This window comes from Quercus lobata, chromosome 6 (assembly GCF_001633185.2).
Source record: "Quercus lobata isolate SW786 chromosome 6, ValleyOak3.0 Primary Assembly, whole genome shotgun sequence".
Classification (NCBI taxonomy): domain Eukaryota; kingdom Viridiplantae; phylum Streptophyta; class Magnoliopsida; order Fagales; family Fagaceae; genus Quercus; species Quercus lobata.
Window position 1 is genome coordinate 5,555,241 of NC_044909.1, and position 144,179 is coordinate 5,699,419.

The 144,179-nt window shown below is 35.8% G+C and overlaps 8 protein-coding genes and 2 pseudogenes across 12 annotated transcripts; 7 read left to right on the top strand and 3 right to left on the bottom strand.

Moving 5' to 3' along the window:
- Positions 1 to 15,138: 15,138 nt before the first annotated feature.
- Positions 15,139 to 20,095, top strand: LOC115950917 (annotated as a pseudogene).
- A 2,053-nt stretch (positions 20,096 to 22,148) lies between these two features.
- LOC115950916 (endo-1,3;1,4-beta-D-glucanase-like) lies at positions 22,149 to 26,790 on the top strand. The gene is made up of 7 exons (XM_031068193.1): positions 22,149 to 22,649; positions 22,985 to 23,006; positions 25,181 to 25,310; positions 25,544 to 25,634; positions 25,764 to 25,853; positions 25,938 to 26,038; positions 26,413 to 26,790. The coding sequence occupies exons 1-7, from the start codon at positions 22,502 to 22,504 to the stop codon at positions 26,551 to 26,553; spliced, it is 723 nt and encodes a 240-aa protein (XP_030924053.1). The 5' UTR covers positions 22,149 to 22,501; the 3' UTR covers positions 26,554 to 26,790.
- Positions 26,791 to 27,421: 631 nt separating this feature from the next.
- Positions 27,422 to 28,962, bottom strand: LOC115950915 (probable 3-hydroxyisobutyrate dehydrogenase-like 2, mitochondrial). The gene has a single exon (XM_031068191.1). It carries the CDS (start codon positions 28,780 to 28,782, stop codon positions 27,856 to 27,858), a length of 927 nt encoding a protein of 308 aa, XP_030924051.1. The 5' UTR covers positions 28,783 to 28,962; the 3' UTR covers positions 27,422 to 27,855.
- Positions 28,963 to 50,116: 21,154 nt separating this feature from the next.
- On the top strand, positions 50,117 to 53,189 carry LOC115995357 (annotated as a pseudogene).
- An 8,157-nt stretch (positions 53,190 to 61,346) lies between these two features.
- On the bottom strand, positions 61,347 to 65,170 carry LOC115949718 (TMV resistance protein N-like). Its single transcript, XM_031067006.1, has 4 exons — positions 64,650 to 65,170; positions 62,516 to 63,614; positions 62,139 to 62,414; positions 61,347 to 62,042 (listed from the first exon to the last, which is right to left on the bottom strand). The coding sequence occupies exons 1-4, from the start codon at positions 65,168 to 65,170 to the stop codon at positions 61,347 to 61,349; spliced, it is 2,592 nt and encodes an 863-aa protein (XP_030922866.1).
- Positions 65,171 to 74,652: 9,482 nt separating this feature from the next.
- Positions 74,653 to 79,069, top strand: LOC115949719 (endo-1,3;1,4-beta-D-glucanase-like). The gene is made up of 8 exons (XM_031067007.1): positions 74,653 to 74,717; positions 75,147 to 75,277; positions 76,328 to 76,349; positions 77,403 to 77,529; positions 77,850 to 77,940; positions 78,109 to 78,198; positions 78,592 to 78,692; positions 78,872 to 79,069. Exons 1-8 carry the CDS (start codon positions 74,653 to 74,655, stop codon positions 79,010 to 79,012), a joined length of 768 nt encoding a protein of 255 aa, XP_030922867.1. The 3' UTR covers positions 79,013 to 79,069.
- Positions 79,070 to 80,390: 1,321 nt separating this feature from the next.
- LOC115995358 (endo-1,3;1,4-beta-D-glucanase-like) lies at positions 80,391 to 85,329 on the bottom strand. The gene is made up of 7 exons (XM_031119881.1): positions 85,138 to 85,329; positions 84,276 to 84,297; positions 83,701 to 83,827; positions 83,208 to 83,298; positions 83,002 to 83,091; positions 82,419 to 82,519; positions 80,391 to 80,732 (listed from the first exon to the last, which is right to left on the bottom strand). Exons 1-7 carry the CDS (start codon positions 85,283 to 85,285, stop codon positions 80,592 to 80,594), a joined length of 720 nt encoding a protein of 239 aa, XP_030975741.1. The 5' UTR covers positions 85,286 to 85,329; the 3' UTR covers positions 80,391 to 80,591.
- Positions 85,330 to 93,315: 7,986 nt separating this feature from the next.
- LOC115949721 (endo-1,3;1,4-beta-D-glucanase-like) lies at positions 93,316 to 117,031 on the top strand. Its single transcript, XM_031067009.1, has 4 exons — positions 93,316 to 93,463; positions 107,283 to 107,304; positions 110,760 to 110,886; positions 116,924 to 117,031. The coding sequence occupies exons 1-4, from the start codon at positions 93,316 to 93,318 to the stop codon at positions 117,029 to 117,031; spliced, it is 405 nt and encodes a 134-aa protein (XP_030922869.1).
- Positions 117,032 to 122,752: 5,721 nt separating this feature from the next.
- LOC115995298 (dol-P-Glc:Glc(2)Man(9)GlcNAc(2)-PP-Dol alpha-1,2-glucosyltransferase-like) lies at positions 122,753 to 130,742 on the top strand. 5 transcript variants are annotated; one of them, XM_031119811.1, is made up of 11 exons: positions 122,753 to 122,932; positions 125,350 to 125,572; positions 125,652 to 125,740; positions 126,396 to 126,539; positions 126,656 to 126,734; positions 126,857 to 127,130; positions 127,334 to 127,471; positions 127,554 to 127,758; positions 128,173 to 128,315; positions 128,472 to 129,835; positions 130,496 to 130,740. In XM_031119811.1, the coding sequence occupies exons 2-10, from the start codon at positions 125,483 to 125,485 to the stop codon at positions 128,729 to 128,731; spliced, it is 1,422 nt and encodes a 473-aa protein (XP_030975671.1). In that variant the 5' UTR covers positions 122,753 to 122,932; positions 125,350 to 125,482; the 3' UTR covers positions 128,732 to 129,835; positions 130,496 to 130,740. The 5 variants fall into 5 exon arrangements, with proteins under 5 accessions (XP_030975671.1, XP_030975667.1, XP_030975669.1 ...); XM_031119807.1 differs by having other exon boundaries at positions 122,754 to 122,932; positions 126,396 to 126,729; positions 130,496 to 130,737; XM_031119809.1 differs by having other exon boundaries at positions 122,754 to 122,932; positions 126,396 to 126,729; positions 130,525 to 130,737.
- Positions 130,743 to 132,693: 1,951 nt separating this feature from the next.
- LOC115949676 (endo-1,3;1,4-beta-D-glucanase-like) lies at positions 132,694 to 137,301 on the top strand. Its single transcript, XM_031066967.1, has 7 exons — positions 132,694 to 132,894; positions 133,617 to 133,638; positions 134,075 to 134,201; positions 134,556 to 134,646; positions 134,894 to 134,983; positions 135,424 to 135,524; positions 136,742 to 137,301. The coding sequence occupies exons 1-7, from the start codon at positions 132,747 to 132,749 to the stop codon at positions 136,880 to 136,882; spliced, it is 720 nt and encodes a 239-aa protein (XP_030922827.1). The 5' UTR covers positions 132,694 to 132,746; the 3' UTR covers positions 136,883 to 137,301.
- Positions 137,302 to 144,179: the final 6,878 nt, after the last annotated feature.

The following is a 144,179-nucleotide window of genomic DNA, read 5'->3' on the forward strand; positions in this document are numbered from 1 at the left end:
ATCGAGTTTGGGTCCAACGGCGATGAGGTGGTTCAATGGCTTAAGGGCCAATTCTGTGGGATCCTTCAAAGCACTGACCCAGGCTTTTGGCGCTCGCTTTATTACATGCAGCAGAACTCCTTTGCCTCTGGGCTCCTTGTTGACTTTGTCTATGCGAGAGGGTGAGACTCTCAAGAGCTACTCGGATAGGTACTGGGAAATGTTTAACGAGATAGGGGGGAAGAATGACGCTGTGGCTATAACCACTTTCAAAGCCGGTCTCCCAGCTGACTACGACTTGAGGAAATCTTTGACGGGCAAACCTGTCACCAGTGTGCGCCAGCTGATGGACAGAATAGAGAAGTACAAGAGAATAGAGGAGGATCAACATCAGGGGAAAGGAAAGGCCAAAGTGATCCCTCAGGAGAGAAGGGATTTCAGGTCGGATCGTTATAATAATAATCGACCAAGGAGAGACTTCGCTAGGCAGTCAGCCTCGGCGGATGCCCAGGCCGTTAATGCAATGTTTCGGGAGCCTGTTCAACAGGTCTTGGAGAAGATAAAGGATGAGCCATTCTTCAAATGGCCGAACAGGATGGCGGGAGAGCCTACAAAGCGCAACCCGAGTTTGTATTGCCATTACCATCAAGACCATGGTCACACGACAGACAACTGTAGGAATTTATGGGACCATTTGGAGCAGTTGGTCCGAGAGGGGAAATTAAAGCAACTCTTGCACCATTCCAGCGGAAGGGCGAGCCAGGCAGGTTCTGAGGTGCGGGGGGATGCCTCATCAAGGCTACCCCGGGGAACGATCAATGTCATCTTTGCGGCCCCGGGAAGGACTGGCTCTTGCCCCACAAGAGTGTCGTCGGTGTCCCGATTCCCCGCCGAGGATCGTTCTCAAGCATCGAAGAGGGCCAAGAGGCGTGTCCCTTTGATTTTGGGTTTTTCAGATGAAGATTTGATTGGAACTATACAACCCCATGAGGATGCCTTGGTGGTCACGCTGAGGATTGGTGGGTACGATGTCCGAAGAGTGATGGTTGATCAGGGGAGCGCAGCGGATGTGATGTATCCGGATTTGTACAAGGGGCTAGGTTTGAAACCGGGGGACTTAACGACCTATAATTCCCCTCTAGTCAGTTTTGAGGGAAGATTGGTCATTCCTATGGGGCTAATCAGGTTGCCCGTACAGTCAGGCACGGAGGTGGTGGAGGTGGATTTTATTGTCGTAGATGTTTATTCTCCATATACGGCTATCTTGGGCAGACCTTGGCTTCACGCACTCAAAGCGGTTTCGTCCACCCTACATCAGAAGGTGAAGTACCCATCCAGAGACCAAGTGCTGGAGATAGTAGGGAACCAAGCGGCTGCTCAGCAATGCCAAGTAGCGACCATTCAGCATCGGCCAGAGGCAGAAACCTCGGCTACAGCCGATAATGAGTCATAGCAATTAAAGCCCCCAGCGTCGGATTTAGACATACTAACCAATGAGGTGGAGTGTGAAGATCTGGAAAAGGTGATTGTCGCTGATGATCCAGAAAAATTCTTCCGGGTTGGGGCTAAGCTGCCTCTGCAAGAGAAAGCGAGTTTGTTGGAGTTCCTCCGAGCCAATGTGGATGTCTTTGCATGGGACCCGTATGAAGCCCCAGGAGTAGACCCAAGTTTCATTTGCCACCGGCTCAACGTGAACCCTGCCATTCCCCCTAGGAGACAAATCCCTCGGCGACCATCGAAAGAGCATGCCGAGGCAGTTAGAAGTGAAGTCGCCAAGCTGAAACAGGCTGGGGCTATTAAAGAAGTCTTTTATCCCCAATGGCTGGCCAATACGGTGGTAGTAAAGAAGAAAACAGGGAAGTGGCGAGTGTGCGTTGATTTCACCGATCTTAATAAGGCCTGCCCTAAAGACCCATTTCCTATGCCCAAGATTGACCAGTTGGTGGATGCAACCGTGGGCCACCCTAGGATGAGTTTCTTGGATGCCTTTCAAGGATATCACCAAATACCGCTGGCCGTTGATGATCAGGAAAAAACCGCTTTCGTGACCCCGATTGGGAACTACCATTACAAGGTGATGCCCTTCGGTCTCAAAAACGCTGGGTCTACCTACCAACGCATGATGACGAAAATGTTTGAGCCACAGCTGGGCAGAAGTATTGAAGTTTATATTGATGACATGGTGGTGAAAAGCAAGGTAGTGACTGAACATGTGGAGGACCTCACTAGCATCTTCGGGATATTAAGAGAGCATAAGTTGCGCCTGAATGCTTCGAAGTGTTCCTTTGGTGTAGGTTCCGGGAAATTCTTGGGGTACATGGTGACCCATAGGGGAATTGAGGTGAATCCAGATCAGATTAGGGCCATTAACGATTTGCAAGCGCCTCGAAATCCAAAGGAAGTCCAGAGGTTGACGGGGATGACTGCTGCGTTGAACCGGTTCATCTCCAGATCGGCTGAAAGGTGTCGTCCTTTTTTCCGTCTGTTACATAAGTGGCAGGGATTCGAATGGACCGAGGAGTGCGCTGAGGCGTTCCAGCAGTTGAAAGACTATTTATCCAAACCGCCTATCATGTCTAGCCCTGAAGTGGATGAGGTGTTGTATGCCTATCTGGCGGTAGCTCCTCACGCAGTCAGTTTCGTCTTGATGCGAGAAGATAGTGGCGTCCAGAGGCCGGTTTATTATGTGAGTAAATCCCTCCATGAAGCCGAGGTGAGATATCTGTCGTTAGAGAAGGCCATACTGGCAGTCGTTCATGCAACACGTAAACTTCCGCACTATTTTCAAGCTCACACTGTAGTTGTCTTGACCCAATTGCCTCTCAAATCCATACTTAGAAGTGCTGACTATACCGGCAGAATTGCCAAGTGGGGAACGATTCTGGGTGCTTTTGACATCAAATACATGCCCCGCACCTCTGTGAAGGGTCAAGTTCTTGCCGATCTGGTAGCTGAATTCGCTGAGTGCCCTGAGGAAATTAGTAGGAATCAAGATCACATAGATGAAAAATCGGTTGGCGTAATATCCGCTCCAGGAGGGCCGGTATGGAAGGTATACGTGGATGGGGCCGCAAACCAACGGGGAGCTGGATTGGGATTGGTTCTGATATCTCCCGAAGAGGTCATCATCGAGAAGTCGCTAAGACTAGGGTTCTCAGCTACTAACAATGAATCAGAGTACGAAGCTCTGATAATGGGAATGAGCATGGTCCATAAAATGGGCGGAAAGGCGGTGAAACTGTTCTCGGACTCGAAGCTGGTCGTTGGCCAGGTGACTGGAGAGTTGGAGGCCAGAGACACAAGGATGCAAGGGTATCTGAACCGGGTTAGGCATATGCGAACAGAGTTCGAATCTTTTGACGTATTACATATTCCACGAGGTGAAAATACCCACGCAGACTCCTTAGCGACCCTTACCACCTCCTCAGTACGAAGTTTCCCTCGGGTAATTATTGTTGAAGACTTGCATACTCCCGCTTCCCCAGAAAAGGAAGTTTGCCAAATTCGTCAAGCTAGTCTGACGCCATGCTGGATTGACCCTATATTAAAATTTCTTGACAATGATGTGTTGCCCGAGGATAAGGTGGAAGCTGAGAAAATACGAAGGAGAGCATCTCGGTACTGGTTATCCGAGGATAAAAAGCTATATAGACGGTCCTTCTCTGGGCCATACTTGCTCTGCGTGCCTCCTGAGACCGCAGAATCAATCCTGGAAGAGTTACATGAGGGTATTTGTGGAAGCCATACCGGAGGAAGGTCCCTGTCATGTCGAGCACTAACGCAAGGTTATTGGTGGCCGAATATGCAGAAAGAAGCGCAGGAGTACGTTAAGAAATGCGATCAGTGTCAAAGATATGCTCCGAATATCCACCAACCCGGAGGAGTTCTTAACCCTCTTTCGAGCCCTTGGCCCTTTGCACAATGGGGGCTGGACATTGTCGGCCCTTTTCCTAAAGCTATAGGAAACAAGAAGTACCTGCTGGTCGGCATAGACTACTTTACTAAATGGGTTGAAGCTGAACCCTTGGCGAACATCCGGGACGTAGATGTGAAGAAGTTTGTTTGGAAGAACATTGTTACGCGATTTGGAATCCCACGAGCTTTTGTTTCGGACAATGGGCTCCAGTTCGATAGCAATGCCTTTAGGAAATACTGTTCAGAACTGGGAATAAGAAACAGATATTCCACTCCAGCTTATCCGCAAGGCAATGGGCAAGCTGAAGCTATTAACAAGGTCATTGTCAATGGGCTTAAGAAGAGACTAGACGACGCGAAAGGAAAATGGGTGGAAGAACTACCACATGTGCTTTGGACGTATCGAACAACACCCCGACGTTCGACGGGAGAAACTCCCTTTTCCATGACCTATGGGGCCGAGGCCGTTATTCCCCTGGAAACTGGATTCCCGACATTGAAGACCAGTGCATTCTCTTCTAGCAACAATGATGCAATGTTGGAAAAAAGTCTAGACCTGATTGAAGAACGAAGGGAGAGCGCGATGGTACGGCTAGCTTACTACCAGCACAAACTCAAGCAGTGCTACGATAGCAATGTGAGGATGAGGCCGTTAGCCATAGGAGATCTGGTGCTGAGAAAAGTCCTGGGGGCCACTAAGAATCCAAATTGGGGAAAACTGGGACCCAATTGGGAGGGACCATACCGGATTACTTCTGTAGCAGGAATAGGGGCTTACTATCTAGAAGACCTAGATGAAAAACCTGTACTCCATCCTTGGAATGTAAATAATCTCAGAAGGTATTATTACTAGTAAAGAAGTTTCAATTCAGATTTTCTCTTTTAAACTTACGTCGAATATGCATCCTGTAAATTTCGCATCCTGTCATATCATACTGAATTGTTAAACAGAAACTGAGTTATGCCAGGTCCTCGGATCGCAAACTTAGTGGAAATTAACATCCTATCATACTGAATTGTTGAACAGAAACTGAGTTATGCCAGGTCCTCGGATCGCAAACTTAGTGGAAATTAACGTCCTATCATTCATACTGAATTGTTAAACAGAAACTGAGTTATGCCAGGTCCTCTGATCGCAAACTTAGTGGAAATTAACATCCTATCATTCATACTGAATTGTTAAACAGAAACTAAGTTATGCCAGGTCCTCAGATCGCAAACCTAGTGGAAATTAACATCCTATCATTCATACTGAACTGTTGAACAGAAACTAGGTCATGTCAAGTCCTCAGACCGTAAACTCGGTAGAAATTGACCTGCTAAGTGGTGTATCGAATTATTAAATGGTAAATAGAGCGGTGATGAGCTTTCTAAATCATAAACTTGGTGAAAAAAATGCCCTATGAACATTCATTAAAGAGTCAGAAAGAGAAAGCCCCGAATGCAAGGTTGGCGTGTAATGAAAAAGGTGATTGAGATGGACCCATACAAAATTACGACGACAAAGTAAGTACGGGTGAAGATAACTTAGAGTCATCAGAATGATAAGAAGCTAAACGAGAAAGTACTCTATTAAATGTCTAGTCAAAGTTACAAAACAGTTTCTACTTTTTTACTTTTTGGTAATGTCCCCAGTTGATTGAACTGTGGAGTCCAATTCTTGTTGAAAACCTTGTGAGACCGTCTCTGCCTTTGAAGCAGTGGTGGGTTTGTTGGGGGAAGCTCCTGGAGGGGAATTGCGAGGCAGAGCCTCCTCGTTAGGGTTAATAGCTGGGGAAGGGGTATCAGCCTGGTATGATTGAGGCGCTGAAGAGCGTATCGCTTCGGGGTAATATACGTTCTCTGGCTTACGTAGTTCCGATGAGGCTTCAACCCCAGCACGGTCCAGAGCCTCACTCCAGGTTCTCGCGCAGAAGATGCGGCACACCTCCGGAACTTCGGCTCTTAGGGCTTTCTCAGTTTCAGCTATCCCAAGTTCATAGCCCCTCTGCTCGGCTTCATTCATTGCCTGTTCGGACTTGATTTTCGCTTTCTCGGCTTGTTCTTTGAGCTTTTCAGCTTTCTCCCTTAGCTTCTGAGTCTCTTCCAGATGTTTCTTAAGAACAAGAACTTGCTCCTGAGTCTTCTTCAGCTCGGCATTCGCTTCGCGCAGAAGCTTGGCTTGTTCCTCGGTCTGCTTCTGGTAACCTTCTGATGTCAATTCAGCATTCTTGCGAGCTTCTTCTTCGACCTGTAGTTTTTTCCTTGCGGCGATTAAATCCTGTTCAGATTTGGACAAGGTTTGTACAGCCGTTGCCCTTCTTTTCCTTTCACCATCTAGCTGGTTGGAGCAAGCATTGAGCATCTCGTCGAGTTTGAAAGTATTTTGGATGATCTGTAAGAAACGGGGTGTGAATTAGCGTCCTAGTTAATGAAAAATGCGCATTAGTAAGCAACAGTCGCACAATGAAACAGTGTAAAAAACGGTATCTCACCATGCCCAAATATCGTTTATTGTCAAGGATGAGTTGATTCTTCCTCACCTTCTTTATCTCAGCCATATCCTTTGGGAGCAATAAGGCCTCCTCTATGGCCGAGGCTACATGACACCCAATGCCGCCGTTGAAGTCCCTTATAGAGGCATCGTCTCGCAGGGGCTCCCCACCGAGCATAGGAGCTGGCAGCCACGCTTGTGAATCGGGACGTGGGGAATCGGATTTCTCTTGACCCCGCGTAGCGGCGTGCCTAGTTTTCTGCTGCTTTGCAGCTCGTTGGACATCCTCCTCTCGAGTGGGGTGAGATTTACTCGCATCTATCACCTCCTTACCCTTCTGTTCTCTGCGCTTTTCTTGCTCGGCAGCACTGGTCGGCGTTGGTTGCGGAGAATATTGAGGAGGGTGGCGAGGAACTGTAGGAGGAGACCTGGCTGGAAGAGATGAAATCAGGGATGGTACTGTTTGGGCAGGTGCAGCCTTTCCCTGTTGACCTTCCATCAGCTCCATTAAACTTTTCTGGGGTTTCCTGTGTACCCCCATCTCGTCAGAACTTTCCTCGGGGCTTGTGGGCTGATCGAGAATCTCTAAGTCGTCCGTGGATTCAGACACTGTTACAACGATTTCCTTGTTTTTTCCCCTTTTCCTTTTTCTATTGGTTCCCTTTTTCTTGAAGGAAGATAAGGGTAAAGAAGGCCCCGCCGAGACGCTGGCCATAAGAAGAGGCTCTGTGAGAGGTGTGTGTTTGGAAAGTGGGATACCCTCTGGAACAACGAACCCTTCGTAGGCAACACTGATACGGCGAAGCCGAGGATCGCGTGCCCTAATCACGTACTTCGGCGCTTGAAAGCCAAAAGAAAGGGGGGTATAGCCAAGAATTAAATGTGCTGCCCGTAGCTGACCATCAGCCTCGTTCACGTATATTTCGGCTTTCAATACTCTGTCTAGGCTCGCTTTATTGACTAATCTGAGATTGGGTTTCGTGTAGCGTCTATCTGCAAAACCGTTAATTTTAAAGTTAAATTTGTAAGACCTGAAAATAATAAAGGTAAGTAAAATGTGTTCACGAGCTAAGTGGCATAGGTCTGTAACTTTGCACCCACCTGGTGTTCCTTCTACTGTCGGGCAAGGTAGACCATCATGCCATTCCCCAGAAAAAATAAGGAAATCCTCCTTTAAGTACTTATTTGAAGTAGGGAAGCACTGAATTAGCCTTACTGCAGGATATCTCGACTTGAGATAATAATCCTGGTCAGCTAGGCGGTGAAGGCTGTATACCCAATTCACGTCGTGATGGGATAGGTTTAGATCCATTCTCTGATTCAAAGCGTCTATACTCCCTAGTACCCTAAACATATTGGGAGCGCATTGGGTGGGGGATAGTCTAAAGAAATTAAGATAACTCCTAGTGATACTGCCCATGGGGATGGTCATCCCGCCTTCAATAAAGGCGATCATGGGGATAACCACCTCCCCAGTTTGCCTGGCGTCAACCCACTCCCCTTGGGCTGCATACCTCATCCCTACCATAGGTGGGATATTGTACTTAGAGCGGAAGTTTCTAATACCCTCCTCGGAGTCAACGAGACGCCGAAAGGGATTTCTCTGTTTCCCCATTTTTCTAAAGAGACTTAGTAGAGAAAAAACTTTTTGGTGTAGAAAAACAATGGCAAAAGCTTCAAGAGGACTTACAGGTTCAAAGGAAGGACCTTGGACAACGTATGATTATTTGTAGTCGCCAGGAGAACAGTGAAGATTAGAAGAAGGCAGATTCAATGTATAAACTCTGGAACCACGTAACCATTAAGGACAAGGTGCAGGTTCAATTTGGGAGCGCCTTTATAGTCATGTGAAGGTTGTGAGCGGTAAAATTCCCGCTCACAAAACAAGAGAAGCCCCCTACCGTTTGATTTGGATCTCACCGTCGAACGTGGGAGACAAGGGAGTTGTCAGAATTTAATGCTACCAAAACCGGGGTGCTGAAGCGTCAGGGGCATGCCCCAAAACGCGCACAGGTGCAGGCTTATGACGTCAAAATCCACCTTTTCTCCTGAAGAGTCGAAAAGTAGGATTTTGAGGGGCTATTGTGGGGATCGTTCGATTAATAGGCCCATAGGATTCAGAATGGGTTCAGGATTGTTGGGCCAGTGGCCCATCGGAGGCCATATACCCGTCCGAGGACACCATGGTCCTCGGCAGAACGCGTCCGAGGACGATCAGGACGTGGTCTCGTTGCGATCAGATCTCAGAATTCAGTCATCTCAAAGGGTAGAGTAGCCGACTAAAGATGAAAGAGATAAGGCAAACAAATATCTGAAGCTACAGCTACCTCCGCATTAATGACCACTCAACCAACTCTCTGGCCGCATTAATGTGGAGATGATACCTGAATAGTGGGGAAGCAGCCTTACAGCTGCTCATAGGAAGTTCCAGGAGGTGCCAGATGGGACAGAAAGAAATCCTCCGAACCCAACCTACACGTGTGTGGCGAGGATGGAGCGCAAAGGGAGATATATAAACTAAAAGAAGAACATGAAAAAGGGGGATCGAGACAGAAAAAAGAAAGAAAAAGAACAAGAGACGGAAAGTAGAGAGAGAAAAGGGAGAAGAGAAAGAAGGATTGGTACTAGTCACTAAGGAGGAATATCCAGAGTATCAACTGAAAAACCTTGAACGTTCATGAAATTAAGTCTTTGGAGGAGAGATTATAGTTAGCCTAGTTCTTTACACCCACGCTCTAAAAATCATATTGTTCGGGCCCTTTACGTACGAACCCGATACTGTTTTGGTTCGGTACTAAATCGTGTCCTTACATATATATATATATATATATATATATATATATATGTAAGAACTGAATTTGTCAGCCTAAGCCCACTTAGAATAGTAGTGCCTTGTATTTTAATCCAAACCCAAACAATAGAATTGTTTTGTGTAGAGGTGGGAGGACAACTACGATATAGTTGCAAGCTAAGCTTAGGGCTAGTGAAGTGGTGCCCAAATAAGGAAGAACGAACTCAGTCACTTCCGAGGAAGAGTTCTTATTTAGGTCTTACACTAGTTTTTATCAAGCAATACACTGTTCGCTTTTCTATTTCTTACTTTCTTCCCTAAAAATCTCTCCTCTTTACTGTGGAGCTCCTTCCCTCTTATATATCCCCCTTCTTTGCATCCTAACCCTCCACTTGTATGCCTCAAGGCTCTTCTCAGGATACTTGTCCCATCATGTCTCAGTTGAAGGTGGTAGAAAGGGTTGCTAGCTGTGAAAATATTGTTCAGGGTTCACTTCCCCATCAATGCAGCTGATAAGGTTGTTACAAAACATTTAATGTGGGGGTGGAAGGTATACCCTTTCAGGAAGCTTCCTTCCACCGTGCTGATCCTTTCCTATAACTCCATTTCTCTCAGTTAGGTGCTCATAAGATGTTATGTCTCTTCCCCATCCTCTTCTTGGGTTAACCAACTCCTCGGGTCAGATGCGCTTTTATAAATGAGTTGGTGCATGATACCCCACCTCTTATTCTTCTTGGTCCTTGGACACCCCGCAATATATATATATATATATATATATTCATTCCATCTCAAGGATTAAGTTTTTTTCATTATTATTTATTTATTTTTTATTTTTTTGTTGAGAAAGAACACTTTAATTTTATTTAAGGAATAGTCGGATTATCTTGAATTACAGTAGAAAAGTGTGAAGGAACATCTTCTATCTATACTGAAAACTTGCTAACATGTCTCACATGTTTAGCACTGTTATGGGCGGCACTGTTACTCTATCTCTTAGCATGGCTAAATTGCACATATTCAAATTAACTAACTAACAATATAAATTGGCCCACTGTAATCTCAATAATTAAGTTGGCCCAGAAAAACTCCAAAAATATAAATAATCAAATAATCAACTAATTTGACCTATGGTCATACACTCATACTCTTGAAAAAGAAAAAAAATGACGGAATGTTTTTTAGTTAATGAATGGTTAATCTCAGGTGTTGCTTAGTGTTAAAGGTGTTAACTACCTTAAGAAATATTATTAATTTGTCTATGGACCACCAAAAACTCGAGATTCTTAAAATATATATATATATATATATCTCTCTCTTAAGATTCTCAATAATATCCGCAATATCAACTTGTCACCTATATTAGTCTTGGTTAATCCCTTCTTTTGCAATATTGACGAGGTCAACTATTTGTCACCTATGCCAGTTAATCCCTTATTTTCAAGTTTAATTTAGAGTAATGCTATATACAAAAAAAAAAAAAAAAAAAAAAAAAGATAAATAAATAAAAAAGATAAAATTTTTCACTATTGAATTGCAAAATTTTATCGATTCTTATATAGACTCACTACTGTCCGTTTGAATACAGCTTATTTTGCTGAAAACTGAAAACGCTGTAGCAAAATAATTTTTAAATATGTAAATAGTACTGTGAGACCCATTTTAAATATATATTTTTGAATAAAGTGGTTGTGGGTCCCATGAATAGTGCGTGAATAGTAACTTTGTGTGTGTGAATAGTAACTTTGTCTCTACCCAAAAACGCATGCATAAAAAAAAAAAAAGAAAAAAAAGAAAAAAAAGGAAAACGTTAGACGCAGATGCGCTGGCTTTTTCAGTTGGATCCAAATAGTCACTAAATTCATTTTTTAACCTCACGCTACCAACCTAACATATTAGTAGGTATCAAATTTGTCAGTGTCTATACATCTTTGACTTGTCATATTAGAGCATCCACAGCAGTGGAGCTAATTTTTTAGCTTTTTAGTTACACAAAAAGTCATTTTATCTATTTTACCTTCTCACATCCTACAGTAGTGAAGCTATTTTAGCTTTTAACACAATAAAATAATATAAACACTACAATAAAATAATATTTCATTCAACCACCAACGCACCACCACAACCACCATCAAACCCACAAAAATCACTACACAACCACAACCCTGCCATGCCCATCAAAACCAGTGAAGAAGAACAAAAAAAGAAAGCAGAAAAATCAACACAGCCAAACCGAAACACAAGCACAACCCGATCCCAACCGTCCGATCTGGACTTTGATCGGAGTTCTTTTTATATGTCCGGAGGTGATGATCAAATGCGCCGCGGCCCAGCCCAGCCCAGACCCATACCAATACGCCAAGTTCAGTCCGTCAATGGTGATAATCATGGTGGTGCTAATTGCTGCTCTTTTCTTCATGGGCTTTTTCTCAATCTATATCCACCACTGCTCTTAGGGCCCGGCCGATTTGAACAGCGTCCGAATGAGAGGCCTCTCCAGACGTGCGGCCGTGGCTGGGCTCGTGCAGATCGACGATGGATTTGTGGAGGAAGTGTTGATGGCCATTTTGGAAGTCCAAGTGGAAAGGAGAAGCCCAGTAACGCGGACAGAAAAGAATTGGTAAATGGATAGAAAACCCATTAAGCCCAAGCGGCAGGAATAATGGATCATAGGCCCATAAGATAAACAAATGGGTCTTGAGGGGATAAATGGGCTTAAAGGAGCTCGGAAAGAGAGAAATAAACAAATCATGGGTAGTATATGATATGGAAAGGTAAGAATGGGCCACGACAAGCCCAAAGTAATGAAAGCAAAGAAAGTAAGGGGTTGATGGCAAGCCCATGAACCCCATTGATGATGGATAATGTAATTAGGTCGGGAAAGTCCAAAGAACTCAGTAAAAGCCCATGGGAATGCAAAGTTAAGAAAATGGCCGAGGAAGCTCAAGGAAAGCAAATGGGCCAGGGACGCCTAAGAGAAAACAAATGGGACACAGAAGCCCACCAGTGATGTAATAAAAGAACCAATGGCCGTACTGGGCGATTGGGAGAAGAATAAACGGCAGGCCCAAAGAGGCCCAGCAGGATTGAGGCAAACAATTTCGCAGCAGGAATGATAAAATGACATGGCAGGAGATGGTAGCAGAAAAAAGGGTGGGCTGAAGAAAGGCAAAGCCCACCATTAAGCAAGGCCCAGCCCCTAAGTGGGGCAAGCCATAAAAGAAAGGGGAACCAGAAAATAGTCAAAAACAAACGGCAGACTGTGCAAGTCAACCACGGCAAACGCATAAGCAATAGGTAGATTTTGGACATACATGGAAGAGAGGCACGTGCAAGGCCTAGACCTCACTAGCCTGTACCTAGCCAATACAGGACACGGTGAGGTCATGGGTCAGAGGTAAGAGGGCATGGTTTAGCGATGGGGAGAGGAAAAAAACCTATTTTGAGGTTCCTGCTCGGGCTCTTTTGGAGGAAGTGTCCTGCTGCGATGACATACCACCCAAAAGAAGCAAAAACTGAGTTGGAACCACTAGGTACATGCCATGAGAGATAGGGAGAGAGAAGGCACCCACACCATAGCAGGGAAGAGTGCCACGGCAGATAAACAAACAAAAATAGTTTTCTTTTGTCTAGTGATGGGGAGTGACACACAGATGGACCAGTGGTGGTCAGCAAGTATACCTAGACTAGATAAAGGTAGTTAAGGGCTAAAATAGTAAAACTCGGTCACGACAGACACTATAAAAAGAGACCCTTGCTGTGTACAGGGAAGAAGACACCAACACCACGGCATAGGAGTTTGAAAACCAGGAAATAGAAAACAAGTATTAAGAAAAAAAGATAAATAAAGAGGAATATTAGAAGAGAATGAAAGAAAAAGATAAAGAGTTAGAGTGGCAGACATGCACCAATAGGTTGATTCCCTCTCTTCCTCTCAAAGTCCTGCTCTCTGCCAGAAACAAAGAGTTCCCTTATGCACCAACCATTCAGCTTCTTTTCCCTCAAAGTGATTAATTTCCATAGTAGGATTTCCTTGGGAGATTATTCACTTTGAGAAGAGACGTTCTTCCCTCTCTGGTTTTGGTCCTGCGGATCAGATTTAATCTGATTTCTTTATTCTTTTGATTAACCCATATACTACCCATTTATTCCCTTACTTTCTTTATAAAAGTAATTGTTGTTAAACTGTGACTATCTTTTCTTGATTAGGGATTATCTTTTCACTTTAATTAAGAAGTCAAGTACTTTTTTTTATCTTATTATTATCATATCTGTCTGCCACGACGCATCTAAAACAGCTCTGCTCGCTGTAAGCACACTCTTGGCGAATGAGGCATAGTTTGCACACAAGTCGGACCAAATTGAGTTGCAGTTGGACCGGTCTCAACTCCCTTACTCAGAATATTTGGGCCCAGTACCGCAGGAGGCAGCCCAACCCAATATAACCAAAAAGGCCCACTTCAGGAAGAAAGAAGGGTTTGGAGGAAGAAAGAAGAGATGGAGAGGCAGTGAGGAGAGAGAGACGGAGAAAGGAGAATGAAAGAATAAAAAATAAAAAAAGTAGTGTGAACATAGAATAAAAAATTATTTTTCTTTTTAGCTTTCAGCTACAGTGAACATCTATTTATTGATGTGCACTGTAGCAAAAAGGTAAAAAATTCTAAGTATAGCTCCACTGCTGCAGCCCTCTTTTTTGTGTTTTGGTGTAGCTAAAATAGCAATATAGCTATTTAGCTATACTGCTGCAAATGCTCTTAGAAGGTATCAAATTTGTAGTGTCTATATAGCTTTGATATATAGTGGGTTAAAAAAAGGTTTGATCTGTAGAGAAGGAATATATTAGTAGTATATTAAGCCTAGAATAATAAATGGGATAATTACACTTTACTCACCTGTGGTTTGCCTCTAATTTGACTTGTCTATCCGTGGTTTCAATTTTGACACTTTACCCGCTTGTGATTCTCTCCGTTACTAATCCGTAACCCATCTCTGTTAAAATTAAGGATAAAGAGGTATTTTTGCTCAAGTTTTATGTCTCTCTCCTCCCAAAACAAAAAATAGCACAAAAATACAAGAGAAAAAAGATCAAAAAGTGGTATTTGTCTCTCTCTCCATTCACACAAATCTTGAACATGAAGAACATACTCCCAAAAAAAAAAAAAAACCCAGATCAACCTATACAAGATCACTGACTTAATGAAACATCTTCGAAAAATCATTAAGCTATAAGATTAGAACCCAATTTTCATGGAGGGACAAGGAACTAATTCAGCTTTAGTCACTACTTTTTGGCTCTTTCGAACCTTCAGATCAAAATCTCTCAGCTCCTCCAAGAAACAGCTCTCAGTTTCGGCTTCGGCTTCTCTACAAGCTTTGGTATTCGATTGCGACGACATGATCCTCGAGTTCGAGCACTTGCACCGCCAGGCCTACAACGATGCCTTCACTCATTTAAATGTCCGTTGCCCTTCTTCTTCTGATGAATCACAACAGCCTCTCAATTGGGGCATCGATTTCTACGACCAGCTCCAGAATCGCATTGGAGAGATTTGTTTTGGACCCTTGGTCCTTTTACCATGGTGTTAGTTTTTGTTATTATTGAAATTTAATTTATATTTAGATTTCAAATTTTGGGTTTTTATAGAGTTAAGTTGTAAGATTAGAACCCAATTTTCATGGAGGGACAAGGAACTAATTCAGCTTCAGTGGCGTCTCTGGCCAACTGGAGAAATTTTTTGATCTTCTTTCTCTTGCATTTTTGTGCTATTTTTTGTTTTGGGAGGAGAGAGACATAAAACTTGAGAAAAAATACCTATTTATCCTTAATTTTAACAGAGGTAGGTTACGGATTAGTAACGGAGAGAATCACAAGTGGGTAAAGTGTTAAAATTGAAATCACGGATAGACAAGTTAAATTAGAGGTAAACCATGTAATTATCCTATAATAAATGGTTTGTTTTTGATAAGCAGGAATAACAAATTGTTATTTTTGGAGGGATGAGACGGACCAAGCCAAAGCGTCCTTTGACGTAAGTAGTGACGTTTACTCCATTCATGTCTTCTTCTCTGTAAAACCTCAGCTTCCCTCTCCACTTTTCCTTCCAAATCTTCAACACTTTTGACACTGCAGCTCAGACTCAGCCACTGATCACAATTGTAACCAAAATGTCGAGCTCTCAGTGCTTTCAGAACGCACCAACCTTGAGCTCAACCTGTGGAGCAGGGACAGTCCAAGAGTTTGGAGGCCTTCAAACTTATGTCACTGGCTCTCCTCATTCTAAGCTTGCCATCCTTCTTCTTTCCGATGGTTTTGGTACCTATCTTCTTTTCTCTTACTTGGGTTCCTTTGTTTCTTTATGTGTTTTATATACATGATGTTTATGTACATGTTTGCATTCTTGATTCTCTAATTCAAAAGTTTTGGACCTGGGTTTTGATTAGTTTTGTGGAAGCTTTCCTTGCAAAGCGATTATAATTCCCAATAAACATTTTTTTTTAAAAAATTGGCCACCTGGGTTTGAATGATATCGTTGTTAATGAAGTAACAAAGAATATGACTTTGATAGAATAAAACGATAAGAAAGAATATGTGATTGACCATGATTAGTAGTTGATAATCAATAGTCAACCCCAACAAAATTTGAGACCAAAGGCTTGCCTTTTGTTGTTGTTGTTGTGTAATGTGTGTGTGTCTGGAGGGTGGGGTGTGTGTGTGTGTGGGGGGGGGGGGGTGGATTTCTTCAGTTTTCTTGGAGATAAAGTATAGCATTACAAATAAGGAATATGATCTATCTTTATTAGACATAAATTTGATTATGTTCCTTGGAGCTATAATTCATTTTTTTTATGTATCATCTTGTGGTGTTTTGCAGGTTATGAAGCACCAAATTTCAGGTATGATGATTTCTTTATTTTACTGGATCAAATATTTCAATTGCGCTATATAGAGGCAACTAGTTACATATAAAAGAAAACTGTCACTCAAACTAAGAGGATAGAGTTATGTGACAACATTCAATAGTTACATTGGATCATTAAAGCAAAAGAAAAACAACTTAGGTGATAGAAATGATTTTTAAAGGACGGCTTGCTGAGCTGCTATTTTTTTTTCCCTTGGTTCTCTTAGAGATAAATCTTGCCTTCTCTAGGATTAAGGATTTTGAAGGAAATCTGCTTTTTTGCAGCTATGATCCTTCTTTTCTTAATTTTCACAAAATTAGTACATGTAGAAAGAAATCAAACAGTAAAGAGAACATTTGGAGATTAGAAAGCTAGTATAGCAAGGTTACCTCTCCTTTTATAACACAACATAATCTCTATACAAAACGAATTTCAAATTTCAAAACCAAATTTATAAAGAGTGATTCTCCGAGATAAAATCTTGCCTTCTATTGGATTAAGGACGAACGGAGAGTTTTCTCTTCTTAATTTTCACAAAACTAGTACATGTTCAAAGAAATCAAACATTAGAGAGAATATTTGGAGAGTAGAAAGTAGAAACTGTATCTTGTTCATTCGGCTAGTATAGTAAGGTTACATCTCCTTTTATTATACCACATATTCTCCATACAAAAAGAATTTAAATTCAAAAGCGATTGTACAAAGAGTGATTCTTAAAAAGTATTATGTGATTGCCTCCTTAGAATTTTCCAATAGTAAAGGTAGTTGACTAGGACCAACTTTGGTATCATTTGAGTAATTGCTTAGAGATTATTTTGGAATTGCTTCCTTAGGAGGCTCCAACTAATGGTGGTTTATTAGGACCAGATTTGGTAACACTGAGTAATTGTGACCGGCCTAGATTTTCCTTGATTTCTGCCAATACATATATTGTTAACTTCACAAAGATCATTATCCAACAATTTTGTTCTCCTGCCTAAGAAAGTCTTTTAAAGGATGTGATGCAGCCACGCAGGATAATGATAATAACATGCAATCCTTAACATCATTGTTAATGAATTTGAAAAAAATAAAGAAAAAAGAAAATAAAAAATAAGTGATATCAAGTCCAAGAATGTGGGAAACACGAAGCTCGTGGAAGGATTGAAATTTTTAGTTTGAGTGAAGATTGTGGCTGATGAATATTATGAGAACGACGATATCAAGGAGAGTGAATTCAATGGTTAGCTTATAAACTTTCAAACTCTGATTTCCAAGAAAGAAAATGAAATAGCAAGTATCCATAAGGGGATTCATGGGGTTTGCCCGTAAGACATGATCACTGAATTTTGACATGTGGCCCATTACATCCTTGAAGTCATGTTTTAGGTATAACTGTTTCAATTTATCATTATCATTAAAGGTAAATTGTTCTACCTTTTTCAGTAAAAAAAAAAAAAAAAAAAGGTAAATAGTACATGTGCCTTGCATGGGCAATTATATATGTATATGAAATAGGGGACAGAAGAGACAAGAATATTTCATGCCTCTTTCCAACAGCTATAAAGGCCAAAATTGGGCCATTTACATGTAATTGGCCTAAATTCTGGCATGTTTAGTTAGCTAATGGAACACAACCAGGCAATCCAAGGGCCAAAGGGACCTAAAGTTCTTTGAATTTCATGGAAATTATAGCCTTTGGAAAGAGGTTGGAGATAGTAACAAAAATGACTCTCCTCTTTTGCCCTTCATTTCAGAGTGTGTAAATGCCCACGTGAGGTACAGATACTATTTACCATCAATAGTAATGGAAAAAGTCACGATCATCACTAAAGCAAGATTACATGGATTTGTGTGTCAAACATAAAAGTTCATGAGGTCTTTGTGTTTTACAGGCAAACCACAAGGGGGTTTTCTGCATTTTCCACATTATAGATTTTAAGGGCTTGTAAAGTGAACTTGTTTCTAATTGTTGATTGTCTATGCATCCTAAATATGCAGTGTTCTCATAAGTTCATCCTAATTATGAAGTGTTCTTATCACAAGTCCGAAACACTATACTTAGTCCAGGGTATATAATGTTTTCTTCTTCTTCTTTATTTTCTTCTGTCCTCACCATTTATTTGATTTTTCTTATGCTGCTTTTTAGTCCTTCAAATGTTAATGAAATATATTTGCAATAAATTATCTAAACTTGAGCCAAATAATATCCAGTCCTCAATAGTTCAAATTAGTGGACGCAAATGTTTTTCAGATACTATGATTTATCATATTTTAACTTTTACTAAGCACATAGATCCAAACTGCCATCAACCATGTCTTAGAGCTTTTTATGTTCCATCAATTTTGTTATTCACCAACCAAATTTACTTTTATGTTCTAGATAAACTAGATGTAAGTGCATTCAAATATCAGTTATTCCTAGCTATATGATATTAATAATATGCATTGCTTCTATATGAAGGAAACTAGCTGACAAGGTTGCAGCAGCTGGCTTCTTTGTGGTAGTTCCTGATTTTTTCCATGGTGACCCTGTCACTGATCTTAGTGACCCTAAATTTGATCGAGACACCTGGATGAAAGCTCACAACACAGTTAGTTTCTTGCTTCTCAGTTGCGATCTTCAGGATGGGCATATGAAAAATTGTGCAAGAATCAAGAAAATAAGCAGGGCACATATCAATTGTGTTTGATGTCCTAATTGACATACTATTACACATCTATGCATTTTTTTTAAAAAGCCAAAGTTGAAATTGAATGCTTTTTATCTGTAATGTATGACTTGAACTGACCTAATTCTGACTGCTTTGAGCTTAATTTGAATAAATTTTCCTTTCTAGGAAAAAGGATTTGAAGATGCCAAACCTGTGATTGAAGCTTTGAAGAGTAAAGGATTCTCTGCCATAGGGGCTGCAGGTTTTTGTTGGGGAGGTAAGTGATGTGATTTCAATTTCAACTTTGATGAGGAACTTAATGCTTGAATTTTTTGAAAATTTCTTGGCACAGTAAACCTGGAGTGCTTCAGTTGCTAACATCTAGTTTGTGTGCATGTGTTTCAGCAATGGTATTGGTCAAATTAGCAAGTTCTACTGACCTTCAGGCTGCGGTCTTGTTGCATCCTGGACGGATCACAGAAGATGAAATCAATAGTAAGCCTTCCATTTTTCAAGCTCATGCTAAATATTTGTTACAGGTAGCATGTTGTCTTAGATGTTCAGGTTCATTATTTCAGATGTTAAGATTCCTATTTCAATATTGGAGCTGAGATCGACCATTCTTCCCCACCTGAACGATTGAAACAATTTGGAAAGAAGTTGTCAGAAAAATCTGAGGTATGTCCTAAGAAAAAGTCATTCATTGATATTTTGAATTTTATAAATGTTAATGTTTTGTTCCAATTTAAGTCTTTTTTTTTTTTTGAAGTAATTTTCCATCATAGTATATTTCCAGGATTTAATGAAGCCTGGGTAAAAATACTGGAATTTCTTTCATGACTAGAAATTCATGGTCAGAAACATTTCTCTTGATAAGAGAGCATAATCTCTTCCAGCATAGTAAATCTTCTGGCTAAAAGTTATTATTTCTTCTTCCTATAACAAAGAAGAGTGATTTTTCTGCTTTGCATATCAAAATTAACAATAATTCAGCTTCTTTTTTTAACCTCCTACTATTTATATCTTTCAGTTTGATAGCTTTGTGAAGATATATCCTGGTGTGGCTCATGGATGGACAGTGAGGTACAATGTTGACGATGAGTCAGCTGTCAAGAGTGCTGAAGAGGCCCATTTGGACATGTTAAATTGGTTTACCAAGTGTGTCAAGTGAAAATTTGTTTATACATGAAAGAGAAATGTGAGGGTTGAAATAATGTAAGGTAATGTGGCTAGAAGACGGGTAATTATCTATGTATTATATGCAGAAATTAGTGTCTTTGTTTCACCTAAAAGCTTGTACTTTAGTAGTATTGTTTGGTCTCTCTAGTGAAAAGAACCAAGATTTGAATACCCCTCTGTCACTTGTTGCAATAATTGAATTATAAAAAAAAAAAAGATTAGCACCCTTGTTTCAGAAATTTGGTAATAATTACTTATGGCTGATTATTTTACTTACGATATCATTTTGTACTAGCACCATTTAGAATATTAATTAAAATTGTCTGAATTAAGAGGTCAATTCTCTCTTTGGCCATTTGGCTATATCTTCACTTGAGCAGGATATCTTCTGTTAAAGTATGAGACTTTATAATATTATTTATTATTCCCTCTCTAACCGGACATTTCTAGGCAAAAAATTTGCTTTAATGGTGATCCTACGTGAGATTAGAGTTTCTCAATAAGTATGTCATACGAAGAATCACAATATTGTTGGGTGCACTGCACCATGGGTCCAGCCCACTTGTAATAGACATGCTCATTTAATGAGCTTGGATAGAGGAAACACCTTTCTATGATTGAGTCTGCATGATGTAGCAATGTTATCTTCGTTTTTATAAAAGTTACAAGTTTCTTATTAAAAAAAATGAGCTTGTCTTTCATCACTCTTAACTTTTCTTAATCATGTACAAAAGTCAGCATGATTATTAGGTTGGTTGGCTTAGGCATGTCGGACACGCTAAGGAGAAAAAGAGAAAAGAAATGGGCTGATGCATTAAGGCTATTCGACCTAAGGGAGAGTCGAAGAAAAATGAAATTGGCTGAAGCAAAGTCAAGGCAAGTGGGATGTATTTATTGTGAATTGATATCAAGAGTGTGAAAGGAAGAAAAGAAGGAAAAGATGAAGAAATAAAAGGGGAGGCCATTTTGCCAGTGAGTAAGAGAAGTCCCAGAGAATGAGACTGAGGACAGTGCAGTCTTGAAGAACTGCATGAGGGAGAGCAAGTAAAAGGGAGAGAAAAATATTGAAAGCAAGAGAAAATTGTGAGAGATACACAGTGAAGATTGAATCCTAGATCTCTTATTTAACCATCAGAGACTTTACTAATTGAGCATAAGCTACAATTGAATTTGAGTTAATACTTAGAGGATTGTTAATTTGGACTGTTCACACTCTTGTCTGATGTTTAATTCACAGTAGCATAACCTCATGCTACAGCCAGCAAAAGCCTGATTTATGTGTATTTAAAATTTTTGACAATAGAAACTTGATGAATTTGTGTGTGTGTGTGTGTAAGAGTAGGGAAGTAGTCAAGTAGCTAGTTTCTCGAGGTGTTTTCATGATTTGATGGGATAGTATTAAATTAAAAAAATTGCGGTTTCAAAATAATAATTCATTTTCAATCAGTATTGTCTCTAGGTTCAGATCCTTTATTATACACAAAAACCAATTTGTGTCTTTGCCTAATGACAAGAATGAATCAATTATTATGAAATGGATTAAAAAATGGCACCTTCAAAATAATGATTCATTTTCGATCAGTAAGGTCTCTTCTTAGGTTCAAATCCTTTATACATAAAAAAACCAATTAGTATCTTAATCTAATAACAAAGAATAAATAAATTGTATCTTAGTCTAATAATAAATTATTATAGAATGGATGTCATAAGATGAAGTCTATTTTATCTATTAAAGCAAAAACAAAAATAAAACAAAAGGTAACATAATGACGTGACCGAGAGAGAAGGAATATTAGTATATTATGGCTAGAATAATGAATTGCTATTTTTGAGAGATGACCTAGGATTCCTTCACTCATTTCATGATAGTGGATCGTGTTTGTATCTAGACATGAGTATTTAACTACATGGATCAATATTAATGTGGCATATTTAATAGTAATGTCAAAATCCATCAACCACTAGTTTAAAAACACGATCCATTTAACGCACTTAACACATAGGTCATGTTGGGTTGATACAAACAAACTTATTTCAACATTTTTAATAAACATGTATAGAGTTGATAGGACCAAGACCCATTTCAACCTATTTAAAAAAATGCCGAAAATGAAGAATTTGTCAATATAACCATTAAAACTCTTTTAAGTTTTAATAACTCAATTCATTATTTAAAACTCAAAATTAAAGTCAAATAAAAATAAAAATTATTTATATGAATTTGGTTATTGTGGATCAAATGCAATCCACTTCGACACGATCCCATTTGTACTAAACACTAAATCCAAACTAATATTATTTTTGCTTGTGTTTCCGGACGTGTCAAACATTAAAAGAACCTAAGACTACACTATTTTATACCATAACTTTGACACAACTCTGATACAATAAAATAAAAATAACTGATAAAAAATTGTAGGTTAATATAAAAGTGACAGATCATCGGTTATAATTTACAGCATAAAGATAGTTCCGGTAAACAACCTGGTACTAGAATTGTCAAACATTTCTATTTTTTACCCTTACACGTACGTAAGCAGTGACGCTGTCTTCTCTATAAGACCTGAGATTCCCTCCACTTTTCTCCTCACTCCTGACTTTCACACTTCAACACTGCCACTCAAAATTGTAAAGATGTCAAGCTCTCAGTGCTTTGAGAACCCACCAACTCTGAGCTCAACCTGTGGAGCAGGGACAGTCCAAGAATTTGGAGGCCTTCAAACCTATATCACTGGCTCTCCAGATTCCAAGCTTGCCATCCTTCTCATTTCCGATGTTTTTGGTACCAACCCATCTTACTTGTGTTTCCTTCTTCACTATAACATGCACGTAAATGTTAAATTCTTGAATCTATAATTCAAAAAGTTTAGAGATGTGGGTTTTGATCAGTTTTTTTAATTGATAATAAACATTTAAAGGAAAACAAACAAACAAAAAAACTTTTTTTGCCATCTGGGTTTGGATGATTTTGTTGTTATTCAATTTATAATTTCACGACTTTCACTTATATACATATGTGTGTGAATGTGGAATTTGCTTTTTTATGTAATACATAGATTTGACAATGTTCCTTGGAGCTACAATTTAATTTTTGTATCATCTGGTGATGTTTTACAGGGTATGAAGCACCCAATTTAAGGTACGATGATTTCTTTGTTTTACTGGATCAGGTGTTTTGTAACTTACTAAATGGTTCAAATCAATAGAGGCAACTAGTTACATATTTTGGTGCTTGCTTCCATTTTAGAAGAAAACTGTCACTCAAAATAAGAGGATATAATTTTGTGACAACATTAGTAAATTAGATAATTAAAGGAAAAGCACAGAAACATAAGATTGGTTTTGAAAGTATAGCTAGCTGAGCTTATAAATCTTTCATTCTCTAGGATCAAGGATTTCTTCACAATACATGTACTAGTTGTTGGGAAAAACTAACCACCTCTTGGTGAGAGCAAAGTCTCCACCAAGATTGTCGAGCAAGTCTAAATTTTCTGTTTTTGTTTGTAATTCTTAGGCTGATTTATGTCATTCTGCATGAAGCAGTCTCTTTTCAATAAAATTATCTTATAAAAAAAAAAAAATTATAAATTTACCAACACAGAGGTATTGGAAATTAGCCATGACAAATACCAAGGCTAAGCTGGCTATATATGCAATATCGAATATAAGAGACAAATTATCAAACACATAGAAGGCATACACAATGCACACACAAGATTTACTTGGTTTACACTAAGCCTACATCCATGGGTTGCACACAATGGTTTTCTACTCAAGTTTTATCACACAACTTGAGGTTACACAACAATGAGACCCCAAACACCTTTCAGACACTTGCTTTCAATAGTTTTCAATGGCCATGGTAGGGGGAAAGAAAACTCTCACCCAAACCCTTATCTCTTTCACTTGTGTGTTCTCTTAGCCTCTTGTGTATATCTCACTATCTATGTATTTGTGCGTTTGTGTGTGTCTGTTGCTTTGTGTGCTGGCCGCCACTTAGTTTTATAAAATGCCTGATGGCTTGGGGCATGAATAAGTGAATAAGCCCTTATGTGTCTGGACCAAACAAGACCCAACACTAGTAATTTGAAAATTTTCACATAACTAAATGTGTTGTTAACTTCATGAATGCCATTATTTTACAATTTGGTTTCTCTGCCTTTAAAAAGTCATTCAAAGGATGATGACAAACAAGCAACCCTTAATATGGAGCAACACCAGGCCTATCATGGCTATAATATTTTGACATCATTTTAAATATATTTCAAAGCCTTTGGAGGAATGAAAATTTTAGCTAATCAAATAATGTGAGTTAGCAAAAGAAATGTATTATTTTATTACTGTGCATAAAATGGATCTAAATGTGAGTGTAGAATTGAGAGTTTCACTGATTGATTTTATGAGAATCATGAAACAAGAAATGTGAATACAATGATGAGCTCATAAACTTTACGCCTCTGATTTCAAAGAAGAATAAGAAAAATGAAGTAGCAAATATCTATAAGGGAAAATTATTTAAAAATAAAAAATAAAAACAAACCATTGTGCTTTGCTTGTAAAACAAACTTTGAATTGTGACACACAACCACCTTGTGGTCATGGTTTTCTTTTAACCATAACATTTTTCGTTATTGTTGATAGTGTTGGCCTCACATGGACACTTGCACACCCTAGAAGGTTAAAACAGAGAAAAGTTTCCAACAGTTATAAAGGCTTAAATGGCTCAATTTTAGCCTTTATGGTTCATAGCCGTCAGAAAGAGATGGGAAATATTCATGTCTTTTTAGTCTTTGTTTTGAATTGTGTAAATGTATGTGTGAGGCATGTGTTATTTACCATCAATAGTAATGGAAGATGTAACAGTTCCAACTAAAACACGACTACAGGGGTGTTATGTGTCACATTTTAGAGTTTAGTGGGTCTCCATGTTTTACAGGCAAATCATAAGGGTTTTTTCTTTTTCTTTTTCCTTTTGGTAGTTTCCCCATACTGATTTTAAGAGCTTGTAAAGCAAACTTGTTCCTAATTGTTATTTGTTCTTCTTGTGCATATGCATTCTAAATATAAAATTTCCAGGTCACAAGTCTGAAACAGTAAACTAAGTACAGGACACATACTTTTCTTCTTCTCTTACCATATAAATGATTTTTCTCATGCCACCTAGTAGTCTTTCACATGCTAATGATATATTCAACCATAAATTATCTAAACTCAAGCCAAATGATATCCAGTTGTCCTCTATAGTTTGAATTGGTGGAAGTAAATGCTGTTCACTAGTATGAAATTAATATTATGCATTGTCTTGCTGTGAAGGAAACTTGCAGACAAAGTTGCGTCAGCTGGATATTTGGTGGTAGTTCCTGATTTTTTTTATGGGGACCCTATTATTAATTTTAATGACCCTACATTTGATCGAGACTCATGGCGAAAAACTCACAACACGGTTAGTTCCTTGCTTCTCAGTTGCAATCTATGGGTGGGCATATGACAAATTGTGCAAGAATCAAGAAATCAAACAGGGCACATATTGATTTGCCTTTGATGTCCAAATTGAACATTTATGCACGTTTTGTTCAGGGTCTTAGTTGATTGAAATAAAATGGCTTATTATCTATCATGTATGGCTTGAACGTTTCTGATTGCTTTGTGCTGAATTTGAATCCTATTTCCTTCTAGGATAAAGGATATGAAGATGCCAAACCTGTGCTTACGGCTCTGAAGAGTAGAGGAGTTTCTGCCATAGGGGCTGCAGGTTTTTGCTGGGGAGGTAAGTGATTTGCTTTCAATTTTAAATTTGTTGTATGACTTCATGCTTGAATGATTTGAAATTAGTTTTTGCATAGAAAACCTATAGTGCTTCAGCTACTAATGTCTAGCTTCCCTTCATATTTACCAGGGAAGGTAGTAGCGAAATTAGCAAGTTCTACTGACATTCAGGCTGCTGTCGTGTTACATCCTGGAAAGATCACGGAAGATGAAATTGATGGTTAGTCTCCCAATTGTCAAGCTCATGCTAATTAATGCTACTGATTGCATGTTGTCTAAGGTGTTAAGGTTCATTTTTTTTCAGATGTTAAGGTTCCTATTGCTATATTGGGAGCTGAGATTGACCATACCTCCCCACCTGAACAATTGAAAGAGTTTGGAAAGAAGTTGTCAGAAAAATCTGAGGTAAGACCTAAGAAAAGGTCATTCCTTGATTCTCTCATCATGATTTTAAATTTTATAGATGTGAATGTTATGTTCCAATTTAAAACATTTGTTGAATTAAATTAGCCATCATAGAATATTTACAGAATTTAATGAAGCCTGGGTAATAATACTGGAATTTCAAGGCATATAATTAATGGTCAGAAAAAATTTCTCTCAATAAGAGAGCATAATCTCTTCGAAGTTCAAGCATTGGGGCATGTAAATATTCTGGCTACTTTTATTAAATATGTGATTTCTTCTTCCAACAACAAATATGGAGTGATTTTTCTGCTTTGCATGTCAAAATTAATTCAGTTGCTTTTATTTAACCTCCTATTATGTATATCTTACAGTTTGATAGCTTTGTGAAAATATTCCCTGGTGTGGCTCATGGATGGTCAGTGAGGTACAATCTTGAGGATGAGTCAGCCGTCAAGAGTGCTGAAGAGGCCCAATTGGACATGTTAAATTGGTTTACCAAGTATGTCAAGTGAAAATTGTTTATACATGAAAGTGAACTCTGTGGGTTTGAACGTGCTTGTAAGGCAATGTGCCTAGAAGACTAATTTTCCATGTATTGTATGCAGAAATCAGCATCCTTGTTTCTGAAATTTGGTGATAATTACATACTCATGGATGATTATTTTACTAATGATATTATTTTCAATTAGTACAATTTAGAATGTTGATTGAAATTGTCTTAATTAAATGGCCAATTCTTGTTTGCCATTCATTTTATTTGAAGCTATATGTTCACTTCAAAGTGCAAGACTCTACTAAAGCATGAGATATGAAAATATTACTCACAAGGCATATACAGAGAAAGGTATTAAATTTGAGTTGATGCTTAGCTACAGCCAGCACAAAGTGCAGTCTTCCAGCTAAATTTCAGTTATGATATTACAGTATATGATAGTCACACATAGTGCAGGATACGCAATGCCACGTTAGCTGAATTTTAGTTAAAATTGTGAAAGCATGTTTTCATTAATCACACATAGTGCAGGATATGCAATGCCATGTTAGCTGAATTTTAGTTAAAATTGTGAAAGCATTTTTTCATTAATTCACGATTATTACTGAATGGAAACAACAACCACACCCCCCCCCCCACAAAAAAAAAACATTCAAGCAAGAAAGAAACAGCTCTTCCCACGGCAGACTCACCATTGAATCTATTTATCATTATGGAAAATTAGTGTATCAAGATGTCAACTTGAGATCTTATTTCGGTTTCAAACGTCCACATACAAGACTCACCTTTGACTTTTGTCTCGTTAGGTGTTTTTTTATACATTTTCCCAAAAGAAAATTAGTACATATTTTTCTGCTCTTGCAAACCGATTTACTTTAATATCAAGAAAAGAAAAAACGCTAATTTTCCAAATTACACGCATTGAGGTCTTTTACAATCGTCTTTCATTAATTTTCATCTCTAAAGAAACAACTCTTAAGAAACCCATTGCAGAGCAGAACAAAATGCAGACCAAGATTCACTAATTATAATCACCAAACATCTTGGACAAATACAGAACCAGCCAAGCAAAATGAACCAAGAACAAATTCCTACCACTTAACACCATTCCACCTCAATCTCACTCGAGGCCGATACCTTATGTAATAAACACATAAAACGTCATTCTCGCATGCTGTATGGATCTCACAGACATAAAAGAATTATGCCATGTATGCCCATTGCATAACATACTTTATGCTCTACACATTGCCTTAACTTTCATGAAAAACCATGCATAAACCCCAAACATTATTGCAAAGATTGGAAATTGTTTAAGCTCTCACTTGCCATTGAGTCTCTGTATAACAGTGATCAAGCCCTGAGTGCCAAGCTTCCCATCCCCGTTAGCAACCATCCCAGAAAACAACTGCTTACACAATGCTGCCCCAGGTAAAACCACAACCTTCTCATCATCACCTTGCTCCACAACATCCACACCCATCCCCAAATCCTTCACATGATATTCTGCAAACCCACCTGGCCTAAAGTCCCTCCCTATCATCCTCTCCCCAAACAACTCCATCACCACCGACCCCGCCGCCCCACTCCTCACCGCCTCGAAGAGCTGCCCAACATCCAAACCCGCCTTCTCCGCAAACACCAACCCTTCACTCAGCCCCAATAAATTCGCTCCCACAACAATCTGATTCCCTATCTTACAACTCTGGCCACAACCCGCTAGACCCATATACGTGACCTTCCCTAAAATATCAAACAAGGGTGTCAGCCACTTCACAACTTCACCATCACCACCAGCGAGTATAGCCAATTTCCCATCTCTAGCACCAATGTCGCCACCGGAAACCGGGGCGTCGACAGCCCAGCAATCCATCTTGCGTGCAGCGGAGAAAATTTCGCGTGCGAGTGCAGGGTGACTGCTGGTAGTGTCAACAATGACAGAGTTTGGATTTAGGCCGGAGAGGAGGCCATCCGAGTCGAGGACAATTTGTCGAACATCTGGTGGGTGTCCGAGCATGGTGAAGATGACATCGCAGGAACGAGCGAGGTCGCGTGGGGAAGAGGCGAGAACGGCGCCTTGGGATTGGAGAGAGAGGGATGAAGGTTTGGAAGGGTTGCGAGCGTAGAAGGAGAGTGAGAAACCAGCAGAGAGGAGGCGAGAGGCCATGGCAGCGCCCATTACGCCTATGCCGATCCAACCTATGCGAGTTTGGGAAGGAGTGATGGGGTTTGGGAAGGGAGTCCCCATTTGATTTGATTTGATTTGCAGTGGTTGAATATTGAATCTTGTTCTTCTGGCTTTAATGGATTTGGTTTGGGTGATTCAATTAAGATAAGAGGCTCTTTTTGTATCAACATTACTATAGTACTCATGGTAATCGGCCTACCGTATTTTTAGTTAAGTGCATATTGGCCTGTTTGGGAAGTGTTTGATAATATTTGTACCGTGGTTTAAAAAGTGCCATAAAAAAGAAGGCGTAATCGCACTTTTAGTCCCTATATTTTGAACTTTTTTCATTTTAATCCTTACATTTTATTTTTTTCACTTTTAGTCCCTAAAACCAATTAGCGCGTCTCATTTTAGTCCTTTCCGGCATCTAACTAGCGGAAAAGGCTGAGGTGGCAGCCGGAGCGAATAAAAAAATAATATAAAATGCCAGTCAACATTTAATTTTTTAAAAAATAATTTATAAATTTTAACTAAATAAAAAAATTAAAAATAGAATTAAAAACAAGAACACAAAGAACACAAAAAAAAAACCCAGAACCAAACACAAACTCAAATTTAAAAACACAAAAAAGAAGCAGAAGAAGGAATTCAAAATCCCAAAATGGCAGAACACACAAGAGCACAAACCCAAAAAAATCATACAAACCCAGAAATCGAACACAGAAAAATCATAAAAGAATATTGTAAGAAAACTTGATTGCTCAACACAAACCCAGCTCAACCACAAACCCAGAACCAACCCAGAACCAAACACAAACTCAGCTCAATCCCTCTGTTTTGCCCTTTAACCTCCACATCTCATTTTTGTGGATCAAGCGCCGTTCAAGATTTACATACCCAGAAATTTGAACCCACAAACCCACTGATCTCCAACTCGAACACGCACTGATCTCCACCATCCTCTAGATCCCACCATTTCGCCACAAACCCATAAACCCACTTATCTACAACTCAAAAACCCACTCATCGGAATCACAACCCACAAACCCACCAATCTGCCATAAATCCACAAACCCAGATCTCCAACTCGAAAACCCACTCATCGGAATCACAATCCACAAACCCACCATCGGAATACACGACCATCTATCTCAATCTCAACCTCAAGCGTGATCTCCACCACTGAACAGAGAGATAGAGAGATGAAAGAGAAAGACTCATCGATTTGACAGAGACCCACTGATCTGAGAGAGAAAAACACCGATTTAAGAGAGAAAGACATCGATCTATGAGATAGAATCTAGAGAGGATGAGCTTGAGCCATTTAGGTATGAGTTTGAGTGAATCGAGAGATATAGAAAAGAGGGTCGGTCAGAGAAAGAAAAGAAAAAACCACCGCCGATTGTGGTGGTGGTGGTGGTGATAAGTGAAGGAGGCCAGCCATAAAGTTTGAAAGATATTTGTGAGAGTTTTCGAAGAGAGAGAGAGAGAGGAAGGTTTGAGAATGTTTTGGAAGGGTTGGTTCTGGGTTTGTGTTTGAGCTGGGTTTGGAATAGAGAGAGAGAGAGAGAGAGACGAAGGTTTGAGAATGTATGATTTTTTTTGGGTCTATGCTCCTGTGTTCTGCCATTTTGGGATTTTGAATTCCTTCTTCTTCTTCTTTTTTGTGTTTTTAAATTTGAGTTTGTGTTTGGTTCTGGGTTTTTTTTTGTGTTCTTTGTGTTCTTGTTTTTAATTTTTTTATTTAGTTAAAATTTATAAATTATTTTTAAAAAAATTAAATGTTGACTGGCATTTTATATTATTTTTTTATTCGCTCCAGCTGCCACGTCAGCCTTTTCCGCTAGTTAGATGCCGGAAAGGACTAAAATGAGACGCGCTAATTGGTTTTAGGGACTAAAAGTAGAAAAAATAAAATGTAAGGACCAAAATGGAAAAAGTTCAAAATGTAGGGACTAAAAGTGCGATTACGCCTAAAAACAATTATTTAAAGTATTTATTATGCAAAAAAATGTGTTTTCAAAAGTGAGAAAATATAATTGTGTATTTAATATGTGTGTGTGCTTATTTTTTAAAGTGTGGGATCTACAATTTTTAAAATATTTACAAGTGCTATTGAGTAACATTGTTTGAATACAGAAAACTAGTAAAAAAAGTTCTCTAAATTCATTGTTTAAACACTCTAAAATGAGCAATTGTTATGAGTGGCTTAGGGCCCATTGGGTTTGAGATTTTTAGTATTGTTATTTAAAATGATGTGAAAACTGTGGTTTAAAAGGTGTTAGGAAAACACGTGTTTACAGTATTCATAAAGCAAAAAATGTGTTTAGTACCATATTTCAAATAACATGTTTCAGTCTATGAAAAAACATAATTGTGTGTTTGGTATGTGTGTGTGTGTGTGTGTGTGTGTGTTTTTTTTTTTTTTAAGTTGATAAGTGCGCCCCCTAGTTGGAATTATAGAAGGAAGCTTTATGTGTTGTCTAATCAAGTGGGCCTCACATTTTTCTAAATATTTACAAAAGTGTCATTGAGCAACGTATATCAGTGAACTTATGGCAGTCCATTAGTGTAATGACATGGGTGCAGCAGTGGACAGTCCATATGTCATGATAAATCTCTTCATGGCTTGACATTGAGAGCATGTATCACCAAGTCAAGATCTAAACTAAGCATCATGTTGTACTCTTAAGCAAAGATGTCAATGTACTTTTCATTAGGTGGAGAATGTTGAGAGATAGGTGGCTTGGCATTTCACCAAACATCTTGAACATAATAATGTCATGACTCAGCTCCGTGAGCTGTTGGATCAAGAGATATTGAGCGTGTGATACATCGGAGTTGAGATCTTCTTCATGACATGTGACTCTAGACTTTTAGAGGCTATACTTTATCAGTCCCCAGTGGAGTCACCAAAATGTCGGGGGCGGTTTTTTGCGTGTAGCCACGTGTCTCCTGCTAGAAGTGTGACTTTTCTAAGCCCAAATTTGTTTTAGGGAGTTCAACTTGAAACTCGACATTGGGCTGTATAGACTAATGGCTTCTGGTGTATTTTTAAGCCTACAAAATAGATGAAGCCCAAAGTCTTAAAATCATGACAATAGTTGAAATAAATAAATAATATGCTTAGCATGATAGTTTTGATTAGATGGTGAGTTGATACGTTATTATTATGTATATGAAGTGATGTCCTATATTAGAAAATAATTAATTAGGTACCAAATGTCCAACAATGGGATGAGTCCAATAGTCCATATCCAATTGCGGTTCACAGTTCATGTTCAAATAATAAGGTATGTCTAGCAATGGTTCATGTCCAAAATAATATATGTCCAATGATAGTTTGTTTCCAAAAAATATATGTGCAATGGTGGTAGATCGATTTATTAATATGTATGTTCATTAATGAAGTACTAGTGAGATCATGTTTATTAAATGGTGAGATGATATTAAAGTAACTTGCATCCAGCGGTGCAATAACAATCAATTAACATGTACTTAATAATGTAATCTTGAATATAGAGAGATTTTGACTTATCTTGACAGTTTGTAGCTCTAGCCATAGAACAATATTGGACTTATGGTGTTTCAATAGCATGATAAAATGAGTCCAGAGGTACAATATGATATTATGAGTCCTTCTGTGGTGACTTCATGATTGAAGGGAAAGAATGGGTGCAACTGGAGGGAGAGAGAGCATGTCCAGTCGTGTGCATAGGTTGGTTAAGTTTATCCCCTGTCATCATGCACGTAAATGACTTTCCCCATGTAATGCTCTTTTAGTTTTTTAGTCAAATATGAGTGATGTTGCCTTCTATGAGAATGACTCTTAGTATTGTAAGTTTTTGCCTTTCATAAGAAGGGCTTTTATTATAAATATGTCTTCCATGGGAAAGGGCTTTTAGTAACAAGTTCTTAGAAGAGTGTTTGATATGTTTTAAGATGTGTGAAGATGGTAAGAAATATATATATTTTGTGAGATATGGTGTTTGTAATATGTATAGGAATTATATGTAGATACTTTGTTGGACATGGATCTTGTATATATATACTATGTGAGACATGGAGTTTAAAGATATATGAGAAGTATGTATCAGTATTTTGTGAGGAATGTGTTTGTAAAATATATGGAAGTGTGAGATAGATAATATAAAGGTTAAATAGAGTAAATAGATGAGATTATAGCTACTGCCGAGGTGGTTTTTTGTGTTATGTCATGGGTTATGTTGCTTTCTAAGAAGGGAGATCTTGTATGAGAAATAAAGAATAAGATGGAGATGTGTTTTTGGGCAGCAAAATGATGAAGTTTCAGAATATTAAAGTATGGCAAAGATGGATAGTGTATAATGGTGTGATGTAATAGGTGTGATGTGATGGTTTTTAGACCCCTTAAACAATTGATTAACCTAGGTAATTAGCCAAGTTGTTACTTAATTCAATTAAACAAGTCTAGGTTATCACAATATAAAAGATCAAATCATGCAAAACAGCGGAAAATAAATAACACAAGATACGATCACCCAGGAAACCAAACCGGTAAAAGCCTGGGGAGGATTTGACCTAGCTATCCTCAAGGTAAACTTGAATTCACTATCTTGAAAGAATCGAAGTTCATACAATAAGACTTACAAGTCCCCACGCTCGACTTCTTATTGCTACCAACCAGTAGAACTTACTGACATGACCACGTGCAAGCTCCGAATTCACGGACTCCTTCTTTCTTGGATTCACCACCAGATACAAGTACACCCGCTTGTGTTTTCTTTAAACTTTAATGGCAGCAACTGAATTGATCATTAAGGCGTAGATAAATCTTCTCCTTGAAAACCCTAAGTTTGTGTAAAGGAAAGCTCCTCTAGATCTCACAAGAGATTTACACAAACCGCAAATATGAACAACACTAAAACGTGGCTAGGGTTTGCCTTTTATACTTAGGAAAAATAGGAAACCCTAAAAACATTTTAAAACAACTAGGGCTGAGTTGGACGAATCTGCAGAAAAGCATTCTGTCCGAGCTTCGATCGATCGAGCCTGTCTCTCGACCGATCGAGCCAGGCCGAAAGCCACAATGCTTCCTACATTAACTCGATTCCAACTTTACATAAAATCACAACTTTGAGCTAGATTTAAACACTTCTAAACATATTGTTTTGATCATGGTTTGCCAACATTACACATTAAAATTCTAAATACATAAAATCCTAAATTTTAGAACCTAACAAACTCCCCCTTTGGCAATCCGTGACAAAACACAACTTAGAAGCTCAAAGTTTACAAAATAAAAAGTCCTTTACAAAATAATGCTCATAAAACAAATTCAATCCTAACTACTATCTATCAGTTGCAAGTGTAGACAACAGCTCAATTGAATCAACTTGTATATTTCCTGAAACACTAAACAAAATGCATAACGGCATGTGTGGAAACAACACAAGTAAACAAAATAACTTCTTGATTTCAAATAACACACAAATAAAGACATATATCAATGAATAACTCATAAATATAAATCAATAAGCAGTTTGAAACAAGAAACAAATAAAGTACCAACAAAATATAAAACTCCTCCAAACATGAATATCCCATCAAAAACAAGGTAAGAGCTAAAAATATTAAGTACACAGTGAAGCATCTAGATACAATCTAAAACTCCACAAGCTCTAACCAAAAAACAAATAAACTCCCCCTAAAAACAAAAACCCTACAAAGTACTCCCCCTTTTGGTGACGGAATGCCAAAGGGCAAAGAAGATATCCATCATCAAAAGGGAGGTGGTCTAAACTGCGCCAACTCCGCATGCAAGGCATGGATCTCATCAAGTACATCCACCAAAATCTGTCCTTAAGCCGCCTGAACGGTCAAGACATGATCCAACGTGTGACGAATGTCTGAATCATCCGAAGCAGTCGGTGGAGGAACATCAGCATTAGCATCGGCAGCAGCACCTGAAGTCTTAGCAGCAGCTGTACTTGTAGAAGAGGAAGGAGGGGGAACACCACTAGATGACGCACCTCTAGGACGAGAATGAGCAACTCTCAACTGAGCAGCCCTCTGACGAAGAAAGGTGGCACCTATGGGAGCAATCACATGAACAGGCTTACTAGACGGAAAACCATCTAGACCTAAGTAGAGCAAAATCCTATGAATGAAGATAGGATGAATCAGTGCATGCCCTACGGCAGAACTCCTATGAACCTCGTTCAAAGAACGAAGGAACAAGTGAGGAAAATTGATAGACGCTCCAGAAACAAAAGCGTACAAAAACACACATCGCTTTAGAGGGATGGTGTGGAAGTGAGAGATAGGCCACAAAGAATGACATGCTATCCTAAAGAGGAGATAGGCAATCTCGGTAAGCTTAGCGGACGTGATCCGAGGATCAGAACCCCACTAGATAGATGACCCAGTGATGTAAGATATGACAACGTCTAAAGAGGGTGGCTCATCATAGGGATAGTCAGCATCCCAAACAATGGGCACCCTAAGAGCCTCAGCCACTACCCGAGGGGTAATGGTGAACTCTACATCTCGTATCCAACTCCTAACTAGGGTGTTGGAATCATAGACGTGACAAGAGAGATTCGAGAAGAACTCTCTAATCAGGGCGGTCGGGGGTGGATGATCTATCTCTAAGAGAGGCAACCAACCTCTAGACTCAAAATTGGCCCTAATGGCCGGATCAAGCTGATCTAACACAATAGCTCACTCAGACCAGATCTTACGCTTACAGTTCAAAGTGTCATAGGCTTCTCTACACTTATCATTCTTAAACAGCTCAACCCTAGTGGGAGACTCAAAGGAAGTGGAAGTAGTCCTATGAGCTCTAGTTTTCCTAGGCATGGTGCTAAGATAAGGATCAAAACACAGAGCGAAAGAACAAAAAACATAAAACCAAAAACCAAGGGCAGACTGCAAGTTAGCACAAAAACAGAATATAGAATAAAAATCTATATGATGCACGAACAAGTTTAAATGTCATGATGTATGTTCTAATGCAGCGTATTAAGTCCAAAAGGTTCAAATTTCAAAATTGGCTTGAACATTAAGATTTTTAACACAAAAACCCCAAAATTTGGACAACCACTTGATCAACTTGAAAAATATTGATGAATTGATCATTACACATGATATGATAACAAAAATAATGACCAAATACATCAATTGGATAAGCCAATTTTATCAATTTAAGCCAATTTGCAAAAATCTTGAAGGAAAACGACAAAAAAATGGATGGTGGAGCCTAGAGCCAACGCAGAGAGAGAGAAAAGCAAAGAACTATTTGAAAAGTAACTTTGAAAAAGTCCAATTCTGTCTTTTAAAAAACCTGATTCACGAGTTTCGATCGGTCGAAAATCAGCCTCGACTAGTCGAAACAGACAGAGACTCCCTCTCTCAAATTTTAAAAAATTTCAATCGGTCGAAAAACAAAATGGACCGATCGAATTAGGCAGAGACTCACCATATTTTTGAGGAAAAACACAATATTTGAAAAACAAGTTGATTTAACTCAAAGTATTGAAATTTAAGAACAAAAATGCATGAGTATGAGATTATATGATTTTCAAATCAAGGATTTTAAGCCCAAAATTCCCAAATTTTTTTTTTTTGCTTTCTCCACAAATTTTCAAGCAACAATTTAAATTTGCACATAATTCAAAGTAATTGCAAAAACGTGGTTGGTCAGACCATAAACACACACAATAACATGTAGAATGTTTAGCAAAGAGTAACTTGTGTAGTGTGTGCAACTAGCAAAAACTTGAGATACATGTGAGGTGATATGTGAATAGTAATCGATTACAAAGTCTACAAAATTCATCACAAAGAATTTAAAAGAGACTATCACCTAAAGAGTTACATCATATAACTCTCATATCTCCTAGATCATAAACTTGCAATCATGTAAGTTTTTTGTGTTTATGCCTCATAATATACATTCCAATTTTAAGTTATGTGAGTTTGGCATCAAGCCTAATAGTACACACCAATTTTGATTTTAAGAATTAAGCAATTTAACCCGAGGCTTCACCTTATGTTCTTTTTGTGCATGTGCTACACTTTCTTGAGCACAAAATCTAATGATATGCACTAAGGTGTTCATGATTGGCTAGTGAACAATGGTAAGATGGTTATTTATACCTTTCTCTAAAAGTTCAAGTCCAACATTTAAAAATATGTGACTACAAGATTAAGACATAGTAATCAAAAACCATAAACATCTTTCCTACATAACATGCACTACAAAGTTTCAACTAGTAAAGTGCAATAAATAAGCTCATCAAAGCTAAATAAGGTAAAAAGACATGTTATGTGAAAATAAATTGACCAACCTTGTTTTCAAAAACCAAGAAGAATAGTGCAAAACAAAATGTGCTTCCTTTTTTATTTTTATTTTTTATTTTTCATTTTAATAAAAATAAAAACACCTAGAATGAAATGCATGAATGTTATGCTATGCAAATCCTAGAGACAAAAAAAAAAAAAACAAAACATGCTATGCAAATCCTAGAGACAAAAAAAAAAAAAAAAAAAAAACAAAACAAAACTAAAGAACAATGGTCACAAAGGGTAGAGCAAAAGAAGCATGAGGACCATGTCAGAAAGACTCAGTTAGGTCGAGTCTTTTGCATCCAAAACCTTTTAGATGCACCATGAGCATTGGAGTTCTTGTTCACTTGAGAATGATTACCAACTCCAGGATTGGAATAAAGGTTTAAAACTTTTATTAAATCACCAATAAGTACCATAGGATTAAGTGCTTGAGGCACATGTACTTTTGGTTTGTTTGCTCTCTTAGCAGCTTGCAGCTTGTAGCAATTTGGATGGATGTGTCCAGACTTTCCACAAAAGTGACAAACACATGCAGGTTTATCATATGTCTTGTCCTTAGATAGGGTAGGCTTCTTAGGCTTAGATTCTTTCATATCAACCCTAATCTTCCTAGATGATGAACCTTCTAAGGGTTTAACAACCTCACTCACAGGGTTTGACAGTTTCAACCACTATCTCACTCACTGAAGGTTCAGAAGAAGAAGATGAAGGAACAAACTTTATGGAATAGGGAGCGGACACAGAGATGCTATCAACATAACTTAATCCAGTTTTGTTAGAAGACGGCTTTTGAACACTCAGCATTTGATCAAGTTTAGAACTAGCAGATCTAGCAACAAATAAATCAAGTTCCAAAGATTTAACTTTATCAAGCAAAAGCATGTTTTCAGTTTTCACATTGTTCAAAAGATCATTAGCATCAAATAACTTAACAAGCAAATTTTTCTTTTCAAGCTCAAGAGATTCAATTTTCTTCAGGCCAAGTTCAACATTCATAGCAACCTTTGTAGCAACTTTGCAAAGTTTGTTATAGGCCTCTTGAAGATCTGCATCTTCAGAGAGTTCCCCATCAGAAGGGTTCTCTTCAACAGATATGCTCTCATCAACTACAGCAGTAGCAGTGAAAGCAAAGAAGTTTCCATCATCATCATAATCAGACTCATGATCAGAAACTTCACCATCACTAAGGGTTACAGCCATAGCCTTACCCTTAGATTTCAAATAGGTTGGACATTTAGATTTCATGTGTCCATACCCTTGACATCCAAAACACTGAGAGCCCAAGGAATTATTGGAAGATTGACCTACCCTTTCTTTAGGTTTATCATTGTTGTTAACCTTAGTGGGATCATACTTCCTAAAATTTCTAGGTTCAGCAGTGTTTGTGCCTCTTGCCTTTCTATTGCTATTCCTGAGAAAGTTTCTAAAGTTCTTGGCAAGATAGACAATCTCTGTAACAGAGAGCTCATCATCAAATCCACCACCTTCAACATCATCAACTGACTTAAGAGCCATTGACTTGGATTTGGTAGTTTTGGGTAGATCCAACTCATAGGATTGAAGAGATCCTACAAGTTCATCAACATGGATGGAGTCCACATCCTTACTTTCAGTAATGGCAGTCATCTTGGGTCTAAAGTTTTCAGTCAAAGATTTAAGAATCTTCCTAACAATTTTAGGTTGATCATAGATTTCACCCAAGTTAAAAGCAGAATTAACAATATCATTCAATTTAGCATAGAATTCATCAAAAGATTCATCATCAGACATCCTAATGCTTTCAAACTTAGAAGTCAATTGCTGTAATTTATTTATTTTGACAGCCTTTGTGCCTTCATGCACAGTCTAGATGATATTTCAAGCAGTATGAGCGATCTCAACATTCGAGATTCTCTTAAATTCCTCTATAGAAACAGCGTTAAAAATTGCGTTCATAGCCTTGCTATTAAACGAAGCTGCTTCTTTTTGAGAAGTTTCCCACTCACTAACAGGAGTAGTGGGCTTCTCCCATCCGTATTCAACAGAGTTCCACACCCTCTCATCAATGGATTTCAGGAATGCTTTCATCCTTACTTTCCAGTAAGCATAATTATTCCCATCAAAGTGCGGATGAATAACTAGAGAGTGTCCGTGTTCCATGACAACAGGGGTCAAGGATCAGCTCAGTGATCAAAGGATCAACAACAAAAAGAGCTACCCGTTCTGATACCACTTGATGGTTTTTAGACCCCTTAAACAATTGATTAACCTAGGTAATTAGCCAAGTTGTTACTTAGTCCAATTAAACAAGTCTAGGTTATCACAATATAAAAGAACAAATCATGCAAAACAGCGGAAAATAAATAACACAAGATATGATCACCCAGGAAACCAAACCGGTAAAAACTTGGGGAGGATTTGACCTAGCTATCCTCAAGGTAAACTTGAATCCACTATCTTGAAAGAATCGAAGTTTATACAATAAAACTTACAAGCCCCCACGCTCGACTTCTTATTGCTATCGACCAGTAGAACTTACTGACACGACCACATACAAACTCCGAATCCACGGATTCCTTCTTTCTTGGATTCACCACCAGATACAAGCACACTCGCTTGTGTTTTCTTTAAACTTTAATGGTAGCAACTGAATTGATCATCAAGGCGTAGATAAATCTTCTTCTTGAAAACCTTAAGTTTGTGTAAAGGAAAGCTCCTCTAGATCTCATAAGAGATTTACACAAACCGCAAATATGAGCAACACTAAAACGTGGCTAGGGTTTTCCTTTTATACTTAGGACAAATAAGAAAACCTAAAAACGTTTTAAAACAACTAGGGCTGAGTTGGACGAATTTGCAGAAAAACATTCTGCCCGAGCTTCGATCGATCGAGCCTGTCTCTCGACCGATCGAGCCAGGCCGAAAGCCACAATGCTTCCTACTTTAACTCGATTCCAACTTTACATAAAATCACAACTTTGAGCTAGACTTAAACACTTCTAAACACATTGTTTTGATTATGGTTTGCCAACATTATACATTAGAGTTCTAAATACATAAAATCCTAAACTTTAGAACCTAACAGAATTATATGTAGATACTTTGTTGGACATGGATCTTGTATATGTATACTATGTGAGACATGGAGTTTAAAGATATATGAGAAGTATGTATGAGTATTTTGTGAGGAATGTGTTTGTAAAATATATGGAAGTGTGAGATAGATAATATAAAAGTTAAATAGAGTAAATAGATGAGATTATAGCTACTGCCGAAGTGGTTTTTTGTGTTATGTCATGGGTTATGTTGCTTTCTAAGAAGGGAGATCTTGTATGAGAAATAAAGAATAAGATGGAGATATGTTTTTGGATAGCAAAATGATAAAGTTTCAGAATATTAAAGTGTGGCAAAGATGGATAGTGTATAATGGTGTGATGTAATAGGTGTGATGTAATGATGTTATCTAAGAAGAGATATTTTTGTAAAGGAGATGGAGAAGTATGGAAAAGTTTAGAGATATGTGCAGCAAAGTGAATGAAGTTTCAGAATATAAAGGATGAGAGAGGGATGGGCCCCTTTAGTGTGTAGCTTGGTCCTCTTTATATAGAGCCAAGTATGTAACTAAATTAGAATTAGTTGAAGGGAAATTTAGCAAATAAGGAAAAGTCTTTGACAAAGTAAGTGGTTTCATTAGTGAGCTTTTGTTTTTTAGCCAAAAGAAGAAAATTTGAGACTTTAATACCGGAGCTGCTGTTACAACTGTCTGCTGTTACCGCTGTCAGTCACAGTTGTTACAGCTAGCTAATGTCATCTGAATGACATCTTTTGCTGGAGGAAAATATTTGGCATTAAATTCATGATTTGGCTAAAAATGGTAATATAATCTTTATGAGATCCTTCTATTTCTAGTACTACAGCTGGAGCTGTTGCAGTTTCTGTAGAAGCTATTTCTGCAGAAGCTGTTGCAACTTCTACTGGAGCTACTATTGGTATTTTTGGCTAAGTTTTCTCTTTTTTGAAAATTATATGTTGAGTCCATATATAATTTGGGTAAGTAATAAACTAGTTAGTTGATATTTGAAGAAATTTTAGAGATGTAATTATAGTCTTTTTGTATTTTAACCAAATCTTGGAGAGTAAGGAGAATATTTTTAAGGGTAGATATGAGATACTAATATATATTTAGCCATGTACTTGAAATTGATTTAGATGATAATAAATAATTTATATGAAATACTATAGTTACATTTTTGAACTTATATTATATGATGAACATTAATTTTTATGTAAAGAGCATGGGGAGTTTTATCATTTTAAGTGTTATGTGATATGAGAGGCTTACCAAATGTTACCTATTGCACATTGATCCGTCAGAGTTCAGGGAATTGTGGAAGACATGCCAAGCAACATGCTTTCCTTTATCATCTTTGAACCACTGGAGTTTTACTGAACATCCTTTATCATCTTTGAACCACTGGAGCTTTACTGAACATACTTCTTGGCCCTCCAAACCACGACTCCCAAAATTCCCCTGATGAGACTCATGAGCTTTACTGAACATCCTTTATCATCTTTGAACCACTGGAACTTTACTGAACATACTTCTTGGCCCTCCAAACCACGACTTCCAAAATTCCCCTAATGAGACTCATGAGCTTGGATCATGAGCCGAAAGTGAGATGTTGTGCCATAAGCTCGAACTATGGGCTTTGATGAGGTTATATCGCCATGAGTTTTGGACCATGGGCTTCAATGTCATTTTGTGAATATGGACTCTTTTGGGCTTTAAAAGAGATTTTTCCAAAATCCATGATAATATTGATGTGGTGCGGGTTGCCAATGGAATAAAGCCATGTGATGTAAAAAATTTGTCCTCAACATTCAGTCTCTCGAGTGCATGGGCTTGCTTTGCAAGGGCTTGTCTTGCAAGGGCTTGTTTTGCAAGGGCATGCACGAGTGAAGATGTTTCTTGAAGACTTCGTAAATGAGCGAATCTAATGTTGTTGACTACTAGAGATGATGGCTGATAGTAAAATAGGCATTGTTGGACATATGGGTTGCGTTGGCTATCTCATGGGTACAACGATAATAAATTGATGTAGCTGAAACTTCCACAGATGGAGTGGTAGCTTTGTTGATCAATACCCAACTGTAGCCCCCAGAAATGGAACCTTTGAATCAATGAATCAAGCCCTCAAGTGTGTAGAGGCGTTGGATAAGCACAGATGGGGAATGTGGGAGGCACCTTGACAAGTTTAGCAGTGGAATCTTGGCACTTTTGATGTTTGAAACAACTCAGACACTTGTGGTAATGATCTGATATAATGATGTTTTGCTTGAATATGCTTGATTAGTAGAAGTCTGATTGCTGGAGGTGTTTGTATAGACTACAATATCGCTGATATTTTGAACATGAGCAACTAGAGTTCTGATTTGGATGTAACTACTAGATTTCTTTGTGAACTAGGACATGGCGCATCCAACAGTTGAGATGATCATTTTTTTTTTTTTTTTGGTAGCAAAGAGATAGTTGAGATCTTCCAGCCATAAGGAGCTTGTTTTGTTTGTCTAGGCAGGCTGCTAGATATGTGTTTAGTTACTGCTGGAGTAATCTTTTCTTGATTTGAATAAATGGTTCCTCATTCCTTGGTGCCTTTGTGACTTGCTAAATGTATTAATGGTTGTTGAGTAAATGATGATAATTGAGAGCATCGAATTTCCATCTTTTTGTTAGAAGCTCTTAGGAAGGTATGGTTGGTATGAGTTCAAGCGGTAAAATAGTATGAGCTAGATTTGCTATAGGTATCATTGCTGAACCGCTGGCTATTTCTTCTTAACTGCATGAGCTTTGTTAAATAATTTGTCATGGGTTTGAACCATGGGCTTTGATTATGAGATTGAATTCCATTGATAAAAAAACTTTGCTATGGACTTGAATCATGGGCCTTTTAAAATGTTGTATTGGGCTTTTGATAAGATATTGCCAAGCATTATTGTGCTTGGGCTTTGATAAATAATTTGCCACGAGCTCGAACCATGGGCTTTGATTATGGGATTGAATTCCATTGATAAAATAGTTTTGCCATGGACTTGAATCATGGGCTTTTATTATTTAGTGTAATTATAGAATAAATAATTACTCTAGTAATATAGTTTTCCATGGGCTTCTGACAAATGTGTGCCATGGGTTTGTAAAATAAATGTAATTGTTGTAGGTTTCAAATATGACTTCTATGAGTTTTGAATATTAGTAACATAAGTTCCTATTTCTCCGTGGGCTTGATGTATGTTAGCCATAAGATAAATAGTTACTATGTTTTTATATAAATCTTGTGGTATAGATAAGTACATATATATGTTAGGAAATCTATGTTGCCAAATATGATTAGTTTTGGGCTTCAAGTAAGATATTTGAAATAATTTATTTGCCAAGTATTATTAGTCTTGGACTTTTAAGACTTTACGATAATGTTTGCCAAATGATATTGCGCTTTTAAAATATTGCCAAGTAGTATTGGGCTTCTGATAAAATGTTGCCAAGTATTATTGGTCTTGGGCTTTGAATGTTAATGGGATAAATAATATAACATAAGATAAATAATTATAATTTTCATGATAATATTTTTTTTATCATGATTTCCATGGGTTTTGTAAAATAGTAAGGTAAATATTAATTGCCACGGGGTTTAAAATAATTTCCATGGGCTTTTGATTAGTGGAGAGATAAATAATGTGATATAAGATAAATGACTACCATGGGTTTTACAAAATAGATTCAATGGGTTTATAATATGGTATAAATTATAGCTATGAGTTTAAGAGCTTAGTAATATAATTTGTAAAAAATTGTTCATTATTGGGTTGCAAATATTTATAATATAGTATTTGCCAAGTATTATTAACCTTGGGCTTAAGATATTGCCAAGTATTATTAGTCTTGAGCTTTAAATGTTAGTAATATAAGATAAATAATTATCATAGTGAAATAATATAATTTTATTTGAGTCTCTTATGTGTTTTTGTGAAATAGCAAGGTAAATAATAATTGCCATGGGGCTTAAGATAATTACCATGGGCTTTTTGATTATTATAATCATTGAATAAGTAATTACTTTGATAACATAATTTTCCATGGATTTTTATAAATATTTTCCATGGGTTTGTAAAATAAATAAAATTGCCATAGGTTTTGAATATAATTTCTATGGGCTTAATTATTAATGACATACACTCACATTTCTCCATGGGCATGATATATGTTTGCCATGGGTTTTGGAATAATGAATGGTGTTATTACATAAGATAGATAATATGGTATAAATATTTGCCATGATTCATTAGCGTATGTACTTACTATGAAATTTAATTTTGTTAAAGGTTATTAACTTTGGGCTTTAAGTATAATGTGTTTGCTAAAGAAAAATCCATTTTGCCAAAGGTTATTAACTTTGGGCTTTGAGTAAGATATAATATTTTTGTAAGGTGATTTTGGATTTTTTTTTTTTTTTGGAAATGATGGTTTGCTGAAAATAGTACTTGAGCTTTTAGTAATATATTTAGAATATAATATTTGCCAAGTATTAATAACCTTGGGCTTTAGATAAGATAGTACTAAGTAGTTAGCTTAGGCTTTTGATGTTGCCAATAAGAATTAGGCTTTTTGATGTGGTCAGCTAGGGTTGTCCACGGGTCGGGCGGGTTGGGTTTATGCCCAACCCGTAACCGACCCACCGGAGATCGGGAAGGGAGGTTCCGAACTTGAACCGACCCATATTAGGGTCGGGTTTTACGAGTTGGTTTCCTGTAGGGTGAGCAACGGTTTCGGGTGAGGTCGAAACCCGCCAGAGAGGACAAAAAATGTAGAAAATTAGCAAGATCTCTCCCGATCCGTCCAAGATCCTATGCGATCTAGTCGAATTTTGTAGAGATTTTACCAAATCTGATGCTTTTTCCCCCAAATCATGCCGTGAATTGCTGGATCTAGTGTTTTAGTCGCCGAAATCTGCCAAATTGTGTTAGAAAACTCGTTGGAAAGCTTGAAATCACAACTTGTCATTCTCTTTTCAGGCGGGTCAGGATGAACAGGTATTGAAGGAAGGGAACCGAAACCAAACTGCCGGCATCGGGTTTTGGAGCTCGGGTACGGGCGGGTCGGTGGGTGAGATGGATAGCTCTATCACCAGTGAAAACTGGGTTTTTGATGTTGTCAATGAGAATTGGGTTTTCGCTATTGCCAGCGAGAACTGGGCTTTAATGTGGCCAATGAGAATTGGGCTTTTGATGTTGCCAGCAAGAATTGGGCTTTTGATGTTTCCAATGAAAATTGGGCTTGATGTTGCCATTTAGTAATGGGCTTTGATGCTGCCATTCAGTAATGGGCTTTGGATATGGTATTTGAATTCCATTGTTGAAATAATTTTGCCATGGGTTTAAATCATGGGCTTTAATTATGGGGTTGAATCCCATTGATAAAATAGTTTTGCCATGGACTTGACTCATGGGCTTTTTAAAAATTGCCAAGTATATCAAAGTATGGTTATGGAGGCAATATCTATTTTTAAAATCACATGACCATTTTATTTTGAAGAGGTCCAGCCATAGAGGCTGTTATCAAATTTGAATATTTATAAATTTGAAATATGTTTTGATCATTAAAAAAAAAAATTGATGCACTTAAACCAAAACTATGGTAATGGAAGTTATACATTTTATTTTGTGAAAATAACTTGTCGGAATCATGATTGTCCATTTTGGAGATATCAAGATGTAAAAGGTCATCATTGCGAGTAAGATAGAAATATAAATATTGACGTAAGAAAAAATATTTTGAAATACTCATAGTTGATTTAAGGCAAAAGATAATGCTTACTAGTTATTTTCGAGGTAGTTTATTGGAAATATGATGATTGAGTTGAGCATGATATAGCTCCAACCATTTTCCATTGATAGGTTTTGGGAGATTTTTGCCTTCCACCATGGCTAGACAATAATAGTCACTATCATAAACCTCCCTTACAAGATAAAGGTCTCTGGGTGCCGGGATGCCGGATTGATTGGGCCTTTTAGATCAAAGCCCCCAAGTGTGAGGTAGTTGACATCCTTGATGATGCTCAAGATTCCAAAGGTTCCAATGATATGGTTCATGTGAATTTGATGATTCTAGTAATATGATGTATGGGATCACCATGGCTTTAGGGTGCATGGGGTTACCATGGCCTTGAATATGTGTGGGGCTACCATGGCCTTGATGGTGATAATAAAGCATATTTGATGATCTCTAATCTACTTGGTTCAGCGGATGATTCAGAAAAACTTTCTTTTATTGATTGGAACAAGATTGGTGATTCCCGCAGCAAGGAGTTATTGAATTTCTTGGATGAGGCTTCTATATTGGGATCAAAATTCTTATGGGTTTTATGCCTACAAAATAGACAAAGCCCAATATTTAAAAATCATGATGATTATTGAAATAAATAATATGTTTTGTACAATGATTGCAATAATGTTCAAGATAAAGTAATACATACATAACGTGATAGATTTGATTGAATGATGTATATGATATAATATTAAAGTAATTTGTATTAAGTGGTATAGTGCTAGTAGAGTAACATATATTCAATATAGATTTACAGATAGTGACGTGGTGACTTATCTTGAAAGTTCAAGTCTCCAACCATATATCAGTGAAGTTATGACAGTCCAGTAGTGTAATGACATGAGTACAGCAGTGGAAAGTCCATATGTCATGATAAATCTCTCCATGGCTTGACATTAAGAGCATGTATCACCAAGTTAGGATCTAAACTAAGCATCGTGTTGTACTCCTAAGCAAAGATGTCAATGTACTTTTCATTAGGTGGAGAATGTTGAGAGATAGGTGGCTTGGCATTTCACCAAACATCTTGAACATAATCTTTATGAGATCCTTCTATTTCTGGTACTACAGCTGGAGCTGTTGCAGTTTCTGCAAAAGTTGTTTCTGCAGAAGTTATTTCTGTTGGAGCTGTTGCAGCTTCTGCTAGAGCTGTTGTTGATATTTTTGGCTAAGTTTTCTCTTTTTGGAAAATTATATGTTTAGTCCATATATAATTTTGGTAAGTAATAGACTAGTTGGTTGATATTTGATGAAGTTTTAGAGATGTAATTATGATCTTTTTGTATTTTAAACAAATCTTGGACAGTAAGGAGAGTATTTAACGGTAGATATGAGATACTAATATATATTTAGCCATGTACTTGAAATTGATTTAGATGATAATAATATAATTTATATGAAATACTATAATTACATTTTTGAACTTATATTATATTATGAACATTAATTTTTATATAAAGAGTATGAAAAATTTTATCATTTTAAGTGTTATGTGATATGAGAGGCTTACCAAATGTTACTTTTTGCACACTGACCCGTCAGAGTACAGGGAATTGGGGAAGACATGCTAAGCAACACGCTTTCCTTTATCAACTTTGAACTACTGGAGCTTTATTGAACATATTTTTTGGCCTTCTAAACCACGACTCCCAAAATTCCCCCCGATGAGACTCATGAACTTGGATCATGAGCCAAAAATGAGATGTTGTGCTATGAGCTCGAACTATGGGCTTTGATCAGGTTATATTCCCATGAGTTTTGGACCATGGGCTTCAACGTCATTTTGTGAATATGGATTCTTCTGGGCTTTAAAAGAGATTTTCCCAAAATCCATGATAATGTTGACATGGTGCTGGTTGCCAATGAAATGAAATCATATGTTGTGAAAATTTTTTCCTCAACACACTTCATTAAGCCTTTCTCTACTAGTTTTCTTCCGTTTAATTTTTTTTTAGAGAGATTTTTTTTGGGGGGGGGGGGGGGGGGTGGTGTTGTGGAAATCTCCATAAAGTTGTCAATGGCTTTTGGGCCAACTGACATATGCACTTGGACCACTCCTAATCATGGTGTAGAATCGAGTCTCTCAAAACATTTGGCCGCCAGCAAAAAAAAAAAAAAAATCATTATCAAGAATGAGTACATTTTAGCAACATTACATACCAATATGTGGTTGCCAATATAAAAAATATATATTATATTTATTTATTGTGGTGAAGTAATTTTGATAAATCTAAAAGTTCTCAATAATAAGATTTCATGGTAAAAGCCAATCATGCGTTGGAATCTAAATACTTTTCGGTCGCAATTATGTGAACTGGCGGGCAACATAATACAATATAAATTGTCCCTTTCACCATCTTGCCAATGCCATCTGCCAAGTGCTAATCTCATGTCGTATTCCCTTATGTCAGCCTCCCGCACGTTTTGCGTCAGGATTTGAGAATATATAATGTAACTAGTACTACTTTTTTCTTTACCCGAAAAATATCATGGTTGGAGAGAATTTGAATACAAATTCCTTGAAAACACAAAAAGAGAATTTGAATACAAATTCCCTGAAAACACAAAAAGAGAATTTGAATATGTATTCAATGGAAACAGTAAAAGATGTTAATCGACTTATATGACTCATGATAATACATAACAACTACTAGTAATTATTGTAAGCACTTGGTTTGAGTCTAATATTTTTGTGTACTTAATCATTCAAGATCATGACAGATGGTAAAAAGAAGTGGCGGCTTTAAGAAAATTTTCCTTCTACTAATAAAAGGAAAAAAAAAAAAAAAAGACTGATGAGAGATAAAGTGAGAACTAAGAATGTTGAGATGAGAGTAATAAAGTGAGATAGAGTTTGAAATGATGAGAGAGAGAGAGTAGAGTCGAATTGTGGTCCCCCTAACAATCCCTCTCTTGTAATGACACTTCGGTGACTCAAATCCATGACCTTGGTGATGATGCTATTTGTCAGACCGTAAGTTGTACCATTACACCTCAAAACCAATTAGTAATGATCAGGAAGACATCCATATTATCAAAAAAGAAAAAAAGAAAAAAGAAAAAAAAAAAGACATTCAAATCTTTTATGGCATTTAACATCACGTCCTATGAGCCTGTTTTTAGACTGGTTCTAGGAAGTCGAATTGTGGTCCCCCCCCCCCCCCCCCCCAACACAACACACCAAAAAAAACACTTCTTATTTTAGCCAATTTTTATTATAGTTATTTGGGCTTTTATTTTTTGTTTAAGGGTTAAAGATTATGTTTGGGGCCAAGATTTTTTTGAAGTAATACTATATCCATAATATTTTAACAACAAATTCTAAGTAACAAGTTTTTATTAGTGGATAAAAAAGTGATGCTAGTAGTGAATCCATATTAGAACCAGTAACAACTTAATTACCATATATAATTTGTTGTAAAAATACTGTGAACATAACATTACTCTTATTTTTCTTGAATCAAATTCTTAGAATTCTGAAGTCAGGGTGTCAATATTTTTTTAGGGTTGACAAAACAAGGTTTTCTTTTTTGGAATTCAGGGTATTCATGTGAACTCCCTAACTATAATGTAGAGTCGTCACTGGTAAAAAGTGTACACCTATCATAATCCTCAATCTTTACCCTAATGTTTTTTATCATACCAAATGTCTGTAATTTGAATTCCATTTCCTACTCCTATTATGTATCTATAAAATCATTGTAATGTCATACATAAAATATGTTAAATATATTAGTAACGCGATATGCTAAACCATGTTGTATATCTTAGAGTGGATGCAAAAGTGGAAGTATAGTATAAGAACAAAAGAACACGAGAGTTATGTGGTTCAGCCTTATTTGCCTACGTTCATGGAAGAAACCCTTAAAGACTATAACTCTATTGTATAAAATTGTAGTATAATTACATTTGTTACAATAAACCATAACATGAATATATATAGATGACTAAATCCTATACTACTAGTACAAGTAAGAGTGGGTTTAAAACCATTACATTAGGCTCATATATCTAATATATCTCTAACAAAATATATGGTGGCCAGATATCTAGGAATGCCATTTCAATCCGAAACGTCTAGGTTCATTCTCCTTTTCATTGTAACTATGAGCTACCAAAATGAAAAAAATAAAAAATCTGAGGTGACATCAGTGATGATGCGATCAGCAGAAACTAGGATCCAGAGTGTCCCAAATTTGACCTTCTTATATATATCCAAGTATCCAGCCAACCATGTACAAGTACAACACAAAATCCCCGCAGCCCAAAGACCGAGGAGCAGTTTGTGTTATGTTTTGTGTTTGCTGTTCATAGAAAGAAACGCAAAAGAGAGAATAATAATAATGTCTGGTCCTCAGTGTTGCTCAAACCCACCAACCCTGAACCCAAATGCTGGAGCTGGCCATGTTGAACAGCTTGGTGGTCTCGGCACCTATGTTTCTGGCTCTCCTAACTCCAAGCTCGCCATCCTTCTCATCTCAGACGTTTTTGGTACCCACACTTTTCTTTGACACTTAAGCTTTTTTGCTTGCTTTTGTGGTGTGCTCTAATTTTCACTTCAAACTGTGATCTGGGTGTTGGATTTTGGGTTGTGAGGATACCATTGGGGGGCTGTTTAGATTCATTTTAGGTGATTGGTGGAGGAAATGGAGTTTTGGTTTCTGGAAAAATTACATTTTGAACTCTATAATTTAGGATTGTAACAAATAACAAATGAGACCCCGAGGTTTCAAAATGCAACAAATTTAAGTGGAATAGAATTGTGATTGAGGATTAATATAGGTTTTTGCTGAATTTTTCCTTTTTTCACTTATATATATATATATATATATATATATTAGCTTTATTTATGAATCTTGAGGAAAATTGATTAGCACTTTCAGTTATCCTTTGGATTCATCTGTTCAGGTGAAAAGCTTTAAATTATATTTTTGGTAATCTCTAGTGTATTCTGTTCTTGATGATCGGTGTTTGTTCTAGTCATTTATGGAAAATATATTCTTGCCTTCTTTTATGCCATTTATATGTTTGTCTGTGTTTGGCTTGGTTGGGATATCAAAAATGAGTATTAAGGAAGCAGTGGGAATGGATTTGTTGAACAATTGATATTGATGCTGTGGATACATAGGTACCTGCTATAAAATATGTAATAGGTTATGTTAATTCATTACCAGTATCATGTTCCATGATTCCATCTTAACATGTTTGAGTTTTCCTGCAGGATATGAGGCTCCAAACCTGAGGTATGGCTAATTTTCATCTCTCTTTTCTTTGTTTAGTTTATGGGTTTTGCATAGTCTGTTAGATTAGGTTGTTATAACAGTGTTTATGTGTTGGTGAACTCCTTTTACATTATGAGTTTATGACTTTTTAGTTTAGGAGACAAATATATTTCTTTAAAATTAACTTAGATGACTTAATTCAGTCAAATATTAGGCACTTTAAAATACTTTCATTTTTCTCTAATTTGGAAGTGGAGTACATAGATGACTGTAATTCTCTATTTGAAGCTGTGCCATGTTATTTTGAATAAGAAGTGCAGCAATAAAGATTTTGCTGTTAAAAGTTGGAGTTGTACTCTACACATTTTAGACACGCAGATCTGTAACATTCTGAAAACTAATTTTATCTTCTTCTTTTTTTTCTTTTTTTTTTTAAATTTTTTATTTTAAAGGAAGCTTGCAGACAAGGTTGCAGCTGCTGGATTTTTTGTGGTAGTTCCTGACTTCTTTAATGGAGATCCCTTTGTGCCAGATGATGCTAATAGGCCTGTACAAGTTTGGTTGAAGGATCATGGAACGGTTGGTTCTATCTTTTAATACTTGCATGGAAGTTGTTTATAATTTTGATTTTCTCATGGTGGACCCTTTTGCGAAACTTGAAAATATTGCTGCATTTTTCATTTGAGATTGTGAGTTTGGTATTTTACAACATATTAGGCTGTCTGAATATGTGTGTGGATTTAGCTGCATAACTTCTTTATCGTTATTACTGAAAGTAACAGATTGTTCTTACTTCATAAATTATTAAACTACCTAGCTGTGTAAACCTTTTGTGGCCTTGATTGAAATTGATGACTCTGATATTGCAGCTTTCAGCTAATTACTATGTGATTTTTAGTATGCACTAATAGTGTCTGAAGCTCTATAATTCTTTCTAAAGGATAAGGGATTTGAGGAGGCAAAGCCAGTAATTGAAGTGTAAAAAGTAAAGGTGTTTCTGCAGTTGGGGCTGCTGGCTTTTGCTGGGGAGGTAAGCGGTTTGCTTTCAATTCAACTTTGACAAGAAACTTAATGCTTGAAATCTTTGAAAATGGTTTTTGCATGGTAAACGTAAGTGCTCTATCTGCTAACATATCTAGCTTTCTTGCATATTTTTCAGGGATGGTATCAGTGAAATTAGCAAGTTCTACTGACCTTCACGCTGCAGTCATTTTGCATCCTGGTTGGATCACAGAAGATCAAATCAATGGCAAGTATCCCATTTCTCACGCTCATGCTAAATATTTGTTACAGATTGCATGGTGTCTCAGATGTTAAAGTTCATTGTTTCAGATGTGAAAGTTCCTATTGCTATATTGGGAGCAGAGAATGACGATATTTCCCCACCGGAACAACTGAAACAGTTTGGAGAGAAGTTGTCAGCAAAATCTGAGGTGAGTCCAAATGAGAGGTCAACCTTAAATTCTCTCATCACAATTTTTAGTTCAATAACTGTAAAATTTTTGTTCCAATTATAAACATTTTAATGTAATTTTCCATCATAGAAGATTTCCCACATTTAATGAATCCTGGTTAAAATGCTTGAATTTCATGTCTTCCAAGATGAGGGAGCATAATCTCTTCCAGTATTAGCGCAAGTAGAGTAAAATTTCTTGTTATTTTTATGAAAAAGCTATTTCTCCTGCCCATAACAAAATTGAAGTGATTTTCAGTTTCTGCTTTCCGTGTTAAAACTTAAGTGGCCTTTTTCTTAACCTCCTATTATTTATATCTTTCAGTTCGATAGCTTTGTGAAAATATTTCCTGGTGTGGCTCATGGATGGACGGTAAGGTACAATGCTGAGGATGAGTCAGCTGTAAAAAGTGCTGAAGAGTCTCATTTGGACATGTTAAATTGGTTTACCAAGTATGTTAAGTGAAAATTGGTTTGTACACTGGTGCAGACACTAGGAATTGTGCCGATTTGAACTAGATTTTTTGCTTTATTTGAGTTTTGAATAAGTTTGATTTTTATTTTGATTGGGGTTTTTTTTATGGGATTGTATTAATGACATGATTCTAGCTTTCCTTGTTGATGTGTTCCTAAAAGCACTAAACCCTAAAATCCATTAGACATAGCATTGGTACATGTTCAAAATATCAGTCAATCTGTCATGCAAATCCCATTCCTATTATCCTAGCCAATAACTTGAATGGGTTCGATGGTGTTAAGCATGGCTCCAGTAAACTTCTGGGATATTGAATTTAAGAATAGTAATAATAATGAGTTGAGTTTCTCTATAGCTTGGTGGTGATGCTAAGCCATCCTAAGCAGTGAAGTCAATACAAGCAGACAAACAATCCTGGTGGAGACAATCCGGACTACAACGGTCATACTTTCATGTTTAACCACGGTCCACGAGTTAAGTTTCAAACAAACAAAAAATATAAATAATTTTTTGTAATAAAATATTTTTAAAAATAGTAGAGAGAGAGAGAGAGAGAGAGCATGAAATCTTTGGATTTAAACTCTAATTGAAGGGGGCTTTGGTTTTGACAAACTTTGTGTATGATAATTAATGAGATAACTGATAACAGCAATGAATTTTATAGAATGGGTAAATTCCACAAACCTACCTTGAGGTTTGTGATAATACCAGTTAGGTCCAGAACATTTTAAAACCCACCGATTTGGTCCTAAAAAGACAACTTTGCCCCTAAACATACAAACTCTCTATTGTCTGTCGTCTCTCTCACTCTCAAACCTCTCTCTGTCCGAAAATACCCAACCCAGATCTCTGAATCCAAAAGAACAATACCAAAATCTCACTGAAGGTCCCCTAAAAATGCTACAAAAAAACACATAAAAATCACTCTTTCAAAACCCATTAATTTGCTTGTAAACCCCATTGAAATCTCTAGAAAAACCCAACAAAAATCCCCAAAAACCAGAAAAAATCCCAACCAAACACAACACAGAAAATCAATACAAAACCACCCAAGACCCCATTGTAAACATCAAAATAGAAAAAAAAAAAAAAAAAAAAAAAAAAAAAAAAAAAAAAAAAAACACCACGAGATTGGGTCATCATCCCTTGAAGAACATTGCCCAAATTTGAAATCTAAAGCCTATGCTGAGGTCCATGCCGCCGCTGCAAAGACAATGGAGAGATATAGATCGAAGCACCATCACCACCACCACATGGGTTCTGATAAGAGAGAGAGGGGCGAGAGTTTGTTGATGGCATCAAACTTGATGGGAATCGCTCAGACCCTTGCGTGGTGGTGTTGCTGACACCAGATTGAAGCACCATCACCACCGCATGGGTTCCAATCTAAGAGGGACGAGAGTCCGTTAAATAGCATTGATGGCGTCAAACGACTCAAACCTGCGATGGGAATCGGGAAGTCCTTTGCTGGGTAGTGTTTCCGGTGACCAAAACTCATGGGTTTCACCGGTTAGAGAGAGAATTCTAAGAAAGAGAACTCAAAGAAAAGAGTTGACAGAGAGGGAGAGTAACGAGACAGGAGAGAGAGAGAAGAGATAATAAAAATTAGGGACAAAATGGTCTTTTAGGATGAAATTGGTAGGTTTTAAATTGTGTTGGATCTAGTTAGATATTATGACAAACCTTAGGGTAGGTTTGTGGAATTTACCCTTATAGAATTAATAATATCTGTAACACATTGCACAAGAAGGTGCAATCCTTTCCAACTAAAAGAGTAATTGCTAGATTCAGAAGAGAAGTGATGCTTTGCAGCACTAAATTTTTCCAGTGTATCTACAACTCCAAAACAAAAGAAGACAAGGGGGGAGAAGAATATCTCAACCTAGAAATTGGACAAAAAGATATAACAGTAAACACTAAATTATCCAAATCATGCTATATAATAGAATAATATTATATTCTTATCTACTATCTATAATTCTTTATAATATAATCGGATAATATTTAACAATTAAAGAGAATAAAAAAAATAATAATAATAACTTAAAAACACAAAACTAAATCGTATCAACCTAAATTAAAGTTCCAAAAAACACAAAAAAATATACGCCTAAAGCAGAGATGCAAGAAAAATAAAAATCCACCAAAAAATTGAGAGAGAGAGAGAGAGAGAGAGAGAGAGAGAGAGAAAGAGAGAGATAGAGAAATAACTTTTTTGTGAGAGAAAACTATGCAAAGAATGAAAGAGAGAATGACAAATTTATAGTAAGAAGAAGTGAATAAGAAGAGACAAATAGATTAAGGGAAAGATGAATAGTAATATCAAAGTAGAGAATAGTAGGGAGATGAAAAGTTAAGGGAAGGAGAAAAATTGGAGAAAGTGTAAATATTTAAAAAAATAAGTGAATCTTAAAAAAAATTATAGTAAAATTGAAAAGAAAAAAGATAATGGCGTGGATGTTGATGTGGCTTAACTGAAGCGTAGTAACATTAAATGCTACGCTTTAACTTCTAAATAGATATAGATACAGAATATGATACAATATCAACAAGCAATACGGCAAATCCTTAAACATTAGGACCTTGACATGGTGAGGGCCTAGGACACAGTAGTATATATATCTAACATTTTTGTTTTTATAAAATTCTCCTTAAATTAAGGGCACAATTATGGAAAATAGATAGAGATATTAAGTGAATGAATAATGAATATAATGACTTATCATATCCACTAACATGCTGCCGACTCCATGATCTCTGAGACCAGCTCACATACTGGCACTGCTGCACAACTGCATCTACTCAATTGCCATTACCATTGTATTTCCAAGGGTTAACCATTTTATTGAAGAAGATCAACAGGGTGGTAATCTGAAACGGTTTTGAAGCAGAAGAGAGGAGAGGGACAACAAGTCTGGAGTGGCACAGCAGGAAGCAACCTCAATTAATGTTTTAAGTCCTCCATTTTTTATATGTTTGTATAGATTTCAGTTTTCCTTACCCCAAGCCCTTTGAGATATTTTGGTTAGCAAAAAGTGTCCTAATAAATCATATGCAGCTTTCTAAGAGTAGAATCTTGTACTCACCAAAATTGACACAATAGAATTAATCTTCTTACAAATATCAGCTCGAGGGGTGCCACTTGCTTACATATAACCTATGCACATGTGCAGACTTTCATTTGCTTGTTCCCATTACCAGCCAATATATGTGGTGTTTGTTTGGTATCCAAGAAAGACATTGAAAACCTCAAACAAACTATGCCTGGGTACAGCAACAGCAGCATCACTCCTTATGAGGCTGTGGACTCTGTCCATGATCATTTTGATGATTCAGCAATGGCAGAAAACGACACTGAAATTAAGCGAAGACATGATGACTATGATGAGGCTGAACATAGTGGACAAGGTAGCTCTAATGATGTTCCATACACAATGACAATTGAAGGGCTAGAAGATATTATAAGTCCAGGCTTGGAGGTTAAGAAATGTGGGGAGGGTTTGGTATTCAAGCATGTCTCTAATAATCACAAACAAATTCTGACAAGCTACAGCAACAGCAGCATCACTCCTTATGAAGATGTTCTCCATCATAGAAATGAACCAACTTCTAATAATAAAAAACATCATGTTTAGATTGATCTAAACTCAAATGCATGTTGACTCAACTAGAACCACTACTTCTTGTTAAATAAAATGGCATATATAAGAAATTAAGCGATGAAAACTAGGCCTGAGATGCAAGAAATAATTCTCGGGGAGCATACAGGTGTACTGATCTAACATCTTCATAATGCCTAAGAGAGTCATTCTGTTAATTGAGCAGCAATCTAGCAGATTCTAATGGAGTGGAAATGATAACTCGTACTAAGTAGCTTGGAATTTAATATGTGTGACAGAGTGAGGGAGGTTTGGGGCTCAAAAATAAAATTAAACAAGATTCAACTATTAGAGGCCCACTTCCAGGGTTCACTCTGGACCAAATTCCAAAAGGAAAATTTTCCACAGCTTTCTAATCAACCAAACATAACAAAATCATCAAAATATAACTGTAAAAATAATTGATTCAATTTTTAAATTTTGAAAATTTTCAGGATTTACAAATCAATTGTTTCAAATTTTTTGAAGTCGAGATTTAAATTTTATACTACCACGCCAAATATATTCAAGCTACCATGCAGGTCTACCATCACCTTAAAACTGAGACTTGTTTTGATTCCCAATACAAGAAGCGGCACACCTTTGGAGACCTCGGTCTGCAGCAACTGTAGAACCTTTAAATTCATGTGTTTCAAACATAAGCCAGTCTACTGAATCTGAAAACATACCAAGCATACTATGAGGTCAAATGGAAGATCAATACAACAAACGATGAAGTTCTGCAATTATCAATCTTCCAAACAACACCTCAAATGCTATCTTTATAGTTTAGAATCTCTTGCTTAACACTATGTATTCTACAAATTCACTTGAACAAGAAGAGAATACAAAAGCTACTCAATCTCCACTTGCATTTTCATATGTTACAAATCCAATTCCAACATGTTGTTTTGTCACTGGATCCTGAAATGCAAACAAGTTCTTATTTCAAGTGAAAAAGTGACAATATACCTAAAGATAGAGCAATATACACGCAAGGTCTTTTGTGCTAACCTTCCCTAAGTTGTACTTTCCTCAGTTTCTTATTGTATCCAAAATGGAGGAGGTCCACTCATGGCTAGCTTTTCTTTAGCATTCTATCTTTTATACTCTCTTTTAAATAATCTCTGTCATAGAATTAGTATATTGTAATATTAATATATAAATAGAGGAATTTCTTTGGTAAGAGGTAACCAATTCATCTTTGTAACAAATTGGTCATGATTGATACCTATGAGCCAGCTTTAAGAGCATGGAGAGAGAATTCAATATGTTAACATGGGCTGTTCAGGTTGCTCACCCAAAATTACCATATTTGAAAGAAACTCAAGAGCTCCTCACAATATAATATCAACATATACTTCATCCATGTAGATATAAGCCCTAACACTTAATCACAAGGACCAAGGATCATAACTTACAATTATTTGAAGTTCAACCAATTAATTTTCAATTTCAAAGCAACTATAGCTTTTGTTTTCCAATTGCCAAAAATTTTTTTCCCCTCTTTTTATTTCTATGGCTACTAAACATAAGTTACGTAAGGAAGTAAAAAAGAGTGGGGAGCAAAACAACAGGTAATTTAAGTTTAAACACATATAAATTGACTTAGATTAATAAAAAGATTATTTAGTACAACACCAAGGTCATAGGTTCTTCCCTCTTCCGCAGATCAAATGGTTGGATAGTTCAGACAGCTCTTATTAAGCTGCGGGCAGCTTATTCTGGGCAAGCTTTGTGCATAATGTATTTTGGCTTTTAACTTCAATTTGTATTAATACATATCTTCATCTACTAACACATGTATACTATCAAGAATTAACTACAAAATAAATCTTAATTACATTATTTAAATATACTTCATATTATATATAATCATAGCATCGCTCATATAAAAATCTCACAATTAGAACCATTTCCAGATTTTTGCTTCCAGCACCTTATGTTAGTTGGATCAATATTGGGTAATAGCCTTTACACCTCAAAATTTGTAAAGAGACTTATATATATATATATATATATATGTATGTATGTATATGCATAAAAAATAAAATACTCATGTCCCAAACTCCAACATACAATCAACCCAAAAATAATAACAAAAATAAATGCACAGAGAGAGAGAGAGAGAGAGAGAGAGAGAGTTTGACAAGATCAATTCATACTTCCGTGTCATGGAATTAATGGATGATAATTGACAAACATCAAACTACTTTAAATGTGCACCAACTCATTAGAATTGACGGTCATATATCTAAGTATTCTCTCTACATGCCCATATCAACTTTAAAAGAACTCAAAGAAATATGCAATATTTGTTTGGATCCCAAAGGATGAAACTTAGAAAAATACAATGAATCTCATTTTGCTGATTGAGGCAAGACAGATAAAAGATCCATCATCTATAAATATCAACATGCCCAATCATCCAAATACAGAAGGTACCATCAAGAGGGTGATCCATGTAAAGAGAAGAATTCTTTTAAGCTAGGAACAGAACTTGCATTTGGGGTAGCAACTTGAACCTCAAGTGTCCTTCCATTATGGGTATGCTGAGCTACAAGTATTTTCTGACAGCATGAATCAGATAATAGAATGTCCACTTGCTCTACTTACCTTGATTAAATTAACTTTCTAGAAGCTCAATACCTAGGAATCTTCTGAAGAGTTAAAATGTGAAAGCTAAATCCACAAGAACATCTTCTTGTGCGATCCCACAACCATAGCAGAAACCAGTTAGTCACCAAGCTGCAAAAAGTAAAACCTCACCATCCGTTATACATTTAATCTGGAAACATAATAAATGTATTCTATCTAATGCATGATAGGATTAACACTAAAAGTGAGGTCAATGATTGCTCATCAGACCAAGGCATGTAAAATGTTAGTTTTCTGCTTAGCGCCAGTAGAAACTTAGGTAATCATCAACCTATAGTTATCATTTGTACGGAAGAATTTTACCAAAGCTATGTAATTTTAACTTCTTGTAGGCTAGGAGGGTAAAATATTAAAGACAGTTAAGGCTCCTTACAACAAATGAGAGAATTAACCACCAAAAAAATTATCTTGCACGAACAGAGGACACATACTGAACATAGAAACCAAAAATGAAAGTATCCTTAACCAACAAATCTATAATAGAGAAAATCACACAGGAATTGTTCACGGTACCTTCATCACCAATTCACCATTGCATTTTCTAGTTCACCAAACTGACTCATGCATTGCCTCAACTCTCCCCAGAACCTGTAAAAATTCAAATCTAGAAAAGGTTTTATACATAATACTAACAAGAAGAGCATGTCCTACAGTTTGAAGATACACATTCTACCAATTTTTGGCCTTCACTTGTCGTAACAGCTAGGCTCAGAAAAAAATTAAAGAGAATGCCACATGCATGGCAAAATTGCAAGTGAAATATAAAAATAAATGCAAGCATATGCCCAATCAATAAAGAAAGAAAGAAATATGCAACTACCAAGGTCTGTGAAAGAAGGCACGGTGGTGGCTTACAAAAATTTTAGAGGAGAAAGTTTATTTGCCTTTTGAATTCATCAAAGCTACCATTTTTACTGGGATTTCTCATCGTCAGAGTCATCTTGTGTGCTTAAATTCCCAATCAAATTTCCCAAACGTGGCACAAATCTTTCAATGATATTAGGGAGCCGTATTCTCTTTGGGTGCAGTAGGTCATTAAAGCTACCTTCACTAGGTCTAGCCCCATCATAGTCATCATGGCTACGCCTACGCTTATTTTTTGAATCTTTTGCTGAATCATCAAATTCATCCTCATAAGGAGTGATGTTGCTATTGCTGCACTGAGACATAGTTTGGTTGCAATCTTCAATATTTTCCTTGAATACCAAATGGACCCCACATTTCTTAATCTCCAATCCTGGACTGAAGGTTTCAAATTCAAACTCAATCTGATTGAATCCATTGGCATCAATTTGACTTAATTCCTCCACCTTGGCATCAATTTGACTTAATTCCTCCACCTGATTGAAGTATGGGGGGGGAACATAACCCACCCAAAGGTGATTCGATTCAATCTTACCATATTGTTCAGAAAAACAATACTCTTTTTTATTGGGTTTGTCATATCCATTGACTTTAAAGGAACAGGTAAGCTGATGTGTAATTCTAAGAAACCCCCAATTTGCCGAATCAATTAGGTCAAGTGGATGATGCTCACGGAGTGCAAAAACAATGCACAGAATGATCCCCATCAATTTATTACATAATAATGAAGGCACTTGCAAATTCAGTGAAGCCCCCTCACTATGATAACTAAACCATTTTGGGATTTTACTTCCAGGAATAATCATATCATATCCAGATGTCTCTTTAAAGTTGCTCTGAAACACACAAATCAAGATGTTTAGAACTTCACGAGAGAGAGAGAGAGAGAGAGAGAGAGAGAGAGAGAAACCTGAAAGTAATGTCTTAGCATTGTTAAAAACATGTCGTCGTAGCCTTGATTGTCAATCAATTTTACACAATTGAAAAGAGAGAGATATGGCTTAAAAGAATCTTCTGGTCTTAATGGTAATGTTTCTAATGATGTACAACCTTCTACTAGAATATAACCAATATTAATTGGAAGCTCTGGCAATGATCGAAGAAATGTGCAACCACTCAAAAAAAGAAATTCTAGATTAGATAGTCAAATGATACTTTTAGGAAGACCAACAAAATTATTTCCCATTAGGTATAATTCTGTTAAAGAGGATAGGCAACCAAGAACATCGGGGATTGCTTGAAGATTGCAATAACTTAGATCCAGCTGGGTCAAAGAGCATAAGCCTGATAAAGAACGCTGTAACATGCCCATGGGACAAGTACTTCTTCTTGGCATTAGAGGAAAGTTGAAAAACCTATTCGATGATTTAGATAATAGTGCTTCACATCCAGAGAGAGAAAGTATTTTAAGATTGTTGGAGGGAAAAGTGCGGGACCATTCTCTTATAGCACTTCCACTTAGATCCAATTTAATAAGGCCGGTTAAACGCTCAACTGATAATGGAAGTTCTTCTATAGCAGTTCCATCCAAATAAAGTTCCAACAAACATGACATATTTCCCACAATCTCTGGAAACGTTTTTAGTCTTGAACAGCCAGAAAGAATAAAAACTTTAAGTGACTCCAAGCTAATCTTGTGTGGAAGGCTTTTAAGACATTTACAACCATTCAAATCTAATAGAATAAGCCGTTTGAGTTCTCCAAGGGATTCATGAATCTTTGACAATCTTGTACAATGTTGAAGAATCAACTGCTCAAGACTTGGGACTTTGGTGAAGTCTGGAGTCTCAATCAAGTTCCAAGAGTCACGAAGGTCAATGAGTTTTAACCTCTCTAAACTCTGTTATAAAACACCAATCAAATGGAGAAAATTAAGCCCTTATAAACATTAATTTTTCTTTTTAAAAATTTTATTTAAAAAAAAAAAAAAACTTACCTTGATTCCTTTCCATAATCCTTTGACAAGGCTGCAAGGCATAATGAGTTCAACAAGTTTTTCTGGCTCAAAACTTGTTGGCATGGATTCTAAAGGATATCCATCCCAGTGAATAAAACGTAACTCGCTAGAAAGATACTTGAGCCCTTGAGGAAAGTGCACATTACTGATTTTAAGTAATCTCAAGTTTTTCATCTTTGAGAAGGTTTCAGCATTCAAGCGTTCCTCTTTTCTTGGAGGTGAGTCAAGAAATATGCTTTTAACTACTTCTTTTCCCTAGTTAAGAAAATAAATAAAGATTGAGTGTATAGCTATAGAGATGAATTTTCATAAATATATACCGCGAGAAAGTTTGAGAGCCTACATAATCATCTTACCGTATTACATTTCAATACATGAATGACATCTTCTGTAAGCCACAACCTACTACGTCGGCCAGGCTCTTCAGGGGATTCACAGCGAACAATTTCCTTACCCAATTCTTGTAGCAAATCATGCATCCAAAATTTTCCAAATGAGATAGTTATGAGAGACTTTTCCAGAAGAACAACTATATCAATTTTTGGCTTGTCATAGAGAGCTTGTAATATATTTACAACATGATCTTCTTCCATTCCCTTAAAGAAACAAGCAATGTCTAAAAATATGTTTTTCTCTCTTTCCCTCAAGCCATCAAAAGTTATTTTAAGAACATCCGAAATTTGTCTTTCAGGACTTTCTTTTAGCCTACATAGTGCACTTTCCCATTCATCTACACTTCTACGAAATAGGAATCGACCTAAAACTTCAAGAGCCAAAGGAAGGCCTTGAGCATAACAAATAACCTTCTGGGATAAGTCCTCATAACCTTCTAATGGATAATCCTTCTTAAAGGCTTTCAAACTAAAGAAATGAAGAGCTTCATCGTCATTCAGTTTCCTAGCCTTGTATATTTCAACTCTAACCACTTCATGCCTTATCAATAGATGTTGATATCTAGTTGTTATAATGATTCTGCTTCCTTGACCAAACCAATTTCGCTCACCTACTAATGCTTCTAATTGATCAAGTTGATCCACATCATCAAGAATGACAAGAACCCTTTTATGACATAATCTTTTCCCTATCATATTGATTCCCCATTGAACATCTAGAAAATCAATATTCTTTTCAAGGAAGATATCAGCAAGAAGTCGTTTCTGTAAAGGAACTAGACCATGTTTTTTACTTTCCTCTCTAACATTTGCAAGAAAGCTGCTACCTTCAAAACAATAATGAAGTTTTTTATAAATGAGTCGTGCTAGAGTAGTTTTGCCCATTCCACCCATACCACAAATTCCTACAAAGCGAACATCATTCAACCCTATGGCTAATAAGTTCACCATTTCCTCCATACGAGAGTTTATTCCAACAAGATCCTTGTGAATAACTGAGTATGTAGAATTCAATTTACCAAGTATTTTTCTGACCATCTCTTCAATAACTTTTGCCTCATGTCTACAAAGAAGATAGACAATAATTTTATTGAGTTAGCACAGGCTAGAAAGAGGGAAAAGATTCAACAAATGTATATTTTTTAGATTTATGCATTATGGGAAAGAGAACTCTAAGTTCCATAATACAAAAAGATATAACAAATAAACCAAATAAAACATGTATTTGAGCTCTTTATCTTTTTCTGAAAATGTAAGGAACCTTTCTAAAGAAGAGCCCTTTGGACTCACTTCTAGCTAGTAAAACTTGCAAGCAACTAACTACATATTTGGGCTTTTTGACCCAACTATTTGCCTTAAAAGATTTTGCCTTTGCTAATCTAAGCAGTTTTGCAAAAATATATAAATTAGTAAGCCATTGTTGTGGGGGGAAAAATTAATAATTTGGGTGATGGTGATATGCATAGTGTCACTACCTCCCCAAATAAAATTTTTAAAAAAATGTATAGTGGTCTTGGTCAAGAATGATTGAAAAGTATGATTTAAATTAGAAATTGACAACCTTCAATAAACCTTTTGAAAGCGACAATTTGATTTTATATGATTCTTTATTTGTTGAAATTGTTTCTAGATTATTTCACTAAGACATGTTGTAGTATGTTAATTGTATCTTCTTCTTTTCTTCTTTTTGATAAGCTCCTCCCATTCTTCCTCCCAACCAAACAAAGGAAAGTAATATTATAAGTGTGTTCTGCAATTTTTTGTGACTACAGTTTCGCAAGACGTATCTAGAAGTGCTTTTTGGATTGTTTGTATATATATATATATATATATATATATATATACATAGACAGATTGATCAATGGGAAGCAGAGTTCAAATGGGTTAATACAAGGCATGCAAGGAAGATAATATCTATATCATATATAGACAGAAAATCAGAGATGTAATGCTCAAAGTTTCAAAGATGAAGAACCCATTTTTTCAAATCCATAAAGGATGTCATCAGATTTGGACTTAACTCTTGGGCTACTATTAAACAATATTAAAAGTACAAAATCAATAAGTAGCATTATTAAATTGAAAAATAAAATCTTACTTATCGTGTAAATCCCATCCAGCAATACTAGCAACTTGTGTCAAAGCAGCTCTCCACGTATACACATCCTCCATCTTATCTTTGAAACGCTCTTGGTGTTTAACAAACGCTTCAGCAAAAGCCCCTCTCTGATTGCGCACATCACTAGGATCCACGTAGTGGAAAACTGGCAGGACTATGAGCCCCTTCTTTTCCATGCACTCAACGATCTTCGCTAGCTCAATCAAGCACCAACTCGACGAAGCGTAGTCTCTGGAGAGAATCACAACAGCAAATCTCGAGTCTTCAATTGCTGACAAGAGCTCAGGGGCAATGAACGTTCCTCGCTCAAGCTTTTCATCGTCCCTGAATGTGAATATGCCTTTCTGACTCAACGCCGCGTATAGATGGTCTGTGAAGTTTTTGCGGGTGTCGGTGCCTCTGAAACTGAGAAAGACGTCGTATTTCCATCCGGGCGTAGAAGAAGAAGAAGGAAAAGATGAGGAGGAGGAGGAAGCGTTTTCTGTGTCCATAAAAGCCATCGGAAATATAATCAAATTGGTTTTGATTCTTGAAGAATAACACTCAGGCAGAGAGGAATAAAATGGAAATTGAAGCAGTGACCGAAAAGCTACAAAAATTAATTATATGCTCTTGAAATGTGAATTCAAGGATTTAGGAAATTGCAGTCCGTGGGTTCTGGTTAACTCAATTGGTAAAGTTTCTTATGGTTGTATAAGAGATCTGGGGTTCAATCCCCGCCTACACTAAAAACTGATTGGTGTCTTGGTTTAATGATAAAGAGCAATGATCAGGAGCGGACGCCATAGGTTGAAACTCTCTCAAAAAAAAAAAAGGAAATTGCAGTCGACCGACGCGCTTGCCAACGAGGGAAAGAGAGGGGAAGATGCCAGGTCAGTATAGTGAGGACGCAACCTAACTTTAAAAAAAATATATTATACAATTTTGTTATTTAATTTTTTGCCCCTCTTTTTAAATAAAATTCAAATTCTAAATTCTCCTTATTGCAATCTCTCTCTCTCTCTCTCTCTCTCTCTCTCTCTCTCCTATTCTAAGCCCTAAATAAAATCTAAATTCTAAGTTTTCCTCAGTTAGTTTGTGTTGGTTTTGGTTTGTTGTTATGCTCAACATTATTAGATTATAAATTTGCTCTTATTTATGATGGTGTTGTTATAATGTTCAATTTAAGTGGGTTGGGTTGGACTCCTGTGATGGATTGGGTTGAGATTTTTTTTAACCCACCATGGTGGGTTAGGTTGAAAAAAAATCCCTCAACCTGATCCATACACACTCTTACTTATAGCTTAATGACTCTTATGATGTTACTCTAGAGGTTCACAATGTCTAATGAAATTAATGAGGTCTTGGTAAGACTATAAATAAACAAAACTTTTTATAAATAGCTCAAACTCGATTCAAGAAAAAACTTATATATTTTTGTTTATTTGGCAAATAAGAAAAGATCAAGCCCAAATTTTGGCTCGACTATTAATTTAGTCAAACTCAAACATATAATGTATTTGTAAACAAGCTTGTGAACATGAGACTCAATTTAAGTATTGTAAGGACGCGATTCGTGGCGGACCGTAACAGTGTCGGGTTCGCACGTAAAAAGGCCCCTTACAATATCATTTGTAGAGCGTGGGTTTGGAAGGCTAGGCCCTGGTTGACAGGCGGTGGGTTTTTTGCGGTGTTCGTACAAGTTTAAGTTTTCCTTCACCCCTGGAGTCTTTCTCTTGGAGGTGGGCTGGGAGGTTCTGGTTTTTGGCCACTTTTCCCAACCCCCCTCTTAGGTTACTTGTTTTTTCTTTTTATATTCGCCTGCGTTCATTGTCCTTCGTCCACGTATAGGGTCAACCTTTCCAAAATTGATACTTGTCCCATCAGCCCATATTCAAAGTCGTTAGAGGTGGTTGTAAAAGCCAAAGAATGCGGCTCTGTCAGGTTCAGAGCATTGAATGGCAGTAAGGGCAGCTTTCCCTGGATATTTTAGATCTTTCTTCCTAGTTTCAGTCCTATACCATTTTTACCCTTCTTTCAGGGGGGACTTTGGGTCTGCCGAGGACTGAGCTGTCCTCGGCGGTATCCATAGACTATTTCGTCAAGCTTGGGCCGTAGCCCTCCTCTGCTTGGGCCTTCGGATTCTCCCCGGGTAGATGGGCCTGGCCCATAAATCATTTGGGCCCCACAATAGCCCCTCAAAACCCAGCTGTCCAACCTCTTGGTTGGAAAGGGGGATTTTGGTGATGTCGAACCTCTTCCTACGGCCCAATCAATTTGGCCCATTAATAATACTGGCGGCTCTTCATCTGTCCAAGAAATGCGCCGATCTATGAGACAGTTTTTGATTTCGCGCTTGATGCGCTCTTATCGTTTGGGTTTCCCAAAACGTGCTTTTAATGACCACTATTTACGAGACTACTTTAATTCGGCGGTTTGTTTTGATGGGGTGGAGAAACGGAACCGGCATGTTAGTGTTGGCAGATTCCTTTGGAGATCTGATCCTATTAAATGTCTCCCGCTCCACCCTTTGTATAAGAAGGAAGGGAGGAGGTTATTGTTTTCGTAAAGAATTCCTTCTCATCTTTCTGAGATTTGAAATACTTGGCCTCCCCTAGGGTTCATTTTACCCACTAGTTCACAAACTAAATCGTGGTATACTTTATCATAACAACGAGTGATGCAGGAGCCAAACCCCTCCCATAAACGCCATGTTCCAATAAAGCTCATTATAGCTCGATCGGGACAGGGATGGCGAAGACTCAAAATCAACCTCACCCTTCTTTCAGTCAAAATCCGAAGCAGGGGCTTGTCACGTCCAACTTTCGGCGTGACTGAGTCGAGAACACCTACCATCAGTACCAACCGCTCTCCTATGAGCATACCTAGTATGGCTCCAGTGTGTTGGGAGTCAGGATCGAGGCAGGGACTAAGTGCCCCTACTTCTTCCTCTCTTCCTTCACTGGTGCTATCCTCCGTCTCCCTTTCTTAGTCTTCCCAGCACCAGTTCCATCCTGGTGCTTTCACTTCTCCCTCTTTTGTTCTTTTTTCTTTCTTTTCATCTCTTCTCTCTTCTTCTCCTCCTTCTTTACTCATGTCCTCCATCTTCTTCATTCATCTCCTCCATCTTCTTCATTGATTTCTTCCTTACTATTTCCTTCTCCTTCATTCATTTTTTTTCAAAGAAGGTTCTTATCGTAATATGAGCAGTATTGAGGCAGAGATTAGAGAGACTTTGAAGACGAGTTTAAAAGACGCCTGACAGTTTACTTATCTGTACTACGGATGTAATTGTTGCTTAGGCAGTTCTCATTTTGTATAGGCTCGCTTGAGCCCCTCTTTGTACGTTGTAATAATTTTTCGTATTAATAAAAATTGTTGTTACTTTATTTCGCATGTTTTGTCTCTATGGCTTTTTTTTTTTTTTAATTTACAAACGCTGCTCGGCACAATAATATAGCATCTAAATCAATGACGACTAAAATCAAAATACTTGATAATAAAAAGATGTCGCCATAACTTTAATAGAAACGCTTGGCACAATAAGGCCGACCAGTGAAAAGTAATACTTACCCCATGCTAGCCGAGGAGTAAAACGAAGGTTTGATGCCGTGTGAGGAATAACCATTTGAAGATATCTCACTCACCAAATGAACAGCTTTCTTATGCGACTTAATGCTGGGGCATTTCACCACCTTCCTCACAACTTTACTGGTCTTAACCTCTTTATGGTGTTTAAGCCGTGGGTGAAGTGACCTGACATTTTTATCAAGTAACCCATCTTACAAAATTCAAACCTTTCCTTGTCCAAGTATTTGGTTTCCCCATTGGCCTGGGTCCGAGGACCATACAAGGCCTTGGTTCTGTCCAAAACTTGTGATTTTTTCGTTTTTGTACTTGGTTTCCCCATAGGCTTGAGTCCGAGGACCATGCAAGGCCTTGGTTCTGTCCAAAACTTGTGATTTTTTCTTTTTTGTACTTGGTTTCCCCATAGGCTTGAGTTCGAGGACCATGCAAGGCCTTGGTTCTGTCCAAAACTTGTGATTTTTTCTTTTTTGTACTTGGTTTCCCCATAGGCTTGAGTCCGAGGACCATGCAAGGCCTTGGTTCTGTCCCTGGGCCCATATGCTGAACGGGCCTGGGCCGCGAATTTACTGGGCCCATAAATTAAGAGATATTTCCATAGTCTTTGATCACGCGGTACTTTTTGGCGTCCCAGTGTTCGAGATGCGCCTTCTCGAGACTTCTTCAACCTCAGGGCTGCAGACGGCGTTGGAAATCGAGCCTGAGACGTTTTGTCTGTAGCGTTCCTTGGGACGCTGCGTGAATTAAATGCCACCGGTTTATTTCTGGGTATAAATGGGATAGGGGGTCACTTCACTTGCACATGAACTCTCCTGTTCCCTTCAGAACCATACTTCTTCCATATCCGCGATCTCTCTTTCTAGTGCCACTGCCTCAAAGCAAGATGTTTGAGGCGTGGATGGGGATGAAAGGTCTCCGCCCGCTTCAGAGGCACCGAATCCTCAAGGTGATGTGGTATGGACAAGGATGGCACAGATCCAAGCCAGTCCTCCGCCTTGACAGGAGGAAGATAGTATTCCTCCTTCTTTTAGCCAAAATCCGAAGCAGGTTCTGGTCATGCCAGATTTTTGGTATGTCAGAAAAAGGAATTTCCGCCATCAGCGCCGTCTGCCTTGTAGCAGGCAAATTTTTGTGGGGGCTCCCCAACTTCCGGCTCCCTGCACCTTTCCTGTAGATGGTGTTAGCTTGAGGTCAGGTTCCCTGCACCTTTCCTGTAGATGGTGTTAGCCTGAGGTCAGGTTCCCTGCACCTTTTCTTCACCGGTGCAGGCCCCAAGTTGGGTTCTTTTGCTGCCTGAGTTATGGGCGCGCAGAAGCATTGAGGAGAAATAAGGTCTCGAGGCAGCAGCCAACCTCTCCTCTGTGCTACCTCCACGGCTTTATCTTCACTCTCTTGTATTTTTCGTTACTTACGTAGTTAGCTTCAATATAGGCTTTGTTTCGGCTTTTCATTGTACACTGTACTGTCCCTTTGTCTTAATAAAATATGTGTCTATTTCTCTATACATATCTTTCTTCTCCGTAACCACTACTTTGTGCATGAATGTTAAATATAAGCTTGCCCTTAATGACATTCTAGGCAGAAAAATGTCTTAACACAGATTCATACTAGTTTAAACTTACAAATATTATCAAGCATAACAAGGTTAATCATCAATAAATTAAACTCTTGGAACTAACCGGGATAACCGCTGAGTGCTGCGCGATGCATACTAGAGCGATGTCCGAGAACGATAAACTCTAAATCATTCGTCCGAGAGGGTAGCCGAGTATCGAGGGGCTTTGGTTGTGCTTTTGGGTAATATGTTGCGCCGTATCGCATCAACCCCTTTGATACTGGGGATCTGAGGGTAGACCGAGGAATCCGCGCAATCAAGGTATTAACCCATCTGTTAACGCGGAGTTCTCTTTGGATGGATTTCGAGATTTATGTGCCATAGTTTTTTTTTCTAGATAGTTGGTTCCTCATCCAGGTAGTTGGTTTCCCCATAGGCTTGAGTCCGAGGACTATGCAATGCCTTGGTTCTGTCCAAAACTTAGTTTTCCTCATCCAGGTAGTTGGTTTCCCCATAGGCTTGAGTCCGAGGACTATGCAATGCCTTGGCTCTGTCCAAAACCTAGTTTTCCTCATCCAAGTAGTTGGTTTCCCCATAGACTTGAGTCTGTGGACCATGCAATGCCTTGGTTCTATCCAAAACCTAGTTTTCCTCATCCAGGTAGTTGGTTTCCCCATAGGCTTGAGTCCGTGGACCATGCAATGCCCTGGTTCTGTCCAAAACCTAGTTTTCCTCATCCAGGTAGTTGGTTTCCCCATAGGCTTGAGTCCGAGGACTATGCAATGCCTTGGTTCTGTCCAAAACCTAGTTTTCCTCATCCAGGTAGTTGGTTTCCCCATAGGCTTGAGTCCGAGGACCATGCAATGCCTTGGTTCTGTCCAAAACCTAGTTTTCCTCATCCAGGTAGTTGGTTTCCCCATAGGCTTGAGTCCGAGGACCATGCAATGCCTGGTTCTGTCCAAAACCTAGTTTTCCTCATCCAGGTAGTTGGTTTCCCCATAGGCTTGAGTCCGAGGACTATGCAATGCCTTGGTTCTGTCCAAAACCTAGTTTTCCTCATCCAGTAGTTGGTTTCCCCATAGGCTTGAGTCCGTGGACCATGCAATGCCCTGGTTCTGTCCAAAACCTAGTTTTCCTCATCCAGGTAGTTGGTTTCCCCATAGCTTGAGTCCGAGGGACTATGCAATGCCTGGCTCTGTCCAAAATCTAGTTTTGCCTTGGTTCTCCAAAGTAGTTGGTTTCCCCATAGGCTTTGAGTCGTGACCATGCAATGCCTTGGTTCTGTCCAAAACCTAGTTTTCCTCATCCAGTAGTTGGTTTCCCCATAGGCTTGAGTCCGTGGACATGCAATGCCTTGGTTCTGTCCAAAACCTAGTTTTCCTCATCCAGGTAGTTGGTTTCCCCATAGGCTTGAGTCCGAGGACTATGCAATGCCTTGGTTCTGTCCAAAACCTAGTTTTCCTCATCCAAGTAGTTGGTTTCCCCATAGGCTTGAGTCCGAGGACTATGCAATGCCTTGGTTCTGTCCAAAACCTAGTTTTCCTCATCCAGGTAGTTGGTTTCCCCATAGGCTTGAGTCCGTGGACCATGCAATGCCTTGGTTCTGTCCAAAACCTAGTTTTCCTCATCCAGGTAGTTGGTTTCCACATAGGCTTGAGTCCGAGGACTATGCAATGCCTTGGTTCTGTCCAAAACCTAGTTTTCCTCATCCAGGTAGTTGGTTTCCCCATAGGCTTGAGTCCGAGGACTATGCAATGCCTTGGTTCTGTCCAAAACCTAGTTTTCTCTTTGTGTGGGATCTTGGCTTTATGGGAGTTAGCTCCTCAACCAAGCCCCTAAAGTTTATCCGTACGATTAACGCTATCAAGTACCTAGTTTGCTCTTTACAGGGGACCTTGGCTTTAAAGGTGTTAGTTCCTCAGTCAAGCCCCTAGTTAAAAAAACGTAACCCCTAGCAGAACTTTGTACTAGAACTCTATAACCAACGGTTAGAAATAACGAAGAAACTCTATCGACCCACATCCTATACCAACACGCAAGCTTTCCCCACAGACGGCGCCAATTGTAAGGACGCGATTCGTGGCGGACCGTAACAGTGTCGGGTTCGCACGTAAAAAGGCCCCTAACAATATCATTTGTAGAGCGTGGGTTTGGAAGGCTAGGCCCTGGTTGACAGGCGGTGGGTTTTTCGCGGTGTTCGTACAAGTTTAAGTTTTCCTTCACCCCTGGAGTCTTTCTCCTGGAGGTGGGCTGGGAGGTTCTGGTTTTTGGCCACTTTTCCCAACCCCCCTCTTAGGTTACTTGTTTTTTCCTTTTATATTCGCCTGCGTTCATTGTCCTTCGTCCACGTATAGGGTCAACCTTTCCAAGATTGATACTTGTCCCATCAGCCCATATTCAAAGTCGTTGGGGGTGGTTGTAAAAGCCAAAGAATGCGGCTCTGTCAGGTTCAGAGCATTGAATGGCAGTAAGGGCAGCTTTCCCTGGATATTTTAGATCTTTCTTCCTAATTTCAGTCCTATACCATTTTTACCCTTCTTTCAGGGGGGACTTTGGGTCTGCCGAGGACTGAGCTGTCCGCTCAGTCCTCGGCGGTATCCATAGGCTATTTCGTCGAGCTTGGGCCGTAGCCCTCCTCGGCTTGGGCCTTCGGATTCTCCCCGGGTAGATGGGCCTGGCCCATAAATCATTTGGGCCCCACAAGTATATATAATATTATATGTTTTATGTGTAAATATATATAAATATACTTATGTAGACTTGAGACTAGATTGTCTAAGTTCATAAGATATCAAATTATTAGTTTTAAAACACTGTAACATAAAACGGTCAAATTCATAGTAAACATTATATATAATTTTTAACAATGCAATGTTTGTGAATCTAATTTTTTTATAATTGCATAAATAAAAATCATTACATCTAATTAACTCAAATAACATAGTTTTAATTTTAATTTAATTATTAATTACTTTGCAAAGATTGATAAAAGGGTACAAAATATTATTTGTGGTTTCACTATTATGGGAAAAAGAATAAGTTAATAAAGAATTTTGCAAATAAGCTTGAGCGTGTTGTTTCTCCAAAAAAAAAAGCTTGAGTGTGTTCGATAAATAAATTAAAAAAAAAACTAAGCTTGAACATGTAATTTAGTTCAAGAATGAGCTCAAATTTAGCTCGCGTTTGTAATAGAATTAAATGAACAATTATAAACTTATAATACTCAACTTGACTCGTATACAATCCTAAGTTTTGGGTTCAAAAGTCCTTATCAATATCATAGGCCACCACTAAAAGATTTCTCCCAGTAATTACATGTTACATGTGGAGTGGCAAGCTACAGCCAAATTAGTATTAAAGAAAAGACTTCAAAACTCCTTATTTACATTAAAAATAATTATACCTTTATATGAAAATAATATATTCATTATATTTGTTGAAATTATATAATGGTTATTTCTAAAATGATAATTAATCATCCATTTCTTTCATCAAACCATTTGAATTTATTCGCATATCATTATAAATATACAACTATTTTTTTCTTCACTGTTATCTTTTTTTTTTTGGAGAAATAAAAATAATAATAAATAAAGAACCAAACAATGAAACATTAAGGATCAATATATATATATATATATATATTTGTAGGGGTATTGGGCCGGGAGCTCGTGATCCATGCAAATATTGGGCCAGCAGCCCAATTTGAGGATAAGGGGTCATCCGAGCAGGAGTGGACATTGTTAAGGGAGTTTATTTTAGTGAAGGAAGAGGTCATTTATGGTCATAACGGCTCAGAAGGGTTGTCCAAGGATGAATGCATCCTCAGCTAATCAAGGCTGAGGTCAACAGAGGTGGTCTGCAGTTCAGGGGAACGTTCTAGGAAATTCTGTCGGTATAGATGGGCATTACAGAAACATAAGACAGGAGGAAGTCCTAAAATATCTAGGGAGAAAATTGCTACCACTGCATTAAAGGGTCTGCAGCTAACTTTCTGACTGTATTAATGTGGAGAAAACATCTGAACAGGGTTAGATTGGTTGTCCCAACGCACAAAGACGCCTAGGGGGGTGTCCGATGAGACGGATAGTCAAGTAGAAGCTTGGATGATCAACAAATGGAAGGCCAGGATCGTTTGAAGGGAACTATATAATGGAAGATACCCACCATGGAAGAGGGATCGGAAAAATCAAGAAAGAAACACTGTAGCAATCTAGAACCAGACTTGTAACCATATTTAAGAACATTATATAAGAATCAGTCTCCTCGGACATTACTGAGGACGTTCTTCCTTTAGTTTAAACTTATATATTTTCATTCCTTTGTCATCAAGCCTACCTAACTTGTTGTTTGGTTAACTAAAGTCTAGTTTTTCTAACTCATTCTCTACAAATTCATTGTTTCAGGTTTCTTAGGCCTAAATCCATTCATACCTTGGGCTAGGAACTCAATCGAGGTCCTTATAATATTAATAGTCAAAACTGAGAGAAAATCAAATTAGATTTTAAATTGAAATTCAATTAGAATCTAATTTTGCACTATATGTCCCATTTAAGCTAATTAAGTTTTTAAATTTTTGTGCCAAATGAGTTAATTTAGTGTAAAATTTGGATTTCAATTAGAGTTTAATTCTAAGTCAGATGTTTTATCAAATCTAAGTTTTTTAATTTTTGTGCCAAGCAAGTTAATTCAGTGTAAAAAATAAGGAGTCTAATATAAATAAACAAAAAAAAAACAAAAAAAAAAAAACCTTATCATATATTTAACTTTATATATAAAATTAGAGGAAAATATAGATGCTGTGGATGCATCTGTACCTGCTATAAAATATGTAATAGGCTATGTTAATTCATTACCAGTATCATGTTCCATGATTCCATCTTAACATGTTTGAGTTTTCCTGAAGGATATGAGGCTCCAAACCTGAGGTTTGGCTAATTTTCATCTCTCTTTTCTTTGTTTAGTTTATGGGTTTTGCATAGTCTGTCGGATTAGGTTATTATAACAGTGTTTATGTGTTGGTGAACTCCTTTTACATTATGACTTTTTAGTTTAGGTGACACATATATTTCTTTAAAATTTTGAGCCATCAGTGTGAAACTTAGTTGACTTAATTCGGTCAAATATTAGGCACTTTAAAATACTTTCATTTTTCTCTAATTTGGAAGTGGAATACATAGATGATTGTAATTCTCTATTTGAAGCTATGCCATGTTATTTTGAATAAGAAGTGCAGCAATAAAGATTTTTCTGTTAAAAGTTGGAGTTGTACTCCACACATTTTAGACATGCAGATCTGTAACATTCTGAAAACTAATTTTTTCTTTTTTCTTTTTTTTTTAATTTTTTTTTTAAAGGAAGCTTGCAGACAAGGTTGCAGCTGCTGGATTTTTTGCGGTAGTTCCTGACTTCTTTAATGGAGATCCCTATGTGCCGGATGATGCTAATAGGCCTATACAAGTTTGGTTGAAGGATCATGGAATGGTTGGTTCTATCTTTTAATACTTGCATGTAAGTTGTTTATAATTTTGATTTTCTCATGATGGACCCTTTTGCGAAACTTGAAAATATTGCTGCATTTTTCATTTGAGATTGTGAGTTTGGTATTTTTCAACATATTAGGCTGTCTGGATATGTGTGTGGATTTAGCTGCATAACTTCTTTATCGTTATTACTGAAAGTAACAGATTGTTCTTACTTCATAAATTATTAAACTACCTAGCTGTGTAAACCTTTTGTGGCCTTGATTGAAATTGATGACCCTGATATTGCAGCTTTCTGCTAATTACTATGTGATTTTTAGTATGCACTAATAGTGTCTGAAGCTCTATAATTAACGTCTCTGGCTCTCCCAACTCCAAGCTTGCCATCCTTCTCATCACTGACGTTTTTGGTACCTACCTACCTACGTACACATTTCTTTCACACCTCACTTCTTTGGCTACTCTATTTTTCACTTCAAACTGTGATCTCATCTGGGTGTTGGCTTTTGGGTTCTGAGATATTCGGAAATAACTCTTACATACACTGTTACACATATGCATGTTTTTAACTGAAATTGTACTTGTAATCGTACAAGTACGATTTCAGTTGGTTAAAAACACGCATGTGTATGTGTAATAGCCATTGTTTTTTGTTTAATTGAATTATTTATGAATCTTGAGGAAAATTGATTGGCACCTTCAGTTATCCTTGGAATTTCTCTGTTCTAATGAAATGTTACTATGAAAAGAATTTCTGTGAAAACCGGAAAACGTAGGGCATTATAGAAACAAAAGGAGAAAAAAAAGGGGGATTTCGATCAGTGTCAAAGGTTTACATTCTACATTCAGTATTCTCTGATGTTGCTTTGAAAAATGGATACATTTATTGATGATTGGCGTTTTTCTAGTCATTTATGTAAATGTTTTCGCTTTTTATTTTTTTATGCAATATAATATATATGTTTGTTTGTCTGTACCAGCTATAAAATCATTGGCTATGTTAATTTATTACCATTATCATGTTCCATCTTAACATTTTTGAGTTTTTCCTGCAGGATATGAGGCTCCAATTCTGAGGTATGGCTATATCTCATAACTCTCTTCTTTGCTTAGTTTATGGGTTTTGAAGAGTAATATTTTCGGCATAATTTGCTGAAGTAGTCGATTATAAATCGTAAACATTCATTTAAACATGGACCCAACTCGCATTAAAAAAAAAAAAAAAAAACACATGGACCCACCATTCCTATATGACCATAACAAAATGGTGACAAAAGTTGTCGCCCTAGATTTCTCTATATTAATGATGAACTCTTCTAACATTGACTTTCCGGTTTAGATCCCCCAACACACACACACACACACACACACACACATATAGCACTATCTAAAATCTTGATACAACAATTAAAAAACAATAAAAAAGCTAAATATGAAATAGGTAAATTTTGTGAATAATTTAGTTTACCCCTATTGCCCCTTCTAGGCAAAAAGGAAAAAAGAAACATGCATGTTGTGGCCGCCACTAAAAAAAAGTTGCTATAGGCAGTTTTTTTTTTTTTTTTTTGGTAGTGATGATCAAATCTATAAAGATTACAATTGTGGAAAATACGGTCACTTTATTAAAGAATGCAAACAAAAAAACTGGTAAATTGAAAAATAAACTTAATATTTTAAATATTGATAACAGTGATAAAAAAGATTTGATTTGGATACTTGAGTCACAATCTTCTGATTCATTTGATATTGATATTTTAACCTCAAGTGAATCTAATTATTGATCTGCTAGCGAATCATTTGATTCTCCTGATATTATATATATATATATATATATATATATATAAAAGATTCAGAGCCATCATTCCAAAATTTAGCTGACTTTATTTGATCAAATATTTGAAATACATTTATTTTTCTTTCATTCTGGAGGCAGATTACAATAGATAATTGTAATTGCCTATTTGAAGCTATATTATGTTATTTTGAATAAGAAGTGCGACTATAAAGATTTTGCCATTAAAATGTGGAGTTGTAATCTATACATGCTTGTTCAAACACACACTTAACATTGTGAGTTTGTGCTTACTTTTCGATTATGGAAACTAATGTTAGCTGTTTTCTATTTTAAAGGAAGCTTGCAGACAAGGTTGCAGCTTCTGGATTTTATGTTGTAGTTCCTGACTTCTTCCATGGAGAACCCTTTGTGCTTGACAATGCTAATAGGCCCATACAAGTTTGGTTGAAGGATCATGGACCGGTTGGTTTTTTATTTTTATACCTCACTGAAAATTGCTTATAATTTTGATTTGCTGATTATAGGGTCTCATTGTGAGTTTGGTATTTTGCATATTAGGTTGTCTGAATATGTGTTTGGATTAAGCTCTGTAACTTCTTTATTGTTATTGTTGAAACCAATATATGGTTCATACTTCCTAAAATATTGATCTACCTGGATGTGTCCCCCTTTTGTGATCTTAATTGAATTTGTCGACCCTATTATTGCTGTGCCTTGTACTATTGCTATGCAATTTTCAGTATGCACTAATGGTGTCTGAAGCTCTGTAATTATTGCAACAGGACAAGGGATTTGAGGAAGCAAAGCCAGTAATTGAAGCTTTAAGAAGTAAAGGTGTTTCTGCAGTTGGGGCTGCAGGGTTCTGCTGGGGTGGTGAGTTTTTCTTATTATCTCTTCATTCCCAAACTAGCACCCTATTGAGTTTTATTATAATTATTTTTTTTTCATTATTAATTCTAAATTTCTAACATTTTAAATAATGTAGCATTTTATTGCTTGAGAAGAAAAATACTGACATTTGAACTTTTGTATTCTTCTCAGCCAAGGTTGTGGTGGAGCTTGCAAAAACTGAGCTTATCCAAGCTGCTGTGCTATTACATCCTTCACTTGTCACTCTAGATGATATCAAGGGTATGGATTCATATGCTTAAAAATTCTCAAAACTTGATATTAGTTACACTAGATTGTTAGTTTAAAGATTCAAAACTTCAAAAGTGTCTTTTGAAGCACCTTCGGGAAAGAACTTCTAGCTCTTATCGAACTTTAGCAATTAAAATGTTAGATGTCATTACAAGTACCAGATTTTGTTAGTTAACTTTTTCCCCTTTCTCTTGAGGTTAATGGTTATTTATTTGCTACTGGCATTTTGATATAATAATACATTACCTGGTTCTTAGAAATCACTGCTTTTATCATACTTAATGCCTGCTTTTTTTTTTTTTTTGGAGGTTTGGTACAAGTTCAAGAAGAACAAAATCAATGGATTGTCTCATTGTTCTGATCAATATTTGGAATTAATTTCAGGGGTTAAGGTTCCAATTGCAGTACTAGGAGCTGAAATTGACCGAAACTCTCCGCCCACACTCTTGAAACAGTTTGAAGAGGTCTTAGCTGCTAAATCTGAAGTAAGAAAATCAAATCCTTGTCCTTTTAAAAAAAAAAAAGGCCTTGGTTATTCATTTTTAAACACTACTTTTCAGCGTTAAGCTGTTAACTAAATTTATATGCCTTTCCCTTTCTAATTACGAAACTTTTTTTTTCTACTAAGTTTTGGCTAATTCAAGTAATGCTTGATTCTTTTCAGGTGGATGGCTTTGTTAAGATATTTCCGAAAGTTGAACATGGGTGGACAATCAGGTATAGTGTTGAAGATGCGGCAGCTGTGAAGTCTGCTGAGGAGGCTCATCAAAACCTGTTAGAATGGTTTGCTAAGTATGTGAAGTGAAATTGTCAATTTAGATACTTTTGTGTTATGTATTGGCTTTACATTATACAGCTATACTTTAATATGTGGTATGTAAGAATTTGGATGAGTTTATGAATAAATGGTGAATAAAAGTTGCATTCTTTATCTAGAAGTATGGTTGTAGTGAGAGCAAAGTGCCTTTCTCTAGAGAAATTATTTAATAAATCAATTGTATATATTACACTTTCCTCTTGAGTAAATGTGGGTCTCATATGCTAGACACATATAGGTTCACCGTTATGTGAGAAGAAAGTGTAATACACCAGATGCACTGAATAATTTCACTGTTGTCCGATGAATGTTTTCACCTAAGCCATAAAAGTTCTTTGAATGCTTTGTAATGGTTTATATGGTTATCATTACATCATAAATTCGATGATTTCAACTTCAATATCAATGCCTTTGAGCTATCAGCGGTTAAAATGCACTAAAATGGTATACTGGGGGCTTTGAAAATGGAGAAGTTTCTGTAGGGTCTTGCCACACTGTAATGATAACCATAAAAGTGATTGATGTTTGATGCCTTTGAGCTATTAGAGGTTGAGAAAAGTTGAAGAGCTTGTGTCTGAGGCTCTCTGTAAATGGCCAAGTTCTTGCCAGGTCTTGTCTCATTGTGGGATTAATTTTTGCTTCAATTTACATGGCACGTTACAAGTTTTTGTTTGTCTATGTTTTTTTTTTCTTTAAAAACAAGTGGGGAGTCGGGAGGGAATTTGTTCCTTCATCAGAAAATCGAGCAATCTACGAGCCACAAGATTCTGGGTACATGACATTTTATGGGTCGCTTGATGTTTACATGTAACATGTGCCAAATTATGTTCATGCTATCCTTCCAAATATTGGGATAGAACTTCCACTATGATGATTATTTTTACTTGTTTTAATTCTAAGTATTGATTCGATCATAGGTAGTGTTAATGGCCTGCGTTAAGCATTTCATTTTGTGATTCTTTCAAATTAATGAAACTACATCAACAATTTTTTGTCAATTAGGAAAAGCAAATATTAAGTAATCAATCAATCTATATATATATATATATATATGTGTGTATATATATATATTGAGTTCAAGTTACACCTGGTCTGATTTTAAATAAAGTTACACCAGTCAATATTTTTTAATTGGATGCGAATTTTGACAAATCTACCATTAAATTATATTATCTTCATATATTTTCCATGCTTACAAAATTTCAAGGTGATCAAAGATTAATAGTCATGTCATCAATCAATTGTTTAAATTCAAGTTTTTGTAATTTAAAATAATGTATAAAAGATGAGTTTACGGATTAAATGGTAAATAACATCCAATTGACATGAAAATTGGTATAAATGTAAAAACATATAGAACATGTAATTCAACGGTGGAATTTTCAAAATATGAATTCTATAACAAGTTATTGGATGATGTAACACTGTTTAGATTTACACTAGGTATAACTTGAAATTTTAATACCCTCAAACATTTGGAAAGAACAATATTAGACTAGGTACACACTGTAACTCATATAATAATATAAAACCCAGGCGTAGCACACAAGTAGCTAATTTGACATTGTCACTTAATATACTTCGCAAACCAGTCCAACAGATTCTGATGGGCCTCCTCAGCAGACTTCACAGCTACTTCATCTTCATCCTCGTACCTAGTTGTCCACCCATGTATGACTTTTGGAAATATCTTAACATAGAAATCCACCTGAAAAGAATCAAACATTATTTGATTGCTATCAAATGGAAAAACCAGGAAAACATTAGAGAAGGTAACACCAAAATAGATTGATTGCACGAACAAACTATAGCCTCAATATGGAAGATTGGCCTAAGTTAATTAAAAGGCATTTAAAGGAAAAAGCAGATCACCATGATCAATATCTGTTTATTGTTTAAAATGATTTGATAACACTAACTAGCCAAAACCAAAGATTCTATGATCACATCATCAAAACCAAAGCCAAAGATCCATCACCCAATGCAAAAATTGGGAGAACATGGGAAAAAGTTACACCAATATGGATTGATTGCTGATTGCTGCGAAATCTATAGCCCTAGTAAGAAAAGATTGACCTAAGTTAAGGTGTTTCAAGGACAAGATGATGAAACACCATGATGAAAATTTATTTGTTTGATTGAAAAGATTTGACACACGCCAGCCAAAATGGGTATTTACCCCTAATTTGAAAACTATGTAGCAAAATGCCCCTATTTTTTTACTTAAAAATATACATAGAATTCGATTTTGAGGATATTAAGGGTCCGTTTGGATACAGCTGAAAACTGAAAACTGAAACTGAAAACTGAAAAACACTGTAGCGAAATAATTTTTAAATGTGTGAATAGTATCGTGGGACCCATTTTTAATGAAAAAGTTGCTGAAAAGTGAAATTTGTGGGTCCGTAAATAGTATACGATGTGCTGTGATTGGTCCAAAAAAATTTGAAAAGTCAAAGTTTGCGGCTACTGTTCATTGAACAGTAGCCGCTTGTGGGAAAATCGCGTGAAAAAAAAAAAAAAAAAAAAAAAAAAACTGAAAAACGCAAACGCGGATTGGGCAAAAAACGCCCAATCCAAACGCACTCTAAGTTTTACACTGAACTTGATTTTGTTAAAATCGAGTTCCTTAACAAGGGCATTTTGCTAAGCCTCAAAACATAGGCATTTTGCTTCATAGTTTTCAAATTAGGGATAAATACCCATTTTCCCCTACTTAGCCGGCCCCAACCTATATGTTTACAACAAAAGCCCAACTCAAAGATGCCACAGTTAACATTAATAGCCAAAATGCCAAGAAAAGACCAAAGAAGAAGTCATGATATAACAGAGGATAAGGCAAAAGATTCATGTAACCAATTTCATTTTTTGAAAAGTTTTTGTTACATAGAAGAAAGACCTAATCAAGCATTTAAGTGCAGTTAGCTTGCCAAAAATTGTAATTTATCAAGCCAAAAATCTTATCCCAATACAGGAGGGATCTAGAGATATGGCATGAGCATGCTTCAGCAAGCACCTAGCCACATAACACAAGACTAGTGTGGGTGTACACTCTGCTACCATTCACTCTTTCTTCTAGAAAACCAAGAAAAATACTCTGAGATGAAACTAATGCTAAAAATATGAAATTTAGGCTAAAAGGATCATAGTTATGTTCCAAATATTCCAATACATAAAAAATTAAATGCAGCCAGTCAAACCTCAATAGAAGAATGATGAACCAGCATTATTACCAGAATGTTATTACTTATTATCTAAGAAGAAGAAAAAATCATAACCAGAAAAGGTTGAGATATATAATAAAATAATGTAACAGCTAAGCACTGTAAAGAAGCATATAAAAATGGATATAAAAAATTAAAAATAAAACTAGACAAGGATTTGATCTTCCTACCTTAGATTGAGAAGTTAAGGCCTCATCATATTGTTTTAAGAGTTCGGGTGGAGCCATGTTGTCAATCTCAGCTCCTAGTACTGCAATGGGAACCTTAACACCTGAAATCAATCACCAAATACCAGTTAACTATGACACAAAATTGTTAATTTTTTTTCTTCCTCGTACTTGTACTCAAACTAGAAAATAGATAAATTTAGCAAGTCCTGGTCTGCAAGCAACTTGAAGGTCGAAAAAAAAAATATTGGAACAAGAATTGATTTCCAACATCCAGGGAAAATGCAAAATTATGACAGAGAAGGAGTTTAGTAAGATTAAATCATTGTAAATCTGCATGCTAAAAGCAAACAAATATACTTTGACCTCAAGAGAAAGGAAAGAAGGAAACTTATAAAGTCAAGTACTTGTGATTACTAGTTACTTCCAATATTTTAATTGCTAGAGTATAATAAGAGCTAGAAGTTTTTTCTTGAAAGTTCTTCAAAAAACACTTTTACACTCTGAAATTGCAAACTAACAATCTAGTGAAACTAATATAAAGCTCTTGAAAAAGTTATACAATGGGATCCATTCAAATCCATACCCTTGATATCATCCACTGTTACCCATGTAGGATGTAATATCACTGCAGCTTGGATAAGTTCAACTTTTGAAAGTTCAACCACAACCTTACCTGATAAGTGAGAAGAATGTAAAATTTCAAATGTCAGCATTTTTTTCAAGCAATAAAATGCTGTATAAAGATACTTAAAAAGAAAGAAAAGAAGAATTAATAGAGAAAAAACTCACCACCCCAGCAAAAGCCTGCAGCCCCAACTGAAGAAGCACCTTTACTTTTCAAAGTTTCAATTATTGGCTTTGCCTCCTCAAATCCTTTATCCTATAGAAATAATTACGATACTATTAGTGCAAACTGAAAATTGCATAGCAATTAGTAGAAAACTGCAATATTAGGGTTAGTGGGTCACCAATTTTAACCAAGGTCGCAAAAGGTGGACACAGCCAGCTAGTTCAATAATTTATGAAGTATGAACTATTTGTTACTTACAGCAATAACAATAAAGCAATTGTGCAGCTGAATTCACACATATATTCAGACAGCCTAATATGCAAAATACCCAAACTCCACAATGGAGGCCTTTAGAATATAATCTCAAATGAAAATGTAGCAATACATTTAAGTTTCACAAAAGGGTCACTGTGACAAAAACATTTTCTTTTTGATAAGTAAAAAACAAACTTATAAACAATTTCCAGGAAAAAATTAAAATTTATAACCGACCGTTCCATGATCCTTCAACCAAACTTCTAGAGGATTATTAGCAATATCTTCGAGCACAAAGGGTTCTCGTATGAAGTCAGGAACTACCACGTAATATCCAGCAGCTGAAACCTTGTCTGCAAGCTTCCTTTTATATATAAAGCAGCTAACATTAGTTTCAGAAGCTAAAAAAAGCACAAACTCACAATGTTGATTATTTGTGAGTGTCTCTATGAACATGCATGATAGATCACAACTTCAACTTTTTGGTGGGAAAACCCTGGTTGTTGCACTTATTATTCAAAACAGCCTAATATAGCTTTGAATAGACAATTACACGTATGTTATTTCTGTTCTACTCTGCTTGTTAAATGAAAGAAAAATGTAAGTATTTGAAAGTGACCACTATTTGACCAAGTTGAGCCAGCTAAGTTTCAGAGTGTTGGGTCTGAATTTTAACTAATATATATGCCACCTAAACGAAAAGTCACAATGTAAATTATGCATTACAGAATGACTTGTTAAAAACAGCCTAATCTGATGGACTACGCAAAATTCATAAACTAAACAAAGAAAAGAGAGAGAATTAAGCATACCTCAACTTTGGAGCTTCGTATCCTGCAGGAAAAATCAAACTTAATAAGTTGGAACATGATAGTGGTAATGAATCAATTAACATAGCCAATAATTGCTCAACAAGAATTTCACCACTTCCACATTAATTTTCGATACCCAACCAGGGCCAGAACAGAAAAATAGTATAAAAACAATAAATAAGTAAGCAATTTTTTTTTTTTTTACGTAAATGCCTAAAAGAAATTTGCGTGTGACTAAAAGTCTCTGATAAATTTTATCCAACAAAAAAGTCTCTAATAAATTATATGGGCGAGGGTTCAGATTTCGGAGAGAAACATTTTCCTATTATTACCGTATGATCTCGGTAACACTCCAATCATTAGAAAAATAGTACTCATTTTTCGAAGCAACATACAGCATACAGATTAATGACGATAAAATATGAACCTCTGATACTAAATAGAAATCCTTTTTTTTTTTTTTTTTTTGGGTTCTCTACTTCTCTCTAGAATTTCCAAGGATCAGGAATTTCGAAGGCCCCTATGTTATCACAGAATTTCCAAGGATCAGGAACTTCCATTTCTGAATGATTACTGGAGGTGCTAATCAATTTACCTCCAGATTCATGTATATATATAACCCAATTATTCATTAACCATAAAAGTCAACGCCCAGGTTACAGTTTGGAGTGAAAAACCAATAACTTTTCACAAAATATTTTACAGCTACTTACTGAGTTGACAAATTCTTAATAGTAGATTATAAAATGATGTATGTAATGGATCCATACTAAAACTAATAAAAACCCAACAGTTGTGAAATTTGTTGCCTAGGAAAAAAAGTGAGTAAAGAAGCCAAGTATCAAAGAAACGTGTTAAGTACCAAAGACGTCAGAGATGAGAATGATGGCATGCTTGGCATTAGGTGAGCCAGTGACATAGGTGCTGAGACCACAGAGTTGTTCAACATGGCCAGCTCCAGCACTTGGGTCTAAAGTTGGTGGGTTAGAGCAGCACTGATGTCCTGCCATTCTTCTTCTTATTTGATCAGCAGAGCAGCACAGACAGTCAAACACAAACACTCTCCACAATCTTTTGAGGTTGTGAGGTTTTTGTAAAGAAATAAGGGTTGATAATGATATATAGATGTCACTCGGGCCACCACTTGGTCTGCCCAATAGGTCGTGTACTGTCGGGCCAAAAAAAAAAAAAATATATATATATATATATATATATATCAAATAATACCACTTTATTTATATTAAAGTCAAATAAGCAAGAAATATGTGTAAAAATAACTACTTATTAAAATATATCTTTTAATTGTTAGTGGTTTAATTATTTTTTAGTGACATATATCACACTTATTGAATTTTGATATTGTTGACATAATATTTTTTAGAGAGGTGCTACGTTTATAACATTTTTATAATATTTTCACAACAAATCATAGGTGGTTAGTTATTATTGGTTCAAATTTGAACCTAACACTAAGATTATTTTTTTGTCCTAACAATAACAATCAATAACAATCTATCATTTAAGATTTATTGTAAAAATATTGTGAAAATATTTTTTTTTAAATTTTTTTATGAAAAATACGTGAATTTTATTAATAATGAGAAAATAATAAAGCATCCTGAATCACTGCAGATTCAATAAAAGATGGAGTCTCTTCTACCCAAGTTACAAAGTTATCAAGACAGTTGGTGTGGCGTGCCAAGTGGTGAGCTGGTGTGTTTCTTGATCGCTTGACGTGCAGTATTTGGTGTTGTCTAAAGTGCTGTAGCTTGGCGTGGATACCTGTGATGATATTTTCAATACTGATGGGTACCTTTGACTTGTCCAAGAGAGCTCCAATAAGGACTAAACTATCTGACTCGAAAGTGACTTCTTGGAGGCCAATCTCCTTTGCGAAAGAGATGGCTACATCCATTGCTTGGGCTTCAGCTTCAAGTGGACCCAGTGGCAGCGGAAGTTGCGTGCTCAAAGTAGCAAGCACGTCACCCACATGGTCCCAAACAATGACCCCAATGCCAACCAACTTTGTGTTCTTGAAAACCGCAGCATTCATGTTGACTTTATAGCATGGGAACACAGGAGGGGTCCACCTAACTTCTTCTGCAGAACTGGGATTGCAGTATTGAAAATGTGCAAGGTGGAAGTCATGTAGCATGGATCGGGCTTTCATAATGATGTCATGACTGGACTGCCGAGGAGAGCCAAGTCTAGTTTTGCTCCTATTATACCACATGCACCATGAAATCGTGATTATCAACTCAAGCATGTCCTTACCTGCGTGTGGAATGAAGATAAGGTGCTAGAGAAGGTCCACGTATTCCCTGAAGCGCACGCCTCTAGTGTCCAGTGGTAGGCCCGTAGCTGTCCATGTGTCACAACCTTTGATGCATTCCCAGAACATGTGTCCACTAGTTTCCTCCCCAAGGCGGCAAGCTTCGCACGTGGCATCCTCTATAACCCCACGGTGACAGAGATTGACTTTGGTAGGGAGTATATTGCGACAGGCTCTCCATGCAAATATTTTGAGTTTTGGTGGGACGTTGGGACTCCATAGTGTGTGCCAAAACAAGTGTTAAGACTCATCATTGGAAGCTCTTGCCGCATGGGTATGATTTGATAATGAAAGGGCTACCTTATAGGCACTACGAACTGTGAAGGTGCCTCTTGGGGTGTAGGCCCATACCAGTCGGTCAGCTGCTTGATTATGGTTGCGTGGCATGCTGAGGATCACATCGGAGTCATCTTGCATGAAAATCTGCTTGACCATGTCACTCCGCCATTTGCCTGTAAGTTCAGCCAGCAGTGAACTGACCCTTGCATCTCCGGGCAAGGTATTTGGTGGTGTTGTGGGGCGAAAAGAGGATGGTCGTGGGAGCCACTTGTCATGCCAAATCCAGGCAGAGTCACCGTTACCAATTTGCCATCTGCAACCTTCCCTAACCACACATTGTGCTGCGATAAGGCTTTGCCATGCAAAGGATGGCTTGGAGCCTAACTCTGCTTGTAGAAAATCAGTGTGTGGAAAGTATCGGGCTTTTAGAACACAGGACACTAGAGAGTGGGTGTTGGTTTGTAGTTGCCATCCTTGTTTGGCGAGAAGTGTAAGTTGAAAGATTTGAGATGACGACAGCCTAAACCACCCATTTCCTTAAGAGTACAGACTTTGTCCCAAGATAGCCAAGTCATTTTATTTTTTCCATTGGATTGTCCCCACCAAAAAGCACGGATTCTGCTAGTCATTTCATCACAAAGCGTATTGGATGCTTATTGTGAAAATGTTATGGACATATCATTTCTCTATTTTTTTAATACCAAACACCTTCACACCATCAATGACATTACACATGAATTGGACCATTTATTACTATCAAAGTTCGTCATTCATGTTAACCATCGTCAATGTTCCTACACAAAAAAAAAAAAAAAAAAAAAAAAAAAAAAAAAAGTTAACGACTATCAAGTTTAATTAGTTATTTGTCTATTTTTGTACAGTTTTAATTTACTTCTTTTTTTTCTTTCCTCCAATCTTCACTTTTTATTTTGGTGAAAACATCATTTTGATCCCTACATTTTGGGGTCATAATCAATTTAGCCACTACATTTTGGTAATAGTCAATTTGATCCCTGTTATTTTTAACTTACAACTAATTTGGTCTCTACCGTCAACTTTCTAACAAAAAATGCTTACATGGCTAACGGTGTGCATAGTTGGCACACTTCAAACCTATGTGGCTTATAAAATATTATTAAAAAATGAAATGTAAGCGATTAAATTGAAGAAAAAAAAAACCAAAAGCCAAAAAAAAAAAAGAATTAAAAAGATAGAAAAACAAAAATGAGAGATCATTTTCAGATTTTCTTGTACTTTCTTCTCAACCAAACACAAAAACACAAAACTTAAACCCAGATTTGAACAAACAGCAAACCTAAAGGTCTCGTTGTCCTCCTCTCACCGTCTGTTTCTCTTTCTTTATCTCACTAATCTCCCTTCCTCACTTGCAAACCCAAAGCTCTCACTCTATAATTCACAACTGAACCCTCCTATGGCTGAAGCACAGATCGGCCTCCATAGCCAAAGTCCTTACTCTCTTCCCATCTCTGTTTCTCACCCTCTTAGTCTTGATCTCTACATGGTCCAGAACTCACCAAGCAAGTTAAAGATTTGAACCCAAGAGTGGTGGGATGTCATCCGTTTTAGAATATATAACTTTTACAAAGGCTTTGAGATAGATACATTGGAGGGAAGCCATCTGTGCTTATGCCGAAGAAAGAAGAAGACAAACTTTTTTTTTACCCTGGGTAAAGACGAACCTAGTTAGATAGATATGGCTTTGTTCAAAATTGCTTGTGTTTTTGGTAAATTTGATTTAGTTGCTAGTTGATTTTCGTGTCTGAGATTTATAAATTTAATTTGTTTTAGTGTTAAATTTGACTGGTTGTGTATTTGTATGAGCAAAACATACGAGAATCATTGTTAATTGTTGAGTTTGTTAGATCTAGTCCAAATATCAGTTTGAGTTTTTTGTTTTTGTGTTTAGTTAGCAAGGAAGTGTAAGAAAAATTGGGATTGATATTTCATTTTTGTTTTTCTATCTTTTAAGTACATAAATTAAAATTTTTTTTTGTTATTCTTTTCAATTTAAATGCTTTGTGTGGAATTTTTTAATGTTTATTAAAACATTTTAATAATATTTTATAAGCCACATAGGCATGAATTATGCCAACTATACACACCATTAGCCATATAAGCATTTTTTGTTAGTGAGCTAACGGTAAGGACCAAATTAGTTGTAAGTTAAAAATAACAGGGACTAAATTGACTAATTAAAATTGATGAGACCAATAGTGTATGAAGTGTGTCACTATAATTTTATTTTATTTTTTTTGTTGAAAGGTGACTATTCTATTAGCATCATCAAACTGAAAGGAACAGGTTATCCAATAACAATAACAACAGCAACAAAAAATAAAAAAATACAAATAAAGCAAACCAACTCAACAATCTTCCTTCTCAAAAAAAAGAAACTCAACTATCTTGTATTCTAGTTATAATAACAACAAAACAAGTAAGACAAACACAAATAAAGCAAATCAACTCAAATCTCAAATTCGAAAGGAAGAAGAACATGGATAGAACTAGAATTTTAAGAATGGAGCCAAAATAATAATAAAAAAATATATATAATTGAATCAATTTAATAGTGTCATACAAGAAATATAAAGAGTTTGGGGGGGGGGGGAGGACTAACCATATATCTTTTGAAAATTTTAGGTAAATTTAAAGGTAAAAATATAATATTTAAGAAGTTTGGGAGCCAATCATATATTTTTTGAAAAATTTAGGAAACTTTAGGGGTAATATTATAAAATTAGAATAGTTTGGGTGGCCACCCTTCTAAGTGGTCCACCCTGAAGAAGAAGAAGCCAAATTGGAACAAATAACGAAATAAAAATGAATTCTTAAAAAGTGAAAGAAAAACATAATTTTTGTGATGTTACCTTAATCGTGACCACATCTAAGTAAAAAAAGTCTAGTTAAAAATAGAGATATTTATGTTGGGTTCTACGACTTTAGGTTTAAATGTATTAGAACTTCATTTTATAATGTTGGTAAACCATGATCAAAATGTTTAGTCTTATTTTAGACTTGCTCAAAGTATGTTTATGTGTAAAGTTAGAATCAAGTGTACTGTAGGATTTATTGTGTAAATTTGTCTAGCTTGATCGATCGAGAATTAGACTTGATCGATTGAAGCTTGTGCAGATTGTTTTTTTGTAGAATTTTCCAACTTAGCCCAAGCCTGTTTGGCGTGTAGAGTTTTATGTTTTGCCTCAAGTATAAAAATAAAAACCCTAGCCATGTTTTTGTGTGTTGTTTATGTTTTATGTATGAATCCCTTATGAGATCTAGAGGTGTTTGTCTTCATACATACTTAGGGTTTTCAATTTCAAGATTGATGTCGAGAGCTTGGTGATCGTTTCAGTTGTTGCATAAAGAGTTTAAAGAAAACACAAGTGAGAGTACTTGTGGTTGCTATGAATCCAAGAAAGAAGTAGTTCGTGGACTCGGAGATGTTACGTGGTCGTGGTAGTAAGTTTCCTACTCGAGGTAGTAATAGGATATTTGTGGTCTAAGTCGCTATTCTGTAAATTTCAATTATTTCATAGTGGATCTGTTTTATCTTAAGAATAGCTAGGTTAAATTATTTCTAGGTTTTTTACCGGTTTGGTTTTTTTGGGTCATTATATCTTTGTGTTATTTATTTTCTGCTGCTTTACATGATATAATATATTTGTGTTAACTTAGATCTGAATAATTTGACTAAATAATCACTTAACTAAATAACTAGGTTAAACAATTTGTGTTTTAAGAGGTCTAAAAACATACAATTTATAATTTGAGGGAACCAAATGACCAAATGTATATTCTTAGAACTTATATATGAAGAAAAGGAGAATATGAAAAGATTGAGATAAATTGGCTAATAAATTGAAGAGTCGAGGAGATCAAAATTTATTTCAAGAGTGTTTGTGTTATAAAATAAAAGAGCAAAAGGACCATCATGGCATTAGAAATAAGGAAAAAGAAAATGATACTGTTTTTATTTATTTATAATTTAAGTGTTTAACTACAACATATTTGTCGTAACTTTTATTTTATATTATATGATATGATATGAATTAATTGAAAATGCATGTGATGAACATAAAAATTTGATTTAAAGGTCTAAGTTAAGAGTATTATAACTCAATTTCTTGACACTTTTTGGTGTGTCCATGACATCTAGATTCAAATCTCTGTCACATTAGTTAAGTATTTTCCAAAAAAAAAAAAAAAAGTCTACTATAAAATAGCATTGATTAAAAAAAAAATGCACCTTAAATGTTATTGAAAAGTAAAGTTTGGTGACTCAAAGTTATTTCAAACTCCATCCCAATATTGCCCTCCTGCGTCAAGAATGAATCTAGACGCATGGTAGTCAATATTGGCAATCACATGCCAAATGGAGTGACAGTGGAATAGTCTATAGACTAATTTACAACCATATATATAAGAAGCCCAAAGAACGCTGCACGTACGTGAGTGAGATCACTCTACCTTGAATCAATGGTGGGTCCAAATTCATACCACCTTATCAAAAATATATTCTATACCGTGGTCACATTCATCCCCGCCGCCCATGACGATTCAAACAATAATCTGTAGAATTGAAAAAAAAAAAATATATATATATATATATATATATATATATATGAGGTGACATCAATGATGACACGATTCAGTAGAAACTAGGAGCCAAGATGTCCCAAATTAGACATTTATAATACAATATATAGGATTTTGCTAATGTATATTAATAAACTATTTTTAAAATGTGATTATCAAAAAAAAAAAAAACTATTTTTAAAATGTTTGTACGAGAAAATGAAAAAGTGTTCAACTTTTTTGACAGTTTTTTCAATTTTCTATAAAAGATTTCTTAAAATAGATTATTAATATATGTCATTAATGTCTGTTTGGATGGAGAAGTGGAAAAATATGAGAGAATATAAAATAGAGAGGAGATAAAAAAAAAAATGAGAAGATAGAATAAATTTAGTTTTCTTGCATTTGTGTTTGGTTAAATGGATGAAAACGTGGAGACGGTTGAGAAAAAAAAAAAAAAAAGTATGAAAAATAAAGTTGGATAAATTTACAATTATGTCCCTATTAAATAAAACAAAAAAGTAACACATTTTTTTTATTAAAAAAATTTGTATAGACACTTCAAAATTTTTTTAAATAGAACAAGTCAAAGAAAAATGAGCACAAAAAAAGCACTACTGAGAAATGGGGACATGATTCGGTGTGAACTAGGAGCCAAGATGTCCCAAATTAGACATTTATAATATAATATATAAGATTTTGTTAATGTACATTAATAAATTATTTTAGAAATATTTGTACAAGAAAATGAAAAAGGATCTAATTTTTTTGATAGTCTTTTCAATTCTCTATAAAAGGTTTCCTAAAATAGATTATTAATATATGTCCTTAAAGTTCATTTGATTGGAGGACAAGTAGGGGAAAATAAAAAAGTGGGAGGATAAAAGAAATTTAGTTTTCTTCCATTTGTGTTTTGGTTGAGAGATTGAACAAGTGGAGAGATGAAAAACTTATTTGTTTGGCTGAAAAATAAAATGAGAGGATGAAAAATGAAGTTGGTATAATTTACAATTATGTCCCCATTAATCAAAATAAAAAAGTAACACTTTTCTTTTTTTAAAAAAAATTGTGTATGGACACTTCAATTTTTTTTTTTTTTTTTTAATAAATAGCACAAGCCAAAGGAAGATGAGCACACCAAAAAAAAAAAAAAAAACTAGAAATACAAGAAAAGAAAAAAAAAAAGAAAAAAGAATAAAGCAGAAACAAAAAAACAAAAATGCAACTGGATGAAGCAAAAATCAGAGGGAAAAAAAAAAAACAACTAGACAAAACCTACTAGCACTAGCAATTTTGTCAACTCAACAAATTGAATTTTACGACCTAGTTTTCTCTCCATTTTGGGGAGAACATTTTGGTGGCTCAAGGAGAAAACATTCGAATTCTCCTATATTTTTTTTCCTCTCTCCCTCCCAACCAAACAACCACTTTCTCAAAAGAGAAGTGCTATGCCTAGAATATTTTTACAATACTTTCACAACAAATCGCATATGGTAAGTTTTTATTGATTTGAATTTGAATTCACAACTTAAATTACTTTTTTACTAAATCATAACAACTTACTACTTATAATTTATTGTAAAAGTGTTGTGAAAATATTGTGAACATATCATTTTTTCATTAAAAAAATTTTCTCTCCATTTTTCTCTTCTCAATTTTTCATCCTATCTAAAATCTCTCTAAACAAACATACCCTTAATGACATCAACTGGACCCTTATATATATTCTAACCAACATCGTACAAGAACAAAACAACAGTCCGAGGAGCAAACAGTTTTGTTTCATTTTGTGTTTGTTGATCATAGAAAGAAACACAAAAAGAGAGAATAAGAATGTCTGGTCCTCAGTTTTGCTCAAACCCACCAACCCTGCACCCAAATGCTGAAGCTGGGCATGTTGAACAGCTTGGTGGTCTCATCACCTACGTCTCTGGTTCTCCCAACTCTGAGTTTGCCATCCTTTTCATTACTAACATTTTTGGTACCTAACTACCTACACATTTCTTCCACACTTCACTCCTTTGCTTACTCTATTTTCACTTCAAACTGTGATCTCATCTAGCTGTTGACTTTTGGATTTTGATGATACTGGGAAATAACTCTGACATACACAGTACACATATGCATGTTTTTAACTGAAATCGTACTTGTATGATTACAAGTATGATTTCAATTAAAAAACACGCGTGTTTCAATTAAAAAACATGTGTGCGTGTGTACAGTGTAAGTGTAACAACGGCCTTTCTGGGAAACTAATTTCGTTTTCCAAACAATATAATTAGTAGGCCACTTTTTCAAACTATATAACTTTCTAACATCTCGAGCCTAAGAGGCTCGATTATAAACCGAGCCTTAGAGGCTCGGCTTTTATGTTCTGAGGCATCCTGACATGGCTCTTTTCCACGTGGAAATTGAATCTTATAGACTTGATTTTCGTACTCGATCCTCAAAAGCTCGATTTCTATGGTCTAAGATTCCACGTAGACGCCACATGGAAATCGAGTCTCTAAGACTCAGTTTGCTAAAAGTGAAACCGAGTCTTAGAAACTCAATTTTTAAATTATGGTGAAAAATTACTCCACGTGGCAATCATGTCTAGGTCCCTATATCAAATCTAATTTTTGTCTGGGTCTCTTGGGTCTCATACACATGTTCAGCAAGTCATACTCCCAACAGTCATTGTAGTCTTCTCCTCTCTCACTCCCCCTCTCACTCATACAATCTTAGCACATTTGCACATCCTCATGTCAGGTAAGGGTCTGTTGATTGTTTAGTGTATATAGTGTTAGTGGATTTTCCAAGTGTTAGTGTATACAGTGTTAAGATATATTTGTATCATGGGTATGTATCATGACTTTTGTTGTTTGGTTTTGATATTTGTCTTTAGTTTTTTTTTTTTTTTTTTTTTTTTTTTTTTTTTTTTTTTTTTTTTTTGCTTGAGTATGAAATTATAATCATTGATTGTATTTGTTAGGTTTTATTATGGGTATGTATCATGAATTTCTTTTGTTGTTTGGTTTGATATTTTTCTTTACTTTTTTTTTTTTTTGCTTGAGTATGAAAATCATTGAGTATTGTTAGGTTTGATATTTGGGTCTACTCTATTTTCCTAATACTCTGGTTACTTTCAAGCCAATAGCCCAATTTCTACCAACTATTTTGACAAGACCATAAAATTGTTACTTTCTCAAAAAAAAAAAATAATAATAATAATAAAATAAAATTGTTTTTTTATGTAACCAATGTTGTCTGTAATTTTTTTTTGAGACAACCAATGCATACAAATTACTAATAGAGGTTTTTATTTAACCAAAAAAAAAAAAAAAACTACTAGAGGTTTTCATCAAAGCAATGCCTTTTTCCCAAATAATAATTAAAAAGAATCGCAGAAAGAATTCAAAAGAAATGCTTGTTGCCGAAGGTGATGTTTTATGCTTCCACAATATTGCAAGCCACGAACTTTAATCAAATACCCACAATGTTGCAACTTGCAAGTCACGAACTTTAATCAAACAATAAATCTATCAAATACCCACAATGTTGCAACTTGCAAGTCATGAACTTTAATCAAACAATAAATCTAGGATAAAACACACAAACAATCCTAAGGTTTAGGTTGGCTAATACTAAGTATTATTAAGACTTTTTAAAAATATCAAATTTTTTCCCTAAGGCTCTAGTTGGTTAAAGATGAAAAATATTAAAAAGATGAAAAAAATAGATGGATGAAAAACTCATTTATTTAGTTGAGAATAAAATAAAATAATAGAAAATGTAGTTTATAAATTTATCATGGGTATGTGTCATGAATTTCTTCTGTTGTTTGGTTTGATATTTTTCTTTAGTTTTTTTTTTTTTTTTTTTTTTTTTTTTTTGCTTGAGTATGAAAATCATTGTGTATTGTTAGGTTTTTATCATGGGTATGTATCATGAATTTCTTTTGTTGTTTGGTTTGATATTTTTCTTTAGTTTTTTCTTTAGGTTTTTTTTTTTTTTGGTTGCTTTAGTATGAAAATCATTGAGTATTGTTAGGTTTTTATCATGGGTATGTATCATGAATTTCTTTTGTTGTTTGGTTTTATATTTGTCTTTAATTTTTTTTTTTTTGCTTTAGTATGAAATATATGAAATAATGATTGATATATTTAAGATGTATTCTTGATATATTTGTATTGTTAGGTTTTTAATGATTGTATTGTTGTTTGGTTTGATATTTTTATTTATATTTTTGTGATGGGGGTGAGTTTTGTCTTTAGATTTTTTTGTTTGAGTATGAAATGATAATGATTGTGTATGTAATGTGGGGTGAGTATATGCAAATGTGAGTATATGTTTGTATGTAATGTTTGTCTTCAACTAGCAATTTTGTATTGTTTACTTCACTCTTAATGCTTGAAAAAAAAAATTAATTCTATACAATTATTTTCCTTGGTATAACTGCTCCTTCCTAAAACTAGTTTTTCAACTCCCTTGCATTAGTCACCGACTCCCTCCCTTCCACGGATTTCATATTCTAACTCCCATGACCCTTAGCAAATTGAATATCAACTGAGTTGTACATGCTAGGCAGCAATTAATTCTATAGCCTAGTGGCAGATACTCTAGAAAGAACCCTACCAACTGACAACATATTTTAACTCCCATATGAATTAATAGGTAAGTACCATGGTCAAACAAGGAAAACTAAAAGAAGTTGAAGGCATTGACTATATATAAGCCACTAGTAGGAATGACAATGGGTCGGGTTCTAGCTGTGTTTTTTCATACTCGAACCTGACCCACGGGTCTAGACCTGCGACCCAGACCCGACCCAATTATTAAATGGGTTTTTTTTCCCGGAGCCCAGACCCACCCCGCTGGGCCCCACAGGCCCCGTTTAGCCCAACCAGATTTGGGCACTAGCGGCGGCCCAAATTGTGGCCCAACCAAAAAAAAAAAAAAATTGAACTCAATGGCGTACACATACAAAATATGGTTTTGTTCGTGTTTATGTAATAAGATTTTCAGATATACATATAAAAGCATAACGAAATATTGAAAAAGTTTTTGGCATTGTCTTTTTTTGTACTTTGTATTTGACAAATACACATAACATCCACCATATATTGTCTGAAGAGAGGCTGAATGCCACGAGACCTGAAGAACTCAACGACGTTGTTGTGTTCGCCATTGTTGTGCCATACAATCTTTAAAAAAAAAAAAAGGAGTTTCCCTTTCAAACAGAGATTCACAAACATAGATTCACAGAATCACAAACACAAACTCAAATTTGAGAGAGAACATGAACCCAAAAAAAAAAAAAAAAAAAGGAACCCCAAAAAAATATTGGAGAACTCAATCCACTAAGGCTCTATCTTCGATCTTGGACTCCTACTCAGCCTCTCTCTATCTCAGACCACCAAGATCTCCGATGATCGGCGCTGGGCCACTCTACTTGTCACGGCCTAAACCTAGCACATCTCTCTCCAATCTAACCTCCGTGCTTCTCCCCGGAAAATAGCAACCACCACGTGATGAGAGTGAAGGTGAGGATGGGTTGGTGAGTGAATGAGAGTGAGGGTGAGGGTGACTGCTAGACTGGGTGAGACCATGTGGGGTGGCTTGAGAGAAAATCAGACAGAAAGTTATTGAGGTTGAGGTGAAAGCATTGAGAGAGGCAGCTGGAGCTAAGAGATATTAGAGAAATGAATTAGGGTTTGACATAAGTGATATATATTGTTAGGTTCTAAAGACTTAGGATCTTCTGTATTTAGAACTCTAATGTGTATTATTGGCAAACCATGATCAAAACAAAGTGTTTAGTCAAGTTTAGACTTGCTCAAAGTTGGTTCATTTATGTAAAGTTGGATTTAAGTTGATGCAAATTTAATAAAGCATTTAGGCCTGGTTTGATCGATCGAAGCTTAGGCTTAATCAATCGAAATTCGGGCAGAATGCATTTTCTGCAAAATTTCAACTCAGCCCTAATTTATTTAAAACGTTTAGGGTTTTGTGTTTTTACCCTAGGTATATAAAGTAAACCCTAGTCACGTTTTAGTGTTGCTCATATTGCTGTTTGTGTAAATCTCTTGTGAGATCTGAGAGGAGCTTTCCTTTACACAAGCTTAGGATTATCAAGAAGGAGATTTCTTCAAGAGCTTGATGATTATTCAGTTGCTGCCATAAGAACTTAAAGAAATACAAGCGGGTGTACTTGTACTTGTTGGAGAATCTAAGAAAGAAGGAGTTCGTGATTTCAGAGCTTGCATATGGTCGTGTCAGTAAGTTTCTACTGGGTGGTAGCAATAGGATGTTAATGGTCTAAGTTCTGTTGAACAATTTCGATTCTTTCATAGTGGATTCATGTTTACCTTGAGGTAAGTTAGGTTAAATTCTCCCCAAGTTTTTACCAGTTTGGTTTCCTGGGTGATCATATCATTGTGTTATTTATCTTTCTGCTGCAATGCATGATATGATTGTTTGATTGTGATAACCTAGATTTGGAATTTGATCTAAGTAACAACTTGGCTAATTATCTAGGTTAATCCAATTGTGTTTTTAAGGGGTCTAAAAACTATCAAGTGGTATCAGAGTGGGTTGCTCTTTTGTTGTTGATCTTTTGATTATTGAGCTGATTCTTGACCTCTATTGTCATGAACACGGACATTCTCTTGTTATTCCTCCTCACTTTGATGGGAATAACTATGCTTAAGGAAAGATGAAAGCATTCCTGAAGTCAATTGATGAGAGAGTCTAGAACTCCGTCGAATATAGATAGGAGAAGCCCACTACTCCTGTTAGTGAGTGGCAAACTTCTCAAAAAGAAGCAGCCGCGTTCAATAGCAAAGCTATGAATGCTATCTTTAACGCTGTTTCAATAGAGAAATTTAAGAGAATATCTAATGTTAAGGTTGCTCATACTGCTTGGAATATCCTCTAGACTGTGCATGAAGGCATAAAGGCTGTCAAAATCAATAAATTGTAGTAGTTAACTTCTAAATTTGAAAGCATTAGGATGTCTGATGATAAATCTTTTGACGAATTCTATGCTAAACTTAATAATATTGTCAATTCTGCATATAACTTGGGTGAAATCTATGATCAACCTAAAATTGTTAAGAAAATTCTTAGATCTTTGACTGAAGATTTTAGACTCAAGGTGACTACCATCACTGAGAGTAAAGATGTGGACTCCATCCCTATTGATAAACTTGTAGGATCTCTTCAACCCTATGAGTCGGACCTACCTAAGACTAGCAAATCCAAATCAATGGCTCTCAAGTCAGTTGATGATGTTGATGTTGGTGGATTTGATGATGAGTTATCTACTACAGAGATTGCTTACCTTGCCAAGAACTTTAGGAATTTCCTCAGAAACAACAACATAAGGGCAAGAGATAAGAACATTGCTAAACCTAGAAACTTTAAGAAGAATGGTCCCACTAAGGTTAACAACATTGATAAACCTAGAGAAAAAGTAGGTCAATATTCTAATAATTCTATGGGTCCTCAGTGTTTTGGATGTCAAGGGTATGATCACATAAAATCTGAATGTCCTATTTACTTGAAGTTTAAGGGTAAGACTATGGCTGTAACCCTTAGTGATGGTGAAGTTTCTGATGATGAGTCTAGTTGTGACGAGGATAGAAACTTCATTGCCTTTACTGCTAGTGCTGTAGTCAATGAAAGCGTATCTGCTGAAGAGAACCCTTGTGATGGGGAACTCTCTGAGGACGCAGATCTTCAAGAAGCCTACAATAAACTTTGCAAAATTACTGCAAAGAATGCTATGAAAGTTGAATTAGGCTTGAAGAAAATTGCTTCTCTTGAGCTTGATAAGAAAAACTTGCTTGTTAGACTATTTAATGCTACTGAACTTTTGAATAATGTGAAGACTGAGAACATGCTTTTACTTGATAAAGTTAAGAATTTGGAATATGAGCTTTCTGTTGCTAGAGAACAATTTAATAGGTCCGCTAGTTCCAAACTTGATCATATGCTTAGTGTTCAAAAGTCTACTTCTAACAAAACTGGGTTAGGTTTTGTAGAAAGCATCAATGTGTCTGCACCCAATTCCATTATTTTTGTTCCTTCATCTTCTTCTGAACCCCCTGTGAGTGAAGTTGTCAAACCCTTAGAAGTTACACCTCCTAGGAAGATTAGAGTTGAACTGAAAGAGTCTAAATTTAAGCAGCCCACTCTTTCTAAGGACAAGTCACATGATAAGCCTGCATGGGTTTGTCATTTTTATGGAAAGTCTGGACACATTCGTCCAAACTGTTACAAGTTACAAGCTGCTAAGAGAGCAAATAAACCAAAAGTACGTGTGTTTCAAGCACAAAATCCCATGGTACTCATTGTGAATTGGTAAAGGCTCTAAATCTTTATTCCAATCCTGGAGTTGGTAATCATTCCCATGTGAATAAGAACTCCAATGCTCGTGGTGCATCTAAAAAGTTTTGGATGTAAAAGGCTCAATCGAATTGAGTCCTTCTGACATGGTCTTTGTGCTTCATTGCTATTTTTCGTGACTATTATTTTTTGGTTTTTGTTTTCTCTGTTTCTAGGATTTGTATTGCATAACATTCATGCATTTTATTCTAGGTTGTTTTTGTTTATCTTTTTCAAATAAAAAAAAAAGGAAGAAAAAGGAATCAAATTGTGTTTTGCACTATTTTCTTGGTTTTTGAAAACAAGGTTGGTCAATTTATTTTCACATAACATGTCTTTTGTACCTTGTTTAGCTTTGATGAGCTTACTTATTGCACTTTACTAGTTGAAGCTTTGTAGTGCATGTCGTGTGGGAAAGATGTTTATAGTTTTGATCACTTTGTCTTGATCTTGAAATCACATGTCTTTGAATGTCGGACTTGAACCTTTTGAGAAAGGCATAAATAACTATCTCACCACTGTTCACTAGCCAATCATGAACACCTTAGTGCATATCGTAAAATTTTGTACTTGAGAAAATGTAGCACATGCACAAAAAGATCATAAGGTGTAGCCTCGATTTAAATGCTGAAATTGGTATGTACATTATTGGACTTAAAGCTAAATCAAATAATTGCTAAAATTGGTGTGTACATTATCCCGGCTATTTTAATAAGTTTCTAAATAAGTAAAATTTGTGTGTACTATATGAGGCAAAATCAAGAAACTTACATGATTGCAAGCTTATGATCTAGGAGATGTGGGAGTTATATGATGTAACTCTTTTGGTAATAGTCTCTTTCAAATTCTATGTGATGAGTTTTGTAAACTTTGTATTTAATTTCTATACTCATATTACCTCACATGTATCTCAAGTTTTTGCTAATTGCACACACTACACAAGTTTCTCTTTGCTAAACATTGTATATTTTATTGTGTATGTCTTTGGTCTGACCAACCAAGTTTGCAAATACTTTGAGTTTTTATGCAAAACAATTTTGATGCTTGAAAATCTTAAGGAAAATGCTTGAAAATCTTTATTTTGGGAAAACTGGGCTTAAAACTTTGTTTTTTATAAACATTACATCACATACTCATGCATTTTGATCATCAATTTCAATGCTTTGAGGTGTTTCTAAAATGTGTCTTTGTTATTTTCAAAAATTGTGTTTTTTCTCAAAAATTTTGTGGGCCTCTGTCTAATTCGATTGATCCAATCTGTTTTTCGATCAATCGAAATTGTTTTAAAAGCCTTAAGGAAGCCTCTATCTGTTTCGATTGATCCAATCTGTTTTTTGATCAATTGAAATTGTTTTAAAATTTTTAAAGAAGCCTCTGTCTGTTTCGATCAATCGAAACTGATTTTCCATCAATCAAAAGTTGTGAATCAAGTTTTTTAAAAGGCAGATTTGACTTGTTCAGACTTACTTTTCAAAAGTTCTTTTCAAACTTTTTTCTCTCTCCAATTTGGACAAAGCTCACCTACCATTTTTTGTCATTTTCCTTCGGATTTTTTGCAAGGTTTTCCTCTCTCTAAGCTAGTAAGTCTATTTTGACCTTCCTTTTGCATTTTAGTTCAAGTGTTCATGCATTTTTACATGAATTTCATGGGTATTTTCGGAACTTTTCAAATTGGGATTTTTGTTGATTCAAGCTTCTTCTTCTGAAATTGATCATTGGGTTTTGTTCCTATAATGTTATAATCATGATCTATGATGATTAATTTGATCAATTTGGTGTTTTGTGAGAAATTGAAAGTTCTAGGGCTTGTTTTTATCCGAATTTGGGGATTTTGTTCAAATTGATTTCAATTGATAAAATTGGCTTGTTGAATTGATGTAATTGATCATTATTTTATATAATCTAACTTGTGTAATGATCAATTGGTCAAATTTTTTACAAAATGAACAAGTGGTTTTTCAATTTTTGGGGTTTTTGTTAGAAACTCTATGCTCAAGCCAATTTTGTGAACTTAATTTAAATTTGAACTTAATTGCACTGCATTAGAGCATGCATCATGACATTTAAATTGTTCATGCATCATATATATTTTTGTTCTATATTTTTTTGTGCTAACTTGCAGTCTGCCCTTGGTTTTTGTTTTTTTTCTTTGTGTCTTGGTCCTTATCCAAGCACCATGCCTAGGAAACTAGAGCCCATAGGACATTCTCCACTTCCTCTGTGTCTCCCTCTAGGAGTGAGTTGTTTAGGAATGACAAAAGCAGAGAGGTCTATGAGAAACTGAACTGTAAGTGTAAGATTTGGGCTAAATGTTCTGTTGTGTTAGATGAGGTTGATCCTGCCATTAGGGAAAACCTTGAGAGTAGAGGTTGGTTGCCTTTGTTAAAGGTAGATCATCCACCCCCGACTGCCCTGATTAGAGAGTTCTTCTCGAATCTCTCTTGCCACGTCTATGATTCCAACACTCTTGTTAGGAGTTGGATACGAGGTGTTGAGTTCACTATTACCCCTCGGGTAGTGGCTGAAGCTCTTGGGGTTCTGGTCATTAGGGAGCCTTTCTATCCCTATAAGGAGTCTCCACCCCTAGATGACGTTATGTCATACATCACTGGGTCTTCTATCCAGTGGGGTTCTGATCCTCGGATCACGTCTATTAAGCTTACTAAGACTGCCTATCTTTTCTTTAGGATAGTGTGTCATTCTTTGTGGCCTATTTCTCATCTCCACACCATCCCTCTTGAGCGATGTGTGTTTTTGTACGCTTTTGTTTCTGGTGCATCTATCAGCTTTCCTCATTTGTTTCTTCGTTCTTTGAACGAAGTTCATAGGAGTTCTACTGTAGCGCATGCTCTTATCCATCCTATTTTCATTCATAGGATTTTGTTGTTTCTTGGTCTAGCTGATTTCCCTGCCGGTGAGCCCGTTCATGTCATAGCTCTCATAGGTGCCACCTTCCTTCGGCAGAGGGCTGCTCACTTGAGAGTTGGTCCTACGCGTCCTAGATGTGCGTCATCTGGTGTTGTTCCCCTTCCTCCCTCTTCTATAGGTGCTAATACAGCTGAGGCGTCTGGTGCTGCTACTAATCCTGATGTTCCTCCACCGACTACTTTGGATGATTCAGACATTCGACGTACGTTGGATCATGTCTTAATCGTTTAGGCGACTCATGGATAGATTTTGGTGGACGTGCTCGATGAGATCCGTGCTTTACGCGTAGAGTTGGCACAGTTTCGACAATCTTCACCGCCACCTCCTTTTGATGATGGATTTTAATTGCCCTTTGGCATTCTGTCACAAAAAAGGGGGAGTACATATTTGAGCACTTGTAGAGTTTTTGTTTTTAGGGGGAGAGCATTTTTTGTTGGTTGGAGCTTGTGGAGTTTAGATTATATCTAGGTGCTTCACATTGTATTTACCTTTTTAGCTCATTTTTGTTTTGTTTGGGCTATTCATGTTAAGGGGAGATACTTTTATTATTTTATATATTTCTTGTTTCAACTGCTTATTGATTTATATTTATGAGTTATTCATTGATATATGTCTTTATTGTGTGTTGGTTGAAATCAAGAATTTATTTTGTTTACTTGTATTTTCCACACATGTGGTTATGCATTTTGTTTAGTATTTCAGGAAATATACAAGTTGATTCAATTGAGCTGCTGTCTAAACTTGCAACTGATGGATAGTAGTTAGGATTGGATTTGTTTTTATGAGCATTTTTATGTAAATGGCTTTTCTTTGTAAACTTTGAGCTTTTAGTTGTGTTTTGTCACGGATTGCTAAAGGGGGAGTTTGTTAGGTTCTAAAAACTTAGGATCTTATGTATTTAAAACTCTAATGTGTATTATTGGCAAACCATGATCAAAACAGAGTGTTTAGTCGTGTTTAGACTTGCTCAAAGTTGGTTCATTTATGTAAAGTTGGATATAAGTTGATGCAGATTTAATAAAACATTTTAGCCTGGTTCGATCGATCGAAACTTAGACTCGATCAATCGAAATTCGGGTAGAATGCGTTTTCTGCAGAATTCCAACTCAGCCCTAGTTTATTTAAAACGTTTAGGGTTTTGTGTTTTTGACCTAGGTATATAAGGCAAACCCTAGCCACGTTTTAGTGTTGCTCATATTGCTGTTTGTGTAAATCTCTTGTGAGATCTGAGAGGAGCTTTCCTTTACACAAGGTTAGGATTATCAAGGAGGAGATTTCTTCAAGAGCTTGATGATCATTCAGTTGCTGCCATAAGAACTTAAAGAAACACAAGCGGGTGTGCTTGTACTTGCTGGAGAATCCAAGAAAGAAGGAGTCCGTGGTTACGGAGCTTGCAAGTGGTAGGGTCAGTAAGTTTCTATTGGTGGGTGGTAATAGGATGTTAGTGGTCTAAGTCCTGTTGAACAACTTTGATTCTTTCATAGTGGATTCAGGTTTACTTGAGGATAGTTAGGTTAAATCCTCCCCAGGTTTTTACCAGTTTGGTTTCTCGGGTGATCATATCATTGTGTTATTTATCTTTCCACTGCTTTGCATGATATGATTATTTGATTGTGATAACCTAGATTTGGAATTTGATCTAAGTAACAACTTAGCTAATTACCTAGGTTAATCCAATTGTGTTTTTAAGGGGTCTAAAAACTATCATATATATATATATATATATATAGGTAGGTAGGTAGGTATTTTAGTAATTTTACTTTAGTTGTAAACAGGTCAGGTCGGGTCTAGGGTTAGGCCGGGTTTTTACCAAAATCCAGACCCGACCAGGACCCACTTCGGGTTTTTTTTTTAAAAAACCCAAACCCGACCCTATTCTTTATCAGGCCGGGTAAAATCCGACCCATTAAGATTAGGCCGGGCCGGGTACCCACGAATCGGGTAGAAATTGCCATCCCTAGCCACTTGTACTAGATAGCATCCATCAAAATAATCAAAAAAGCCTTCAAAGCCAAATAATTTTTATGATCAACATAAAATATAAGTTCCCAAGAAGATTATACAAAAATTTCATGTCCAAATTGTCATACACAAAATGATTTTTTTAACCCAATCAATAGAAAGAATATGTTCAGTGAAAAGGAATAGAACCAACTTATGTCGATGATAAAGCATGTTTGATTAATGGAGAACTCAATTTTACTTATCAAGTTATCATGGCCCATGAGGATGAGGGAGGGTTCCTCACCTAAAAACCCAGATCCCAATTAAGAAAAAGGAAGAAAAAAAAAAAAAGTAAATTCAAGTGTCTCCCCGTTTAGACAGTTTAACATTGTTGCACACAATGAAGTCATTTCTATTTCCTATATCTTGAACATAATCTTCCCAAGGCCAAGCCAATGAATAACAAGCAATTACTTTATTTTCTTAGTTTTATTTAACTCAACTTCATGTCATCATTTATATTATGAATGATTGAGTCTATAGTGTTTAAACCAATTTTTTAAATAAATAAAATAAAATTCCATCAATTTGATTTCTACCTAATAACCTTTACATTACCTATGAATGAATGCCATCTAATATCATAATTTTTGATTGATCCACATCAAACCAGCTAATGTCAACAAAATGGCTCTTAAATAAAATTTAACACAATAATGTTAAACAATACTGATTGTTTGGTTCATAAAATCATAAATTAAGTTCAACTTTTTTTTTTTTGAGCTAAACATGACATGATTTACATTCATGTTAAACAATAATGATTTTAGAGAAAAAGTATATATATTACTAACATCTCTAAAATCACTAAATCAAATTATATTTTCTCCAACAAAGGACTAAAATTAAATCCTTAGTAACCTAGTAGGCCAATGTTACTGTAATTGTTAAAAAAAAGCACTAAATCGGAGTAAATTTTTTCCATAAAACAACTAAAAATTAAATTCTCAGCAACCCAACAAGTATATAAATATATATATCTCCAATTTCTCTATTCTTAGTAACATATTTACCATAACTGACCAAATCAAACTTAGATCAAAGTAAATTTTGATCAACAAAGCACTAAAATTAAATCCTCAGCAAATATAAACAAACCCAAAAACATAATCCGATTCCACATACCAATTCAAATTTCAAAAAACAATAAAGGTTCTATCTTTTTTAACAGTTCTATTAGAAATTCAATACAAAAAAAAAAAAAAAAAAAAAAAAAAAAAAAAACCAAAGTTTCTTTTATTTTTCCCACTATTTCTCAGTAACCAAACGGTGAAACACACTTTGCATTTTGCATAAAGGGACTCACCTTTTTTGTTTTTGTTTTCAGAGACAGCGTAGACTAAAGGAACTCAAAACTCTGTGATGACTAAGACTGGAGACAGTAGAGGGTGAGTGAGAGAGTAGAGAGGGTGACAGGGTGTCTGTGTGAGGGTGAGTGAGAGAGGTGTGACAATGGGTTGATGAGTGAAAGAGTGAGAGGGTGAGTGAGAGAGGTGTGACAATGGGTTGATGAGTGAAAGAGTGAGAGGGTGAGTGAGAGTGGGTCCGGGTCAGGGTCGATGAGGCTGAGAGAGTGAGAGGGTCCGACCGGTGAGTCTGAGAGGGTGAATGCGTCAAGGTCAGGGTTGGGGAGGCTGAGAGAGTGAGAGAGTGAGAGGGTGAGTGAGAGTGGGTCTTGGTCGGTGAGGCTGAGAGAGTGAGAGGGTCCGACCGGTGAGGCTAAGAGAGTGACAGGGTGAGTAAGAGTGGGTCGGGATCGGTGAGGCTAAGAGAGTGAGAGGGTGAGTGAGAGTGGAGAGACAAAGTGCGTTAAATTTAAAAAAAGCCCTATTAGAAATCGAGTCTTAGAGACTTAGTTTTCAGGTGGCTTCCAAGTGGATCATCCACGTCACATACAAATTGCCACGTCACACACAACTAGAATCGAGTCTCTAAGACTCGATTTTCAGATGGATGCCAAGTGGCAAGAACACCACATTAGATCTGATCCAACCATAAAAACCGAGTCTTTGAGACTCGGTTTACAAGCCCAAAATCGAGTCTCTTAGTAAAGTTAATACTTTTGAAACCATGCCTACTAACTAAAGAGTTGGGAAATCATGGTTAAATTCCAATTTTGGTCGTGTAACAACTAACAACCATTGTTTTTTTAATTGAATTATTTATGAATAAAGAATTTCTGTGAAAACCGGAAATCGTAGGGCATTAGAGAGTCAAAAGGAGGAAAAAAAGAAAAAAGGATTTTGATCAGCATCTAAGGTTGACATTCTATATTCAGTAACTCTTTGATGTTGCTTTGAAAATTGGGTACTTATCTTGATGATCGGTGTTTGTTCTAGTCATTTATGTAAATAAATAAATAAATATGTGTATATATATATATATATATATATGTATATATATATTTGTTTGTCTGTACCTGCCATTAAATCATTGGCTTTGTTAATTTATTATTACTATCATGTTCCATCTTTAACATGTTTGAGTTTTTCCTGTAGGATATGAGGCTCCACTCTTGAGGTATGGCTATATCTTATATCTCTTTTTTTTTTTTTTTAGTTTATGGGTTTTGTTAGTAACACTTTTGGCAAAATTTACTGAAGTAGTTGATTGTAAGTGGTGATATTCACTTAAACATAGACTCGCCACTTTCTTTCTTTTTTCACTATCCACATATGATCATATTAGAATTGTGATAAAAGTTGTGTTCCTAGATTTTCTCAATATTAATAAAGAACTCCTTCTACCTTATGTCTTTTTGGTTTAGGTGCCATATATATATATATATATATAGTTCTTTAAAATTCAGAGCCATCATTCTGAAATTTAGTTGATTTAATATTTGAAATGCTTCTATTTTTCTTTCATTCCGAAAGCAGTGATGAGAATGCAAAATGTCATATTTTTCTCTCTTAATGTTTAGTCTTTTATACTTATTTGGTGCCTAAATGTACTCATTATTCTTATATTTTGATTTAGGATGCAAATTGAGGCATGAAGTGCAAAACGTAGTTAATTGGGCGATTCTAGACAGCTTTGACATTGCTTCATAATCTGGGAATAACTCTCTCATTCGAGCTCCGATTGAGATGATTCAAGATGCTATGGAATGCCAAGGCAAAGTTCTACAATTTTCATGTTTTGAGTTTTGAGAGATACGAGTTGCATCAAGTTTGAAATTGGGCTTGAAATTGCTGCACCTGCACTGTTGACGTTCTAGAATGTTCCTTTGCCTGCAATTCTAATACGCAGATCTGATGTGGTTTATTTTTGGAAGCTTTCAGATCTGATGCACAAAAATTCCAGCTGAAAAACACCACTTTCCTAGTTATATTAGAACTTTGTTTTATTTTTAATATTTTTTCTTAATTAGTCAGATTTGGATATTATTATTTCGAATATTTTTAGGAGATCTTGTAGGCTTGGAAAAGGGGGAGAAAAAAATCAGACTTGAGAGACGCCTCTCTCTCCCCTCTTCTCTAATTTATCCTTCGAGTTTTCATCATGGCCCTGCGTGGCTAAAACTTTTATACTTGGTCGAAGGAAAATGAAGCCTTAGAATCAAAAAAACTGTGAGATCTAATTTTTTTTTATTGTTCAATTTATACTTTAAATATTGGATGTTCTTCTGTGTCTATTTTCATGATTGTCTCATTCAATTACTAAGAGGCCTACTAATTTATTATTCGTTGCAATCTACTGCTAGGTTAGATATCAAATCCGTAATTATTTGATCTCTCTAACTTGTGAAGCAACCAAGATTTAATGATTTGTTGCGTTAGAAATTATTAGATCTAAGGAAGAACGCTCAACTAAATTAAATACAACCGCTTGTGCTTGTGTTATTTAGTTTCATCAATCTCTCTAATTCTTAAGGCTGCTACTAGATTAAACCTTTAGTGCTTGTTTTGGATTGTTTAGTAGTAAGGGTTTATTAGATCACTTGTTTTCTAATTAACTAAGACTAAGAAGAGATAGGAAAATAGTTCCAACGGTGAATATTCAAAATGTGAATTGATATATACTTGCGTCGATAATCAGTTGTAAAATTCCAATGGTGGATGTTGACTTAGACTAATGTTTGTTCTTTTGATTGATTTCGATACTTTAATTTGAATTGTTCCTTAGTTGTTTTTTTTCTTAAAATTGTTTTCACTATACTCAACCCCCCCTCCTTGTTCACGTAGCATAAAATTAGACAGATACTCTCTGTGGAAATGATCCTTACACTACTACATATATTTTTAAGAGTCTAGATTTTATTTTTGGTTGCTTACGACACCACACCAAGCAGGTTACAATAAAGGCGAAAAACACATTTTGGTCCCTACATTTTCAGCTGATTTCCGTTTTAGTCCCTAAGTTTTTTTTTTACCGCTTTTAGTCCCTCTCCTGAAAAACGCTTCCATTTTAGTCCCTACCGTTACATCAGAAACGGATATTGCAGACGTGGCAAACGGCAAAGTTAAATAATAATAAACTAATGTCCACGTGGCCTAAATTAATAATAAAAAAAAAATTTAATGCCACATCAGCATCTAAATTAAAAAAATTAATTTATTAATTTTAACTAAATAAAAAAAATTAAAAACTAAATTAAAAACTAAAAATCTTATGAATTGAGATCTAAGTGTGCCTTGAACAAGAACAATAAGAACACAAACCTAGATCCAAGAACACAAACCCAGAAATTATTTAAAAAAAAAAAAAACTAACCAAAGCCAGAAATTCCGATCTCAAAGCCAACCCACAACCACCAAAATAAAACCCACAACAACCCAGGCCAAGAAAATCAACCCACAGCCACAAACCCACTAATCACTATTTGGCTCAATGAGAGTATATCGAGTACCTCCGAAGATTTCTGGAGGTGGAGGAGTTGCTTGTCCAAATTGGAGCGCTGCGAGAGGAGGTTGTCAAGGTCGAGGTCCAATGAGCGCTGGTACACTATGCACTCGTGGAGGAGTCGGGTCATGGCTCCAACATCGGTGAGTGTCCGAATGTGGTCCATCGCCTCCGCCGTACTGAAATTGATGGAGGAGGACTTCGTTCCCTCGTCGGATTCCATGGCTGCAGATCCGTTTGACGTCGACGCCGTAACCTTCTTCATTTCAGGTCCCCCTCTCTTTCTCTGTGACAGCAACTCATAATTACAAAACAATTCACAGTAACAATCAGTATCAAAAAAATAAGAAGAACGTGAAACACAGAGCTTATTAAAGTGATTAATGGGTTTGTGGCTGTGGGTTGATTTTCTTGGCCTGGGTTGTTGTGGGTTTTATTTTGGTGGTTGTGGGTTGGCTTTGAGATCGGAATTTCTGGCTTTGGTTAGTTTTTTTTTTTTTTTTTTAAATAATTTCTGGGTTTGTGTTCTTGGACCTGGGTTTGTGTTCTTGTTGTTCTTGTTCAAGGCACACTTAGATCTCAATTCATAAGATTTTTAGTTTTTAATTCTGTTTTTAATTTTTTTTATTTAGTTAAAATTAATAAATTAATTTTTTTAATTTAGATGCTGATGTGGCATTAAAAAATATTTTTTATTATTAATTTAGGCCACGTGGACATTAGTTTATTATTATTTAACTTTGTCATTTGCCACGTTTGCAATATCCGTTTCTGATGTAACGGCAGGGACTAAAATGGAAGCGTTTTTCAGGAGAGGGACTAAAAGCGATAAAAAAAAAACTTAGGGACTAAAACGGAAATCAGCTAAAAATTTAAGGGCCAAAATGTGTTTTTCGCCTACAGTAAATAATTGTAATTGTCTATTTGAAGCTATATTATGTTATTTTGAATAAGAAGTGCGACTATAAAGATCTTTCCATTAAAATATGGAGTGGTAATATACACATGTTGTTTATAAATAAAAAAATATAAAGTAATCTACACATGCTTGTTCAAACACACTTAACATTGTGAGTTTGTGCTTACTTTTTGATTCTGGAAACTAATGTTAATTGTTTTCTCTTTTAAAGGAAGCTTGCAGACGAGGTTGCAGCTTCTGGATTTTATGCTGTAGTTCCTGACTTCTTACATGGAGAACCCTTTGTGCTCAACGATCCTAATAGGCCCCTACAAGTTTGGTTGAAGGATCATGGAACGGTTGGTTTTATATTTTTATACTTTACTGGAAATTGCTTATAATTTTGATTTACTTATTAGGGCCTCATTGAAAGTTTAGTATCTTGCATATTTTGTCTGAATATGTATCAAAAAACAGAGAGACTAAATAGAATTGGGAGATTTCATTGATTGAGAATGAATTACAATGAAAAATGAATTGAATGAATAAACATCTACCATTACTCTGTTTATATACACAGTAAAATAACTAACTCAACTATTGGCGCCAAAATCAGTTATTCGAACTTTCTGGTGGCTGTACACGTGGCAAGCCTAAGTAACTAACTCCTAGATTTGTGGAACTAACTTCTTCAATGATCCTGGATGAAGAACTCATGATGTGGCATGGACTCAACCATTTCCAAGATTGCTGAGTTAATCTTGTTCTTTGATGCTAGCTTGATAGTCTGATCAGTGCACACCTCATCAGCAAATGCTGCATTGGCTGCTGCTCTTGTGGCTGAGCTAGTGCTTCCTTCATCAGTACCAGCTGCACCACTAGCTAGCTGCGTGGCTTGAGATATGCAACACTTCTTTGCATTCTTAATACTCCCCCTCAAGAGTACAGCTCTTGCCTTTTGATCTTCCATACCAGTATGGGGATATTCCACCTGAGAAGCAAAAATATTAATGACACCTAGCCTTCTAATTAGCCTTAAAAAACTCTCCACTCCCAAGGCCTTGGTAAACACATCTGCCAGCTGATTCTTAGTTGAAACATGGAAGGTTTTAAGTGCACCTTCAAGAATCTTATTCCTTACAATATGGCAATCAGCTTCTATGTGTTTTGACCTCTCATGGAACACTGGATTAGCTGCTATATGGATTGCTGCCTGGTTGTCACAGTACATCAACACAGGCTGATCATGCTTGACATGTAAATCTTGTAGCAGATGCAAAATCCAAGTCAATTCACAGGTGGTGTTAGCCATAGCTCTATATTCAGCTTCTGCACTAGACCTAGACACTATGCTTTGCTTCTTAGACCTCCAAGACACTAAGGCATCACCAAGAAACACACAATAGCCTGTTAGTGATTTTCTTGTGTCAGGGCACCCTGCCCAATCAGCATCACAGTATGCTTTCAGGTGTAGATCAGATTCAGTGGGGAAGAAAACACCTTGACCAGGTGTTCCTTTTATGTATTGAAGTATTCTAGAGGCTGCTTTCATATGTGGTGCTCTAGGCTGTGCTAAGAACTGGCTGAGTCTATGAACTGCATATGTGATATCCGGTCTGCTCAAGGTCAAGTACATAAGCTTCCCAATAAGCCTTCTATACTGTCCTGGGTTGGTAAGTAAGTCCCCACTGCCTTTAGACAACTTCAGCTGCTGTTCCATTGGGGTTTGGACTGGTTTACACCCTGTCATACCAGTTTCTTCAAGCACTTCCAAGGCATACTTCCTCTGTGTTAAACTGATCCCACTCTTGTTTCTTGCAATCTCTAAACCCAAGAAGTACTTGAGTGATCCCAAGTCCTTAATACCAAACTTTTGATCAAGAATAGACTTGAGAGAGACAACACAAGCATGATCATTACCAGTGATCACCATATCATCAACATAGACCAATAGAGCAGTGAACAAGGAGCCTTTGCTGTGCACAAATAAGGAGTGATCAGCCTGAGATTGAACAAAACCAAGCTCCTTTATTGTTGTTGACAGCTTAGTGTACCATTGCCTTGAAGCTTGTCTCAACCCATAAAGAGATTTAACTAATTTGCACACCCTAGGAGCAGTGGAAGAAGCTGAAACACACTCCCCCTTACTGTGAAAACCAGGTGGCAATGTCATGTAAACCTCTTCATCCAAATCTCCATGCAAAAAGGCATTGTTGATGTCCAATTGGTGCAAAGGCCATTGCTTGGCAGCAGCAAGGGCAAGCAAGACCCTTACTGAAACTGTTTTAGCAACAGGAGAGAAGGTTTCGAGAAAATCAAGACCTTCCCTTTGAGTATACCCCTTAGCAACCAGCCTAGCTTTGAACCTTTCAACACTACCATCAGGTTTAAGCTTGACTTTATAAACCCATTTGCAGCCAATGGGGAGCTTACCAGGAGGCAAAGTAGTCACATTCCAAGTATGATTCTGTTCAAGGGCCTGGATTTCTTTATCCATGGCAGCCCTCCAGAGTGGATCCTGAACAGCTTGGGAAAAATTTGTAGGCTCTTTAGGACTAGAACTAACTGCCAGCAAGTAAGAATGGTAGCATGGCTCCAAGTGAGAGTATGTAAGACACTGATCAAGAGCATAAGGAGCACCAGGTGCAATAGCAGTACAAGCATAGTCCTGCAAATAAGCAGGAGGTCTGACATCCCTAGTTGACTTCCTTAGAGGCACTGGAGGCACTGAAGCAACAGGTGTTGATGAAGAAGGTACTGCATCAGAATGACACATCTGTATAGGACTAGAAGAAGAAATAGGATTAGAAGGTAAGTCAAGTGGAACATGCTGATGAGAAGAAGAAGGTGGATCAGTAAAGTCCATGGAAGAGGGTTCAGAAATGCTGACAGGAGTAACAAAATCAGCAACACCAGCTGAACAAGAAGCCTCCACATCAGATGATAGGAAAGGATCTGCAATGTTAGGTGTAATGGAAGCAAAAGGGAAAGAATTTTCATGGAAAACCACATCTCTAGAAAGGAACACTTTGTGAGTAGACAAATCAAGAACCTTATATCCTTTAACCCCAAAAGGATATCCCAAGAAGACACACCTAACAGCTCTAGGGGCAAATTTAGACCTATGGTTTGAAAGAGTGGAAGCAAAGCATAAGCAACCAAACACTTTAAGATGTGCATAGCTAGGTGGATGCCCAAATAAAACTTCATAAGGAATCTGATTTGACAAAACAGATGAAGGGATTCTGTTGATTAAGTACACAGCAGCTAGTATAGCATGACCCCACAAATGCAAAGGTAAATGGGATTGAAACATTAGAGCTCTTGCCACATTTAAGATGTGTTGGTGCTTCCTCTCAACAATAGCATTTTGTTGAGGGGTTTCAACACAACTTAAATGATGCAAGATGCCCCTTTTTGCAAAAAAATCTTTCATGATGAATTCAGTCCCATTGTCAGACCTTAGAGTTTTAATTTTCTTACAAAATTGGGTCTCCACCATAGTGCAAAATTGCTCTAAAACAGATTGTGTTTGAGACTTATGCTTTAACAGATAAACCCAAGTGGTTCTAGAATAATCATCAACAATGGTTAGAAAATACTTGCAATGATCAATGGTAGAAACCGAGAAGGGTCCCCACAAATCACAATGAATCAACTCAAAGCAAGATTTAGACAAATGAGAGCTTTTATTAAATGGTAAACGTTTTTGTTTTGCAAGGGGGCAAATGTTACAATCAAGCTTCTCAACAGAAATGAAACTAGGTACATCACTTGGTTTTATTGAAGCCAATTTGGCATTTGACAAGTGACCCAATCTGGAGTGCCAGATGTGAACCTGAGGACTATGTACAGAAGCAGCAATAGTTGGTTGAGAAGTGTAGCTTTTGTCCAACAAGTAAAGCCCATTGCTTTCTCTACCCAGACCAAGTGTGCTCCAATGAGCAAGGTCCTGGAGAAAGCATGAATGTCCAAAGAAAATAAGGCAACAAGCAGTGGACTTAACTAACTGACTGACAGAGATGAGATTGAAACTAAAAGATGGGACACAAAGAACATTGTGAAGTATAAGGTGTTCTGATATCTTCACTATGCCAACATGAGTAACAGAAGCAACTTCCCCATTAGGTAAATTGACAAAGGTGTTTAGGGTAGCAGTGATAGTGGTGAAATATGCAATAGAATGGACCATATGATCTGTAGCCCCTGTGTCTATGACCCAATCAGTGGCACAAAAAACTTCCCTATCAACTACTTTAGCAGAAAAAATTGAATGCTTCAAGGAAGGGGAAAAATGAAGCAATGGATTGATACCTGACATGGTGTCAACAAAGGTAGATTGAGCATAGTCTGAAGATGTCATAGAGTTGGAAGGCACACCAGTTGCAGCAGGCAAACCAGTAGCTCCAGAAAGCATGCTAGAGACAGCAGCACTTGTACTAACACTTGCAACATGGTGATTAGCACCTTGATCAGTTCCAGAATTGAAAAGAGCAAGTAATTGTTCACACTGTGCCTTAGAAATAGGACACTGAACAGATGCATTAGAAGGAACCTCAACAGCTGGACCTTGAGGATATGAAACTTGGTTAGCATTGGAATTAGGCTTCCCTTTGTGCTTGTAACCTGGTGGATACCCGTGGAGCTTGTAACACTTGTCCACAGTATGTCCAAGCATGTTACAATGGGTACACAAAGGTCTCTCCTTCTTGAAGCCACCTTTATTGCCTGAATATCCCCTGGTATTGGCATACATTGCCACTGAATCAGGCTTAGGTGTGAAGGTAGAGCCATGGCCAATGCCTTTGTGAGATTCTTCTTGAAGAACCAGAGCATATACCTTGCTCATTGAAGGAAATGGTTCAAGCATGAGAATGTGACTCCTCACTGTCTCGAAACTCTCACTGAGTCCCATCAAGAACCTCATCACATAGGATTTTTCATGTGCAATGCTCAGAATTTTCATTGCTCCACAAGAGCAGGCTGGTAAAGGTTCATAATGAATCAATTGATCCCAAAGCTTCTTGAATTTAGAATAGTACTCAGTCACTGATAATTGCCCCTGAGTTATCTGTGAAATCTCTTGCTGAAGATTATAAACCTTTGGTCCATTTCCTTGTGAAAACACACGCTGTAACTCCAGCCACATCTCCCTTGCAGTCTCACAGTACATAATGCTACCTGAAACATCAACATGCATAGAGTTGATCAACCAAGAAAGCACCATTGTGTTACAACTTTCCCAATCTTCATACAGAGGAGAATCATCTTCAGGCTTTGCAATCTTGCCATTCACGAATCCTATCTTTTTCTTGGCAGTCAATGCTAGAACCATAGCCCTAGACCAAGATTGATAGTTCCTCATCCCCAAGAGTGGTTGAGTGACTAGGATATTTCCAGGATTCTCACTTGCACTAAGAAAAAAACGATTGGTAGAATTGATTTCTGTGTTAGACTGAGGAACTTGGTGTGTGGATTGATTGTGCGGAGGATCAGAGTCACTTCCTTCAGCAGAAGCCATTGATGGTTTTCACGAAGCTTGAATGAAACTTCTAATGAAATTGGAAATGGAAGTGAAAGACAAGATTAAGATCTTGTAAATCAGAATTCAAGGAAACTCTTGAAGTAATCTCTGTTTGGCAAGCAAGAAAGATTTGTAACAAGAAGCGAAGCTAGCACACGCTAGGGCTCTGATACCATATCAAAAAACAGAGAGACTAAATAGAATTGGGAGATTTCATTGATTGAGAATGAATTACAATGAAAAATGAATTGAATGAATAAACATCTACCATTACTCTGTTTATATACACAGTAAAATAACTAACTCAACTATTGGCGCCAAAATCAGTTATTCGAACTTTCTGGTGGCTGTACACGTGGCAAGCCTAAGTAACTAACTCCTAGATTTGTGGAACTAACTTCTTCAATGATCCTGGATGAAGAACTCATGATGTGGCATGGACTCAACCATTTCCAAGATTGCTGAGTTAATCTTGTTCTTTGATGCTAGCTTGATAGTCTGATCAGTGCACACCTCATCAGCAAATGCTGCATTGGCTGCTGCTCTTGTGGCTGAGCTAGTGCTTCCTTCATCAGTACCAGCTGCACCACTAGCTAGCTGCGTGGCTTGAGATATGCAACACTTCTTTGCATTCTTAATAATATGTGTTTGGATTCAGCTGTGTAACTTCTTTATTGTTATTTATGAAATATATATATATATATATATATATGTGTGTATATGGTTCATACTTCATAATATATTGATCTACCTTCCCCTATTGTGACCTTGATTGAAATTTGCGACCCTGATATTGCTGTGCCTTCTACTAATTGCTATGCAATTTTCAGTATGCACTAATGGTGTCTGAAGCTCTATAATAATTTCAATAGGACAAGGGAACTGAGGAAGCAAAGCCCGTAATTGAAGCTTTAAAAAGTAAAGGATTTTCTGCAGTTGGGGCTGCAGGCTTCTGCTGGGGTGGTGAGTTTTCTGATTAACTCGTCATTTCCGAACTACTTCTTTCAAATTAATGGAAACTACTTCAACAACGTTATGTGGATTAGAAAAGGCAAATATTAAGTGATACTAATTAAATAGGCAGAAATAACTATATGTATGTTAAAATGCAATTAAGAAACCATTATAGGCAGTTCTAATAGCAAGATAATGTCATTAATCTCTCAATACTAATCTTTAAACATAATGTAAAGCTACAATGACATTATAAAATCAAATTAAGAAATTACAAGAGTACATAGCTACTTACTTGCATCAAATAGCTTAATAAGACAACATATAATCCTAAACTAGTAAGCTACAAGTGAAATATCAAGAGAAATTAGTCTGGGATATGTCTTTTCTTTGAATGTGAACCTCTATTTATACTTGAGAGCTTGACATTATAAAATCATAACTGTCTCATATGATAATTTTTCAACATTAACAAAGTAAAACAAGCCGCAACTCAATAAGGCTTTCGATCCACACATTGCCATTTTTGCTCAGCTTCAAAGGGAAAAGGGTATGAAAAGAGGATCTGTTGGTTCCATTCTATCTTATTCTATTATAATGTGTGTTTATTTAATAAGCCTACTGAACAGAAGCCTATGAAACCTCAATTTTGTATTATTTAATATATTATTCTATCCAAACATTTCCAAATTTCTCATTATCCATGTGCCATTACTACCAAATTTTCGTAATTTCCAATGGAATGCGGTAAGAAATGTGTAGAAAAATTATTATTTTCTTCATTGCAGCTTGTTTCGTTACTAATCAAAAGGGCTTCATGTTCTTATATTTATTTCGGCTACATGTGGTACCCCAATGACCATGCAAATCAGCAAATAACACCTAAGGGTGATTCTTTCAAATTGATGGTAACTACGTCAACAATGCTATGTCGATTATAAAGGCAAATATTAAGTAATCGATGAGAAAAAATGTTAAGATGCTATTAAGAAACTACAACGATCTGCACTATGGGCAATGCTAATTACAAGATAATGTAATTATTCTATCGATACTAATTACAATGACATTATACAATTAAAATAAGAAATTACAATATATATATATATATATATATATATATATATATATAAAGCTACTTACTTGCATCAACACCCTAATAAGACTACACATAGCCTTAAACAAGTGATACAATAGAAAAAATTAATTTGAGATGTGTCTCTTCTTAGGATATGAGCCTTTACTTAGATACTCGAGGTCTTGTTGGTTATTTCTAGTTTGTTGTAACACATGGAATTTTATCATTCATCGCATAGGACACTTATCCAATAAGTTGTCATCACGCGTTAACTTCTTTTTGGATTATGATAACTCTAATGATTAGCACGATAAGCTTCTCATACTTTAAATTGGGAGTTGTCACTTCACCATCACATTTTAAATATGTTAGCACTGCCGTCCTTGTGGTCTCCTAATAATACTTTTTATGTGTTCTGTTATTCTTGTGTTGCCTAATGTCCGTTTGGTTAGAGATTTTTAATATCATTGTTTAAGTGTTGTGAAAATACGTGTGAATTAAAAAGTATAGTGGAAATACATGTTTCAGTGTTTAAACACTGAAAACTGTTATTTAAATAATTATACCAAATACCCTCCTATCTTTTAATTATGTTGTTAACAAATGCCCCCATACGTGATTGGCATAGGTTATAGCCAATTTTTTGTTTGTGTTATTGAAAATAATAAGACAAAACATGTCTATCACGACAATTTTATCATTTGAAATTCGAAAGGGCTACTTTTCTCTGCTTTACCAATTACGCAATTTTTGTTTCAACCATTTCTTCATTCACCTTCTTCCTATAACCCTAGGCATTTTTCTCTTAACTTCTCAGTTCGGTTTTCTGTCTTTGTAAACTTTCTAATTGTTCTCTTGATGAAGCAAATTGTGAATCAACTCCCTGTGATCGCAATAACCAGAGGAATATTTGTCTTATTTTTGGGAGACCAAATTTTTTGGTTCTAATTATAAATAAATAAATAAATAAAGTGTACAATTATAAATTTTGGGGTGCCAAAAGTTTAACATTGCTTCACAACTCCATCTCCATGGAAAGAATAAAAAATCTTTATTTTTGCTAATATTAAATTAAGTCATAACTTACTTGAATAAGATAGATAATTAATCATCTTTGTAAACTTAATAAGTATACACAAGTCATCTAATATATAGGTATGTACAAAGAAATCACCATTTTTTTTTTTGGCCGGAGAAAAAAAAATAAAAAAACTCTTATTTCATGAAGGAATTAAAACATGTATGCATGTCCAAATGAACCAAAAGAAAACTATTATTGGCGTTTTTTCTTTTTTTGTTGGATAATGAACCATACCATAAGGCTCCGTTTGGGAGGAGGGAATGGAATGGAATAAAAGGAATATTTTTAGAATATTCTTCCCTCCTCTTGTTTGGGAGTTTTAACGGAGGGAATGGAATGTCCATTCCCTCGTTTGGAAGTTTAAGTGGGAGGGAATGGAATGGTTATGAGGGAATGCTCATTCCTCCCTTTTCCCTCAAAACCTCAAATTTTTGTTCCCCTCAAAATTGGGAGGAATGGGAGGGAATGAATTTAGGTTTAATGAAATTTTTGTTAAAATCCCTAAAATACCCCTTTAATATCAACCTTTTTTTTCTCATTCAGCCGTAAGAAAAATAAAGCTATAATTCTTGCACAATATTGTCCGTCCTCTACAAAGTGAAGCTGCTGTCGCTGGTTTTTTTTTTTTTTTTTTTTTTTTTTTTTTTTTTGTCTGCTGCAGTTTTCAAATATTGCTCAAATCAAGTATGTCTATCTTTTTCTTTTTCTTTTTCTTTTCGGTTGTTTGCTAGTCTTTTTTTCTTTTATTTTTTATTTTTTTTTATTTTTTATTTTTTTATGAACTATTTGCTAGTGATTCATGAGAGTGATATATAGTGTTTTTGTACACCTAAAAACCAAAACAATCTACATTCTGTACAACTAAAAACCTTGAACGTGAAAAGAAACGAAAAAACCTTGAAAGTGAAAAGAAACGAAAACTGTTGTTACCTGTACAGCTAAAAAAAAATTGTATTTAGAAATTTGAAAGTGAGAATTGCTGGAAAACTGTTGTAGAACTACTGTGAATTTGAAACTGAGAACTGCTAGAGAACTCAAATTTGCTTTTTACTCTGTTTCCTCTTTGATTCTTCTGTTATTTATGAAGCAAGTGGTGTGTTACGTACACTTGTAGTTTTAAGACAACCATCTAATTAGTTAATAGCTCCAAGGCTTCACCACATGTATGGTTAAGAGGAAATGTCTACAAAAGCTAGTGTACAAGTTTAGACAAAAGACAGGTGTGTGGTTAAGAAAAAACCAAGAGTAAAAAATAATTTAAATGAGAAGAAACTAGAAAGTAATGCACTGTTGCAGAAAATCATACACTGAGTTAGCATAGAAATTTATTTTTTTACTATTAATGCTGAACATGAAAATGATTCAGCCTAGGACCGAGTAACATGACTCTGCCCAGATCATTAGTGTACAAGGACAGGTGTGTGGTTAAGAAAAAATCAAGAGTAAAAAAAATTTAAAATGAGAAGAAAATAAAATGAAAAGTATTTTAATTAAAATAATAGTAGTTTAGAACTTTAATAAGTTGGAGTAGATTATTTTTAATATAAATTTTTTTATGCCTGAGGTCTACATATTTTTGATGGAAAATCCAATATATAAAGGGATGTTCTTTGGTTGCCCAGATCATGAGCGCAAATGTGTCTTATTGACACTGATGTCTAGGCCTAAAAATTAAAAAAGTGTGGGATTTTTAGGCCGACCTTAGTTTTGGAATAGATTATGTTATTTTGTTTTGTTTTGGCATGACTCATTACCGGAGTTTTTTTTTTTTTTTTAAAGATATTTGTTTGCATTGTTAGACAATATTTATTTTGTTGAGAATAAATATGTGATGCATGAATTGCTTTACAACATAGAAATATACATAACTTGTTTTTTAGCTACAATATTTTTTTTTTCCTTAATGAAATTGGGAGATGGAGATGTATTAAATTATCAAATCCATTGTAAAGCATACCAGCCAAAAAAGATCCAATCTAAAACTAGCAGCCCCTAAAAAAGATTTGCAAATTGAAATAAAGAAATTGTACTATTGTTAATTTTTCATGCCATTATCTTCATCTGTTAAATTATTTATTAGCGTGATACAATCTATTCACCTTGACAAAACAATATTGTAATTCAATAATCTAACACAGACCCAATTGTGGCTAACTAGTTTCATATCATCCACTAAATACTAAGCATTTCAAAGCAATTATAAATTCTCATTGATTATTTTTTATGTTCTTTAAAATGAGGGGTATAATAGTAATGTTATTATAAAATGATTCCATTCCATTCCTTCCAATGTCACTCCCAAACGGTGTTACTTACTTTCCATTCCATTTCATTCCTTTATTTTATAACATCCAAACAAGATTTTTAAATCACATTCCATTCCATTCCATTCCATTCCTTTCCCTACTAAATCCATTCCATTCTATTCCATTCCATTCCATTCCATTCCATTCTTTTATAAACTCCCAAACGGACCCTAAGTGTTTTTTTTTTTTAAGAGAGAGTTTCAATCTATAGTGTTCGCTCCTAATGATGGTCTTTATCATCAAACCAAGATACCAATCGGTTTTTGGTATAAATGAAGATTGAACCCTAAATTTCTTATTTAACTATCAAAGTGCCCGTTTGGGTAGAGCTGAAACTTGCGTTTCAGCTCTACGTTTTCCTGCCTTTTTTTTTTTTTTTTTTTTTTTTTTCTCTGCACGTGAACAGTAAAAGCACTGTGCAGGAGACAAAAAATACTATTCACGCACTGTTTATGTACTGTTCACGCACTATTCATGGGTCCCACGATACTATTCACACATTTAAAAATTATTTTGCTACAGTGTTTTCAGTTTTCAGTTTTCAGTTTTCAGTTTCAGCAACAATAAGCTCAATCCAAACGGACCCAAAGACTTTATTAATTGAGTTAACTGGAACCCACAATCATACCATAAGTGTTGAGACTGTTTTGTTTCAGTTTTATATTATCACCAAACGTGTATTATTTTTGCTTTTCACCTAATCCATGGAAGTATAATGCTTTGTTTCTTTCTATTGTTGGAGACTCAATGTTTTTTTTACACTCCTCACTATTGGACTTATATTATTCTCATCTTTGTGCATAAATCAAAGCTCACTTATCACAGAAACTTTACTTCTCAAATTTTAGGCCTCGTTTCTCTTGGAAGCAGGAAAAAATGCACTAGTAGCCATTGATTATCTTCGGAGTTTGGCCCAATGTTAAGTTTTGAGCTTAAAACCCAAAACAAGCCCGAGGTCTTATTTAACTTAGCACTCAATTGCGGTTAATTTAGTTATCTCATCCTATTATGTATGTATTATCATGATGTGAGTTCTCTTAAAAATTGAGTTAATACCAAATTCTCGTTTCTTCAATTCTTAAATCAATTTAATGGTAAAGTTTTTTTTCATCGAATAAGAAACTTGAAGGTAATCATCATTATCGTGGAGAGATACCTTAGGTTGAACTTGAAATACAATTGTATCTAAAAGATAATAAATAAATAAATAAATAAAAGGAGAACACACTTCTCTATTTTTTACTAAAAAAAAAAACACACTAACCACTCTCACACACACACAACGTAAGACCCACACATTGGAAGTAAAAACCATGTTATTTTTCCCCAACTTATTACACAGCTTTTCTCTCTCTCTCCCTCTCTCTCTCTCAGAGTCCATAACACAAACGCTTGATAGCTTTCGACCCACTCACTGCCATCTTCGCTTAGCTTAGCTTCGCATCGTTCAAAGGCCAAAAGGGTATGAAATTTTGTTAATCTATTCTATTGTTTGTTTAATAAACCTATTGAACAGAAGCATCTAAAACCTCAATTTGTGTTATTTAGTATCAAATGCTATTCCCCACATGCCATTACCATCACATGTTCGCACTTTTGAATGGAATGCGGTGAGTAATGTGTAGAAAAATTATTATTTTCGAAAAATTTTAAAATTTGGTTTTCTTTGATATAAAACTTAATTAATCAAGGATATTCAATGAGTTAATTGTAGCCAAGTTTATTCTTTTAGGGTGCCCATTTCATATTTGGTTTTGCATTAGATGTTTCTGTATATGTATTAAGCTATTTTCGATTGTATTGCTAAAACTATGCTTGGTACTACTGGGTTTTGCTTTTGGGGTATTTGGGTTTAAAATTTGTGATGGGTGAAGCTGCGTTTTTATGGCGAACTCTGTGTGTGTGTGTGTGTGTGTGTGTGTGTTGTTTTACAAGAGATAGGTTTGGTTGTATGAGGTTGTATGTTGTGATCCCCTCCATTTCACGTGAAATGAAAAGAGTTCACTTCACAATTAAGATTTTATATGCTGTGCCACATTCTATACACCTTTAGATTTGTAATATTGAATCTGAATCATGAAATGGATAAATTTCAAATGGAGATTTTTGAAATGGTGTGGCACTATATGCATCTTTAGATTTGTAATATTTAATCTAAACCATAAAATGGATCCATTTCAAACGGAGAGATAACTAATAAGTTGTTTTGGCTGTTTCTTCACCCCCCCCAAAAAAAAAAAAAAAAAAAAAAAAAAAAAAAAACTTAAGTTTTAGCTGTTTATTTATCTGCATAAGCTTTGGCTATGGATGAGATATAGGCAATTGTTATGAACATCATTTGGTTGAGTTGGGCCTGTTAGAATTTATTGGTTTATATTATTAAGAAGCAGTTTTCTATGTTTCTATGGTCGAATAATCTGTGTCATTGTTGATGAAGTGTGTGTTCATTATATATCAATATGCTTGGAGGAAATTTGGGTTTATCATGGATTCATATGCTTATATGTTGGTTTTAAGTCATATGCGTGCAACAAATGTGTAGAGCAATTTTTTTTTCATATTTATTATGGTGGAAAATGCATATTTTTCCAGATTTATTCTAAGGCTTAAGGCACTAAGGTCTTTTTCTTTGGGGTGTGTGTTAGTTTGGGAGTGTTTGGATTTGCCACTTAGAAAACAGAGGAAATGAACTGTTTTAGGTGATCTGGGTTGCATTCATAAGAAGTTTTGTGTGTGTAGATAATTTATGACATTTTCTTTCGTTTAGTTGATCTTAGGTTAGTAGGCAGTGCTTTGCTTAAGTGCATGCTTTTAGAAATTAATTTACATTCCCATTTGATTTCAAGCTGATTTGGGATTGTTCCTTGTGTTATTACTTTTTTGTAGTCTCTCTCAAGTCTTTTCTTTGATGTCATTGTCAGGTATATTTGGTTGTTAATTTGATGGTGTTCATGGGCAAGAATATAATTCTTGAACTCTTTCCCTTTTTCATCATTCTTTACTTATTTTTTCTTTTTTCTGGTACTCTTGAATTTCTTTTCACATGATTGTTAAGTTACTTCCCATTTTATAATTTTGACTTTGACTTATCTTATGATCTCTTTATTACGTGGTTTGAATTGTTGTTGAAAATCTTGTCTTCCGCTTAAAGAGTTTTTTTCCCCCTTCACTGGATTGGTTCTTTTATCCTCTCTCTTTGTGACCTTTTTGTATGGGTGTTTCTTGAATGAAATGATAATATTGCTTATGAATGTTGACTTGTTAAATTGGCAAACGCTTGGATTGGGTTTCTTCCCCATTTTCCAAATACTGCTAACCGTTAACAGATGTGCTCCATAAAATTTCAAAATTAGGATGACATATTGTCACTAGTTGAATCCCATTACATGCAATAGCTACTTGAATTGGCTAAAAATAACTTGGCAGACATGCCACATTGTCAAATTCTACTTGATATGCAGCCGGCCTTCTTTTCCAATGAAAGTAAAATGATTTTATTTCACTGCAAACTTCTTTACATTTTCTTAATCCTAATAAATTTTTTCATGTTATTCAAAACTTTTACTTGGAGTTTCCAAAATGATTTGTTGCAGATACTAGCTATGATATTAAATATAGCTCAGATTGTGCTAACACTATTAAGAATGCATTGATGTGCATCTACTTGAAATACATATCTTAAAGAGTAAAAAGGGGAGAAAAAAAAAAAAAAGAATGAAAAGGATCAGACTAAATTCATTATTGCATATCCTAAAAGAAAAAGGAAAAAATAATAATAATGAAAGGATCAGATTGAATACAACCATGCTGAAACAGAGAGCTTAGCTTCTCCTTTTGCCTCTTAATTAAAAAGCCTGACTTTCTTTTGAAATACCTCAGAACCCAGTTTTGATTTGAACGTACATGAGTGAGAGCTGGACTGGGACTTGGGAGTGAAAGGAAGGATGAGCCCGGCACAGTTCTTATAGCTCCAAAGATTCTGTGAAAGAGACAGCTACAGAGAGAGAGAGAAATGGGAAAAGTAGCTGTGGCAGTGATTGTGAGTTTGTGGGTCATTTCTATCTCTATCCTTGTTAACCATATAGTTCCTGAGCCTTACATGGTAAGCCCCAAACCCTAAACCCAAAAGAATATGAATGTTTTTGAAAAATTGGCTGATTTTTATATTCTTGATTGCATAGGATGAAATATTCCACATACCTCAAGCACAACAGTACTGCATTGGCAATTTCAGAAGCTGGGATCCCATGATTACCACCCCTCCTGGCCTGTACGTCCTCTTAAACCTTTTGCATTTCTTCTTTTTTATTTCTTTATAAATTTTAATAATTTTGTTGAGGAATTTGAACTTCCACTAGTTGATAGCTGAATTAGGGATTACCTTGAATGGACAACTTAACAAAGAAAGATTTAATAAAATGAGAGATTGAAGTGGGTCATATTTAACTTCCACTCATTAATTGGTGTTACAATGTGAAATTTGTACCTTGCTTTTGAAATTATGGTTATTAGCTTGAATGTGGCTTCTACTATTCTTGAACTTGTATTCTGGATTAAGGGCACAAAGCAAAGAAAACATTGTATGGAAGTGGGGTTTATAGGTATTATATATTATAATATTTTTTTCACCGTGACTATTTATTGATGAAACAGTAAGCTGCTTGGAAATAGTATTTGACCTTTAAGCTGTTCCAAGAATGATTTTCTTTTGGTATATCATTTTATGCATGTGATAGGATATCGCCTATTTTCAGCTGAGGGGTTTAAAATGAAGATTTTACCATGCTCCATATATTTCCAAATGCCTTACCAGAATAACACACAAGGGCTGCTTAGGTCTCAGTAAGTTATTGGGTTAGCTTAGTCCTAATCAGAACAAATATTTTGATAAAGGGGTTGATACATGCGATTTAAAACTTTTGCAGGTACTACCTTTCACTTGTCCATGTTGCTTCTTTGTTTCCAGGCATGTCTATAGTACAAGCAGCCTCATCATTTTCTGAAGTTTGCACCACTGCGATTCTTCGATCTGTAAATGGTGTTTTGGCAGTATTATGCAGTATTCTTGTGTATGACATTATTACCCTCTTGAGACCAACTTTTAGCGAAGGAAAAGCAACAATTTCTGCAGTGGTCCTAGCTTTATATCCCCTTCACTGGTTCTTCACTTTTCTCTATTATACAGATGTTGCATCGCTTACTGCAGTGCTTGCTATGTATCTTGCATGTTTGAAGAAGAATTACTGGTTAAGTGCAGTGGTAAGGTACTTAGCTTAAGTCTTTTTCCATTAACCATTAAATTTTTTTGAAAATCAACAGATTACATAAACAAAGAAATACATAACTTCATTCTAGTGGTAAACTAATTTCATTTTGTTATATGCAGCTTGGTGCCTTGGCTGTTGTCATTCGTCAGACAAATATAGTTTGGATGCTTTTCGTTGCATGCACTGGGGTTATAAATGTTACTCTGGTCCGTCCAAGAGATAATGTCGAAGTAAATGATATCGACACAGCTATCAGGAAGTCTAATCGATCAACTTCCAACGATGATGTTACATCAGGGTCAAATTTGAGACTGCGAAAGTTCAGTAATTCCCTGGGTACTGATAAACATTCTATGCCTAGTGCAAGCTTGGTTTCAACAAACCACTCATCAGGTTTGTTATTTGTACTATATGTAATTGTGTTATGTTATGATGAAAGTTAATTTACTAGATTTACTCTCCATTTTCTATAAGTAATGGAAGATTAGCCTGCCGATATGGTAGTTTTCCAAATTGGTTCTTTCTCCCTCACTATCTATACTTTTTTGTTCTTGATCCTTATTCCTTATGATTCAGTTACTGGCACTGTGTTGCAGGTTTACTTGATGAGGTCAAGGTCATCTTTTTAGCATTATGGTATATGAAGTGGGAGCTTTTGGTTTCCTTTAGTCCTTTTCTCGTGGTATTTGTGGCTTTTTTGGCTTTTATCCGTTGGAATGGGAGTGTAGTTCTAGGTATTGTTCATGTTGCTTTTAACTTTGAGGCATATGAAGGGCCTTTGTTGCTTGTCTCTCACTCCTTGTCCTGATATGGCAGGTGCAAAAGAAGCTCACACAGTTTCTCCACATTTTGCACAGATCATGTATTTTGGTTTGGTTTCTGCTCTTGCTGTGGCTCCTTTACACTGCAGCAAAGGTCAAGTTGTGGACCTGTTCCGGTCATTTTGGAAGAGAAGGCTCATCAGTTTCTTTCAAGTTTTCGTAGCTGTTATTGCTGGCTTCTTTTCTGTACATTTTTTCAGGTCAGAGAACCAGTTAGTATCCTGAGCAAATTGCTATAGGGATCTTTTTTACTTTTCTGCTACACCTAATTGAACTTGATGCTTCTAGAGAAATACTACTATACTAGCATAAACTTAATTGAAGAGAATGCTATTCCTGGTTTTGATCTGTAAATTTATGGGTGTGAATTGGGTTTTGTTACTACTTGTGGTGGATTTACCAAAGCATTCTTATATGAAAGGTTATTTTGAGTGCCTTTTGCTATCTCACTTACCTTCTATAGACCCTTTTTGTCCTGTAAAAGTTTTTCTTACAATTTTCTCTAATCCAAGGGGGGAAAGTTTAAGTGGTATTTTTTACTTTAGCAGATTGCAAAAACTGACGTACTTTTAGTTTATGTTACTGTTTCCTCACATGGTTAATGACTGTTTCAGCATAGCTCATCCCTATCTTATTGCTGATAATCGACATTACCCATTCTATCTCTGGCGGAAGGTCATCAATGCTCATTGGTCAATGAAATACCTTCTAGTCCCGCCTTATGTTTATTCATGGTTTTCCATCTTCATTACATTGGGTTAGTACAAGCTCCTATCAATATTTGTCACAAATACTTTCTTTCCAACATTTACTGAAAATGGAGCAAATGAAGCTATGGTTATTGAATCTTTGCATCCTTCCATTTATAGTTTCTTTCTGCATCACTAAGGGTGCTTATATCTTTCATTGGCAGGGAGAGTTCAGAGGAAGATATGGGTGTTAGCATTTTTCTTGGCTACTGCTGCAGTTCTGGTACCTGCTCCATTGATTGAGTTCAGATACTATACGATTCCATTCTATTTCATAGTACTTCACTCCCACATTAATGATTATCAAAGCTGGCTTCTCATGGGACTTCTATATCTAGCCGTCAACATCTTCACAATGATGATTTTTTTGTTCCGGCCATACCATTGGGACCATGAGCTTGGGATCCAGAGGTTTATATGGTAGGAAAGATTCTAAGAAATGCTAAAGGCTTCATCATACAAATCAGTTTTGGGTAGTAGTATTGTTTGTCTGGGGATTTACCTAGAGATAGGATTTTGCTTGTTTTGGTTTGGAGGTAGAAGAAGGGTAGAATCCTTGAGTGGTACAAGTTGTTTAGTTACACATGCTACAGGTCGTGATTGCTAACTATATGTCAACAGGGGTGGCAAGTGGGTAGGTTGGATCATAAATGGGTTGGGTGTGTAATTACCCATTTATTCATTAATGACCCGTTTATATATAAATAAATTATCTATTACCAACCCAACCCATTTAATTAATATCCCACCCATTTAACCATTTAACCCAATGGGTGAAAGAAAAATTACAGAGACAGAGAGAATTTGGACAGAGAGCACCTTGCCTCTCTTCCCAAACCCTTTTCTCAACACTTTCCCTTTTTGATTTTGAAACTAATTTTCTTAGATCTCAAATTTTTCCGCAAAATCTTCGCGGGAGCCGTTTGCTAGGTGAGGAAATATGCTCCAATTGCTTTGGTCCCTGTTTGGCAATGCATTTACTGTGAATTAAGTTATTTTTAAGCTAGCTCTGTTTGGATTTCAAAATCTTTCATGCTTTCATAGACCCGTGTTAGTTTTAGTTTAGAAAGATACTTGAATTGAAGCTACAATAAGTGTTGTGGGGTTTTGTTGTTTATGGTTTTCCAATGTTAAAGCTTTACAGCTACCAAATGGGGATTTTCTTATGTTGGGGTTCTTGGCTTAATTTTCATCTGGGTCGTTGCATAAAAGCACTTTTGTCTATATTTTGCTCTTCTATGGTTCAATGCTGCTTGTTTGTTGTGATCTCGTGCCTTATATTGTTTTTGTGTTCCTGTTTGGTTTTTGAGAAAGTTGAGGAAAATAAAGGAAGTCAAATTATGACATTGATGGGTTTTTCAATTTGGTCTGCATGAAAACGAAAGCCATACTCGTCCGATTTAGCCTCTCTCTTTCTCTCTCTTTTTCTCTCTCTAGCTTAGCTCAAATTTTTTGGAGGTCAAGTGGAGAGAGAAAGAAAGCTTCACTGAAAACTGATCACTCTCAAAATTGGAACTCTCTCTCTGAGGTACTTTCTTGCGTTCTTGCTCTACTCTTTCAATTTTAATTTAAGGGAAAATAAGGTAGTGAAATTTTTGTTTGGTTGCTCAAAAAATGGAGGAAAAGAAAATAAAGTGATCCTTTTCTGGGATCCTTTCTTTTTCTTTGCTTTTATTATCAGAAAAATGAAAAAATCGGCTATTTTTGGGCTTAGTTGAGTGGTAAAGTTTCCGATTTTGTTTGAACAATCTTATTAGGTTCAAAATTCCTATTTCTGTCGTTTTCCGCTACTTTCTTAGTAACCAAACAGGGAGAGATTTGGACTTTTTTGTTGTTGGTGAAAGTAATTTTGTAATCTTAAGTTTAGCTTGTCTAGAAATTTAGAATTTTTGTTGTTTATTTGAATTTTAGATAGGTTTTAATAGGTATTAGTGGGTTTATCCATTAAGACCCTTATAATTAAATAACCCAATGAGTTTTTATCCGTTTAACCCAAATATTCAAATAGATTGGATTAAGACTTATCCAAATAAGATAGCTAATGGGTGGGTTTATGAATATGGATAAAAATTGCTACCCCTAATGTCAAGTGAAACCTGTTGTACAAGTCATTTGTACAAATGGCAAGATTTTCCATGCGTCCTACAATGGTCATTAAATATAAAATGTTCTACCCCGCAACCTACAGGGAATAACCCATGAGTCCTCCAATCCCAGGGTTCAAGCTTCAAGAAAAAGCATACACAAAGTGATCTGGATTGCGTTCCAGAGAGGAAAAAAAAATGCAGAAGAAGAAAAGAAAAGCCATTTCATCATCCAAGACCACCCTGGCTTCCCTTCCATCACTTTGCTGAGTCTCTTCCCTTTTCTTTTCTTTTTAAATTTCTTGTATTAAATTTAGTTGTTCTTGAAAAAGATAAAATTATGCATTTTTCATTGGTCAATATGATTCACGTTTTTTAATTTAATTTGAGAACCTAAGGAATTGTTCCTTGATCATTTTCCCATATGGAGTTTTCACCGGTAGTATTGTTAGAACTTAGCACTTATGTTTATAAAAGAATAATACAAATCAATTTATGAAAGCCAATGATTTTTTGAGATTGATAAAATTAAAAATGTTAATAACAATTGAGACTTGAAGCTCATAATTTCTTTTTGAAAAATAGTCTCTTCCATGTCCAAATTTCTGTACCAATGAGTTTTTGAGGGTTGAACTTTTCCAGTAATTTCATGAAAATAGTTGGAACCTCTCCCTTGTTCAAATATCTCTACCTAAGTACTTTTGAGGGTTGAATTTCTTTAACAATCCTATGTATCGATCATATGTCTAAATTATTGATAGCAACTTACCTTTCACAAATTATAACTTTATAATATTTTTTAATTAAAATTTCAAAAAAAATGTTTTATAAATAGGAAATTTCAAACATACTAATTTCAAGAGAACGTTTTTGAATCAAAAATAAAATATATTGAAAAGGAAGGGGCTTTTGTCCAGTGCATTGGATGAGACACAAGATAGACATATGATCAATTTTGAAAACTTGTTGGGGGCAATATCACATCTAATACTCAAATGTACTTATTTAATAAAAGCCAATTGAAATAACCACTTTCACGTGACGAGGCCTTGGTTTAAGCAAAGATGATAAAAGTTACCACATGCCTCCAAGTGTAACCAATTGTATAATAAATAAGTCTCATCTTTCATCAAGGAAATTTCTAGGGGCACCAAAAATATATCACCCTACTATTTTTGTATTGTGGTGGAGTCTAGATGAGGTGAATCCTAGTGAGATGGTATGAAAAAGTCTGTATATTTTACTGGCTCTAGCACTCTTCTTTCATTAAGGGGGAAAATGTTGTTGTAGTACACTATAAAAAAGCAAAGGACAAATTGTAAAATTTCTCCATAATCAACTTTTATATCCTATAACGGTTTTGAGCTAAAAAAATGAGTCTGAGGTGTCCAATATTTACTACTATTTATTATTCATAAATACTAGTAAATAGGGCCATTTTTGTTAAATACCAACTTTATCCTATAACAGTTGGTTTTTATAATAAGCTATTAAGAGTGTGAGGTATCCAACATTTACTATTACTTATTATGGGGCCATTTTTATTGAGTAATATATATATATATATATATGACATTTTATAAAATAATAATATTTAAATAATATTTTGAAAGCTAAGGAAGACATCAATGTTCAAATCCACCTTAGTAACTAACTAATTGTTAGTCTTCCATAAAATTAAATAACTATTCATTAGGGTTCAAATCCTTTTTTTTTTTTTTTTGTAAGTACTAACTAAACTATTTAGTTTCCCATAAAATTGAGTCTCAAGGTACAAAGATACGGTGGTATTCCATTCTTTTGGATTTATAATAATACCTATTGATTAAAAACCAATAGTAGACTTTGCAGTGTGGAAGAGTAATGCTAGTGTCACATAAAATAGCACAACTTATACCACAACTCACCCATAAAATGGCACAACTTAGTGTAGGAACTTGTGGTGGTGGGTAGAGTATCAACCATTTACATTGACCATTTCACTAGATTATGAAATTGAGTATTTTATTAAATTTATTTAATTAAATCTAGAGAAAGTCTAGAGGTACAAATTTTGACACTAAGTTGATGTGGCAAATTTTTAGTAGTAAGAAAAAAATGTTATCAATAATGTGTTTAGATAAGAATTAGAAATAAAATGCCAACTCAATAAATGTAAAAATATTGTCAAATTTTATTGCGCGACAAAAGGAGGAATATGCTGTACATTATTCGAGAACTGATAATTTACCCCAAAATTTGTAGTGACGTGGGAACTAGAAGGTTTCTTTTTATCAAACATTCTATAAAATCCCAAATTCCAAAGACTCGGGATATTGTGTTCTGTGTTGTGTTTGCTGATCATAGAAAGAAAGAATGTCTGGTCCCCAGTGTTGCTCAAACCCACCAACCTTGAACGCAAATGCAGGAGCTGGCCATGTTGAACAGCTTGGTGGACTCAGCACCTATGTCTCTGGCTCTCCCAACTCCAAGCTTGCCATCCTTCTCATCTCTGACGTTTATGGTGCCCACACTTTTCTTTGACACTTCAGTTTTTTTTGCTTGCTTTTGTGGTGTGCTCTAATTTTCACTTCAAACTGTGATCTGGGTGTTGGATTTTGGCTTGTGAGGATACCATTGGGGGGATGTTTAGATTCATTTTAGGTGATTGGTGGAGGAAATGGTGTTTTGGTTTCTGGAAAAATTAGATTTTGAACTCTATAATTTAGGATTGTAACAAATAACAAATGAGACCCCGAGGTTTCAAAATGCAACAAATTTAAGTGCAATAGAATTGTGATTGAGGATTAATATAGGTTTTTGCTGTATTTTTCCTTTTTTACACTTATATATATATATATTAGCTTTATTTATGAATCTCGAGGAAAATTGATTAGCACCATCAGTTGTCCTTTGAATTTATATGTTTAGTTGAAAAGCTTTAAATTTTATTTTTGGTAATCTCTAGCGTATTCTGTTCTTGATGATCGGTGTTTGTTCTAGCCATTTATGGAAAATGTATTCTTGCCTTCTTTTATGCCATTTATATGTTTGTCTGTGTTGGGCTTGGTTGGGATATAAAAAAAATGAGTATTAAGGAAGCAGTGGGAATGGATTTGTTGAACAATTGATATAGATGCTATGGATACATATGTACCTGCTATAAAATATGTAATAGGTTATGTTAATTCATTACCAGTATCATGTTCCATGATTCCATCTTAACATGTTTGAGTTTTCCTGCAGGATATGAGGCTCCAAACCTGAGGTATGGCTAATTTTCATCTCTCTTTTCTTTGTTTAGTTTATGGGTTTTGCATAGTCTGTCAGATTAGGTTGTTATAACAGTGTTTATGTGTTGGTGAACTCCTTTTACATTATGACTTTTTAGTTTAGGTGACACATATATTTCTTTAAAATTTTGAGCCATTAGTGTGAAACTTAGTTGACTTAATTCTGTCAAATATTAGGCACTTTAAAATACTTTCATTTTTTTCTAATTTGGAAGTGGAATAGATAGATGATTGTAATTCTCTATTTGAAGCTATGCCATGTTATTTTGAATAAGAAGTGCAGCAATAAAGATTTTTCTGTTAAAAGTTGGAGTTGTACTCTACACATTTTAGACACGCAGATCTGTAACATTCTGAAAACTAATTTTATCTGTTTTTTTATTTTTATTTTTTATAATTTTTTTTTTAAAGGAAGCTTGCAGACAAGGTTGCAGCTGCTGGATTTTTTGTGGTAGTTCCTGACTTCTTTAATGGAGATCCCTATGTGCCGGATGATGCTAATAGGCCTATACAAGTTTGGTTGAAGGATCATGGAACGGTTGGTTCTATCTTTTAATACTTGCATGGAAGTTGTTTATAATTTTGATTTTCTCATGGTGGACCCTTTTGCGAAACTTGAAAATATTGCTGCATTTTTCATTTGAGATTGTGAGTTTGGTATTTTACAACATATTAGGCTGTCTGAATATTTGTGTGGATTTAGCTGCATAACTTCTTTATCATTATTACTGAAAGTAACAGATTGTTCTTACTTTATTAAACTACCTAGCTGTGTAAACCTTTTGTGGCCTTGATTGAAATTGATGATCCTGATATTGCAGCTTTCAGCTAATTACTATGTGATTTTTAGTATGCACTAATAGTGTCTGAAGCTCTATAATTCTTTCTAAAGGATAAGGGATTTGAGGAGGCAAAGCCAGTAATTGAAGCTGTAAAAAGTAAAGGTGTTTCTGCAGTTGGGGCTGCTGGCTTTTGCTGGGGTGGTGAGTTTTTATCATTAATTCTTTGTTCCCAAACTAGCACCCTAGTGCAGAAGTTATTTCTTGTTAGGGAAGAATTGGTTTTGTGTATCTTCATAGTTTCACTATAACCCCCTCCCCTGACTAAGTTTCTTTATTTTTCTATTGAAACAAGTTTGATTAAGGATTCTAAATTTCTAACATTTTAAGTCAGATAGCATTTTATTGATTGAAAAAAATGCTGATACTTGAACTTTTGTGCTCTTCTCAGCCAAGGTTGTGGTTGAACTTGCAAAGGCTGAGTTTATCCAAGCTGGTGTGCTATGTCATCCTTCATTTGTCACTGTAGATGATATCAAGGGTATGGATTCTAGTGCTTGAAATGTGCTAAAGCTTGATATTAGTTTTATTAGATTATTAGTTTGCAATTTCAGAAATTAAAAATGTCTTTAGCACATTCAGGAAAAAATTTCTAGCTCTCATCAATACTCTTATCAATTTAAATGTTGGCAGCAATTACAAGCATCTGACTCTATAAGTTGCTTTTTCTCCCTTCCTCTTGGGGTCAATGGATTTTTTTTTTTTTTTTGGGTGCTACTGGCATACTGATTTGCAATGATTTAATCTTATTTAATGCCTTTTCTGTTTAAAAAATACATTCTGGTTGTCAGAAATCATTTCTTTAACAATGGTGTTTTTGAGTTTTTCTACATTAAATTTCTTCTGTTTTGGTACAAGTGCAAGGGAAAAAATAATGGATTGTCTCATTGTTTACTGATCAATATTTGGAATTAATTTCAGGGGTTAAGGTTCCTATTGCGGTACTAGGAGCTGAAAATGACCATCTTTCTCCACCCGCGCTCTTGAAACAGTTTGAACAGGCCTTAGCTGCTAAACCTGAGGTAGGAAAACCAAATCCTTATTTTCTTATGAAATCTTATAATTAATGCCTTTTCCTTTCTAATAATGAAAGCTTCTTTTCTTTATATAAAAAAGAAGGAAATCTAATACTGATGTTTCATCATTCTTTTAATGACGGCGGATTGGCTGGATTTAATTTTTTACATATTAAAATATAGCCAGGAGCCCTTTAGCCTGAATTTCATGCTTTAAGTTTAGCATTTGTTTCTTTTAGAGAGTAATTTTTTGGTCATGTTATTTATTAGGGGTGTCAATTCGTGTTCGCGGGTCGAGTTCGTGTCTTGTCGAGCTATAAGTACTCTGCTATATGGGTTGACTCGAACCCGACCTATTTAGTAAACGTGTCAAGAATTCTCAATCCTAACCCGACCTGTTTATTAAACAGGTTGACCCAACCCGCCACGTTTAACTTGTTTAATTAATAAGTCATGTAAAAGTTAATACAAATAACCCGTCTAATAACCTATTTGATTAATACGTCATACATGACCTAAATAATCTATTATCAATTTCTATGTATCTAAAATTAAAATACAATTACAACCATAAATACAGTAATAAACATATAATTACAACAAAAAATTAAGCAATAATAACAAAATTTAATACCTTTATTATCTAAATGGGTTAAACAGGACAGACGGGTTCACATGTTGAATACGAACATGACCCGTTTATTAAACAAGTCAGCCGTGTCGACCCGAATATGACCCAAACCCATTTAGCCTCAACCCATGACCTGTTTATAAACAAGTTAGTCGTGTCGGGTTTGCGGGTCATGTCAGATTTGCCACCCCTATTTTTTATTCAACTTTGTTTTTGCACATTTCTTCAATGATTAGATGACTCTTCGGATAGTCTTTTTTGACTTGATAAGTAGAATATTTTTCCCCATATTTTCCCAAATTTTGCATTTATTAAGGATTTTTGGCCTTGGCATTTGATGAATGTTCGTCATAGCATTTTTGGCTTTGGCTCTGGTGGTAAAGAGATAGGTTGGGGTTAGGGTAAGTGTTATCAATCTTTTTGAACAAATGACTAAATGTTCATATGGTGATTCATCATCTTGTCTTTGAAATGCCTGAGGTCTATCTTCGAAACCAGGCCCTGGTTTGCCCATGCAATGCATCCATCTTGGTGTAACTTTTTCCAAATATTGCATTTCATAATAATAAAATAATGTTTTGATTCTTTTCAGGTGGATGGCTTTGTTAAGATATTTCCAAAAGTTGCACACGGGTGGACAGTCAGGTACAGTGTTGAAGATGTGGCGGCTGTGAAGTCTGCTGAGGAGGCCCATCAGAACTTGTTAGAATGGTTTGCTAAGTATGTGAAGTGAAATCGTCAAATTAGATACTTCTATGATATGTCTTGGTTCTATAATATTATGAGTAGCAGTGTGGACCCAGTAAAATGCTAGTTTTCTCATATGGTTGAGACTTGAGAGAACTTGGACTTCAATCTGTAGTATGTAAGAATTTGAATGAACTTGTTCATGAATAAAGGGTGAAAATAGCATGCTTTATCTGAAAGTATGGCTGTGGTGAGAGCACTGTGTGTGTATGTGGTTTATGTGGTTGTCATTACACCATGCATTCTCTGATGTCCATGGCAATATCGGTGCCTTTGGCTCTTTGAGCTGTCTATGAGGCGATAATGCACTGGAAGTGTTGAGAGTAGCTAGACTTCAATCTGTAGTATGTAAGAATTTGAATGAACTTGTTTTTGAATAAAGGGTGAAAATTGCATGCTTTATCTGAAGTATGGCTGTAGTGAGAGCAATGTGTGTGAATGTGGTTCATGTGGTTGTCATTACACCATGCATTCTTTGATGTCCATGGCAATATCGGTGCCTTTGGCTCTTTGAGCTTTCTGAGGCTATAATGCACTGAAAGTGTTGCCTTGGCGGCTCTAAAATTTGTGTGACTGGATTAATTCTGATGAGTTATGACTGAATGCTTTCAATATAGATCATAAATTTGCCGAATGCTTTGAATTGGTTCATGTGACCATGTCATTATTGCATATGTATTACCTCAAGAGTGATCAATGCTGATGCCTTTGAGTTATCAGAGGCTAAGAAAAGCTGGAGAACTTGCCTCTGAGGTTCTATAAATGGCCGAATTCCTGCCTCATTGTGGGAGGCTCTCTTAATGTTTGCTACAGTCTACATTGCACTTCACAGGTTTACTGTGTATGCCAAATCATTCATGCTATCCTTGCAAATATTGTGATAGAATTATTTCCGTTATTTTACGAGTGCAAGCAGATGGTGGCATCATGGGCTCATATATATGGAGCTTTTACGTTAAGCTCTATTACTAAACCTCTGCAATAGGCACTAGAAATAAAGAATTATTTGTATTTTTTTTTAAATATAAAATATTATAATTAAAAAAAAAAAAAAAACACAAATACATCATCCAAAATCACAGGGCATCTTTGGTGCGATGGTCACTCCACAAGTATAAATACTTGTGGAGTGTGGGGGCAAAGGTCAGAGTTCAAGCCTCTAGGAGAGAACTTTACATATATATATACACTTAAATTAGTCTAGAATAGAAATTATATCTTGTAATAAAAAAAAATAAAAAAAAATAAAAAAAATAAAAAAAACCCAAAAGACAAGAAGAAAGAGATATATTACACACAAAAATGAGAGAAGAAGATGCCACAGCAGAAGAAGCTCACAGTGAAAGAAGAAGAAGCCCGCAACAGAAGTGGGTTTATGGGTTTATGTTGGAATTGAAAATTGCACATTTGATTTAAAATTTTGCTGTCTGTTTGGTTGGATTTGGAGGAAAGGAAAAGAAAGAAGAACCACTACTACCGGCATGGTGGGATTCTTCTTTTGGGCTTCTTCCAATTGATCAGGAGGGAGAATAGAGCATTGAGAAATTCTTCTCCAGCTCCATGATGGTATTCTTTATTTATTTATTTATAGAGATATGGGTAAAATTGGGATTTCAAAACAAAAACAACGGTAGTTTAGAGATAGTATTTAAAATGACCAACGGTAACATTACAAATCCTATTTGAATTTTCACATTGCAGCTCTGAGGGTCCAATATGAAAATGCAAGAGTCCTTCGTATTTGGAAAAGCCACTTTTTGATAACGCGCGATGACAATAATTTCCCAAACACACATTTTGGGGTTTGGGCTTGAAAACGTGTGTTTTGGGCTCTCAAATTGGAACCAAATGCACACTTAGCGAGTGGTAATAGGTTGCAGCATTTATGGATAGAAGATTATTGTTTTTGAAAGTATCAAGGTTAATGAATTTTTTTTTTTTTTAGTGATTTGTTAGAAGTAAAATATCAATTTTGTTTTGGGAGGCAAATAAAAATGTGTCAATTAACTAATTAAAATTTTTTTGGTTCTTAGGGTTAATTTTCATTTTTTGAGAGGGAACATAACAGGAATAATTTTGACCCAAATTTTAAACTTTTTGCATATAGGTGCTGGTTGGGAATGGCCCCATTTAGTCTAAAGAATAGGTCTTTCCCTAATATAGAGGAAGAGTTATTTGAATGGGATCAACATTGTACAACCACTGAACACAAAAGATGAGTAAAATAGTGATGTAGTTTTAAAAAGAAAAAGAAAAAGAAAGGCTTCTGGCGAAGGATCAAAAAAAAAAAAAATATATATATATATATATATAAAGTATTAAAAAAAACATATATATAGTATCGAAAAAATAAAGGTTTATAAATTATAATGAAGGATTATATTTTTTATTCTTTTGCGCAATTACAAACATCAACTGTGAAATGAGTTAGATAGTGATGTAGTTTTAAAAATGAAAGGCTTGTGGTGAAGGATCAAACATATATATAGTATAAAAAAAAAGAAAGGTTTATAAATTATAATGAAGGATCACATTTTCTATTCTTGTGCGCAATTAGAAAACATCAACTTGTGAAATGAGTAAGATAGTGATATAGTTTTAAAAAAGAAAGGTTTGCGGATCAAACATATATATTATATCAAAAAAGAAAGGTATATAAATTTTAATGAAGGATAACATTTTCTATTCTTGTGTTCAACTAGAAAACATCAACTTGTGAAAAATTGATAAGATAACTCCTCTCTCTCTATCTACTTTTTAACATTTGAAGATATTGGATATGCTCTCAAAAAAAAAGAATCTTTTGATACCCAAATAATTGCCATATAAAATAAGATCTAAAATATATAACTTTAAAAAGTATTTACATTAGAAATCCTTATTCTAGACCAAAGCTAGCATTAGCAAGAAAGTACTCAGTCCTCATTAATGAAAAATTGTGGGTTCCAATTAGCTCAACTAATAAAGTCTCTAATAATTGAATAAGAGATTTATGGTTCAATCTCTGCCTACTCCAAAAATCGATTGGTGTCTTTGTTTGATGATAAAGAACTATTATTAGAAATGGACGCTATATGTTAAAACTCTCTTAAAAAAATGAAAAATTATCTTATGAGACGGTCTTATAAAGATATCGTTCTTAAAATATTTATGGTTTCCATGCATGTGAATCTCACATGTAAGAGAAATGTCTGATGAGATTGTCTCGTGACGGCCTTATATATTACAATTCATAATTAAATATTCATTATTCTTAACATGTCCCTTTAGAACACTTGCTAGCAAGTAGCATGGCCCAGATTTTATTTAATGCTAATGGAAGGTGCATTAAAAAAAAAATGATTACAAAAATTAGGGGTTGGGGGTTGGAATGTAGCAATATAAAATTATTAACCTCAAAGTTCTTTTTGTTTCACTTTCTAAAACATTTTCAATAAAATATTTTCAAATATTTAGTGTGAATTGTAAAAATTTTCAAATACAAACCACAAAAACTAGTGGCTCAATCACCATAGCTGCCAGTGTCGGAGTTCTAGTGATCAAAAGCCAATACCAGCAGTTTTAGCTGTCGAATTGTCAACACCAAAATTATTTTAGACCAATGACCCAATCATTAGATGGGGGAGAACCTTTGTGTATTTTTATAAAATGTTTTACCAAATTTATAAAGATAATACGTTTTACAACATTTTACAAAGGATTTTATAGTTAGCATGGCAAAAAACATTTTTTTGGATTGGTCAAATTTTATAATGAAGCCGGTAAAGTGCTGTAAATATTTTTTGTAAAACATTTTACAATCAAATAAATAGAACGTAAAATACAAAAATAGTACACTGATTATGCACTTTTAGTATGTTGTATCCTTCCACCGTCAGCTAAAATATTAACATATTTGTTTGCCTAACGGTATACAGGCACGTGTCAAGGGACCACTCATTCATTGTATGGTCAGCAACTTCCTTCAATCCAAAACAAGAATATAGAAAACAGGAAGAGAGGTAAGGTCAATAGCAATTAAGTAGATAGATTGTCTAAGAGCTTTGTAACTCAACTACGGTCTGTAGTACCTTCTAGTGCTTCTAGCGGAGACTTCGGCACTTTTTACTGCTTCTAACACAGACTTCAGGATTTAAATCCCTGTACAGCTATAAAATTACTTTTTTCAAAGAAGAAATTAGTAAATTTATCACATTAATTACTACAGTCCACTTTTGAGTCCAATTTGCACGGGAATCCCAAATTACTCATCTGCTTATTAAATAATGCTTATGGTTGGAGATTTTTTTTTTTTTTTTGGGGAGAATTGGTTGGAGTTTTGACCCATCATTCAAGGTGGAGTGATGTTTGAGTTCAGGGAATCAGGGGCCCTCCTTAAAGTAGTCTGTATAGACTATTACACCCTCACTCCATTCGGCATGTCATTGTGAATATTGACTACCATGTGTCTAGATTCATTCTTGACTTAGACCTTTAAATCAAAATTTTATGTTTATCACATGCATTTTCAACTGATTCATATCATATAATATAATATAATATATAATAAAAGTTACGAGTTACAACAAACATGTTGCAATTAAACACTTAAATTACAAATAAAAAAACAGTTTCTTTTTCTTTTTCCTTTTTCCTAATGCCATGTAGATAATCCTTTTTCTCTTTTATTTTCAATTTATTAGCCAATTTATCTCGTTAATTTCTCTCAATCTTTTCATATTCTCCTTTTCTTCATATTTAAGTTCCAAGAATATACATTTGGTTATTTGGATCCCCCAAATTATAAATATCTCTCTTTTTTACTAGACTTTTTTTGCTTAGATGTGGTCACATTTGAGGTAACATCGCAAACATTATGTGTTTCTTTCACTTTTTAAGAATTCATTTTTATTTTGTTATTTGTTCCAATTTGGCTTTTTCTTCTTCTTCTTCTTCAGGGGCGGACCACTTAGAAGGGTGGCCCGTCCAAACTTTTCTAATTTTATAAAATTACCCCTAAAGCTTCCTAAATTTTTCAAAAAATATATGTTTGGTCCTCCAAACTTCTTAAATATTAGATTTTTACCTCTAAATTTACCTAAAATTTTCAAAAGAAATATGGTTAACCCCCCCCCCCCCCCCAAACTCTTCATATTTCTTATATGATACTATTAAATTGATTCAATTTTATATTTTTTATTATAATTATTTTGGCCCTCATTCATAAAATTCTATTTCTATCCATGTTCTTCTTCCTTTTTTTTTTTTTTTTGGGGGGGGGGGGGGGGGGGGGCGCGGTGTTAAGACGGATTCTGATATTGAGATTTGAGTTGATTCGTTTTATTTGTGTTTGTCTTACTTGTTTTGTTGTTATTATAACTAGAATACAAGATAGTTGAGTTGGTTTGCTTTATTTGTATTTTCTATTTGTTGTCGTTATTGTTATTAGTTAGCCTGTTCCTTTCGGTTTGATGATGCTAATAGAATAGTCAGCTTTCAACAAAAAATAAAATAAAATAAAATTAGTGACACTCTATGACTCTATACTCTATTGGTCTCATCAATTTTAATTAGCCAATCTAAAGGATGATCAAATCTCATAGAATGACCTTGTGCTTTAAGTTTCTACTATAGGAAGGAAAAAAAAAACTAATATTTATATTTTGTGTAAAATAATCTAATTATATGTTAATTAATATTATTTTATGGACAAAATTTGGTTACAAATTTGATTGTAGTTTAAAGCTACAACTCTCACTTAAAAAATTAACATGACAACAAATTTTGAAAATTTAACCGTCGAATTGCATTTTCTTTATGTTCTTAACACACATGTAAAATTTTCTACCAATTGGATTTTATTTACTATTCGATCTATAAACTTATTTCTAGACATAATTTTAGACTACAAAAAATTAAAATTTAAACATTTGATTGATGACATAGCTATTGATATTTAATCTTTTGAAAACTTTGCAAACATAAAAGATATAAGAAGAAAATGTAATTCAACAGTAGATTTCTCAAAATTCACATCCAATAAAAAAGTATTGAGTAAAGTTGTAGTCTTAGACTACAACCAAATTTGCTGTCAAATTTAGCCTTTATTCTATATAATTAACCCAACTATGGAACTTCTTCCTTTTAGGCTTTTAGCACACTCACAGTACTCTCATATTATTACCAACACTTTACTTTTATTAGTTGTGTAGGTCCAATTTTGTACCTCAACTAATTAACACCTCCTAATATTTTTAATAGAGAGATTCAATGTTCAAATCTCCCTATTGTAACTATTGAATTATTAAAAATAAATAATCTGGCTCTTGTAGAAAAACATTGTTGGTAAATGGAAAAAGTGATTTTAGCTAAGATTTGGTAGTTTAATTCCAAAATTCTTGGCAAAGGAGATGTCTTCAATGAAACATCAAATTAATAATTTTATTTTGGGTATCAAAATAAAATTTTAAGTGAATGATTAGGTATAATGCATAATTGATTGGAGTAAATTTGTAATAAGTTCTTTTACCATGTCTTAATTATCATCAGTTGACTTGACGTGCAAAAAAAAAAAAAAAAAAATAGAAAACAAAAATGCAAATTACATTCATTAAGTTTGGTCAATTGTCATTTTGATCCCATAAATTTTATTTTTGTCAATTTGGTTCTATTAATTTCATACCATAGACCGTTTCAGTTTTGCTAGAAGAACGAAATGTTTTGGTACTAATTGATATTGGTATACTATTGTGGGGTTACTGCTATGAGATGGTTGATTGTGGATGATGGAAAAAAAATGATAATTTCAAAGTGACTGTCCACCATTTATAATCGACCATCTTATCATGTTGTGGAAAAAATCATCAGCAAAAAATATGATATATGATATAATCCTAAAAGAACTTATATTTGAATTTAATGCATGTTTGACCATTTAGGGGTGACCTACAATTTCTTATATAAAATCAGTACTTAGTGACATGAGAGATGACACAACATGACCCATTGCAAGTAGGGGTGGCAAAATCTGACACGACTCGTGAACCCGATACGACTAACCCGTTTATAAACAGGTCATGAGTCGAGGCTAAATGGGTTCGGGTCATATTCGGGTTGACACGGCTGACCCGTTTAATAAATGGGTCGTATTCGGGTTCACACATGTGAACCCGTATGACCTGTTTGACCCGTTTAAATAATAAATGCATTAAATTTTGTTATTATTACTTAATCTTTTTGTTGTAATTATATGTTTATTACTATATTTATGGCCGTAATTGTATTTTAATTTTAGATATATAAAA

Bases quoted from the DNA above. Each gene is read 5' to 3' on its own strand.
- LOC115950916 (XM_031068193.1), top strand. From the start codon at position 22,502: ATGTCAAGCTCTCAGTGCTTTGAGAACCCACCAACTCTGAGCTCAACC. The intron at 25,635-25,763 runs GTAAGTGATTTG...CATATTTACCAG, and splicing joins TGCAGGTTTTTGCTGGGGAG to GGAAGGTAGTAGCGAAATTA. The intron at 26,039-26,412 runs GTAAGACCTAAG...TATATCTTACAG, and splicing joins AGTTGTCAGAAAAATCTGAG to TTTGATAGCTTTGTGAAAAT.
- LOC115950915 (XM_031068191.1), bottom strand. From the start codon at position 28,782: ATGGGGACTCCCTTCCCAAACCCCATCACTCCTTCCCAAACTCGCATA.
- LOC115949718 (XM_031067006.1), bottom strand. From the start codon at position 65,170: ATGGCTTTTATGGACACAGAAAACGCTTCCTCCTCCTCCTCATCTTTT. The intron at 63,615-64,649 runs GTAAGATTTTAT...TCTTCTTTGTAG, and splicing joins GGATGGGATTTACACGATAA to ACATGAGGCAAAAGTTATTG. The intron at 62,043-62,138 runs GTAAGTTTTTTT...GTTTTATAACAG, and splicing joins GATTATGGAAAGGAATCAAG to AGTTTAGAGAGGTTAAAACT.
- LOC115949719 (XM_031067007.1), top strand. From the start codon at position 74,653: ATGTTCCATGATTCCATCTTAACATGTTTGAGTTTTCCTGAAGGATAT. The intron at 75,278-76,327 runs GTTCTATCTTTT...TTTTTCCTGCAG, and splicing joins GAAGGATCATGGAATGGTTG to GATATGAGGCTCCAATTCTG. The intron at 78,693-78,871 runs GTAAGAAAATCA...GATTCTTTTCAG, and splicing joins TCTTAGCTGCTAAATCTGAA to GTGGATGGCTTTGTTAAGAT.
- LOC115995358 (XM_031119881.1), bottom strand. From the start codon at position 85,285: ATGGCAGGACATCAGTGCTGCTCTAACCCACCAACTTTAGACCCAAGT. The intron at 83,828-84,275 runs GTATGCTTAATT...TATATATAAAAG, and splicing joins TACGAAGCTCCAAAGTTGAG to GAAGCTTGCAGACAAGGTTT. The intron at 82,520-83,001 runs GTATGGATTTGA...GATTGATTTCAG, and splicing joins AACAGTGGATGATATCAAGG to GTGTTAAGGTTCCCATTGCA.
- LOC115949721 (XM_031067009.1), top strand. From the start codon at position 93,316: ATGTCTGGTCCTCAGTTTTGCTCAAACCCACCAACCCTGCACCCAAAT. The intron at 93,464-107,282 runs GTACCTAACTAC...TTTTTCCTGTAG, and splicing joins TTTCATTACTAACATTTTTG to GATATGAGGCTCCACTCTTG. The intron at 110,887-116,923 runs GTTGGTTTTATA...TAATTTCAATAG, and splicing joins GGTTGAAGGATCATGGAACG to GACAAGGGAACTGAGGAAGC.
- LOC115995298 (XM_031119807.1), top strand. From the start codon at position 125,483: ATGGGAAAAGTAGCTGTGGCAGTGATTGTGAGTTTGTGGGTCATTTCT. The intron at 127,472-127,553 runs GTATTGTTCATG...CTGATATGGCAG, and splicing joins GAATGGGAGTGTAGTTCTAG to GTGCAAAAGAAGCTCACACA. The intron at 128,316-128,471 runs GTTAGTACAAGC...TTTCATTGGCAG, and splicing joins TTCCATCTTCATTACATTGG to GGAGAGTTCAGAGGAAGATA.
- LOC115949676 (XM_031066967.1), top strand. From the start codon at position 132,747: ATGTCTGGTCCCCAGTGTTGCTCAAACCCACCAACCTTGAACGCAAAT. The intron at 133,639-134,074 runs GTATGGCTAATT...TTTTTTTTAAAG, and splicing joins TATGAGGCTCCAAACCTGAG to GAAGCTTGCAGACAAGGTTG. The intron at 134,984-135,423 runs GTATGGATTCTA...AATTAATTTCAG, and splicing joins CACTGTAGATGATATCAAGG to GGGTTAAGGTTCCTATTGCG.